This window comes from Dendropsophus ebraccatus, chromosome 2 (genome assembly GCF_027789765.1).
Source record: "Dendropsophus ebraccatus isolate aDenEbr1 chromosome 2, aDenEbr1.pat, whole genome shotgun sequence".
NCBI lineage: Eukaryota > Metazoa > Chordata > Amphibia > Anura > Hylidae > Dendropsophus > Dendropsophus ebraccatus.
The window spans coordinates 193,462,801-193,606,979 of record NC_091455.1 but is presented as its reverse complement, the minus strand read 5'-3'; the positions used below and the strand labels follow the sequence as shown (position 1 = coordinate 193,606,979).

The window sequence follows — 144,179 nt, the reverse complement described above, 5'->3', positions numbered from 1 at the left end:
TCCGGTATATAAAAAGGACACATCTGAACTGGAGCGGGTGCAGAGTAGGGCAACAAAGGTCATTAAGGGAATGGGTGGGTTACAGTACCAGGACAGGTTATCAAGCTTGGGATTATTTACGCTAGAAAAAAGACGAAAAGGGGCGATCTGATCACAATGTACAAATATATGAATGGACAGTACAGAGATCTTTGTAGTGATCTTTTTACTCCTAGGACTGTAACCATGACAAGGGGGCATCCTCTACGTCTAGAGGAAAGAAGATTTTATCATCAGCATCAACGCGGGTTCTTTACTGTACGAGCGGTAAGACTGTGGAACTCTCTGCCACATGATGTTGTCATGGCCGATTCATTAAATAAGTTCAAGGGAGGCCTGGATGCTTTTTTTGAACAATGTAATATTACAAGTTATGGGCATTAGATTTCCGGTGATACGTTGATCCAGGGATTATTCTTGTTGCCATTGGAGTCGGGGGGGGGGGGGGGAGTTTTCTCCCTGTGGTGGGGCAATTGTCGTCTGCCTCACAGGGGTTCTTGCCTTCCCTGGATCAACACAGTAGGGTTCCCCTAGGTTGAACCTGATGGACTCTAGTCTTCTTTCAACCTTATTTACTATGTTACTATGTTACTATGTAAGGTGTCAGGCGTTAATGATGTCCATGGAGCCCTTGCTGCCCGAATATTGGGCTGTCTAATAGGTCCAGTAAATGAGCACCGGTCTAGCAGATTAGCGCTCATTTACTAAAATGATCGGGCCGTAGTCAGGCCGTTTAATAGCACTCTATCTTTCTCTCTATACACGTAGAGAGCGATTAAATTAGAAAATGATCAATCACTAAACATCCTTATGGAAAGTGCAAAGGTGAGTGTCTGCAATGCACAACCCTAAGCCAAACATGTTATTAGACATGAAGGGGAAACTCCAAAGAAATGCCAAAAGTAAAGTGCTAAAACCTGCCAACTCCTAAGGATCTGAACAAAAGAAATTCTAAAAGTAAAACAGTGTAAGCCGGTGTGATCAGAAGAGCAAACAGTCTATTTGTCAAGGTTTTTAAGTCAGTCTTTACACACCCTGCCTATTGAAATAAACACAAAGCGGGCAAACAGTCTTGTGCATTGCAGAGTTATCCGTGCATTCATGAGGTACATTACTGTCTGGGAGAGGCAGGAGTCTGGAGGGGGAGCGCCCGGGGAACTGTAATTTTATTGGAGTGGTAGGTATTCAACCATTCGAAATAGAGATTGAAGATCTAAATCAGGCTTTGAAATATAGAAAAGTTTTTTTAATATGTACTCTTACCATGAAAGAGGGATCCAACTTTGCAGCAAAAAGAAAAAAAAAGTTTTCATACTAGAATAAAGGTATTCTGAGATAAGTTAAAAATTCTATTTAAAAATTTAAAAAGTTGGGGATATCTATAGGGGCGTGCAAAAATATTTAACATTACAATGGACATTACCTATTGGACAATTGCAAAATGTCTCAGGGTGGCCAGACGAAGGAAGTGGAGCACCAGAGGGCAGAACATGTAGGACCTTTTCAGCTCTCCAGATAACTCATTTAAAGCAAATGTACAACTGGTACATTGCTTTTTTGTTTTTTACATGAATAGATTGGTGCAGAGATGCTGGTGCCGCGGTGCTTTTTTTGAACCGCTGCCCGGTTCCCACACATGGCACCAGGCATGAAGCACTGGAGGCAAGTGCTTCATGCCTGGCGGGTGTTCGATAATAGACCAGCACCGTGCACTGGAACCCACTGGCAGTTCAAAAAAAAGGACCACAGCAGCAGCATCCCTATTCATGTGAAGAAAAAAAAGCGATGAATTGGTGGTACATCCACCTTACAAGCCGTGTTACATGGCCCGATTAGTAATCAAGCATCAATCTGCTAAATCGGTGCTCATTTACTGAGCCTACTACATGGCTCGATAATTGTCCATCAAGGGCTGTATACATATATATATATATATATATATACATATATATATATATATATATATATACAGTGGGGGACATGTATCAAGTGACGAAATCGGAAAGTGCCCATTTGCAAATAATTTTATTCGCGAATGCCTGTTGTGTGATTGAAATATTCGCAAATGGGCACTTTTCGCCCTGTACGCCGGGGGGCGGGGAGGGGGTGTGGAGGGGGCGGTATGGGGGGTGCGGACTCAGAGTCCGCACTATTCATCTTTAGATTCGCCAAAAAAATAAGCAGGAAACCGCACGGGATTTATGTAGAGGCAGTCTGCAGGGACATTTTTAAGTCCGGACTTAATAAATGTCCCCCAGTATGTTAAGTGATGTCCATGCATCCCTTGCTTTAAAAGTGTAAAATAGTAAAGTATATACGTTACCTCTCCACACTCCCTGGTGTTCTATTTGCTTCTCTCTGCAGCAGCCAGTGGAACTGCAGAATTGGTCTTTGAAGTGACAGGCCAATCACCGGCTGCGGCACTGTTTAGATGTCGGTCAATGATTGGCTGAGCAGCTTGTCACTTCAGAGACTAGCTATGAAGTTGCACGGGGAGCGCGGAGAAGCCAGGAAGACACCGGGGAGCACGGACTGGTATGTACTTACTTTATTATCTTCTTTACAGATTCATCAGCCTTTGGTCGCGCATCACTATTATACGTAGTGATACGCGGTCGGTGGACAAAGATTTTGTTGTCATCGGTTGATCGTTGTCTTTATTGCACAAAGCGATAATCAACCAAAAAGGTCTCATTGGGCAGAATATCACTCCGTGTAATAGGGCCATAAGACTATGGAAAGGATTCGCTACCATGCATATACTCAGATGTGTAAAATGTATTAGGTACCATCCCTGGCCGAGGACAAAGTACACTTCCTGCACTTGATGCTACAATAATAACATCATAGCTAAGGTCACACATATCCTGATTCCTCTTTAGAAAAGAGCAAAAATAGACAGCAGGATATTACCATAAACAATGTCACTATACTATATATAAAGTGTATATAGAAATAAAGAAGACTTCCCTATCTCCCGCACTGGGATCACTCCCACCCATTTGTAGTGCTTACTGCTGTGCACACTGCAAGGGTTAAGGGTTTCAAATACAATAGCCCAGATGTACCAAACCCTTTAAGTGAGTGGAATATCATGGATAGGAGACTACTGTGATGTGTCATGGAAGCCAATCATGTGCCTTTCCATTGATGGACAGTAACTTCATCAGATCTCCCCCCCCACAGACAAGGGAGAGTACATGCCGGGTGTGACACTACTGGTTCCTATTACTAGGCACTGCTTGGGTTCTGCTCTTTCTTCCTGCTGCCATGCTCCTGTCTGCTATTCCGTGCTGATCCTGGGCCTGCTCTTTATATCTTCTCGCATCTTCTTCCTCTATCTGGTTCCTACAGCAATTACACCTCTGGCCACCAGTGTGTACATATGTTCAGCTGTTCTGGATTTATCAAGGTAGCTTATGTCCACCTGCTACTGCTGACAATCCTGAACCCCCTGCACTTATTTAATGTAGCCTCACCTGTCCCTCCTTGTCTGAGTGTTGTTGCATTCCAGCGTGTCCATTGGATTACGCTTTCTGCCTGATTCCTGTCTGTACAATGTGTCTCTCCTGTTTCTGACTGATTGTCAGACCTGCCTCCGAAGCTGCCTGCCCTGACCCTTTGCTTGTCTGACTATGATGCCCATCTCATCTTTGATACTGTACTGACTCTCCTACTGAAGACGTGGCTTGCTGACCACATACACTCGGCCTGTTCCCCAGTGCCTTGCACTGACTTTGTCTGGTTTTTAGTAGCCAGCTGCTGCTCACACCAGGAACACACTTGTTGAGCAACCTGGTGCCCTCTAGCCGCAAAAGTCTAGCTTCCTCATCCTGGAGCGGGGTAAAGGGTGAATACCTAGAGGGCACTTAGACTCAGCTCTCTGGTGGGGCCCAAAGCCAAACTGGTTGAGTTGAACAGAGGGTCCACACTCATTGTCTGTTACACAGTGTGACACCTTTACATGTAGCAGATGAACAATATCCAACACTTCTCTAGACAGCAGGATACATCAAAAAGGCTAACTGGCCCTTATACATGTTTGCATCCGAAATACGTTGGAGGTAGCAAGGGGCGGATTAACTTTACTATGGGCTCGGGCTGTTCGCCAAGCTTTGCCCCCCCCCAACCCACTGTAACTATGGCGGCTCTTAAGTCTTTTTCCTCCATAATGCAGCCTGTAAAGGACCTGTGGTGACATCATTGTCACATGATAAGGTCCTTCAATATATTCTCTAAAGTTACTGCATTGTCTCCTGGCTGCAGTTTTACCCTGATTTGTGCAAAATTGCGGTAAAAAGCTGCGATTTTTATGCAAATCATGACTGAACACAAGTCTGTTAGGGGGTCATGGGCCCCGGGCTACCACCCGAAACAGACCTATTATAATCCGCTACTGGAGGTAGCTTTCTTGTGTACCTGAAAGATGTCATTATTTATATTAGATATAAGATTTTATCTGCAGTGCCAGATTTTGTGTCTAGCCCTGCACTACATGTAGACATCAGGAGACTTCCCACCATTTACCCAGTGTCGGACTGGGTTATCTGGGGCCCACCAGAGGAAATGATCCTGGGGGCCCACCAATGAAGAATCAGTGAGAGACAAGATGTCAGTGTTTTTGCAGGTTCTACAGCAGGGGCCCACTGGAGTATTCTCCGGTCCTAGGGTGGGCCAGTCCGACTCTGCATTTACCTCTGATCTGAACGGGCCCTTACTCATTTTTCAACATAGAAACACCTGAAACTTTAAGGCTACAGCCCAATCATTGACATGGTATACAAGTGATGGTGCAAGCTGTAGTGAGCCCTATTCTTCTTTGTATTGATGCCCCATGGTTACTTGTTATGGCCCTATAAAAAAAAAGTACACACATAAATTCAGACATATATGTCTCCATCCAGGTGATATAAACCTGAGCCTCCCGATTGCTACATCTTCTTTATTACAGTGAAATCTTTTCTCTGCAGACGTTACTGTATATCTCCAGGAGGTGTTGTCCTATTTGAAGTGATCTAAATATAAAAAGCTACATCTGCTTCCCCGTGAATTGGTGGCCTCTATAAAGCTCAATGTGAGTTGTGTTCTGTATTGACATCCCATAATACACCGCTCACAGTGGGTTCCGCTTTTTACTGCAGCGAGGAAGACCTATTACTATAAATTTTCCCAGAGGAAACAGAAAAACAAAATTTTCTACACTGAATAAGCTCATTCGGAAGGCACGTCGGCACCTGGTAATTTTTCATTTTCTTAAATTACCATGAATGCGTGCAGGTGCTTTTTCTTTACTGCATTTTTTTTTTTATTTTAAAGGTCCCTAGAAGATTACATCTAATAAGTATAAGGTAGGAATAATTTGGTACCGTAAGCCTAGGGTATCTACTCATTACGACCCATCATGGCTCATTAGGTTTTAAATGGGAATCCCCGTCTGGGATATACTATTAATATGTGATAGATGCAGGTCCCACCTCTGGGACCCACACATCTCGAGATCGAGAACTCCCATCCTTCTTGGGCCTACCTGCAGGAAGGTGAAAAGAGAATCAGAGTCAACTGGGACGATTTTTGTCGATTAACGGTAAGCAATCTCAAACGACTGCTATGACAAACTATTTTATATTGTTCACCCTATTACACAGGATGATGATCGTTACTTATGGTCATCCTTGCGCTCGTCCTTTCCTGACTGATAGACCAGGGAACAGCTGGACGATGTGTTATTACACCGCACAATGTTCAAACGATATGTGCGCAATCAGCAATGAAAATGGGTCCAGATTCTATCAAACGTTCCACGATTTCTTAAACTATCAAACAATTTTTCGAACGATAACCGTCCCGTGTAATATGGCCCTTACTCTATAGGGTATACAGGGAGGTATGTAAGCAATGTAGCATGGCATAGCAGTGCTACGCCGTTTATTCAACACCAATTAATGTGAACCATGGCAATTGTGAAAACTTCCTGACCACTTCCAACAGGCAGACAGGAGGGGGTTGGAGGACTCTTATATTTTGGTTTATCGAAACCTATTATATTCTATTTTAAGGGCTTGTTTTGTTTAGAAAACCCATCTCAGTTAATAAAAGGGAGTCCTCTATTTCCTTGGTCAGAGTGAAGATTTGTTCCAAAGAGTGTCTTTTTGCTCTTTTTGCTCTTGCCATGCGTTACATAGAAAGCCTATTAGGGTCACCATGAGGGCAACATAAACTAGTGAGAGAAATTAACAATGTATTACGTCATTCTCATAGCCGCTCTCCTAATATGCAGGAGAAAACGGATTCTGATAGGAGGCATATAACTGCATCTGTTTTTATATCTGAATTTTTTTCATAAGAAGGATACATAAAATGCACAGAAAAACCTAGCCTTACCTTCATTCACTCAACAGTATATTTTTGCAGATCCAAATTTTTTGCAGACATTACTTCCAAAATAAATATGGATCCCATAAACCTCTATTGGAGTTCTGTGCCACATTTATGGTCTGCACTAAATTGAGGATCCACAAACATTGTGAACGTGTGAATAAACACATAGGAGGAGATTTATCAAACATAGTGTAAAGTGAAACTGGCCCAGTTTCCCCTAGCAACCAATCAGATTCCACTTTTTATTTTCCAAAGAGTCTGTGAGGAATGAAAAGTGGACTCTGATTGGTTGCTAGGGGCAACTGAGCCAGTTTCCCTTTACACCAAGTTTGATAAATCTCCCCCATAGAAACCCATGGGATCTAAATTTGTCCGTAATTACGGACAAACTTTGGACGTTTGAATGAAGCCTTACTTCAGTTTAATTTTGCTGATTGCTGGAAATTTCTAAAGCTGACTCATTGCTGGGTCAGCTCGATTAAACCATTTCAAAAGGATAACAAAGTAAATTAAGAATATGAATGGCTTATATAGGTTATGCAATCAGTGTTTGTCCGGATAAATACTTCCTCTTCTTATTCAGATGATATAGAGGACATAAAAACTTCAAATTTTAAAATTTAATTTTTTTTTTCAACTATTCTTATTCACATTTTTTTTTTTGCTTTAGATAATAATGGAAAGAGTGAAGCAACTTTAAGCAATGAAATATTTATTTAAAATTTCAAGCCCAATATAATTGTCAGGTGCCAGAAACGTACATATAAGAAAGCTGAAAAATACACTATTATTCGCAACAGTTGGCTGTCATTGAAACGAATGACAGGTTTACCATGCATCACGCTCTAGGGCAGCCTCAGATTACTGCGTGTTACTGCTGACAGCCCTGACACGGTTAGAGTCCAGGAGGCACAGGACTCGGTCGCATTAACATTTTAAGGTAGCACTGACACCTGGAGACACAGGATGAGGACTGTATGCTATGATGGTTTATTTTAATTCTCTTTTATTTAAGCCAATGTTTGTGTATCCATCAACCTTTTATTTGATTAAGTCACAGACAATGATCGGGAAAGTCAAACTATCAAAGGCTGAAGGAGTGTAATGTATGGAATGCTGTACTCGTCATGCACAGAGATTCACAGCATTAGGACGGGTTCACACGCTGTATGACAATGGCCATTCTATGACTGTAATACCAGCTGGATGAACTACATTTCTTTTTAATTGGAATGGGTGTGCCCGCATTCCAATTACCCGTAGCAGACAATGTAAAGTGCATCCGGAGCCGCACTTTACATTGTCTGCACTGTCAGCTTTATAGGGCCGCTATTCAATGAATTGTGGGTGCTCAAAACTGACATGTCAATTTTTTGTGCGGCCGCATGGAATCCTGGCCGGATTAGGCTGCACATGTCCTGTAAAACTGTCTGTGCTCGCAGATCTGTGACCATGGACTAATTTAGGAACCATTCAAGCAAATGCAGCCATTCACATGATCTGTGCCACGACCCCCACTGCGAAAAAATAGGACATGTCCTTTTGCGGATCGCGGCACGGATCCCCCCAAGGGTGGGTAAAAATAGATAATAAACGCATGCGTAACCCCGCTTTCCCATGACTACACCACTAGTCCTCCTCTATCTGGTCATCTAGTCATCTTTTAAGCTCCTTGTGAGACGGACACTTGGTACAGAACTTGCAGGCTCAGTCACTCCCATCACCAGCAGAGAAGGGACACCACTGCAGCCAGTGACTGGCTGAGCCTGCAGATCCTGCATTGAGTGGTTGTATCAGAAACAGGCTGAAGATAGAAGATCAGGTGACCAGCGGAGAATGGCAGCTGCAAGGGACCAGTGGCCAAGTTGAGGGGTGGAGGTACACATGAATTTGTATTAAATTTTTACCCAACCGTAACGACATATTAATTTAAAAATAACCCAGGGCCCACTGGGTTATTAAAATCGGGAAAAACGTTTTATCCTTGTCAAGCTGAGGGTTCTATAGCCAGGGGTCCTCTACAGCTTGCCACTTGTACGGGCCTATGATGGGTAAGAGTCGCAGTATGGCTCACTGGTTAACATTGATGTCTCGTACCTCTGGTTTCTTGAGATTGAAACAAACCAGTTTTGCATAGAGCATGTATTGTCTCCCCATGTTTGCTTGGAAGTCATTTGGGTACTCCAGATTCCTCCCACACATCAAAAATATGCTTAAAAGCTTAAGAGGTTTTCTGGCTAAAAACAAGATAGGGAATTGATAACTCATCAGCATGTTGCCGAGATCCAGCACTAGTGTTGAGCGAACTTCATAAAAGTGTCCAGGTTCGGCAGGCAGTCCACCACCTTCTTAAGACTCTAAAGAGCATTCGGGTTTGGAAAAGTTGCCGAACCTGGACAATCATGAAGAACGCTCAACACTACCCGGCACCCCTGTCGACAAACTGATTACAACTGCAATATGAATGGAAATAAATATTATACGAGAGGCGGAAACCTCAACTCTGTACATTGTGGTGATAGTAATGGTGCTGGGTAAGTCCGATTGAAATCAATGGTTGCTGCCCTGTAGTAAGCCAGTGTAGTAGGTTACAACAGGGCAGAAACTATTGGCTTCAATTGCACCTTTCTTCTCGCTACCCAGCACTACCAATACAAACAATGTACAAAGCCAGAGCTTCCAACTCTGGAAATATAAAGTTTCTCCTTTTCAGCACTGATGTCCAATTCCTTTTATTCCATCAGGTTGTATTTCCATAAAATGACTCAGAATATTCTGTCACTTTTTACATTTATTTTATTACTCAACCTTTTTTTTTTTTTTTTCTCAGATAAATAAATTCATGCTCTGAGCCCAAATATCATGATAAAAATTAAAAAGAAAAATCAATAGTTCCAGGTACAAAACGCGGGACGCAAATTTATTACATTTTAATTGAAGTGAAGGAAAATTGATTTTCTATTTGTAGTTTGTTATTTTTGATTTTCCAACAGCTGTTCCGTTTGCTTACGGCTAAAATAATCTTTTACAGAACAGAGGTGTTTGAGGTATAAATTTTAATGCAAAAAAAATAAAAAATAAAAAATAACCGTTCTAACATAAATAAATTATTTATAATTGGTATACCCTGCAGCCTTTCAGGAGTTTTTAACAGTTCCCAACAAGAAATTTTTTAAAAAGTTTTGTACTTGTTTGTTTGAATGTGATATGAATCTGATTATCCCAAGTGTTTTATTCAAAGCTGTCAAATGAAACATATCCCTAAGAAAACAATGAAAGGGCTTGAAATTTAATTTGCAAAAATAATTTAAGCAAAAGTAACAAACTAAAAAGAGTAGGAAGGTAATGACAAAATGTGATTACAATAGCATGGATGTCAGTCAACTCTCTTGTAAGCCGAAGCCAACTTTCCCAAAAAAAAAAAAAAGTTTGACAGGTTTATAGAGCATAAAATTGTAATTATGAATTTTATTAAAACAAAATCATTTTCATATTGCCATTAGAAGATGTTATTGTCCAAGGCAATCTGTCATCATCAAGTGCTGGGAAACCAGCGAAGTGACAACATTGTGTAGCTGTAACTGCGCCAGTAGTGAAGATACCATTTTGGTTTGAGGTTCGTTTTTAACTCCCCCTAGCAGCCAGTAAAAGTTATTTAAAGGGTAAGAAAATAGAATTTTAGAATATAATTTTTTTTTCATTGTGTCATTGTTTCTCAATCATTTTTGCTAACCTTAACCTAAAAATATACTTTAGCTCTATCTACTAATACGATGACTACTACTACTACTACTACTACGACTACTACTACTACTACTACTTAAAAGTAATAAATCCAAAAATGAATTTGGAACCATATAGACAAAGTTGTGGCCCACCAGCTTTTGCAAAACTACAATTGCCCGCGTTCCTTGGCAGCCAAAACTTCAGCTTTGGCTCCCAGGTATCATAGGAATTGTAGTTTTGCAACAGCTGTAGGACTGCTAGTTTGACACCTGTGATGTAGAGTTTGTAGAGTTGTTACTAGGCCTTACGGAAAGATAGCTTTCATTTTTACTGAATGGGAACATAGCTTAAGGATCAAAGCTCTATTTTTCTCATACAGAACGTCAAATGTTTTATGTAAACATATATTTCAATTATATAATGACTATAGCCATCACTAGAGGGAGCTAAAGATCTTAATGCATACTTTTTTATGTGTGGCCACTATGCATGATAGAAACATAGAAAAAGACCACTGGGCCCATATAGTCTGCACTTTTAGTATTCCCCTTCTTATTTTTTTAGGATAGATATATGTTTTCTCCAGGCAGGTTTAAATTACGGTATTGTAGATTTTTCCAACCACCTCTACTGGGAGTTTGTTTCAAGCATGTACAACTTTCAATAAAGTAATATTTTCTCATGTTGCTTCTGATCTTTTCCGCAACTAACCTCTCACTGTGTCCTCTTGTTTTTGAGTCCAGTTTTTTCTAAAACATTGCACTCCTGAACCTTATTTAGTCCTTTAACATACTTAAAGGTTTTCAATCATGTCCCCTCTTTCCTCCAAACTATGCAGATTAAAATCCTAAGTCTTTCCTGATATGTTTTATATCTGACACCCTCCACCATTTTTGTAGCCTGTCTTTGGACCTGTTCTATTTTATCAATATCCTTTTTGTAGCTGAGGTCTCCAGAATTCCATATGTGGTGTCACTACAGCTCTATACAGCGGGATCACAATCTCCCTCTTCCAACTGGTTATACCTCTAGCTATACAGTCCAGCATGCGATTAGTTTTCCCTACCGCCTTGTTGCACTGGTGACTCATTTTAACTCATTTTAAGTCAGAAATCACTACCCCTAAACCCTTCTCTTCTGAAGTCTTTGCCAACACAGAACTGATGATACTTTAAGCTCTCTCTAGTGGTGGTTTCAGCAGCCAGAATACTATTTAAATGTTTATAACCTGCACTGTAGAGGAAGTATTATTATTATTATTATTATTATTATTATTATTAATATTATTTACAGCCTGATATTAAAACATGTTCTTTTTTGTAATCAGTGTCTAGTTTCTGATCGGATTTTTTTTTATCTTTTATTTCATTATTTTCTTTTCAATATTATGGGGAGATCCACCTTTACCGGGTTGTTTTTAGCAGAATTTTGTAATGTTTTACAGCAAGTTCCACTGACATAGGCAACAATGGACAGAAGATGTCTTATTGACTTGAAAGAGAAAGGTGTCTGGGAATGGTCTGGGACCTTACAGAGGTTAGTACGCAGGAAGGGAGAGGTTCAGCTGTGAAGATTTATCTATATACTGGTGTCACTTTCCACTGTAAGGCTGTGTTCACACAACGTCAAAAATAGAGAAAAGGCGTCCGCTTTTGAATTTTAAAATAACGTCCGTTATTGCCACGATTTAACTGACTGCAATGACAATGCACTGAAGTCAATGGAAAGAAGGACGTCCAATGCACACAATGTATTTAATAACGGACATTTTTACTGCGGACATCAAAATAATAATCATGACAATTATTTTCGGACGTCTTTTGCAAACAGCAGACGTTTTTTATTAGTTGTTTACACACAGTTTTTTCTTTTGTAACCGTTATTTCTCCATTAAATTCAATGGACTTTTCAATTAAAGACACACCCAAAGGCCAATTAGTAACCCAAACTACATTAATGTACTATCAGCCGTCATTGCACTAAGTGGAGGCCAGACAGCTAAATGACATCTGTTATTTTAGACTCAAAATGACGGACGTCATTTTAAACAGAGTTGAAAAAACATTGTGTGAACATAGCCTAAGGCTATGTTCACACAACATATTTTTTGAATTAATCCCAACAATGGCCGTGATTAATTCAAAAAATACTTTCAATGGAAAATGAATGGCATAGTATACTCACAGTGAAACTTGACATGTCAGATTTGTGCGGCCTCTATTCATTAAATAGTGGCCGTACAGAGCTGACATTTCACGCGGAGAGTGTGGCTCCGGCCGCAATTTCCATTGTGTTCAATGGTGAATTGGGACGCCGGCGCACGCAGATGCGCCCGCATCCCAATTCAATAGAATTTAAGTTTGTCCTGCAGTAGCGGACAGGATAAACTTCACTGACACCGCCCGTTCTGTGACACGGTCACAGAACGATCATTGTCTTACGTAGTATGAACCCAGCCTAATGCTGTATATTTCCCATTCTAGTGGCCTCCTTCTTATCATCACAGACAGAGCAGGGGGTCTCAGCTTATTTTCCGGCCTAAAGGGAGAATAAAAACGGCAGTCGCCGGCCGCCGATCTCCGGCCGGGGTCAGCGCCCAACGAAAATAGGTCCAGACCTATATCAACGATCAGCCGATGATCGTTGTCATCGGCTGATCGTTGTATTTATTACATGGATCGATTATCGTTCCGTGTAATAGTACCCTAAGAAAACACCAAAAATTCTTATCATATATGTTTAACCTAAAAACAATAGGTAATTTTTGGATGACACTTTCCCTTAAAAGCTCTAACTCCTTAAAGTATATTTAGAAATTAGGTGTTTTATTTGTAACCTTTTTATTTTAAAAGAATATAAATATTATAGTCTAGGAAAAACTATGATTTGTGGTATTTTGACTTTTAAACTATCGTACAGTACAGAAAAAAAACAACTATTGGTCTCTTAGGATAGTCTGGTAACAGAAAAGCTATTAAATGATATTTCACTGACTACCTTGAAGCGTTAAATTAAAAATATCTGGTACTAAGGGGTATACAGTGGATATTTCTTCATTGAATCGCATAAGCAGTGAGTTTGCCACTATTAAAAGGGCCAGTAGTATTCACTCCTTTGCATTCCCAAGTAAACTTTCTAATGTTTTGCTGCCAAGCCAGTTAGAGCTTATATAAACTTGACTGAGAGGGTAAACATTCTCCTTGATTAGATAGTAGGTTATGGAGTCTTATAAATCATTTCACTAGGAAAAAATATGTAAAGTAGCGCTTCTCCGAAAAAAAAAGAACTTGTGCAAACTATTGGAGGTGCCTTATGAATGCTTAAAACTCTTTTGCGACCTGGGGTCATTGATGCATCAATGCCCAGGTCATTTTTGGACATCAGCTTATGGGATCATAATAATCCCATAAGCTGATGTCCGTATGTCTGCCCCCTCTCCTCTGTCCCCTGCCGCTGTCCCAATCTTGTGACAGTGGCAGGGGAGAGAGGGGAGAGGGCAGAGAATGCGCCCTGCCTTCCCTCCCCCAAGGCCTCTGTAGTCAGGAAACCAGAAGCCTGAGGCTTTCGGTTTCCATGGCTACCATCGGGGCTCTGCAATCACTTCACAGAGCCCCGATGGACACTGGACAGAGAATTCTCCCTCTCTAGAGGCTCCGGTGCTGAGAATTGTGTCGGGTCCCCGGCTATCATTGATAGCCGGGACCCGCTGCAGATGACACAGGCGCAGCTTCTGCGCCTGTGTTATCCTCGATCGTAAATTATCCTTGATCGTAAATTAATGTTGCTGCAGCATCAGGCATAGGCTGCAGCGACCTTAATTTACAGGGCAGTGGTGGGAGGGGGTTAAAGAACCTTAAAACACAGCTAGGAGTCATAGTACAAGCCAGAATGTCTTCCAGAAGGTAGCAACGGCCATGTGCTTCAGCTGATCTGTTTCAGCTGTTTCAGGCTGCTGGCTTGCTAGCAAAGAGGACTTTTGTGGGAGAGTGAGGGGAGCTGCAGGAGGGGCTCCCTGGATCCCTCTTTAAATCATCCAGGGAGCCCATAGGAGATGGCAGTGGTCTGCTGCCGCCGCTAGCATTGCGCAGAGCGTGGGCCAGCAGACCACATGTTGAAGGACAACGATCAGCCGACATTGTGTCAGCTGCTCATTGTCTTTTAAGTGTAGCTATCACACCAAGCCATTATTGGCCGTAAAGGCCAATAATAGGACGAATATGGCCGATAATCGATTGGTGTAATAAAGCTTTAAAGGAGATGTCTTATAATGTATCACCATCAGAAGGGCAAAAAAGGTACATGAAGTCTTAAAGGGGCCGGAACAAATGCTCTCAAGCACCAAAGTTTGAAGGTAAGTATTGTTAAAAACAGTTAATCTTTATTGTGTTTCCATTAAAACCATCCTTGCGCACAAGATAGCAGGATGAAATTATATGTTTCTGGCTGGCAGTGGCCCTCAGTCATGGTTGGGCTAGGTTATATGCCACTGGAAAAAAAAATTGTAAAGTAGCCCTCATCCGGAAGGAAGGAGGGCTGGCAGAAAGAATCCACATCCATTTCAGTGTTGACTTAATTCTTTCTGTGACACTACCAGGACTCTTAATTCATTGCTCTGGTGACCAGCTCAAATGATGTAAGGACTGAGCACTGGGGCAGGAGACATAGATGGCTGCCCAATGGGAAGGTAGGGATGCCAGACCAATTATACATTATTATTATTATTTATTTATTTATAAAGCGCCCTTAATTCCAGAGCACTATACAATAGATAGGGGTAACGAGCTGATACAACACAAGATCAAAACACATTACATAAAGGCAAATGGCAGACTGGTACATGGGGAAGAAGACCCTGCCCGCGAGGGCTTACAATTCTTGTGCTGGCATACCATACTATTTCTGGTGCTCCATATGAACAGGCAGCTGCTGGTCTGCGACTGGTCTGTCTTCAGCCTTTACTAGTGTTTCCAAGTACTCTGCTTGTCCTGGATCCTGCCCAACTGCCCTGTTGCCTGACTTTGATTTCTCTCTTTGGACTTGATGTTACTCTCCTGGTTAGTCCTTGGCTCATTGTGTGTTATTGTGTCAGGTTCTGTTCTGGTCTCTGACTTGGCTTTTGTGTGATTTATTATTTTGCCCCTATCCTGCCTGACTGGTTCTCAGCTGCTCTATTAGTCTTGTATTGTCTTGCATATGCACTCAGTCAGTATAGGACTATCTCACACAGTCTGATTCTTGCTCTCTTCAACCCACTCCAGTTTCTGTCCATCTTGCTATAGCTCATTCTTGACTGTCGGCAGCCCCACACTGCTGTCTCTATAGTGGTGGTCCTTGCCAACAGGACTGGTGGTAAAAACTCAACAAGCTCTACCCCTCTCTTGTCGTGAGAGAGTTATAAGGGGCCATACACTCTAGGCAGTCATCTAAGCAACTTGCTGAAGTCAGTGTTTGATTGACTGTTATCTAGGACTCATGGGTGACCATCCTATATATTTCGGGATTCCATCATTTTTACCATGGGTTGTATCTTGCACACTGGTTACTTATTTTTAATTAGTGTTTCTAATGTAAACCTTTGCATTCATCCATGAACACTCTAATTGGAGCAATAGAAACCTTGTCCTTGTCTTGATCAGGTATTGTATAATTAAATGTGCATAACATTGAACGCGTATAGAAAGTTACCATTAGCATCCATTATGTATGGACTACTAGTTAAAAAAATAATAAATAAATCACATTACCTGACCTCATTACTGTGCTGTTATATCCCGAAGGAGGAAAAGATGCTCTAGGGGGGGGAAGAGAGGCAGCATTGTGTATGCAAGCTGTGATCAGCCGACAATGGGTATGGGGCAGGCACATGGCTCTCCTTTCTCTCTTATTGCATTGATCAATATAATTAGGTCTCCGGTGGTTTAACAGTTTTTTTTTTAACCCAGGTTTGTAGAATAAATCTCTTATGTATTGTCAGGACAAATAATACCCAATCTGCAAACCAGCTAGAAAAAATATATCTACCTATATATTCAAATAAAACCATTTGGAAACTGTTCTAAATTGGTTAAGATTCAATGCTTTCTCAAAAAACTCACAAAAATTCTTGACTAAATACTAAATATATCAACTGGCTGGCTCTCATGGAAACATGGCTACAACAGTCAGGTACAGCATCACCCAATGTTGTGACGTATGGGGACTTACATTTTTCCCATACCCCTAAACCTAAGAACAGTCATGGTGCAGAAGTGGTTGTGCTTCTTTTCCCAGACTTTTTACAGGTCATTCCCCATGTACTCTGTCTCTCATTTACCTCCCTCAAGGTTCACACTATAGGTCATCTCCTCTGAGAGTCGCAGTCAGCTATTAGCCCCCCTGGCTCACCTTGTAAATTTAATGATAATTTTTCTCTACCTGGCTTATTGACAATACACTCTTCATATCTGCCTCCTAGCTTTTTTTGCCTAACCTCCTGCCTTGGCCTCTCTAAGCTTTCTGACTCTCGGGTGAGAATACCCAGGATCTTGTCTTCTCCAGAGTTTGCCCAGTTTCCCACTTTCCTAACTCTACCACTGAGCTCTTAGACCACAACCTTGTCTCCTTCTTGGTCACAAACTCTAATTTTCTTCTTGACAACCCGACCTCACTCACATACAGGAAACATGTGCCATCTACACCCAACAACTGTTAGACACTTACAGTCCTCACTGCCGAACACTACCACGATACCCTCAAAACCACCCTGGACAAATTTGCACCACCCATACCCCAAACAACCTGACACAGACAACCCCAACCCTAGCACACATCTAGAACACATTTTTTTTCTACGGTGCTCTAGGTGTGCCGAAAGTCTGTGGAGAAGATCCAAAACTGCAGCAAATTTTCTCCATTATAAGTTTGCATTTGGAAGCTACCAGTTTGCTCTTCTCTCTTGCTAAGCAATAACCACTACTTTACCACTCTACTGTCCAATAACCTAAAATGCCTCTTTGATACCCTCAACTCTCTCCTCAAACCTAAAGTGCACTGAAGAACTAGCCTCTGACTTAAAAAACAAAATAGACAACGTCCGTCAAGAAATCATTTTCCAGTTCCTAAATAGTTTTGATCCCATTCCCTCTCACATTTCGTGCTCATCCCTCTCAGCCTTCCAACCAGTGACAGAGAAAGAAGTCTCCGGGCTCCTCTCTTCCTCTTGCCCCACCATGTGCTCTAGTGACCCTATTCTCTTACACCTCCTCCAGTCTCTCTCTCTTGCTCTCACAAGTTACCTAACTAAAATCTTCAACCTCTCTCTTTCCTCTGGCATCTTTCCCTCGACTTCCAAACACTCACGTCCCTATTATATGGCCCAATCTTCACAGCTAGTGCGTGATGACCTTTCAGATCATGGCTCGCTTGTTCCTAGCTCTTTACTGGTGCTATTACACGTTCCGGGCAGCCCATAGAAGATAGCAGCAGTCTGCTGCCAGCCCTCCTATTCCACGGAGCAGCAGATTGTCGCTATTGTGGTTGGTTGTCTTTCAACATGTTGTCCAATGTATGGTTTGATAGCTACATGTGTATGTCTGATTTTTCTCCATATATTTATCCCCCAGAATTGTAGTTCACAATAACCAGTGGTTATTTCCTTCTAACACACCATAACCTGGCTTCACATGCCTCAACACTATTGTCTATATAGCTTTAGTCTTGGAATCTGTCATTTATCCATAAGTCTGTCTCGCTAAATGAAGGTCAAGAGATGACTGAAAGACATGAAAATATACCAGTAGTATGTGTGGACCTTACATGTAGTATTTCTGCCTTAGAGTCATGTTGCTTGTAATTGAACCAATTAGTGAACAATATATTTTTTTCTGCTTTTTTTATTGTTGCCTTCCAAGACCTATAACTTTTTTTTTTCATCGACATAGCTATATGAGGGCTTGTTTTTTGCAAGACAAATTTAACTTTTTATGGCTCCATTTTTGGATTTGTGAAATGTATTGATTAACTTTTAATAACCCTTTCTTAAAATTTTTGCATTGTAAATTTAGGCTATTTAGCTTGCAGTAAAGTGAACATAACAAACATATTCACTACGATTACAGTGATACCAACTTTATTATCTATATTCATTCATTATATTCAATATATTCATTATATTCATTATTCATTATATTCAATAATTATATTCATTATATTTAAATTTTATTTATTACTTTTCTCCTGATCGCTGATACAATGCAATACAGCAGAACTCCAGTACAATATACATAACAGGTCCACTACCTACTATGGTGTAAAACTATAGTTTCTGTACTTTACTGGATATTTTCCCCCCTTAGGGTCCTATTACACGGAGCGATTTTTAACGATTAACAACTAACGATAAACGATCGCAAACGAGATTGTTTATCTTTAATCTGATCCCAGCAAAACAATGAACAATGTGCAATTCCGCTGAACGATTAGTGAAAAAATGCGGAACTTGAGCGAATGAATGTGGAAATACAGTGAACGATTAACGATAATTTTAGGTCCAGATCTAAATCAACAATCAACGACATACGAACGATTTTTCGATCGTTGCCTGCATTTACACAGAACGATTATCATTTAAATTTGAACGATATAGCGATTTTTCGCACGATAATCGTCCCATGTAATAGGGCCCTTAGGGTCCATTTACACAGAAAGATTATCTGACAGATTATCTGCCAAAGATTTGAAGCCAAAGCCAGAAACAGACTATAAACAGAGAACAGGTCATAAAGGAAAACCTGAGATTTCTCCTCTTTTCAAATTTCTGGCTATGGCTTTAAATCTTTGGCAGATAATCTGTCAGATAATCTTTCTGTGTAAATGGACCCTAATGCTAAGTTTACACGAGGCGATTATTGGCCCAATCGTACGATTAACGATTTCGAAGTAACAATTTTTTTTTTATAACGATCAGCGTTTAGATGGAACGATATATCGTTTTGCGATCGCTTAAGCGCCCGATAATCGTTCCGTGTAAACGTAGCATAAGTCACTGAGGCCATGATGCAATTTATAGGCTTTTCCTATAATATACTTATATGTGAGAGCCAAGTGCTTTATTCTTTTTATATAGATTTACTCTTTTTTGCATACTCTTTACTATACATAAGGAAGCTAAATGATCGTTTGGATCTGTGTATGGAAATAGACCCTTGAAATACCTTTGCAGTGGTTGCAGTGAATTATCCATGCCACCTATGGGGTGACATCTTGCTTACAACTGTCATGCAATTGCCAGTCCCCCCTGCGGTGTAACCACGCTGTGCCAGTCAGCGGCCCCACACTTTATAAACGGCCTTAATGAGGCAGTCTAATGTAAAATAGATTAAGAGTCCTATAAAGCCCGGATAATAAGCATACACAAAAGGTTACAGGAAGGCAAATAAGCTTTGACATGAAGGTCACAAGATGAATTTAAAGAGATGGTCCGACTAAGGAAAAAAAAACATAGACCACCAAGAAAGCTTGTAAACTGATTTAATAATGATTAGTAAAGGGGTCACTGTATGTCAATCAATATGGCTGACAGTCCCGGTGCTTCCATCTCAGATCAGCAATTAGGATTCAGAATAGTGTCTCTGTCTGGTGAATGTAGGACACCCCTAGAGCCATAAACCATTATATTACACAGAAACATATTCCTTTCACTGCCTCCAAGTACATTCACCCCCAGGGATAGAGCCCCGTGTAATATTGTAAAGGAAAAAAACAAGAATCTAAAGTAAGTGTCTGCTATAAATTGTATGAATCTGTAAGTAAGTTTCTTTTAAGGAATCAAAATCAATCTATCTATCTATCCATCTATCTATTATCTATCTATCTTATCTATATATCCTATCTATCTATCTATCTATCTATCTATCTATCTATCTATCTATTATCTATCTATCTATCTATCTATCTATCTATCTCCTATCTATTATCTATCTATCTATCTATCTATCTATCTATCTATTTCTCCATCCATCCATCCTCTGTGTATAGATCCATGCCTTTATAAATGTAATTACCTATCAGCAGCATTAGGAGATTCTGAGGCTTACGGTAACTACATTAACAAGGTTAATCATTTTGGAAGAGCCATATGTCTAAAGGGATTATGTATAATTATTTCAATCCCCATTTGGGGCTTGAAAAGCCTTTGAATAAGTCAGAAGCGGCTCAGCCACCTGACAGTAATATAGTGCTTGTAAAGGTCTATAGTAATATTACCCATGTAAGTAAAATCATATGCAGTTGATAAAGCTACGTATGCTAATAGAAGACGAGTACAAACTGATTAATAATGGCAGACCTTTGCCGCTGTCCATATACATTAGACTAACGCCTGCTGAACCTGATTTTAGTGGAACTGGTCAGACATTTCATGTATAAAGCGGCCTCTTGAATTTCAAAATATGCTTATGTAGTTAGGGGAACTAAGCCTCCACCAGAGATGTCTGGCAGCAGCTTACTTTATTTTCCCAGAATGCCTGCATGCTCGGTGGAACCAAGTGTGCATGTGGACCATATAGTAATAAGATCTCATAGAAAAGATAAACTGCTATTGATTTTCTTTCCCTTCCAGACATTTTTTCATTGGATCATATCGGGGTCTCATAGTAGAATGCAGGGAATCTCTAGGTCATGTTCTAGAGTCCAAGGATTCTCTTTTATCTGGTTCATGGCCTAGTTCTCGGCAATAATAGTATATCAGGTTTTTAAGAGTGAAGCATCAATATAGTGAAAAGTTGCTCCCTCAGTGTGATCTAGGAGGATTGATGATGAAAAAATAGTCCCAACATGTTTCTGTAAAACACAATTATTTGCTTCATCAGGGGAGAAAAAACAAACAAACAAAACAGAAGTCCTAGAAAATATATCAGTACAAAAAAAAATATTTTTATGGTACATTAAAAGTTAAGTTTTAGGGGATTCTTTCTGTTAGCTAATTTACCCATAATTTGGTTTGTGAGGTCGAGTGGTCCCCCGCTTTGGACTAAAGATAAGTTAGTTCCACCAAAATCGGTGGGTTCAGTCAACTTTTTTGAGGTGCAGGAAGGGCTATCTAAACATTGTTCGGGGAGCCCATAGGAGATCTGCTGCCACCACAACTCTTAAACGGAGCGACAGCAGAAGATCATTGCCATAGTTGTTTTTAAACATGTTGAAAGACAACGATCAGATGGTAGCCATTTGATACACAAAGCGATTATTGGCCGTAATGGCCGATAATCAGCCAAATGTGGCCGATAATCCTTTCCTGTGTTAGTGCCTTTAAGGTCCCATACACCTTCAATAACTGGTAGCTAAATGATCGTCCAGACGTGAGTTATTTCTCCCATTCTTCCTCTGTGCTCCCCATTCACAGGAACATTTGTCACAAAAGAGCATTCCTGTTTCCTGTGTTCTCTATGGGGAAAGGAGGGGTAATCCACATCTAGAGGTCTAATCCCACCCGGATCAAAGGGATCAAAGAATGATTTTCCATTAAGCCCGACCCCTATCTCCACTGACATCATCTGCCGGGAGAGCCCCATATACTTCATACTAATGGCCGCACCTACCACAAGCGGCTGGTATGACTAACAAATGTATAAGTGTTATGGCCGCCCGCTCTCACCGGCCAGCCCGCCCTCTGTCCCGTGTCTCGTCCGCCGGCTCCACTCACCCGACCCGTCACGGTCACTCACATGTGTCCCCTCGGGCTGCCCCTGCCCTTTCCTCTCTGCCCCCAGGCGCCTGGACCGCAGGCCGCGGGCCGCAGCATTACTGCATCTCTGAGCCGGCGCGCGCATCCCCTCCTCCTAGGGCATGCGCGCGCCGACTCTGCTATGTCTTAAAGGGACCGCGTCCCAATTATTGGTTATGGCCCTTTCCTGTCCCAATAAAGGTCAGCCCCTTGCTGTTCCCGTTGCCGGATCTGTAGTGCACATTGCCTATCAGAGAAAGCATTCCTCGTGTTACTGTGATTTCCAGTGAACCAGTCCTCGCTCACGTTATCTGACTCTGTCCTTGTCTGACGCCTGCCCTGACCTCTCTGCCTGCCCCTAACTACGTCCCTGCCTTACGTCCTTGTACTTTGCTTCTCCTCACCACCAACACAAGCAAGTTGCATCAGGGGTAGCGACCTGGCGGTCGCCTGCCGCAGCAAGACCATCCTGCCTTGCGGCAGGCTCTGGTGAAGACCAGCGGCCCCTTAGACTCTGCTCCCTGGTGCGGCTTAAAGGGAACCTGTCACCCCCCGTGCCGGGGTGACAGGCTCCCGACCCCCCGTTAGAGCGCCCTATACTTACCTAATCCCGCCGGGTCCCGCTTCTGGAGATGGTCGGGTGATGAAGATCTCAGCCGCTGCTGCCCGGCGCGCGCGCTGAGAGATGAGTCCAACACCCATAGAGAATGACAGGAGAGTCCAGCGCTCCGTCATTCTCTATGAGCGTTGGACTCATATCTCAGCGCGCGCGCCGGGCTGCAGCGGCTGAGATCTTCATCAACTGACCGGATCCAGAAGCGGGACCCGGCGGGATTAGGTAAGTATAGGGGGCTCTAACGGGGGGTCGGGAGCGTGTCACCCCGGCACGGGGGGTGACAGGTTCCCTTTAAAGGACAACTCCCACAAAAATTTTTTTGGCTTATTTAACACACATTACAAAGTTATATAACTTTGTAATGTGGTTAAATACCCGGTCTGGCCCCCTTTCCCCACTTTCCGACCCCCGACCCCCCCCCCCCCCCCCCAGAAGTTAAAGAATGTATACATTACCTATTATGATCATCACAGTCCTCTTCTCCAGGGCGGCATCTGGTGACAACGACGTCAGAGCCGGGGGCGCGTCCGGGTCTTCTTCCTTCTCGGCGTCTTCATTGAAAGTGAATGGGAGAGAAAAGGCTGCTGGTGAATATGCGCACCAGCAGCCTTTTCATTGGCTGGAGCGCATCACATGGCTTCCAGCTTGCTCAGCCCATATTGGCTGAGCTTGCTGGAAGCCATGTGATGCGCTCCAGCCAATAAAAAGGCTGCCGGTGCGCAAGCGCACTGGCAGCCTTTTCTCTCCCATGGACCCGGAAGTAAGAGACATCTCTGGACGGCGGACGCAGATGACGGTGAGGCAGACGGCGGGCAAATGGAGTGGCGATAGTCACCAGAGGGATGGTGAGTATGGTGTCTGTGTGTGTCTGTGTTTTTTTTTGAGGGGGGGGGGTCCCGCCGGAGTTGTCCTTTAACTACCATCGCTTGTGTGGGCTACGCGGATTCACTCCCTCCGCTCATTACAATAAGGTATATTGGGACCTTTAGGGTGGTATTACATGGGACGATTTTTCGGTGATTAACGATCTCAATTGACCACTATGACGAATGATCTTAAATTGTTCACCCTGTTACACAGGACAATGATCTTTAGTTATGGTTGTTCTTGCGCTCGTCCTTTCCTGGCTGATAGACCAGGGAACGACCAAATGACGTGTTATTACACTGAACGGTGCTCAAACGATGTATGTACGATCAATGATGAAAATAGGTCAAGATTCTATCAAACGATCAACAATTTCTCGTTGCCTGCTATTACACAAAATGATTATCGTTTAAATCTGAATGATCTGACGTTTTTTTCAAAAGATAATCGCCTTGTGTAATATGGCCCTAAAGCCCTTATTACACGGGGCGATGCAGAGGAACAAACAAGCACCAAACTGTCAAGTCAGTGCTTGCTTGCTTCTCGTTCCACGCATCGGCAGCTAGGGTAAGAGCCGGGGAGTGATGTGTGTGTGGGGAGGGGGCTGCCCAGGTGATCGCTAGATTATCCGGGCAGCCTATAGAAGATAGCAGCGATCTGCTGCCACCGCTCCTACTGCACGGGAAAGCGGCAGCAGATTGTTGCTATCCTAGTCGTTTGTCTTTCAACAAAGACAACGACAGACAACGATCAGCCGACATTGTTCGTGTTGGCTGATCGTTGTCTTCTATTACATGAGACGGTTATCGTCCGTACCTCCCGAATATGTACGTTTTGTGTAATAGTTAGTGATGATCGAACAGCAAAAAATCTTAGGTTCTATAGAACTCGAACCTTGCCGAACCTGCCGCATTTGATTTCCGATGCCTTCCCAGTCCACGGGGAAGGAGGAGACAGCCCGGGTACCGCCTGGAATTCCGTGATACAGCCTATTAGCTAGCCTGAAGCCCAGAATTCCAGGCAGTACCCGGGCTGTCTCTTCCATCCCCATGGACCGGAAAGGCATCGGGAATCAAATGTGGAAGGTTCGACAAGGTTCGAATTCTATAGAACCTAAGATTTTCTGCTGTTCCATCATCTCTAGTAGGGCCTTTACTCTATGCTCATGCTACATGTGACTCTTGAGCTGTTCAATTGCTATTATCTCATTTGAGGGATCAATAGATCTACAGTCTTATGTTATCTTATCTAATCTTATGTTTAATTGCCTTTTCTTAGCTTGTTCCTGCTGGGTGGAGGCTAAACTTTAGGGATTACCAAAGAAAGCCGAAAAATCCTGTCTATAGGATCAGTACATTATCTGAGGACCTGCCAAAATGTGTAAAGAGTACATGTGCCAGATTTTATATAGTCCAGTTTTTATATGTACAGGCTTTGTTTAAAGTGAACATTTATAACATTAAAAAAGGAAGAAATTTGGTTACAATAAACCAGGGTCAATGTATAAGGGTAATCCAGCTGTATAATGTTACAAATTGGGGGGGGGGGAATTAAAACAATAAATCTTTTTTCTTTTACTATTCCTACTTTTTTCAACAAATCATCCAATAAGCTCCAATATATATATAAGCTTTAGAATCTCTTGAGAGCCGGCCAGGCTGGGCTACCCCTATGCATCCACTGGATTGCCTCCATTATTCTCTGACGCACAGGTGTTAAGTACTTACTGAAATGTGAGACTCAAGAAACACTTTAAATCCCCCCATTAGGAATTTGAAAGCAATGTTTGAATGCAAATTCCGTAATTTAGACCTAATTTGTCCTGGGGCGTTCTTATGCTACACAGGTGGAGTCCACTGTGTAGATGAAGTGCACTTTGCTCTATTGTTACAGTATGTTGGTGTTCCCATTTCCTACTAAATAATAATCATAGATCACTGATGGCCGGTGCACTACATCTCCTACTTTTACCAGGTATAAAAAAAGATCTTCACAGTATTCAAAATCTGCACGGGGTGTAATGGTAAGGGACACTTTTTTGGACAAAAAATCCTTTATTGTTGTGCTCAAGAGAGTAGAGAGATACAGTGATATAGGTTAGGGTTAGACCTTGAAAGCAATCTTATTAATCTTCATATGTGGGTGCATATACTGTAAATGTACATACAGAGGGGCTCCACATTCACATGGACTAAAAGACCACCCTATATACCCTTCACATTCTCTAATACACCAAATGATCAGGGTTACAGAGGAACAAATTTAAGAAATTAGTTCTGAGTCTGAATTAATTACCCATCAGATTTAATGAAATCTCAGTCCAATAAAAACCACTTTGATTACCCTGGAAAGTCACGTATAGCACTCTGAAGTCTATATCTAACTGCATCTACTTAAAGGGGCTAAATTGATCATTAACGACCCTGCCGGGGCTGAGGGGGACATGTCAATAATGTATACATACTTATCCTGCTCTCCCTGCTGGATCTTCGGCAGCTTGTTCTTCTCTGCTGTCAGTGTTTTGGAAACATCCAGTGACGTTCCCTTCCCACTCCACCGTCTCCGGAAATTGCCGATGAGCATAGAGTCTATATTGTCTCTGCAAACTGTCCATTTCCTGATGGAATGGAACATCACTGGATGTTTCCAAAACACTGACAGCGGGGGAGAATGGGTGGCCTGAGATTGGTCAGTGGCAGGGGATCGGAACAAATAAATATAAACTACATCTAGCTACAGCAGAATCGTTAATGATCAATTTTTCCCAGACAACCCCTTTAAGGCACCCATACAGTTTATACCATAGTTGTCCAAACTCTTGCAGTGAATATGGCTAACAGTATAAGGTGTATAGCAGCTTCTTGACTCTCCACCGACAGATAACTTTGTTTGAGACAAGGGTCAGTTGGGATAGATTTTTAATGCCTGACCCTTTTGTTCTCAGAGGGATAATCCCCAATGGGGAACACATGGCTGTGTATGGATGGGGTAGCTGTTGGATGCCTGATCATTTGGCCAACAGTTGGGCAGAGCAATCCGAACCGTAAATAAGGTTTCAGACTCGCAAACTCACAGTTTCTAAACCTAATATTACCCTAATCCTTCTGATTTTTAAAATGTCCATTAGCATTTTGAGTGATTTACTCAAAACAAGTCCCAAGATTTACCATACCAAGATGCTATACAAATAAATATTATTATTATTATTATTATTATTATTATTATTATTATTATTATTATTATATGTCTTACGATAACTCCTTCCAGAATTTTTCAACAACTCAAACACGGGCTGGGTTTACAAGTCAAAAGAGTCTAAAAGCCTAAATGTTTTATAATTTTATATTTACTAAAGGCAAATACATAGAAATTATTATTATTTTTTTTTTTTACCAAATCACATTCAAAATATTTAGAACCCCCTAAACTTTATTAATTATTGATTAAGTTTATAAATGTGAGTTGGATGTTAAAAAAAAGACCATCTAGCTGTGATATATGCATGTATGTTTATGATACACTTAATTAGTGATGCAGAAACACAATTCTTTTAACCCCTTCAAGACTAAGCCTATTTGGGCCTTAATGACCAGGCTCATTTTTCAAAATCTGACCTGTCTCACTTTATGCGCTCATAGCTCAGTGATGCTTTAACATATGCTAGCGATTCTGAGATTGTTTTTTTGTCACATATGGCACTTTATATTAGTGGCAAAATTTGGTCACTACTTTGTGTGTTTTTTGTGAAAAACATCAACATATCATGAAAAATTAAAAAAATGTGCATTTTATGAACTTTGAAATTCTCTGCTTCTAAAAAAAGAAAGTTGTAGCACATAAATTAGTTACTAAGTCACATTACCGATATGTCCTCTTTATTCTGGCTTCATTTCATAAACATATTTTAATTTTTTAGGGTGTTACGGGGCTTAGAAATTTATCAGCAAATTACCACATTTTCGTGAAAGTTTCCAAAATTGATTTTTTTAGGGACCAGTTCTTTTCTTAAGTTGATTTAGGAGGGTTGTATACTGGAAACCCCCATAAGTGACCCCATTTTGGAAACTACACACCTTAAAGAATTAATCTAGGGGTATAATGAGCATCTTAACTCTACAGGGGCTGGAGCAAAGTATTCACTATTAGGCCGTAAAAAAATGGAAAATTAAAATTTTCCAATAATATATACGTTTAGAGTAAAGTTTCTAATTTTCAAAAGGAACATGAGAGAAAAAGCACCTTAAAATTTGTAACGCAGGTTCTCATGAGTACAACTGTACCCCATATGTGGGCGTAAACCACTGTATGGGCACACAGCGGGGCTCAGAAGGAAAAGAGCACCAATTATCTTTTTCAATGCAGATTTTGCTGTAGAAGTTTCTGAGCGCCAGGTGCGTTTGCAGTGCCCCTGTAGTGCCAGCGGAGTAAAATCCCGCCATAAGTAACCCCATTTTGGAAAGTGCACCCCTCAGAGAATTCATCTTGGGGTAAGATGAGCATTTTGACCACACAGGTATTAGAGGAAAGTATTCAAAATTAGACCGTAAAAATGAAAAACTCGAATTTTTCCAATAATATGTTCGTTTAGTTTAAAATTTCTCAATTTCACGAGGAACAAGAGAAAAAAATTACCCCAGAATTTATAACGCAGATTCTCTTGAGTACAACGGTACCCCATATGTGGGCGTAAACCACTGTATGGGCACACAGCGGGGCTCAGAAGAAAGGGAGCGCCAATTAGCATTTTCATTGCAGATTTGGCTGAAGAAGTTTCTGAGCGCCAGGTGCATTTGCAGTTCCCCTGTAGTGCCAGCGAAGTAAAATCTCCCCATAAGTCACCCCATTTTAGAAAGTGCACCCCTTAGAGAATTCATCTTGGGGTGTGGTGACCAATTTGACCCCACAGGTATTAGAGGAAAGTATTCAAAAGTAGACAGTAAAAATGAAAAACATGAATTTTTCCAATAATGTGTTCCTTTAGTTTGAAATTTCTCAATTTATTGAGGAACAGGAGAGAAAGTTCACCGCAAAATCTGTAACGCAGGTTCTCCTGAGTAGAACGATACCCCATATGTGGGCATAAACCACTGTATGGGCACACAGCAGGGCTCAGAACGGAAGGAGCGCCAATTAGCATTTTCAGTGCAGATTTTTCTGAAGAAGTTTCTGAGCACCAGGTGCGTTTGCAGAGCCCCTGTAGTGCCAGTGGAGTGAACCCACCCCATAAGTCACCGCATTTTGGAAAGTGCACCCCTTAAAGAATTCATCTTGGTGTGTGGTGAGCATTTTGACCCAACAGGTATTGGAGGAAAGTATTCAAAATTGGCTAGTAAAAATGAAAAGCTCGAATTTTTCCAATAATATATTCATTTAGTTTAAAATTTCTAAATTTCACAAGAAACAGGAGAAAAATGTACCACAAAATCTGTAAAGCAGGTTCTCCTGAGTACAACGGTACCCCATATGTGGGCATAAACCACTGTATGGGCACACAGCAGGGCTCAGAAGGGAAGGAGCGCCAATTTGCTGGAGCAAAACCGCAGCTAGTATCGGTTATTAGAATAGCGCAGTTACTAAAATACAATAAAAAAATGAGATTACAGGTAACGTGGGGTGGTTACGGACAGTCTGGGGTGGTTCCAGGTAATCTGGAGGTGGTTACGGGCAACCTAGGGTGCTTATGGGTAATCTGGGGTGGATACGGACAACCTGGGGTGGTTACTGGTAGTCTGGGGTGGATACGGACAACCTGGGGTGGATACGGTGAACATGGGGTGGTCACAGGCAACCTGGGGTGGTTACAGGCAACCTGGGGTGGTTACGGGTAATCTGGGGTGGATACGGTGAACATGGGGTGGTCACAGGCAACCTGGGGTGCTGGGGTGATTACAGGCAACCTGGGGTGGTTACAGGCAACGTGGGGTGGATACGGACAACCTGCTGTGGTTACAGACAACCTGGGGTGGTTATGGGTAATCTGGGGTGGATACGGTCAACATGGGGTAGTCACGGCAACCTGGGGTGGATACGGACAACCTGCTGTGGTTACAGACAACCTGGGGTGGTAATGGGTAATCTGGGGTGGATACGGTCAACATGAGGTGGATCATGGGGTGGTCGCGGCAACCTGGGGTGGTTACAGGCAACCTGGGGTGGTTACGGACAACCTGGGGTGGTTACGGGCAACGTGACATGGGTACGGACAACCTGCTGTGGTTACAGGCAACCTGGGGTGGTTACAGGCAACCTGGGGTGGTTACAGGCAACCTGGGGTGGTTACGGGCAACGTGACATGGATACGGACAACCTGCTGTGGTTACAGACAACCTGGGGTGGTTACGGGTAATCTAGGGTGGTTACAGGCAACCTGCTGTGGTTACGGGCAACGTGGGGTGGTTACGGACAACGTGGGGTGGTTACGGGCAACGTGGGGTGGTTACGGGCAACGTGGAGTGGTTACGGACAATCTGGGGTGGTTACGGGCAATCTGGGGTGGTTACGGGCAATCTGGGGTGGTTACGGATAAACTGAAGTGCTCATAGGTAATCTGAGGTGGGTACCTGTAATCTGGCGTGGTTACGGGCAATCTGGAGGCGGTCATTGGCAATTTGGGGTGGTTAGCGGCAAGGTGAAGTGGTCAGTGGCAACGTGCGGTGGTCAGTGGCAACGTGCGGTGGTCAGAGGCAACGTGCGGTGGTCAGAGGCAACGTGCGGTGGTCAGAGGCAACGTGCGGTGGTCAGAGGCAACCTGCTGTGGTTGCGTGCAATCTGGGGGGGGGTTACATGTAATCTGGCATGATTACGGCAACCTGGGGTGGTCACGGGAAACCTGGGGGGGGGGGGGGTTACAGACAATCTGGCATTGTTACGGATAAACTGAAGTGCTTATAGGTAATCTGGGGTGGGTACATGTAATTTGGGGTGATTATGGACAATCTGAAGGGGGTCACTGGCAACGTGCGATAGTTACGAGCAACGTTAGGTGGTTACGGGCAACGTGCGGTGGTTACGTGTAATCTGGGGGGTTACGTGCAATCTGGCGTGATTACGGACAACCTGGGGCGGTTACGGGTAATCTGGGGGGGTTAAGGGTAATTTGGGAGTAAACTGCAATTATTACTATAATAAAAAGTGTGTGTTTTATTTTTTTGTATGTTTGTCACTTTTTGTGCTTTACATATTCATTTTCACTGTATTACTATGATTACTGTGATATTTTCTATCACAGTAATCATAGTTCAGTGACAGAGACCAAATTGGTCTCTGTCACTTTAAATTTTCAGAGTTGGCTGGTTATGGAGCGCATGCGCACTTCATTACCAGCCTGGACGTCGAGGAGGAAGGAGCTCCAGGACCAGGTAATGTATAAGGGGCAGGGGGGTGACTTGGTGGGGGGGGGGCACGGTGACACTTTTTATCCCCTGTCACCAATCATTTATGGTGACAGGGGATAAAAAGTGCTGATCAGCACTGGGAACAGGCGATCAGCGGTTTATAGTATATACCGCTGATCGCCTGTTCCGGGACCCCACAGGGGGGTCCCCGATCACTGCCCCATGCTCTCCGCTACCTCCGGTGGCGGAGAGCATGGGTGTTTCATTCATTTTTATTTTCTTATCACTGTGAACAGACATTAGTCTGTTCACAGTGATTGCGGCGGCCATCTTGGATCTGATGGCCGCTGCAGGGAGGGAGAGGGTTAGTGACCAGCCCACTAGGGGGGCTGATCTGGGGTCTGATTGACTTATTTCATCTCCCCCCGCCGTGGATTCACGGTGGGGGGAGATGAAATGCAGTACAGCGCCGGCCCATTAGTGACCGCCATATCGGCGGTCACTAAGGGGTTAACTGCCGGGATCTCGGCAGTTGCGGCGGGTGCCCGGCTACCACTGACAGCCGGGCCCCGCCGGGGATGACAGGAGTGCAGCTCCTGCGCCCCTGTCATCCCGTGGACGTACCGGCACGTCCATCTGCAGGAACTGTATGCAGATTTGGACGTGCCGGTACGTCCATATGCGGAAAGGGGTTAAAGGGGTGCTCCAGTAAAAAAAAAATCTTTCAAATCAACCAGTGCCAGAGATTTACTTTTATTAAAAATATCAAGTTTTTCAGTACTTATCAGCAGCTTTATGTCCTGCAGGAAGTGGTGTATTATTTTCAGTCTTTAGAACAGGAGAGGTTTTCTATGGGGATTTTATGCTACTCTGGACAGTTACTGTCACAGACAGAGGTGGCAGCAGAGAGCACTGTGTCAGACTAGAAAGTATACACTACTTCCTGCAGGACATAGAGCAGTTGATAAGTACTGGAAAACTTAGGATTTTTTAAAGAAGTAAATTACAAATCTATATAACTTTCTGACACCAGTTAATTTGAAAGATTTTTTTTCCACTGGAGTACCCCTTTAACCCCTAGACGACCCAGGACGTAGTGATTAAAACATCCGATCTTCACAAATATGGTATTAATAAAAACTAGAGATCATGGCGGAAAAAATGACACCCCATACAGCCCCGTAGGTGAAAAAATAAACTGTTATAAGCGTCACAATAGGCCCATTTTATTAATAATTAATTGCCAAAAAAAAGGATTTCATAAAAAAATATATATATAACATTAGAGAATCTGTGTAACCTGCATATGGTTGTGTTCGGGCTGACCTATAGAATAATGTTATCATGTCGCTTTTACCATATAGTGCATTACGTAGACACAGGAACCCCCCAAACGTTACCATATTGCATTCTTTTTTACGATTTCACCTATTTATATCTTCATAAATAATATATTTGGAATTCCATCATACATGTTATGGTAAAATGAAAGACGCCATTACAAAGTACAACTATTCCTGTAGAAAACAAGCACTTACATGGCCTGTAGATAGAAAACTGAGAGTGCTAGAGCTCTTAGAAGGGGAGGAGGGAAAAACGAAAACACTAAGATCAAAATTTGCGCGGTCCACTGGGTCATTTTGGGCCTGGTCCTCAAAGGGTTAAGACTTCTAAAATAAAGTCAGAATATGGAAAAAGTTGACTGGCTGCGTTTCCTTCAAGTCGCATTTCTTGAGTCACAGCATATGGCTAAGAAGAAACAATAGTTATCTTCAAAGGAAGATGCTTAAGCCCAGCATATAGTCCGTAAAAACAAACACTTGCCTTATCAAGCCTAAAAGTAAGTTACAATAGAAAAAGGTAGCAGAGTTGGGGATAAGATAACAAAACAAACAGATCAGCAAAAGCCTGCTGAGGTATAATGAGTATACAAAGGAAAGATCAGCTCAGGACTCTCCAGTTCTGTAAACATTTCAGTATAGAGGGTCGTAGTGTGATACCATTCTCAGGTTAACTATGTTTGCAAATCTAATCACCAAATACAGCATTATTGGCGGTTACCTTTTATTGGAGTGGTCATACATGGTGGACACACATTATGATTTATTTTCTCTTTTTCTTTTAAATAAACTGGTGTCAGGTAGTGCCAGGGATTTGTAAAAATCTCCAGTCTTCCAGTACTTATACTGTATGTTACTATTGTATGTTCTGCAGGAAGTGGTGTATTCTTTTCAGTCTGGGGAACAGGAGAGGTTTTCTATGGGGATTTGTACTGCTGGGGACAGTTCCTTACATGGACAGAGGTGGCAGCATAGAGCACTGTGTCAGACTGGAAAGAATATACCATTTCCTGCAGGACATACAGAGATTTTTTTATAGCAGTAAATTACAAGTTGACCAGTTGATTTGAAAGAAAAAAATCTTTTCGGTGAACAACCCCTTTAAGGGGCCACCTGGGCCATATATGCATTATAGTACAATAAGAAAGACTGTGCATGGCTGTCTATAGTGATTGCTTATTCTCCATCACTCCATCAATATAAAGTTACATTCTTTACATAATCCTTCCACTTTCACAGGCTTAAAGTAGTTTGATTAACTAACATAATTCTAGCATATTTATATACACGAGGATTACTTTTAATAGCCTGAGGCACATACTTTGCCGTTGATGACTGCCTGGAGTCTGGAAACCAATGGACGTCAGATTCCTTAATTAAAATGTACCTGTCATTTCAGAACATTAATTTTGTTATATTAACCCTTTAGAGTGATGACAGCATGCTTTTAGTAGCCATATAGTAGCCTGAGAGCCCCCCTCCATAGTACACAGCTATTTCTCATTCTCTTCAATTCAGGGGGCGGGACCAGAACTGGGCTTTTTGCCTGTAGTACACACCGTTACTTCTCGCTTTACTTATCTGGCCAATAACAGCAGAGAACATACTATACCAATGACTGTTGCATATGATAGCACCATCATCACACCAGCAGGGGGCCACGTGTCTCTCCATAGCAAAGATAAGATTGAAGCAGTCACCATGTGACCTCTTTACTGAAACCAACCATTGTTAGATCCCAAGCAGAGCCTGGATTTATCACTGAACATGATATGGTTCCAATCCATAGTAGTCCATGATTGTCCCTTATGAAATCACGGCAAACCAAGGCAATGGTGGCTAGCTGTCAATGGTGGGACGTGTTAAGGGCACTGTTTGACACCAAGTTTCTTCTGCTTAGAAATGGAGCTGGTTTGGACAGAGACAGGGGATGTAATAAAAATCCGTTTGTGAACAAAAAAAACTGTGGGAGCTGCTCCTGCGTGGCTGCAGATCAAACTATTGACTCTACTGGTACCTGAGCAGTCTGGACCTTACATGTGCCCTCATGTAAGAAAAGACAGTTGTTTGAAGTTCCCATTTTGCTTTTCTCCAGTCCAGTGATGCCCCCCTTCTGGAAGTCTGGCATGTCTGCCAGTCAACTATATAATACCAAGATGTACACTGCCCAAAAGGAGCATCTGAGAGCCTTTTTGATAGCACGATAGGGAAAGCACTTTTACGCCCTCTTTTGGCAAGACAAAGTGTCTTATTATACCGGACCTGTAATCTACACATCTGCCTTAAATATAACTGCACAACGAGTTTTGCAGCTATCGGAAATTTCTATCAGGCAGCAAGTTCATGAAATTAATAATAAAAATAATATTGTTTATCCTTATGAGTATGATTCATTTAAGGTTCAGAGCAAAGTTCGGCGAACCTGCTGAACCAAACTTTAAAAAAAGTTCGCTCATCCCTAGCCATAATGTGTAAGCTTTTGCTTCTGTCATAAAAAATTTAAACTCAATGACAATTCTTTTTATTCCCTGTACTTTGTCGGTATAAAAAAATATAATTTAGACATTATAAATGTGCTAAAAATTATGCCATAAAAATTACTTGGAAAAAAGGGCTGAAATAAATGTCTGGCCTTAGAAATAAAAAGTGAAGTCTGATAGAACGTAAAGAGACACAACTGAAAAGCTGCATCAAAACGAGAACTATAAAACCCTGAAAACACATATAAACCCTGTAAACCATATAATTCTATTTTATTTAAAGGAAATATTGACTTTCAGCCTTTTTCGCTGTAAGATGAGTATGTTGACAAGAATGGTCCCAAATGGTCCCACATGGAGATCATACTGTTTTGGATATGCGTCATTGATTCAGACAAAGCAGAGTACTCTTATGGGGGCTCATTTACTACCTCCCGTGACACAGTGAGATTTGATAGCCTTTCCATTTGTAAGTCAAACATGTTCACTCTTGAGAAAAAGCAAATATATCATTGCCCTTAAATTTGTTCCCATGTTTGATTTTCAGCTAAGATAAGGATATTTGGAGTGTGAGTAATGCTCCGGTGCTGGGTGCGAGGCAGTTATTGAATTAGAGGACAAAAGGCAGAACCCGTGAGACATGTTTATGGTTTGGTCGTTTATAGGTTTATTGGCCTTTGAAGGGGCCACGGTCTCAACTCTTCTTAAAAGAATCCCTCTCTCTCTGGACAAAATGCAGTCCCATTGATGTGTACTTCCAAATGACCCAAGTAAACATAATAGCCTATATTTGTATTTCTTGGTTGACCTCTGTACCTGGAATTCCTCCAGGTTCTGGTGAATTCACCCCTGTCCTTAGAACACCTGGCCATGGTTTTGTGTTTATCCTATAAAAAAAGCAATCCAACATTCTAAGGATTTTTGGGATCTAATGAGGTTTAACAGAGGCATCTAGTAAGTAATATTAGGGAAGACCTGAAACAAGAAGAAGAGATACAAGGGCACTCACCATTCCGTGCAATAGTCTTTATTGTAGTGTGGACTTCAGTTTACATAACTGTAGCATGCGGCAAGGACACCAAACACTGTCAGCACTAGGGAAGACCTGGTTACACGTCTTTTCATTACAATTAAGCTTTTTTGAGACAATCATCCAAAATTACAATGTAAAATGGTCTTCTAGGGGGATAGTACTTTTAAAAAAGTCTTGATCAAGGGCCGTCCTCTTGGAGGGGTGTTCTAAGGTTTCTTGATGAAGATAAGCATTACCTTACAAGGAAGCTTCCTCTAAATGGTGACACCAGAGAGCTACTTGTATATTCTTCTTCCCAGAATTCACAGTGGAACATGAATGGCCTTTAGCTTTCTACATGCCCTTTGGCCCTCTCATCAAGGAGAACCAACACCCCTTTTTTCCGAGGATGGAGGCCTCTCTAAAGATGCCCAAACATTTTAAATGTAATGAAAGTTGAACCAAATTGATCATTAATCGGCCAAAATTTATGAACAAATAATAGTTTTAGCCAACTAGTGACTTTGGTCATTTGGTCATTTTGGAAATTTTTGGAAGATTGTTAGACGAAAGATTCATTTATAAACAATCTTTAGGGAAAGAAAATTCTTTGAAGTTCCCAGGATGTTCTAAGAAAGATCATTCTTCTCCCAAATTTATTGATCATGTATGGGCAGTTTGAACAGCTCAGCCAGGTAACCACGCACTGCAATGCTTATGTGCACCCTCCACACTCCCGAACTCCACCAGTCCGGTAAAGTAGACGATTATACACAATGAATGTGAAGGAAAGTGATTTTCTCACCACATAGCTGCAATCTTCAGGTAACGAAACCCACTTGGCTCCAACACTATGGAGCAATATACTCACAGAGTCGACTTGACTTCAGAATTCTTGTGTTAGATAGATGCAGCATACAAAACGTAACTTGCTCACAGCTGATGTGACTCTCACATTCGGACGCCCAAGAACATCCTCCTCCTTCCTCAAGCGCGATGCGGTATGTCTATGAAAAGGTCTTTTATCAGAGGATTGTTTGGACAACCAGCAGTCTACTTATTTAATGAGCACAGCCACCTCAAAAGTCAATCAGCATCCTCCTCTGTACTGACAAAGGGCAACAACCCTGAAACAGATGTCTACAAATATTCTTTATAGGAGAGTTTCTAGGTTGGCTTTTTGTATGTATGGTCATGTTCTAAAGTAGTGCTTCTCAAACTTTGAGGCGGGCCTCACCAGTGAGGCGCCCCCTAGTTGTTGGTGAGGCCCAGCTGGGGAGCCAGTTTTCACAAAAGTGACTATGATCTGCACAGTCCTTTTTCTGTCTGTTCTGTTCCAGCTTTTAAATGGATTTTCACCACAGATAGTGAGGCCCAGGCATCCTCTTGATCAGTCTGGTGAGGCGCAAGCATTCCCTTGGTCTGTTGGGTAAGGCTCCAGTAGAAAAAGTTTGAGAAGCGCTGATTTAAGTGGTGATATGTATGGTTATATATGTGGTGATATATGGTTATATATGTGGTGTTATATAGTTATAGGTATGGTGATATGTTTGGTGATATATATACGGTGATATTTGTGGTGATATGTATGGTGATGTATGTGGTGATATGTATAGTGATATGCTGATATATGTGGTGATATATATGGTGATATGTATGGTTATATACATGGCTATATGTATGTAATATATGTGGTGATATGTATGGATGAATGATAATATATATGGTGATATGTATGGTGATATGTGTGGTAATATAAGTGGTAATATACAGTGTATGGTGATATGAATGATGATATATATATATATATATATATATATATGGTGATATATGTGGTTATATGTATGGTAATATATGTGGTGATATGTATGATGATATATAAGGTGATATATATATATATATATATATATATATATATATATATATATATAATGATATAAGTGGTGATATGTATGGTGATATAAGTGTATATATGTATGGTAATATTTGTGTTTATGTGTATGGTGATATATGTGGTGATATGTATGGTGATATATATATATATATATATATATATATGTGGTGATATGTATGCTTATGTATGGGGTGATATATGTATTGATATGTACAGTGTACAATGCTATAAGTGTTGATATGTATAGCGAAATAAGTGGTGATATATATGGGGATATGTGTGGTGATATATATGGTGATATGTTTGGTGATATATGTGGAAATATGTATGGTGATATATAAGGTGATATGTATGGTGATATATATGGTTATATGTTTGGTGATATATAATGTGATATATGTGGTTATATGTTTGGTGATATATGTAGTGATATGTATGGTGATATATGTGGTGGTATGTATAGTGAAATATGTGGTGAAATGTGGATATATATGGTGATATGTATGGTGATATATATGGTGATATTTATGGTGATATGTTTAGTGATATATAAGGTGATATATGTGGTTATATGAATACTGCGTTTTTTTATTTAGCCTAGGGGCACTAGTATCAGCCATAGGTGTGAGGTGCAGCACTCTTTTTCTTCCTTGAGCCGCATTTTGCTTCTCTCTTTTCTCCATGTTTTGCACTCCTCCTGGTGAGACCCACATGACCGCAATTAGCAGGAGACACCTGAGTGCACATGGTTTTAATCCCTCCTGTTTTTTCCCATTCTGTCTGCAGCAGCTATGGTGAGTGCAATACCTCATCCAGACTTGTGCTGTTTGTGGGCGACCTTCTCCGCCGGGTTCTGGTGTGGTGTTTTTGGGTCTGGTCCTGTGGCATGGGGGTCGCAGGGCCGTCCCATGGCCCCCGTTCTCTGGCTGTGCGTGCCTGCGGGGTTGGTGGCCACTGACTGGCACGGTGGACTTAGTGTAGGGACCCATGTGTATCAGATACCGGCACGAGGTACATGGGGCAGTATGGCTTGATCAATTCATACACAAAATTCTGATGTGTTTTTTATTTAGCCTAGGGGCACTAGTATCAGCCATAGGTGTGAGGTGCAGCACTCTTTTTCTTCCTTGAGCCGCGTTATATGAATACTGATACATGTGGTGTTATGAATGGTGATATGTGGTGATATGTATGGTGAGATATGTGGTTTTATGTATGGTGATATATGTGATATATGTGGTGTAATATATGGTGATGTATGTGGTGATATGTATGGTGATATATGTAGTGATATGTATAGTAATATATAATGTGATATGTGGTGATATATATGTGGATATATGTGGTGATATGGATGGCGATATATGTGGTGATATTTATGGTGATATATGTAGTGATATGTATGGTGATATATAATGTGATATGTGGTGATATATATGTTGATTATATGTGGTGATATGGATGGTAATATATGTGGTAATATTGATGGTGAAATGTATGGTGATATATGTGGCGACATAAGTGGTGATATGTATGGTGATATATATGGTTATGTACGTGGTGATATAAGTGGTGATATATATGGTGATATATATAGTGATATATATGGTGATATATGTGGTGATATTTATGGTGATATATGTGGTGATATGTATGGTGATTTGTATGGTGTGATATGTGGGTATATCTATAGTGATATATGTGGTGATATATGTGGAGATATATGTGGTGATATATGTGGTGGTATATATATGGTGATATATGTGGTGATATGTGGTTATATATGTGGTGATATATATGGTGATATACGTGGGGATATATGTGGAGATATATGTGGTGATATGTATGGTGATATATGTGGTGGTATATATATGGTGATATATGTGGTGATGTGTAAGGTGATATATGTGGTGATATGTATGTGATATATATGGTGATATATGTGGGGATATGTGGTTATATATGTGGGGATATGTATGGTGATATATAGTGATATGAATGGTGATAAATGTGGTGATATGTATGGTCATATATAAGGTGATATGTATGGTGATATATGTGGTGATATATGGAAATATATACTGGGTGATATGAATGGTCATATATGTGGTTATATATGTGGTGATATAAGTCAGTGCTTCTTAAACTGTAAGGCGGGCCTCACCAGTGAGGCGCCCCCTAGTTGTTGGTGGGGCCCAGCTGGGGAGCCAGTTTTCACAAAAGTGACTATGATCTGTACAGTCCTTTTGCTGTTTGCAAAAATCTCCATTTTAGCAACATTATTAACTTATTTTGTACTTGTTTTATCAGTATAGAGAGCTTGGGAGATGATTGAAAGGTAGCCCTGGCATTATTTCCAGCTTTTAAATGGACTTTCACCACAGATAGTGAGGCCCAGGCATAAACCTAGTCAGTGTGGAGATGCGCAAGCATTGCCTTGGTCTGTTGGGTGAGGCTCCAGTAGAAAAGGTTTGAGAAGCGCTGATTTAAGTGGTGATTTGTATGGTGATATATAAAGTGATATGTATAATGATATAAGTGGTGATATGTATGGTAATTTAAGTGTATATATGTATGGTGATATATGTGTTTATATGTATGGTGATATATGCTGTGATATTTGGTGATATGTATGTTTATATATGTGGTGATATGTATAGTGATATATGTAGTGATATATATGCTGATATATGTGGTGATATATATGGTGATATATGTTGTGATATGTATGGTGATAAATGTTGTGATATGTATGGTGATATATGCTGTGATATGTATGGTCATATATGTGGTGATATGTATGGTGATATATATGGTGATATGTATAGTGATATATATGGTGATATTTATGGTGATATATATGGTGACATGTATAGTGATATATAAGGTGATATATGTGGTGATATGTATACTGATACATGTGGTGTTATGAATGGTGATATATGTGGTGATGTATAAGGTGATAGGTATGGTGATATATGTGGTGATATGTATGGTGATTTGTATGGTGATATATGTGGTGATATCTATGGTGATACATGTGGGGATATATGTGGTGATATATGTGGTGGTATATAAATGGTGATATATGTGGTGATATGTATGGTGATATATGTGGGGATATATGTGGAGATATATGTGGTGATATGTATGGTGATATATGTGGTGATATCTATGGTGATACATGTGGGGATATATGTGGTGATATATGTGGTGGTATATAAATGGTGATATATGTGGTGATATGTATGGTGATATATGTGGGGATATATGTGGAGATATATGTGGTGATATGTATGGTGATATATGTGGAGATATATGTGGTGATATGTATGGTGATATATGTAGTGATATATGTGGTGATATGTAAGGTGATATATGTGGTGATATGTATGTGATATATATGGTGATATGTGGTTATATATGTGGGGATATGTATGGTGATATATATTGATATGCATGGTGATATATGTTGTGATATGTATGGTCATATATAAGGTGATATATGTGGTGATATATGGAAATATATATGTGGTGATATGAATGGTGATATATGTGGTGATATAAATTAGTGCTTCTCAAACTGTGAGGCGGGCCTCCCCAGTGAGGCGCCCCCTAGTTGTTGGTGGGGCCCAGCTGGGGAGCCAGTTTTCACGAAAGTGACTATGATCTGCACAGTCCTTTTTCTGTTTGGAAAAAAAAATCTCCATTTTAGCAACATTTTTAACTTATTTTGCACTTGCTTTATTAGTATAGAGAGCTTTGGAGATGAGTGAAAGATAGCCCTAGCATTATTGTGGTGTGGTGATATGTATGGTGATATATGTGGTGTTATATAGTTATATGTATGGTGATATGTTTGGTGATATATATGGTGATATTTGTGGTGATATGTATGGTCATATATGCGGTGATATTTGGTGATATCAGGGCTGCTAGGGAGAAGCAGTGTGTGTATTATGCCATAGAGAAGAGTTATTCAACCCTTTTCAACTTGAGGCAAATAAAAAAAAGTAATTCAGTCACTCACAGGTGACGTCTTCTTTGTTCTGAGGCATCACTTTCCTTTTCCTCTCTATCCGGCCCAGACCACCATGATGATTTCTTGCAGCCACAATTCATCTCTTTTGAACCTGCCAGACAAACATCTCAGGCTCCGCACTTTTAAAAAATTTCCACTTTTTAGGTGTCATGTGCAGTAAAGTCAGTAGGTATGTGGGTTTTCCCCTGTATGTAGGATCCCCTGCTGTGCCCCCATATAGTAATAATGTCCCTGTGCAGGATGCCCCCCCTCCCCCAATAGGCAGTGTCTGCAGTGTACCTAATCCCCTGTAGGTAGTCTCCACAGCATGTAGCAGGTAGAGATCCCGGCCAATAGTAAGCCCACCAGTATGTAGTATTCCCTCTGTAGGTAATCCCCCGTTAGTTATCCCCCACCCCCTTAGGAATTTAGCCATACCTCCTGTAAGTAATCTCCCTGATAGTTAAACATCCCCCCTATATAAAGTAACCCCCAATGTAAGAGACATCCCAGTTTAGGTAGTTAGTTAGCCCCCCAGAAATTACCCTGGTAATTACGTAAGCATCCCCTTGTTTTTTAGAAGTAGCCCTCCCTATGTAGGCACCCCCCCCCTTACCCCCTCTCATGCAGCCATCTCCTCTGTTATATAGATCCCCCCATGCAGCCATCTCCCCTGTTATATAGATCCCCCCATGCAGCCATCTCCCCTGTTATATAGATCCCCCCCATGCAGCCATCTCCCCTGTTATATAGATCCCCCCCATGCAGCCATCTCCCCTGTTATATAGATCCCCCCATGCAGCCATCTCCCCTGTTATATAGATCCCCCCATGCAGCCATCTCCCCTGTTATATAAATCCCCCCATGCAGCCATCTCCCCTGTTATATAGATCCCCCCCTCCCCTATGCAGCCATCTCCCCTGTTATATAGATCCCCCCCATGCAGCCATCTCCCCTGTTATATAGATCCCCCCTCCCCTATGCAGCCATCTCCCCTGTTATATAGATCCCCCCCATGCAGCCATCTACCCTGTTATATAGATCCCCCCATGCAGCCGTCTCCCCTGTTATATAGATCCCCCCTATGCAGCCATCTCTCCTGTTAGATTCCCCCCTCCCCATTTAGCCCCCCCCCTGTTAGAACCCCCCTATGTAGCCATCTCCCCTGTCAGATCCCCCCCCTTTATAAAGCCATCTCCCCTGTCAGATCCCCCCCCTATGTAGCCATCTCCCCTGTCAGATCCCCCCCTATGTAGCCATCTCCCCTGTCAGATCCCCCCCTATGTAGCCATCTCCCCTGTCAGATCCCCCCCTATGTAGCCATCTCCCCTGTCAGATCCCCCCCCCTATGTAGCCATCTCCCCTGTCAGATCCCCCCCCTATATAGCCATCTCCCCTGTCAGACCCCCCCCATGTAGCCATCTCCCCTGTCAGATCCCCCCCCTATGTAGCCATCTCCCATCAGATCCCCCCCCCCTATGTAGCCATCTCCCCTGCCAGATCCCCCCCTTATGTAGCCATCTCCCCTGTCAGATCCCCCTTATGTAGCCATCTCCCCTGTCAGATCCCCCCCCTATGTAGCCATCTCCGCTGTCAGATCCCCCCCCTATGTAGCCATCTCCCCTGTCAGATCCCCCCCCCCTATGTAGCCATCTCCGCTGTCAGATCCCCCCCCTATGTAGCCATCTCCCCTGTCAGATGTCCCCTCCCCCCTATGTAGCCATCTCCCCTGTCAGATGTCCCCCCCTATGTAGCCATCTCCGCTGTCAGATTCACCCCCCTATGTAGCCATCTCCCCTGTCAGATGCCCCCCCCCTATGTAGCCATCTCCCCTGTCAGATCCCCCCCCCTATGTAGGCATCTCCCTCCAGACACAGTAGTCTGGGAAGGTGATGGGGCAGGCGGGCGGCTGGGAGGGACACCAGCGCCCCCTAGCTGTCGGCGCCCCGTGCGGTCACCCGGCCCGTCCGCCTCTAGAAACGGCCCTGGATATACACTACCGTTCAAAAGTTTGGGGTCACCCAAACAATTTTGTATTTTCCATAAAAAGTCACACTTATTCCCCACCATATGTTGTGAAATTAATAGAAAATAGAGTCAAGACATTGACAAGGTTAGAAATAATGATTTGTATTTGAAATAACATTGTTCTTACATCACACTTTGCTTTCGTCACAGAATCCTCCTTTTGCAGCAATTCCAGCATTGCACACCTTTGGCATTCTAGCTGTTAATCTGTTGAGGTAAGCTGGAGAAATTGCACCCCACACTTCTAGAAGCAGCTCCCACAAGTTGGATTGGTTGGATGGGCACTTCTGGCGTACCATACGGTCAAGCTGCTCCCACAACAGCTCAATGGGGTTCAGATCTGGTGACTGCGCTGGCCACTCCATTACCTATGATAGAATACCAGCTGCTGCTTCTGCTGTAAATAGTTCTTGCACAATTTGGAGGTGTGTTTAGGGTCATTGTCCTGTTGTAGGATGAAATTGGCTCCAATCAAGCGCTGTCCACTGGGTATGGCATGGCGGTGCAGAGTGATAGCCTTCCTTATTCAGAATCTCTTTTACCCTGTACAAATCTCCCACCTTATCTTGAGCAAATACAGGGAGTGTGAACAGTCCTTGAAGGGTAATAGGATTGCGGCAAACAGCGTCTGAATCACGGTAACCCCGCAATTGCATGTATACATGTGAGAAAGATACATGGATGCTAACCAGCAAAGGCTCTGGGGAGCGTGCCGCTCTTGTGACTTTACTGCATAATAGATCATTTCCCTGTCTTGGACTGGACTGTTATTTCTGCTGTTGGTACAGCATTGCACCAAAGGGTGCGTACGACGTTATAGCAGATGGTGTACGTTATTGACCACTGTAAATAAATTTCACTTGATTGATGCAAAGGCATAAGTTTTCATTTTCCACTATCTTTTATATATGATATACATGAAAACAAACAGACTGACCACATAATTTATAATTGTACAAATCTCCCACCTTACCAGCACCAAAGCAACCCCAGACCATCACATGACCTCCACCATGCTTAACAGATGGCGTCAGGCATTCTTCCAGCATCTTTTCATTTGTTCTGCGTCTCACAAACGTTCTTCTTTGTGATCCAAACACCTCAAACTTGGATTCATCCGTCCACAACACTTTTTTCCAGTCTTCCTCTGTCCAATGTCTGTGTTCTTTTGCCCATCTTAATCTTTTTCTTTTATTGGCCAGTCTCAGGTATGGCTTTTTCTTTGCCACTCTGCCCTGAAGCCCAAAATCCCGCAGCCGCCTCTTTACTGTAGATGTTGACACTGGTGTTTTGCAGGTACTATGCGGGTACTATGGTTATATATGGGCTGATATGTATGCTTATATATGGGGTGATATATGTATTGATATGTATAGTGTACAGTGCTATAAGTAGTGATATGTATGGTGATATAGGTGGTGATATATATGGTGATATATATGGTGATATATGAGGAAATATGTATGGTGATACATAAGGTGATATATGGAAATATATACGTGGTGATATAAATGGTGATATATGTGGTTATATACGTGGTGATATAAATGGTGATATATGTAGTTATATATGTGGTGATATAATCTAAAGGCCCTATTACACAAAACGGTTAACCGTATTTCTTTGGTTATCATCCACTACAGCCCATAATCGTTTTTTTGTAATCTATGGCAACAATAAGCTGACATGCAACGTCTTTCAACATGCTGATAGCCAAAAACAACTATAGCAACGATCTGCGAGCTGGGAACGAGGAGCAAGCAAGCTCTGACCTGACAGGTGGGAGCTCGCTTGCTCCCAGAGATCGCCCCCTGTAATAGGGGGCTTTAAGCTTCTTAAAAGAGCCAAATATTGACTTGAAGGGAAGCCATCTTCAAAATGGGACACTAGAGAACTACTTTGTAAATCCTGATTTTTAGTAGGGATGGTAACAGACAGTAGAGGGCCCCTGTGCAAAAACAGTATACTAGTCGCCAATAGCTCTACAAAGAACTCAACCTCTCTTAGAAATCCACTATTAAGTTTCCTCATAATTCTTTAGCTCAGGCCGTTACATGAAATATAATTGACAGTCGGAATCTGTAGAGAGATGACAGGGGCCCCCCTTATGTTCTGCCATCTGTCATCTGTACAGGTCACAGACATAAGTCAGACGGTATCTTTTAAAGCCATGTCACTGTAGTAATAATATATTACTATCCTACTTTGCATAGGGCATGGTATGCCCTTCATTGTTTGCTGAATCTGCATCATTCTGGACCTCCTGATTCATTTCTACCAGTTAAGTAATCAGAATCCTAATGGACAAACATTAACTTTTTTATCAGCTAGAAGAAAGAGACCCGATACTACTAATGCCTATTCTACGATAAGCGTGAAGGGTCTTGACCCGTACCATCTGCACCTATTCACAGAAGAATATGTTCAGGTTATTCAAGCAAGGCCTGTGTAAATATTAAATGTGATTAAGCCGACTTAATAGAGTGAGCGATCAGTGTTAGGTTTCCTATGCTCTCTGGGATATGCATTTTTATTAGTAAGGAATGGGATATCAGAAGTCTCCTTTGTTGGGCCAAGGCTATCCCACTCCAATGCTATAATTCTAACAATAATATTATTTATTAACATATTCCAAACTTTGTTTGTGCTTTCTATGCAGTGAGGGCATTTTACGGTCATCTCAAATTTTTGAAGAAGGTGGAAGTGGATACTAAGGGGGACCTGGAAATATTGAAAAGTGGGGCGAGTAAGTATATATGTTTTTTGTGTTGCCTCAGCAGTATATTAGACTGAAAAAATTATAACGCCACCCCTTTAAAGTGGATCTGTCATCTGCAATTCACATTCCAAACTGCTGACACTGTTAGCTGTAACGTAAAGGAGACACATGGTACCTTTCATATGTCTGTCTGTGCTTCCAGAACATAGATTCCCCCCCCCCTCCCCTCTGGTGGAAAAGAGGGATCCACAAAATCCAAAAGTGCTGAACCGCTGTTCTAACATTTCCTTGTACCCCCTCCTATCCCTATCCCTGCTTGATTAACATTCAGATGGAAACCAAGCCCTGCTTCCAAATCAGAGCGTGCTTTCAGCTGACTATGAAGGATGGAAGGGGGAGGAAGGAGGTGTTACAGCGTTGAGCAATTCAGGGTCTTATTAAGCCTCTTTGACCTTTTGCCCAGAGAATAAAAGTGTTTATCTATGTTATGGAAGCACAGACAAATATATAAAAGGTACCATGTTTCTTCTAGACCTAACAGCATCAACATTTAAAAAAAATTAATTGAATCTGACAGATTCTCTTTAAGTCTTATCATCCAGGCCGGTAATTTCCACAGACTGCATGCAGCACAAGAGAAGTCCCTCTCAATAATAAAAGGATGTAATTTGGCTAGCCATGTACTTAAGATAAGGGCCGTCAAAATAGTCAATTTTTAGAAATATAGCCATTATTTAAAAATTAAGTGTGAAAAAAAAAAACAATGTTTGGCCTGATCAGCCAGTTTAGTCTGGCACTTCTTGCCACAATCCCTTATCACGTTGGTCATATTTTGGCCAATCAAAGTCCTATTGGTAGCTATCCTAAGAGGGATCAGAGTTAAAGGGTAATTTAACCTGCTGATATGTCCCTATTGCACAGGAGTGCAGTGCAGATAGTTGTGCGCTCCATGGTCCAGTGAAACCGTTAGGAGCACTGGGGCACCTGTTAGGAGCACTGCCATAGCACCAATCTGGCCGCCCCTAGCCAGCCCACTCCATTCATTATCCTTATAAAGGGACTGGCCAACTGGGAGGCGGATCAGTGCTATGGGAGCCGGAAGTGCTCCTAATTAGAGATGATCAAACAGCGGAAAATCTTAGGTTCTACAGAACCCGAACCTTGTCGAACCTTCCGCATTTGATTCCCGATGCCTTCCCGGTCCGTGGGAAAGGAGGAGACAGCCCGGGTACCGCCCGGAATTCCGGGATACAGCCTATTACCAAGGTTCGAGTTCTATAGAACCTAAGATTTTCCACTGTTCGATCATCTCTACTCCTAATGGTGCCCCAGTACTCCTAACGGTCTCACCAGAACAGCGCTGATGCCACTGGCCACTGGAACATGGAGAAGAGTGGCCTTCCATCTGATATAGTTATAAGTCTCAAGTCATTTGTACTTATACTTTTTTAGCCAAATGCTTTAACACTATGGTGGAAAACTAAGTGCAATATTGTCCTGTTATGTGGAACATGTCAGAGTCTAGACCAGAGATGGGGAACCAGCTGTGGCACAACTATAATTCCCTTCATGTTTAGGGAGCCAAACCTCTGGCTGTCGAGAAATGATGAAAATTATAGTTTTTCAACACCTGGAGGGCCAGAGGTTCCCCACACCTGGTCTAGTCCCATCGTAAAGAGCTATTGGTGGGCATTACCTTTCGAAAGTCACTTGAAAAGGTACATTAATGGAATATGATGGTTTCTAGTACATTTAGTGCACAGTGGTCAAACTCGTGGCCCTCCAGCTGTTTCAGAACAACAATTCCCATCATGCACAGGGAGCCAACGTTCTGGCTGTCTAGGAATAATGGGAATTGCAGCTGGAGGGCCACCCCTGATCTAGTGTTATTCCCGCCGCCTCTTTTCAGCTGGTCACCTGCTCCGACTAGATGACTGGAAGATCTGGGGCTGATAATGTGTTAAATAGTTCTGTAGACTTCTTTCAGTTCACTTTCTGTTCAGTCTTCTGCATTATTAATTAACATTAGTGAAAGGAATGAGGGAACTATCATCTGTCTATTCCCTCTCTTCCACTGTACAAACACTGGAGAAGATATTCTAATGTACTGTTTTTCTTCTGCATAAATCATTTACCATCTTTCTGATGCATGAATTTAAATGTATGCTGATGTGCCGAACATCTCTGACAGTTTGAGGATAAAAGTTTTTTTTTTTTTTTCTTATGTGATGATGAACAAAAATCATCTTTAAATGATTTAAGCCGTATCTGTCTTCTTTGTATCACAGAGAGGATTAAACATCAAATGTTTTGCTTAATCCATGGAAGTTTTGGGCTCCGTGGACTGAAGATTTTGATATTTGCTGGTTTGCTACCTAGAGAAGTAAACTTTATAGTATATTTTAAATATATATGTAAAATCAGGCTAACCAAATTGTTACCCACTATTAGAGGGTATACGGGTGCTTTACTATATGGTGGGGCTACGAGATCTCACATCTCCGAACTTGTACCCAACAATATGGATACATTGCTGTACATGCATGGCTGATCTATGAATATCCTGCATATTTTATACTTCTATACATCATTTACTTCTTTTGGTTTAAGAAACAGAAAATGGATGACCATCAGCTCCAAGTTTTAATATTCGAAGCTGTCAGATGCATATTTTACCACAGGCAGTAAAATATCTGGAAATTATATAAACTTCAGCGGTATAAAAATAGGCATTCTAAGGTATTCTGTATGCACTGCTATGGTTTAGGCTGCTTATAGTTATAAGAAAGCAATATCTAAAGGTGGATTCTACTAACAGGTCACACTGTCTTTACTAAAGTTATTAAAAATTACATGTACCCATGTATATATGGAATAGTTTTTGGGTACATGAATGACAACCATTGTTGTGTATGGGGGCCATAATGCAGCAGACTGAAACTTTGCCTCAGCTGGAAAGGAAGGAAATGCTACCTATTTAATCTTAGGCCGCATCCACATGCCCTTGAATCACAGAAGCTACAGTACAAACCTTAAAGCTTTGGCCCGGAATTAGGAACTCCCGGCATCATGTATCTTTATGGGGCTGGGAGCTCCGAACCTGTTCTAATCTTTCTGCCACCCAATTGGCAGATTCCCAGAGATGCCAACCAGTTCTGTGCTTCTTTTACACTGGGTTGGCAGTCAAGGTGGAAACCGGAAGCAGATAGGGGGCATAGCTTGATGACATTTTCTATGCGTATGTAAGAGGATGAGAGAGAGAGAGAATTGTTGGCAAGTGTTATTGAAGGAGGCTGGCCACATTAAAGAGAATTAGAAAGAAGTCGGGGGGGGGGGGCAAAAATCATTATGGGCAGGGGGGAGGGGATATAGAAAAAAGAAAATATGCTTACTTGTCCCCGAACCCACACTGTGCCGCATCACCCGGCTCCTGTACCCTGCTGGGTGTCCTCTTCTCCCAAACACCGGTTAAAGGTTACAAGCGGGTGGGATTTAGCCTGCTCAGCCAATCTATGAGTGCAGCGGTGTCCCGCTCCAGTCATAGACTGGCTGAGCGGGGCATCCCTAAACAGGGTCATGACATAGCCAGAGGGGAGCTAAAAAGACAGCTGACTGGGGTCCAGAAGCGGGATGCGACGCTGCATGGGCGCCGGAACAGATTAACATGACTTCTTTTTTGGGATCGCCCACCCCCAGCTTAGAATAATGTTTTGGCCCAGCGCCGGATTTCCCCTTTAAGCATCAGTGGAGGAAGGACATTAGTCCTGAACCTTTGCACAAGCCTTTTGGCTTGGAAGAAAAAGGAATGGTTTGTGGGAGCCCATTTCTTTTCAAAGAGGGTTTGCATTCTCATGATCTTTGTGTTGTACACTGCACTTTTTGAGCCCATACATTGAGCTAATAAGAAAGATAAAATGTACAGCCTTGATAATAATAATAATAATAATAATAATAATGTTAACAACATGGAGAGAAAAGAGCTGCTGTATCTCACACCTATGGCTGACACTAATGCCTCTCAACTACACTTAAAAACCAATGCCAGGATGTTGGCATATAATTTGATCAAACCATATTGCCTCATGTACCACGTGCAGGTCCCCTGGATCACATGAATCCCTACACTAAAACAGCACTGTGTTGGTCAGCGACCACTAACCTCAAATAGAGCACAAGCAGGGAAAGGAGGCCATGGAATGGCCCTGCAACCCCACTGTCACAGGACCATAACTGGCCACCAAGCTAATAACAATATATTTAAGTGACCCCTTCAGTCAATATCCAACTCAGTTACGAGTCTGATGATATGACCAGGGAAATACCAAAGCCAGATATCCATCCACAGACAGCTGTTTCGGGGTGTAGCCCCTCATCGGTGTGGCGAAGGATTCTGACTAGGTGGTAGCAAAGCCAAGTAGACCTAGTAGATTATTTGCAGTTTACAGACAGAGCCATAAAGCAGCCAAAAATGTAAAAAGAAATAAAAACAACTGAATTCCAAAAATATTCCTATTAATAATAGGGGAACAGCGGCTTAAACTCTTAATGAATTGAAAAAAAAATGTTAGAGTCTGTTTAAAAAATAATGCCTCCATTGCTGTCCCCACAGAACTGCTGTCTGATGAGAAAGTTCTTTCAGTCGTCAAATAGATTTCATGAATTTTAACAAGTTCCTTCGCGGAGGAAACTACAATGTGCAACATTTGTGTATTGTCCCCTGGAACCTAATTGCAGGGTAGGTGACAGAGCCGAGACGTATACTGTCTAAAGTTCATTTCTTATTAATTGCCTCACAAAATAACATGTTTTCTGCCTCTTGTGGTATGTGTGTGTTTTAATTTACCAGGAACTATAAAGTAATGGTGTCACTTGCATCGTGCTGATCAAATGTAAAAAGGGGTTAGGACGCCGTACAATAGGCATCAGTAAGCTACTGTGAACTACTCAACCGTGGCTAGTGATTTTCAAAGATTTTTTTTTCTTTTTGCCAAATAGAGGGGCTTCCTTAACAATTATTTTGTCAGAATATCCTTATAATTAGGGGAGTAAACTGAGCCCGGATTAGACTGCCATAGACTGTGCACAGTTTTCCTATGTTTAATAAATACAATCTATTTAGCGAAGGGCTGGTGTAACCCGAGGAGGGGTTTAAATTGCAGCTTTTGACTCCAGATTTCTCCAGGGTGTTAACATATAGTAGTTCTAGGATTTTTGTTATACAGTGGTACCTTGGTTTAAGAGTAACTTGGTTTAAGAGCGTTTTGGTTTAAGAGCTCACAGTTTTTCAAAATTGTGACTTGGTTTAACCCCTAGACGACCATGGACGTAGGGTTACGTCATGGAAGTCTGTCCCCAGACGACCCATGACGTAACCTTACGTCATGGGTGTTATTCCCGCTATGAAGCGCGCTCCGGAGCGGAGCGCGCTTCATAGGAGGTGGGGGCCGGCTGCAGTGAGCAGCCGGGACCTCACCGGTAATGACACGCTGCAGCGATCGCGCTGCCGCGTGTCATTAACCCCTTAAACGCCGCGATCGCGGCGCGACCGCGGCGTTTAAGTGTAAGTGACAGGGGGAGTCACCTGTCACTTACCGATCGGGACCCCCGCAGTGTGACTGCGGGGGTCCCGATCAGTAAAACGGACTGCAGGAGGTCTCTCACCTGCCTCCGTGCGGTCCGATCGGCGATCTGCTACTCTAAGCCTGCACAGGCAGGCTCAATGAGCAGATCGCCGATAACACTGATCAATGCTATGCCTATGGCATAGCATTCATCAGTGTAGAAATCAGACTAATCTATGTACAAGTCCCCCAAAGGGACTTCAAAAGTGTAAAAAAAAAAAGTTCAAAACACTATTACACTACCCCAAAACCCCTCCCCCAATAAAAGTCTAAATCACCCCCCTTTCCCATTATATAAATAAAACATATAAAAATGAATAAATAGATAAACATATAATATACCGTAGCGTGCGTAATTGTCCGATCTATTAAAATATAACAAGCGTCATTGCGACCGGTAAACGGCGTACACGGAAAGAGGGGAAAAAGTGCGCAGATTACCGATTTTATGTTACATTATATATTAAAAAAAATCAATAAAAAGTGATCAAAACGTCCGATCTTCACAAATATGGTATTAATAAAAACTAGAGATCATGGCGGAAAAAATGACACCCCATACAGCCCCATAGGTGAAAAAATAAAACCGTTATAAGCGTCACAATAGTCCCATTTTATTAATATTTAATTGCCAAAAAAAAGGATTTCATAAAAAAATATATATATAACATTAGAGAATCTGTGTAACCTGCATATGGTTGTGTTCGGACTGACCTATAGAATAATTGTATCATGTCGCTGTTACCATATAGTGCATAACGTAGACACAGGAACCCCCCAAACGTTACCATATTGCATTCTTTCTTACGATTTCACCTATTTATATCTTCATAAATAATATATTTGGAATTCCATCATACATGTTATGGTAAAATGAAAGACGCCATTACAAAGTACAACTATTCCTGTAAAAAACAAGCACTTACATGGCTTGTAGATAGAAAACTGAGAGTGCTAGAGCTCTTAGAAGGGGAGGAGGGAAAAACGAAAGCACTAAGATCAAAATTTGCGCGGTCCACTGGGTCATTTTGGGCCTGGTCCTCAAAGGGTTAAGAGCATTGCTTTGGTTTAAGAGCTCCCTGTACTGGGTTGGAGGGCGAGTGGAGAAGGGGCATGGTCTGCATAGTGTGGTCTACAGCCCAGTACTCTGACCCAGGAAGTCTCCCTTACCTTCCAAATCATAGCAGATCCACTTCAGGCTGGGGCTCACATCAGGGGACAGGACTGTGGAGGTAATCTCTCCATAGCTGTAACCCCTCTCTCCCGGGACAGAGTGCTGCATGTATGTGCCCACATATGTCCTGCTCATTCCTTCATGCCCCCTGCAGTCTCTGTCCACCCTTGTGTTTCCCATCCTCTCCATTACTGTACAGTAACTTATAATATCACATATTCTGCTGTTTCTGAATGTTTCTTTCATCTGTTTCACATGTTATTCAGAATAATAAATTATTATATTTGGGGTGTGGAACCAATTGTCTGCATATCAATGATTTCTTATGGGAAAATTTGCTTTGGTTTAAGAGTGGATTTGGATTACAAGCACAGCCCCGGAACGAATTATGCTCGTAATCCAAGGCACCACTGTATAAATATAGAATGGACTTTGTGTTATTTTATGCAGTTTGCCATTTTGTGTAGGATGGGTAACTTTCCGTTCTGGTATAAAGCAAGAAAGTCCTGCAGCACTCCTCAATGTATAGGAAGGTGGGTGCCAAGCGGTCAGCACAAGGGACCAACAGTGCTTGGTATATAAAAAGGTAGAAAACCGCAGCACTCAAAGTAGAATAAAAAAAATGTGATGTGATATTCCACCCAAAACTTGCGACGTTTCGCTCCCACACTGCTTGAAAAAGCTCCCAGTGTGGGAGCGAAACGTCGCAAGTTTTGGGTGGAATAAACATCATGTTTTTTTTATTCTACTTTGAGTGCTGCGGTTTTCTACCTTTTTATTTTCCGTTCTGGTAGAGATAATGGCATACTAACTCCCTATCATTGGAGATGAGTGAACTCACAGTAAGTTTGGGTTTGCACGAATGCGAACACACAGCATTTGAATCTGCCTGGAGAAGATGGATGCAGCCATTGGGGGGCTGGCTGGAAAATGTGGATGCGGCCATAGGTCTCCGCTTGCAGTCCATGCTCCTGCCTGCTTGTTAACCATGCTCCCCAGCTGCGTCACACCTCTTGCCCCCCCTTCGGCCCCTGTATCCTCTTCTGCTCTGCTCTGCTTTTGCTCTCTCAGGCCAGCGTAAAAGCCAGCTCTGCTATGTCTTAAAGGGCCAGTGCCCTCATTATTGGTTGCCACATTTCCCTGCCTTCCAATAAAGACTGCCCCTTCCTGTCCCATGTTGCTGGATCTATTGTGCTCATTGCCAGAGAATGCATTCCTTGTTACAAAATTTATTATAGCGTACCAGACCTCCTTGCTAACGTCCTTGACTCTGTTCCTGTTTGCCTCCTGCCCTGACCTGTCTGCCTGTCCCCGACCATGTTCTTGCCTCTCATCTCTGTACCTTGTCTCACCTGACCACTAACCCAAGGAGGTCGTGCCAGGGGTTGCTACCTTGGGGTCGTATGTCACAGCCAGTCTATCCCACCTTGTGGCAGGCTCTGGTCAAGACCAGCAGCCCCTTAAAGCTCTATTACACGGGCCAATCTAGAGGAGCAAGCGAGCGCCAACCTGCTTGTGGCAAGTTTTATTACATGAACCAACAATGAGTGGGTAAGAGTATGGGGGTCGCAGGGAGCTGCAGGAGGGGCTCCGCGGACAATCTTTAGATCATCCGGAAGGAAGTAGCAGCTGTCTGCTGACATCGCTCCTGTTACACAGAGCAACGGCCAGCAGACTGTCGCTATTGTTTAAAATTTTTAAAAGACAAGGATCATCTGAGATCTTGCATGTCGGCTGATCATTGCCTTTTAACAGGAGCTATTACATCAAGCGAATATCATCCGTAACGGACGGTAATTTGCCAAATACGGCTAATAAATATATGTGGCTAATAAATACTGAAATATACTCAATAAATACCTACAACACTTTTAACGTTTTTCAGCACAAAGGATTTATGATCACATCCAGTAAAGCCAATAGCAGAATATGTTTTCATGCCAATTTCTTTCCTTACATTGATAGATCTATATGTTTTATATTTTATATGAGAGGATATTAACTAGTAATATGTATAAGATGCCATATACTCACATTTACATCATTTCTGCTCATATCATCTACCGTTCTACCGATTAATTTGGGATCTGTAAACCCGGCCAATTTTCTTTTCATATCCAGTGAATGTCATGTTTGTTCTCTATTACATGCTGAAATGACAACCGGAGCAGATGTATGGACACCTGATGCCCAGGCTTGATCATGCACTTTATGCTCAGAGATTGTTTTTTTATTAGGCTTGCTGCTGAAAAGATTAAAAACATAAAAAAACATTGGATTATTATATTTTATTACTCATTATTCCATTACTTATAAGACATAAAGTTGTAAAATGTTATTTATAGTATGGACATGAGCTACAACTTCAACTCCAGTCTACAATTTTAAAGGAAATCTGTCACTAGGTTTATGCTGCCTTAAATGAGAGAAGCATGGTGAAATAAATGCTAAACAGATTAGTGTATTAGTTACATAATTCTATTCATCCGTTCTTCTAATATGCAGGAGAATAGGATTCTTGCCACACCCCTCCCACCGCCTTCCAGCTGCTGATTGACAGCTAACTACCTATACACAGCATGGATAGATAGCTGCCAATCAGCAGCTAGTGGGTTGAGTTTTCTGCTTCTCTTGAATATCCAGGACTACTGGGCTGCACATAATGCACATAATGGAGAGGACTACTTATTGTCCATGTTATTCAGGAGGATATTTCTGCATCAGCTGCACAGAACAATGTAAGTGGTACATCATTCTGTTCAGCTTCTCTGTCACTATTTTATCGTACCCTTAGATAGGACATAATAAAATAATATATTAAGAAAACCTTGTATTGTTGAAGAAAACCTTGTAAAGTTGTATTCCCACCTCTGGGACTTGCACCTATCCCGAGATCAGGGGCTTCTGACCTATTCTAGCTACTTATGGCAACTGAGATGGCTGGAAAATCTGGAAAACAGAAGAATGGTCTGCTTTACATACAGTATATTGCATAACACCCATTAACTTTAATGGGAGTTTAGAGCACCACATGCTATTCTGGAGTATCTAGAGGTACTTGCCATATTCTATTTTTTAATGATCTCTCAAGTCCAATTTAAATGCTGTAGACAGCTTTTTCTTTTGTGTAACTTAGGCAAATGTTCTGTAAAATTATTTACATAGGAAAACACGACCATTTTAATCTTATTTATGACTCGTTTTGCGGTCTATGACTATTAGCGCCCAGACACACTAATTAATGGAAAATTTCAGAACAATAACTTACAAACAATGAGCTGCATTTTCCTAAATATTTGGAAGCTCACTAAAGGCAACAGGATCCTGTAATAAACAAAATGTCATTTTTACTCAAGAAGCATTCGCGGAAAAATTGGAAGGATTTCGGTCTAATCCAAAATAGATTGAAAAAGACAACAGCTGTTTCTTCATACCTAAAGCTTGTGTAATTGTTTTAAATTCTGTAATTTTATTTGTCTGGCACAATACTTTACCGGGAGCAGAATTCACTCCTAGTAGAAAGCCACATGGCTACTTATATAAGAACGAATGGATTCTTCATTCGTATGTAAGGTATAGTAAGCCTGAATGGAGAGAAGCGTTAAAAGTAAATCACACCAGGGGCCCCAGACCTAATGGAGCTTCTTCAGAAAGCCCCTTATATAAGATATTTTATATACATTTACATGGTATTGACCATAGCGTGATCTCTTGTGCTGTTGAGTCTGGCTAAATAAATGTGTACAAGCCCAAATGCAGTTACTAGCCGACAATGTCTGGGCCGTGATAGTGGATGCACCCGCTGTTGTATACCGCAGGATACTGACTTATACCTGTGACGTCCAGCAATAACACTGAAGATGCGATCAAAGTTTAAAACTTTCAAAGTTCAAACAAAAGTCAGATAAAAAAATGGCCATGCAGATGGTCCATAGGAAGTTCAGCCGCTAAGAGAACCTCAAAGACACTGAAACAAAGCTACAGAGAAGCATTCAATCAGGTATCTAGTTGGATTGAAGTCAATTACACTATAGGATGAAAGTATCAAAACAAAATAGTTCTAATACTTTTCCTACCGATAAAACAGCAGGAACGGGTGATTTTTTTAAGATATTGCGGAGGGAAGTTGAGTGGAATGAATTCAACGCTGGCCTCCTTTGTATTACAGTATCTTCACAACTCTATTGTGCCTGTAATGCTTTGATCCAGAGATCAATATATCTGTTAGAACTGACCTCATTGAGAGCGTCTTATGCTGGTGCTTTTATTGTGGGAGAGTGCAGCTGTTGGTATTTTCTACGAGAAGGGTTTGTAGAAAAAAAAAAAAGAGAAAAAAAATCTTGAGAAAAATCTCCATTTTGACTGGTTACAATGTAGATGTGGTTGAAATAGGATTGGACTAAAATAGCCTACTGTAAATTTAGTAACATACGTTATTTCCTATCGGGAAGGTACTATCTTGGATTTACCCCAATGCCATTGAGTGTACACTGGTCAGTAATATAGACTTGGGCACTATGGCAGTAACTTGGTGTTTTTGACATGATCTTCATGTCCCAGCATTCTTAGCTCTGCTGACTATAGAGAGCAGGTTTAGAATATGAAGGGGAAATAAATAACTCTTACTCCAAATTAGAGAGAGTCCAATTGTTCGAATTCCAGTGGCTGGAGTTGGAAGCAGTCCTAGCAAAAATTCCTAGACTTCCTAGAACTACATCCAACTTCTTTGGCCACCCGTATTTAAATGTTGAAGGACTGCTTCGTATAAACGCAGCATTAGTTGCAAAACTCTTCTGCCTGTTCCTAACCTTGCCTTGAGCCCATGACCTACACCTATGATGCAACTGGCCATGCCTGGCCCTTAGGTGCCTTGTACAAATTTCCTGTGGTGAACTGGACCAGCCATTTAGTGCAATGGGACCACTCTTGGGATGAGAACTGGTACCCTATAGCAGCAGAAATCTGGCTTCTGTATCCTGGATGAAGGGTAAAAACCTAGGAGGGAGACTGAGACTACTCTCCTGAATAGGGCTTGAAGCCACCCAGGTTGAGTAAATGGTTAAGTCCACACCTGTTCCTTTGTTACATAACTTCATTGAGTACGGATATTCTGTTTTCAAAGGTCCATGGCAGTAGACAGCAAAACAAGTGGCAAAAATCTAAAAGTATTTTCTATAGCAACAACTTCTTCTGCAGCGCTGTACATAGCTTGTCACCACTCATCAGTATGTAATATCTGTATGTCTTTGGAATACGAGAAGAAACTTGAACAGAGCGTTCATTTGAACAGGAGCAGAGGGGCAATATTGTACACTATGTCTAATACAAATGAAATTTTATTATATGCGTCTTTAAAGGGGTACTTCACAGGAAAAAATCTATATAATGTATTTTTAGATTAACTGTTTGCAGAAAGTTATACAGATTGGTAAATTGCTTTTATTTCCAAATATCAAGATTTCTGCAGGAAGAGGTGTATTTTTTTCCGGTCTGACACAGTGCTCTCTGCTACCACCTCATGTCCATAAATTGTTCAGATCAGGAAAGTTTTTCTATGGGAATTTGCTACTGCTTTGGACAGTTCCTGACATGGACAGAGGTGGCAGCAGAGAGCGCTGTCAGACTCGAAAGAATACACATGCAGGATATACAGCAGCTGATAAGTAATGGAAGACTTGAGATTTTTAAAGGGGAAAAATCAGCAGGTTAGACTAATCTAACCTGTTGATAGCCCCGTATTGTGCAGAAGACGCCAAGGATGAAGGCGTGTCTCTTACCTTCCTCCTCAGCACCGTTCCAGTGCCGTTTGTCATTTGCTTCATGGTCCAGTAAGACAATAAGAAGCACTGCCTACCCCCATATTGATCATCCGGTCTGCCCCAGGACGACCTACTACATTGATTATCACTAAAAAGGGGCGGCCGTCCAGGGGAAGTCCAGCACTATGGGGGTGGGGCAGTGCTCCTAATGGGCTTATCGGACCGTGGAGTAAACAACTAACTGCACTGGAACGGCCTTGAGGACGAAGGTAAGAGACATCCCTTCCTCCTTGGAGTCCCCTGCTTGATAGGATTCATCTAACGTGCGGATAGTTCCCCTTTAAATAGAAGCAATTTACAAATCTGTATAACTTTCTGCCAGTTGATTTAAAAACTCTTTTTTTTTCTTCTCTAGATTACCCCTTTAAAATGATTTCTTCTTGTTGTCCAAATAAATCTCAGTCAAATCTTCTAGAAGGACGAAATATTCTCATGGCGTGGGGGGGGGGGGGTAGTTGATGAAAACTTTACGAATATTTTCTATCGACAGATTCCGCAGAAATGCTTGGTCCCTTGGGCATTAATTAAAAAACTAAATTGTACAAATCAATTTACAGTTCATCATTTTAAGTAACGGGAAAGTGCAGAGTTTTGTGGCGGTGAGAAAGGTCCTTATTTAAATGAATTCAAATTAGATTGAGATTTCATAATGAGAGGATCAGTTCACGGCCTTGTACGGTAAATCAACCAGCGTCTTGTTTGATGTTAAATTGATAGAAATGCACCTTCATCCGGCCATGTTTGTTATCTGGGGAAGTTACTGCGGCACGCAACCTTTTCCACATTCATCTTCCTGTCTATGAGCAATTATTGCCCAGGTATTAGTCAGAATATGTTCTCTTGGATGTTAAGTGTCATTGAGAACAATTAGACTTTTTTAGATACTAGGAGTTTAGGAGAAGGTTGGATTTTTCTGTTGATCTATCTGACGAAATTGAAATTTGTGAAAAAAATAATATGAAAACAAATATTGTATTTTCCAGCATATAAGACTTTTTTTAACCCAAGGAAATCTTCTCAAAGATATCTGATGTTTTTATAAATTTTTATTTGGTGTGCGTTGGAAGAAGGGTAGTCTTATACTGCGAGTATATCCCAAGTTCTATATTTTAACTGGAAAAAATTGGGAGGGGGGGGGGTGTCTTATACCCCCAGTCATCCAATATGTTGGAAAATACTGTATGTAAACATATGAGAGATAAAGTAATATGGAGAAGAGTTAGAATATGACTCTTTTCTGCTATGAACCACTTACCTTATATGACTATAATCCTTTCTGTTACTTATATAGCACTTACAATGTAGTTTTCCCCTAGATAACATAGGGTTAGAGGGACAATTTATTTGAATTAAAGAGGTTCTCAGATTAAAATCTACTTGTCCTCTAGCCACAGGATAGGGGAAAATTAAGAGATCGCAGGGTTTCCAACCTTCGTACCCTCGGAGATCTCCAGATCGACCCCCGGCTCTTTTGTTTTGAACACAGCTGCGGGTATGACACGTGACCCCCAGATCTATTTATTTTCTTCATGGACCCGCCAGAAGCCGAGTGCTGTACTCGGTTCTCTCCAGCTCTGTTCATTCTCTAAGGAGCCATTGGAAAGAGACAAGTGCTGTACTTTCCGACTGCTCTATAGAGAATTATTGGAGCTACCGGTCATGTGGCGACCTGCGTCTATTCAAAACAAAAAAGCCAGGCTCCAATCTAGAGATTACGGGGAGTATGGGGGTATGACCCCTCACAATGTCTTATTTGTCCCCTATCTTGTGGATAAGTGACAAAGACATTTTATTTGAAGAATCTTTTTAGGAAGACTTTGTAGTAGCTTTTGGAGCTTTGGTCCTATTAAATGGGTTGGTTATTAGCCGATAATTGATCACTCACTTTTGACATGTCAAAAAAATAATCTGCCATCATCCGTACATCTCCCCATGTAATAAGAGACGTGCAGCCAATGACTGGTTAATGCTGGGGCCAAATGAACAAAATAGTGATTATTCGTGTAGCCCTGGCTGCACAAGTATCAAGCTGTGTACTAGGGTCTGGAAACAATTGCCTATCTTGGAGATTGGTGCTTGTTTACAGAACCATCTAGTACAACCTTTATTTTTAGCTCAAAGAAGCTTGGCATTAGAACAAGTGAAGCCTTCTATTATTCTTTCTTAGCACTATTCTGGCTGAGATGTGTTGACTGTTTTACCAAACCTCTGTGAGCAGGTTGATATAAGGTTATGTTTACATCTGTGTTGTGGATTCCATCATTTTTTATGGGAACAATAGACCTGAATGCAAAACTATTTTTCTTACAAATATGACAGACAATTCAGCCAAACCTGATGGACCCCATTATAAGTCAATGGGATCTGTCATGCGCCAAGAGTGAATTATGCAACAGATACGGAAATGCGCCATGTTTTCTGTTTATAGCGGAGACTTAGTTTGTCATCTGTTTCTACCGCTGCTTTGTCATAAGGAGCCTTGACTAAGTTTAATGAAATCTTAGGGTTCCATATAACTTGGTTGGGAAACAATGTCTTAAGCAAATGAATAGTGTTGAGCGGACTTGCAAAACTGCTCAGGTTCAGCAATATTTTACGAACCCAAATGCTCACCATTTCACTCCCGGCATCTGAAGAACTTGGATGCCACCCTAGGGCTGCCAGGAAACCATGAATACAGCCTATGGCATCATTCACATGTCCAGTGTTTTTCATGGAGCATGATTTTGTCTGCTCCATGAAAAACAGTCTGTTGACTGCATTTGTATGGATGCGCTGGGTTGGGGGTCAGGAAGTGCCGGTATTGTCCAGGGGCAGAGTGGGGGCTGACACGAGTGGGGAGAGACGGGAGCAGTGACGGGAGCAGGGGAGATGGAATCGGTGAGAGACAGGAGTGGTGAGAGATGGGAGCGGTGAGAGACGGGAGTGGTGAGAGACAGAAGCCGGGGAGGTGGGAGCAGGTGACAGGAGTGGGGGAGAGATGGGAGCGGTGACAGGAGTGGGCGAGACAGGAGCTGGTGACAAGAACTGGGGAGACGGTAGAGGGTGACAGGAGTGGGGGAGATAGGAGATGGTGACAGGAGCGGGGGAGAGACAGTAGCAGTGACGGGAGCGAGGGAGAGACAGTAGCAGAGACGGGAGCAGGGGATATAGGAGCGGTGAGAGACGGGAGTGGTGACAGGAGTGGGGGAGATAGGAGCGAGTGACAGGAGCGGGGCAGATAGGAGCGGATGACAGGAGCTGGGGAGATGGGAGCGGGTGACAGGAGCTGGGGAGATGGGAGCGGGTGACAGGAACGGGGGAGAGACGGGAGCGGTGAAAGGAGCCGGGGAAATAGGAGCGGGTGACAGGAGCTGGGGAGATAGGAGAGGGTGACAGGAGTGGGGGAGAGACGGGAGTGGTAATAGGAGTAAGGGAGAGACGGGAGTGGTAATAGGAGTGGGGAGAGGCATCCGTGTCGTGATCTGCACTATGACCTGTCCTGTTTTTTCATGTCAACGATCACGGCAATGATGGTATGAATTCACACATAGGATTTAATGGTACCCAAAATCGTCTGTGGTTGCAGGTCCACTTACAATTTTATGAGACATGTAATCAAGGCCTTAGAATGTATCCATGTTCTCTAGGACTCCCTAGGGTGGCATCCAACTTTTACAGACACAAGAAGTCAAATACCAAGCTATCAGGTTCGGAGAACATTGCTAAACTTGAACAGTTCTGCAAGTCTGCTTAACACTACATACGAAGAATAATTTTAAAAAGTTTGCTTATAAAAAAAAGTTTTTAAGACAATCTTTCTCCGATTATTATTCTGACGTAGGAGAAATCAGCTCATATTATTGAGTATCAGAGTGTTGGTAACCGCAGAGAACTTCCACTCCGTTGTAATTGCCATGCCCTTGTAAATTATCACAAATTCTTTTTCGTCTTCCTTCGCCGGTGTAATCGACATAATGCTCACTAATTTCTCCGGCACTTTCCTCTTCTGCACAGTAAACAGAAGGTCTTTATCATTATACTTCAAAACAACGTAATGAAATGAATTTTATGGATTAGACATCAACAGCATAAGAAAGCCATAATCTGAGTTTAGACTATAAATACATGTTGTCAGATTTCCATTATCTCACTGAACTGCGGTAACATTATGAAAAGAAAATCCTGAATGCACGATCCCTTTATTATTCACCTTGCCATGTAACTATTATCTCATAAACAGGCAGTAAAAGTCTTCGGAGAGAATTCTCTGTAATACAGGTGATATGTTTCGGTTCATGACAATGATTTGTATCCCTAAATCTGGGTAAGGCCTCGGAACATGGCTCTTGTTAAGGCTTCAGTTTTTCTGACTGTAAGGGACAGTTCACATGGAGTAAAACTGGTGGAATCCCGCCAGCCTCCGTGTAATACAGGCAGTCTATGAGAGGGCTTGTGCCTCCTCTCTCCGCACCTCTCAGCTTAGAAGAATTGACATGTCAAGTCTTCCACGTGGAGAGAGGAGGCACGAGCCCTCCCATAGACTTCCTGTATGACACAGAGGCTGGCGGGATTAAAAGGGTACTCACGAAAATCTTTTTCTTTCAAATGAACTGGTGTCAGAAAGTTATATAGATTTGTATTTTACTTCTATTAAAAAATCTCAGGTCTTCCCATAGTTATAAGTGCGCAGATTACCGATTTTATGTTACATTATATATAAAAAAATTTTTATAAAAAGTGATCAAAACGTCCGATTTTCACAAATATGGTATTAATAAAAACTAGAGATCAATGACAAATGACACCACATACAGCCCTGTAGGTGAAAAACTAAAACCGTTATAGGCGTCACAATAGGCCCATTTTATTAATAATTGCCAAATACGATTTCACCTATTTATATTTTCATAAATAATATATTTGGGATTCCGTCGTACATGTTATGGTAAAATGAAAGAAACCATTACAAAGTACAACTATTCCTGTAAAAAACAAGCCCTTACATGGCTTGTAGATAGAAAACTGAAAGTGCTAGAGCTCTTAGAAGGGGAGGAGGGAAAAACGAAAACACTAAGATCAAAATTTGCGCGGTCCACTGGATCATTTTGGGCCTGGTCCTCAAAGGGTTAAGGGACCAAAAATTCAAAACTTAGAACGAACAAGATACTGCGGTGGGTGGGCGATATAGCTGACGGCTGAAGGCCCTATTCCACAGAACGATTATTGTTCATAAACTCGCTCCAACAACCGCTCGTTAACAAAATCGTTATATTGTCGTTCAAAATGGTTTTTCAGCATTACGAAAAAAAAATCGTTGGTCTTTGAAAGATAATTCGCTAATCGGTTCCTAAAATTAGAAATCTTTCAGTCGTTCGTAAAAAGGTTTAAGAAAAGTAGGTGTGTCGTATGGTCATGATCACCTGGCGAATGTTTTAAACGACCATGTAACGACCCCAAAATAATTGTTACAGTTCATATATCGTTCACGTTCCCATGTGTGTTATGTGTTATCGTTCGCTAAAAAAAAATTGTTTAGTGACCGTTAACGAGCGGTCGTTGGAGCGAGTTTATGAACGATAATCGTTCCGTGGAATAGGGCCTTGAGCGATCGTTTGGCTGTTAGTTTTTGAAGTTGTATGGCCATCTTAACCCAATTGAGCATCCTGATGCTCGATCATGCAGTATGCTCAACCGAGCATGCTTGCCCAACACTACCAGGGACCTGGGAGGGGTATGGGCTGCCACAGAGGATAGCTATGTCCACTGGATGCTGTCTACATTGACACTTACATGCACTGGACCAGGTGCACTGAATATTGACTGAACAACAACCCCTGACTGGTGAAAGCCTAATGGTCCTTTTACACGGAACGATTTATCGTTCGAATTTGCACGATACCGATCGAATTCGAACGATAATCGTACGTGTAAACGCATCGAACGATCAAGCGACGAGCGAGAAATCGTTCATTTTGATCTTTCAACATGTTCTCAAATGATCGTTGATCTTTCGCAAAAAATTCGCAGATCGTTCAGTGTAAACAGTCTTTCAACGATTTCACCTATGTGTGAGATAGGCTTAAGCGATCGCAAAACAATTGCAAAACGATTTTTCAGTACGATGTATCGTTCCGTCTAAACGCTGATCATTATAAAAAAAACATCGATCATTCAAAATCGTTAATCGTGCGATCGGGCGAATTATCACTCCGTGTAAAAGTACCATTAGGAGACATCTATAGGCTTATACTAAAAAAAACATATTAATCAAACAAAAAATGTAATAGCCGATATTCCACCCCAAAAATACATAGATGGTATATGTGGGGGTATCCTACTGGGTGCTACAACAGCAAAACAATATATATATACCTACAAAGAAATACTGTGCCCAGATGTCATATAATCACAAAAGAATTTTACTGATCACAAACAAAAATTAATATAAAATGCAATAAAATCACAAAAATGAATCAGAACAGATGATTACAAAAAACACATGGGCAAGGTGCATGTACTGAAGTGCCGGCATATAACAAAGTGTGCAGAAATGCAAGAGTTATATGGTACATTCGTTTTACGCATTATTACTCTCTCTTCCTCAACCTCTCTCCAGCCATGCCCGCTCCTCATTCCTCTTCTCTCCATAGACTTCTATGGGTAACATTAAAAAAATGCCTATCATTTCTCTGGCACGGCAGGATGGTTTGTGAAAATATGTATGTTGTCCTCTTCTAAAGCAAGCGGTCAAAGAAACTGAAGTCTGATGGACCATTGGAGCAGACGTTTCACTGCATGGGAATGGCGCTGCGAAGGAAGGTAAAAGACATATCTTCCTCCTCGGTATCTCCTGTGCAATAGGGACAGAGCAGTAGATTCTACTAACCTGTGGATAGTTTTCCTTTAAATAGTAATCCGTGTAGGGATAAAGAAAAAAAAAAGTAAAAAAAAAAAAAAAAAAAAAAAGAGAAATTTCAAAGTTTAAAAAATAGTAGAAAAAAAACAAATAAATAAATAATAATAATAAAAAGAGTAAAAATGAGCTAGTCTGTAAGGACTTTTAAGGCCTGGACATTAACCTCTTAGGAACATATGCTGTACCCGTACGGCATATATTCGCAAGAGTGGTTTAGAGGGGGGCCCGACTGCTATCTGCAGCACAGGACCGCGGCTTTTAGCGGGAGTGGGCCAATTGCATCTAACAGTGTTATTTGCAGCATTCCCTGGTGTCTATTGGCGGGATCCCCCCTGCGCGATGCGATCGCGGAGGGGGATCCCTTGGTCATTATGACGCTGAAGCCCGACCCGGTATTCTATTGCAATGGTCTGCAGCAGGCCAAAGCAATAGAGAACCAATCTCATGGATTGGTGCTGTGTTATACAGCGACACTGATCTCTATTAGAGATCAGTGTAGCTGTATTAGAGGTCCCCCAGGTGGAATAACCCTAACCCCAGGAGGGCTTCTAATTAATGTATAAGTGAAAAAAAAAGTGTTTCTATAAATTTACCCCTATCCCTATCTCACCTTTTCCCATTTTATAAATAAAAATAAATAAATAAACATGTTTGGTATCGCTGCGTGCGTAAATTTTAATTAATTTATCACATTCCTGATCTCACATGGTAAATGGCGTAAGCGCAAAGACCCGCCAAAGTGCAAACATTTCTCATTTTTGGTCGCGTCAGCAACTTTGTAATAAAAATTGTTGAAAAAGTCCCATATATGCAATCAAGGTACCGATAGAAAGAACACATCATGGCGCAAACAATGATACCTCAATCAGCCCCATAGACCAAAGGATAAACGCGTTATAAGCATGATAATAGAATGATTTTAAGGAACTTTTTTCTTTCTGTAGAAGGTTTTATTTTTTTAAAAGCCACCAAATAATATAAAAGTTATGCAAGTTAAATATTGTTTTAATCGTACCGACTTGAGGAACATATATAACATATCAATTTTTCCACAGGACAAACGGCGTAAAAACGAAAAAAAAAACAAAGAAAAAGAATTGTGCTGTTTTTTTTTTCAATTTCACCCCGCATATAATTTTTTTCTAGTTTTGCAGCATGTTTTATGCAAAAATTAAGTCTGCCATTGCAAAGTACAATTAGTGACGCAAAAAATAAGGGCTCATGTGGGTTTCTAGGTAAAAACAATGCAAGTGCTATGGCTTTTTAAACACAAGGAGAAAAAAACGAAAACGAAAATTGTCTCTGTCCTTAAGAGGTTAAGGGGTAAATAGATATGTATGAGATATATAAAAAAATTAATTATTTACATATTGTTTATTGTTTGATAATCCTTATTTAGAGGCTACAATGTCCGTTTTGAATACGTTTATTATTAATTCTCGTATCACTTTTCAGAACTGCCACAAACTCAGTTCAGTCCTGACGCTTTTTTATAACTTTAAATGACCTTTTTAACCCCTGAACATGGCCGCAGTGTAATTATCAGCTGTAATATTCTTTTACTTGTTACATACAAAGACGAACCAACCAGTTCTGAGGATCTCACATTCGTTTCTACCATGCCAAAAAGTGACTTCACATAGACTCTGCTAAACCAGTGTCAAATAAACAACATGAAAGGCCTTCATGGTAGATCAGGCCGCGGTCTCATCGCTCATTATTCCGGGTTTAATCCACGCTGCTCATTCTCCAGACGTTCTTAGGGATTAGAGTCCTTGCTTTTACAATTCATTTTTTCTTCCCTCCTAAAGTCTCTGCCCGAAACTTCTTCTGCGTCTGCATCACATATTAGGCAGTGACCTGAAAATCTGGACATGCTAAAAACTAAAAACAACTTAGTTCTGAGAATAATGTTGAAGGCTTTATATAACTGATGTGCTGGAGAAGCGCACAACCTGCTTTCCCCCCACTGTTTGGACAGGCTATTGCAATTTACAATGTGGGCGACAGCGTTTTTTTTCTGGATTACCGTCTTCCCGCCATGGACACTCTGACATTCTCATATATTGAGCTCATATATAAAGCTTTTATATTAATTAGTTTTCGGCTTTTTTTTTTTATATACTAAATACGGTTATAAAAAAAAAAAAAAAAAATCTATTTAATAGAAAACAATTTTCTATTTATCATCAGGGGAGTACATAAAGCAGAGTCCCGTAGGGGTTGTCCAGCGAAAATCTTTTTCTTTAAAATCAACAGGTGTCAGAAAGTTACATAGATTCATAATTTACTTCTATTTAAAAATCTCGAGCCCGCCTATATTTATCAGCTGCTGTTTGTCCTGCAGGAAGTGTCATATTCTTTACAGTCCGACACGGTGCTCTCTGCTGCCACCTCTGTCCATGTTAGGAACTGTCCAGAGCAGGAAAGGTTTTCTATGGGGATTTGCTACTGCTCTGGACAGTTGCTGACATGGACAGAGGTGGCAGCAGAGAGCACTGTGTCAGACTGGAAAGAATACACCACTTCCTGCAGGACATAAAGCAGCTGATGAGTATGGGAGGACTTGAGATTTTTTTGTAAAAGTAAATTACAAATCTATATAACTTTCTGAAAACTGTTGATTTGAAAGAAAAAGTTTTTCACCGGAAAACCACTTTAAAGTAAAACCTCATTTGGATAGAAGCCACCCTGAATAGAAAACTGTCAATGTGTGAATGGGGCACAATAGCAGATGTGTCAACCAGTCAGCTTAAGAAATACGTTTTTCTAAATGTTTCCACTTTTTACAAGCAAGCTGAGGAAACTACACCAAACATACATGAGACTCCCTTACACTATTATACCACTAACATCTGAGACATCTTGCCTTTTCTATCTTTTCCCATGATCCTCTAGTCAATTGTCTAAACTCTTGTTTGTTAATTTTGTAGGGCCTATGAAGAAAGGATTCTTAAAGGGGTTATCCAGCGCTACAAAAACATGGCCACTTTTCCCCCTCTCTTGTCTCCAAATTAATTGCAAATCACACCTGAGCTGGAGACAAGAGAGGGGGAAAATTGGCCATGATTTTGTAGCACTGGACAACCCCTTTAAAGGAGAAGTCCAGGGGATTATAAAAGCCGACAGGGGCAGGAGGGAAATTGATTACAGATACTAACTTACCGCTCCCTATGCCACAGTGAGCATCAGGACTGACCACTCCACGACCCGGCTGATGGACTGGCCGCTCAGCAAGTAAGTGAATGGGGTGGGACGGCGCTCCAGTCACTGATTGGCTGAGCGGCCAGTCCATCAGCTGGGATAGGCCTTCCCGAGTTGTGACGTCATCAAAACTTAGTGGAAAGTGCCTTCAAGCAGGGGGTCCCGAGGCTGGTCCCACCACTCCCCACGGGCACAGAGAGAGGTAAGTGTGTACTTATAATTGCCCCCCTGCCTGCTGCCAGTTTTTACAATCTGCCGGACTTCTCCTTTAAGGTTTCTTACCTCCCACGGAAACAAAGGGGGACCCCATAGTAATGGTATATTCTTTCTCTACAGTTTATAATACCTTGTATTGGGGTGGGACTCCATCATAACAGTATAGTCTATCACTTTAGTTTATGATACCTTGTATTAGGATGTTAGGATAGGCCCTCATTGGAACACTAAAGTACATCCCTATAGTTTATGATACCTTGTATTAGGATATGACCCCATAATAACAGTATGGTTTATGTCTATAGTTTACAATACCTTGTACTAGGATATGATCCCATTGGAACACTGTAGTATATTCCTATAGTTTATAATACCTTGTATTAGGGTGGGTCCCCATAGTAACTGTATGGTCTATCTCTATAGTTCATAATACCTTGTATTAGGGTGGGTCCCCATAGTAACAGTATGGCCTATTTCTATAGTTCATAATACCTTGTATTAGAATGAGATCCCATTAGTACACTATACTATGGGGGATATTTATCAAACCTGGTGTAAAGTGAAACTGGCTCAGTTGCCCCTAGCAACCAATCAGATTCCACCTTTCATTTTCCAAAGAGTCTGTGAGGAATGAAAGGTGGAATCTGATTGGTTGCTAGGGGCAACTGAGCCAGTTTCACTTTACACCATGTTTGATAAATCTCCCTAAGGGTGCGTTCACACCTACAGGATCCTCGGCAGATCTGCAGCAGATTTGATGGTGCAGATTTGATGCTGTGTTCAGTTATTTAAATGAAATCTGCTGCGGATCCAATAAGTGTGAACATACCCTAAGGGTAGCTTCACACACACTGTATTGCTGCGGATTTTCTGCTGCAGTTCCGCAGTTGATTTGATCTAAATAACTGAAAACAGCTTCAAATCTGCATCATCAAATCTGCTGCGGATCTGCTGCAGATCCGGTGTGTGTGAAGGCACCCTAATAGAGAGTAGGGATGGAAGAAAAGAGCACATCTATAGGTTGTCATATGATGAATGGACACACCTTCTCCTCGTATGTCAGAGCCGTGATTAATGCTGCGATCATCTACAAAGAACTATGATGGATTCCATGATGGTAACCTAATTATGGGGAGCTATTTTGGAACAATTAAATGGTTCATCATTTGCAAGTCAAAATACTTCATTTCTACTTTGCGCTCTCGGCAGATCTTTCCTGCAGTTTACGTCTCAGATTAATCAAAAACTTCTCATAGAAATAGCTCCATCTCATGCCGTCTGGAAAAAAAGTGTTTATTAGCCTGTAACAGCCATATCAAATCTTTTAGAATTTGTATAGCATTTTTTAAAATATAATTTTCAAACTGTTTAGAGGATTTAAAGAGAATCTGTCACCCCCTTGACAATAGTCATTACTTACATATTGAAGCTGACCATGAAATTTTGTCCCGTATTACACCCCTGTCAATTGCTGACAAGGTCATTGGGACTTTATTTAAACCAGTTGCCTGAGCATCTGCATGTAATTTCATTCTTTTTAAACATATTCCAGTACTTATCAACTGCTATATGTCCTGCAGTTTATTCTTTTCCTACAACGGTGTGTACTACTCCCTTCAGAGGACAACACAAACAGGCTCTAACCAGAGAAGAAAAAGAAGTGGGAGGCGGCGTTGCACAACTAAGCAAGAAGATAAGCACATTAGAGTCTCTAGTTTGAGAAACAGACGCCTCACAAGTCCCCAACTGGCATCTTCATTAAATAGTACATGCAAAACACCAGTGTCAACATCTACAGTGAAGAGGCGGCTGCGGGATTTTGGGCTTCAAGGCAGAGTGGCAAAGAAAAAGCCATATCTGAGACTGGCCAATAAAAGAAAAAGATTAAGATGGGCAAAAGAACTCAGACATTGGACAGAGGAAGACTGGAAAAAAGTGTTGTGGACAGATGAATCCAAGTTTGAGGTGTTTGGATCACAAAGAAGAACGTTTGTGAGACGCAGAACAAATGAAAAGATGCTGGAAGAATGCCTGACGCCATCTGATAAGCATGGTGGAGGTAATGTGATGGTCTGGGGTTGCTTTGGTGCTGGTAAGGTGGGAGATTTGTACAGGGTAAAAGGGATTCTGAATAAGGAAGGCTATCCCTCTGCACCACCATGCCATACCCAGTGGACAGCGCTTGGTTGGAGCCAATTTCATCCTACAACAGGACAATGACCCTAAACACACCTCCAAATTGTGCAAGAACTATATACAGCAGAAGCAGCAGCTGGTATTCTATCATAGGTAATGGAGTGGCCAGCGCAGTCACCAGATCTGAACCCCATTGAGCTGTTGTGGGAGCAGCTTGACCGTATGGTTCGCCAGAAGTGCCCATCCAACCAATCCAACTTGTGGGAGCTGCTTCTAGAAGCGTGGGGGGCAATTTCTCCAGCTTACCTCAACAGATTAATAGCTAGAATGCCAAAGGTGTGCAATGCTGGAATTGCTGCAAAAGGAGGATTCTTTGACGAAAGCAAAGTTTGATGTAAAAACAATGTTATTTCAAATACAAATCATTATTTCTAACCTTGTCAATGTCTTGACTCTATTTTCTATTCATTTCACAACGTATGGTGGTGAAGAAGTGTGACTTTTCATGGAAAACACAAAATTGTTTGGGTGACCCCAAACTTTTGAATGGTAGTATATATACCTAATTTACAAATCTATTTAATTTTTTTGTCACCAGTTAATTTTAAGAAAAAAAAATATCACCCCTTTTATGGTAACAGCCTGTTATCGTTGTGTAATGTGTTCTGCCATACTCCTCAAATAGTTCCCCAGATCCCATTCTGTTAAAGTAGCTATGGGTTATGCATGAAAAACAAATCCAATCCATGGAGGCGACATCTTAAAATTTACAGAGCTTAAAAGAGTATGAGTATGCAAAGGATAGTGCATAACTAAGAGATTGTAGGAGGCTGACCAACAGGAACCTCTGTAATCTTAAAAGGGTACTCAGACGAAAATCTTTTTCTTTCAAATCAACTGGTTTCAGAAAGTTATATAGATTTGTAATTTACTTCTATTTAAACATCTAATGTCTTCCAAGTACTTATCAGCTGTTGTATGTCCTGCAGGAAATGGTGTACTTTTTCCAGTCTGACACAGTGCTCTCTGCTGCCACCTCTGTCCATGTCAGAAATTGTCCAGAGCAATCGCAAATCCCTATACAATGTCTCTACTGCTCTGGACAATAACTGTCTTGGACAGAGGTGGCAGCAGAGAGCACTGTGTCAGACTGGAAATAATACACCACTTCCTGCAGGACATACAGCAGTTGAAACCAGCTGAATTAAAAAAAAAAGATTTTCACTAGAACAGAGGCCCTGAAATCCCTGCAGAATAGAGCTCTGGGCAGCACATAGACGCAGCTCCAATAATTCTTTCAAGCAGCTTTCAGCTTTTTTTTGGTGGCTCCATAGAAATAATGGTGCTGCCTGAGACTCTAGCCTCTCCCTGTTTTTGTGATGGCAGGGAGCCTCACCGGTAGGACAACCTGTGACATCTTAGGTTTGCCCTATCCTGTGCATACTCTGGATAGGGCATAACTACCATAGAGGGAAATACCCCTTTAGGGTGCAGGTTTGCAGAGAAATCTGCTGCAAATCCATGTAGTGTGAAGGTCTATGGGGTTACATATCCGCAGCATACATTACCTGCTTGGCGCCGTGGCTGTGTGTGAGGCTCCCGTCTCCCATTGGTCCCCATCAGCCAATCAGTGCTGCCGTGCACTGATTGGCTGATGGGGAGAGAGGGCAGCCTCACACAGCTGTGGCGCCGAGCAGGTAATTTATTCTGCGGGCCGGTGCTGTGGGCGGCGGGATGCGGAGGTGTTAAAGGGGCCGGGTCACATACAGGCAGTGGAATGAAAATTCTGCTGCGTGTATGTGACCCATTCAGCTTCACACTACCAGGATCCGCAGCGGATCCAGTGCGTGTGAAGACACCTTTAAAGGATCTGTTGCTGATATCACAGGATGCCTTCAAAGCTCTTGTGGAGCCAATGGTGAGTGTTTTGAAACCTTTGGTGCCATGTGGGAGGAGCCTACCTAACGTTATACACGAGATCTTATTGGTCGATCAGTGTATGTAGGTCGGTATATAGATAGATAGGCCGTATGGCAATTAGATACAGCAATCACATTCGTGAATAAGCCTTAAAATAGCTTTGTGTATCTTCTAGTTTGGAAGAAGCCATAAATATATGTGTGGAAAAGAGAAATATGTATATTCACCAGAATATACTAAATATTTTGCATCAATCCTTGTGTTTTGCAGTTCTTCCAGTTTAATGAGCCGCATATGGTAAAAAAATTGTTTTTGCATTGCCGGCTTTGACATTTTTTCAGTCCCTATTTGGATGGCGGAGATGTCTGACAGATGGTAGGTGAAACGCATCGAGAAAATGCTGCTTAGAAATGATTTGGATTACAAATCTGACTATGATTTGGCTTATGAGGAGATGGTTTCTTTTCATATTAGTGAACTGACTCACTCGGTTAACCAGATTGCAGCAAAGTGTGAAAGAACGCGAAAAAGTTTTACTTTCCTCGCTAAGTTTTTGTTACTTTACATTGTTTGTTCTACTGTTCAGATCGGAGATTTAATTATATTTTACATAAAGGAAGTTTATCCATGAGGACAGAGGAAAGAGATGTGTATGGATATTTGGGATGTTATAGTGGGGTGTGGGGGGTATGCTGTACAAACAATGGGCTGTGGTGAATATGGTTATGTTGTATTATTTGTCCCTGGTATGGTGGTATTATTGGTTGTTTTATGTAGTATGTTTTTATGTAGTAACCATAAGGCAGTGTAATCTAGTCACTGCAGTGGTAATATGTGGTTCTGGTGTGGAGGTATTATTTTATTTCCCTAAAGAGACTATGTCAATAGGTTCATGTTGCCTTATGTAAGGGTAGCATAAACTAGTGCCAGAGAATTAGAACAGAATGATGTATAACTTGCATTGTTCTGTGCAGCTGATTTGGAGATATCCCTACGAACAACAAGGACAATAATTAGCTCTCTCCATTATGTGCATGTACTCAGTAGTCCTGGATGTTCATGAGCACAAGCACATTGGCAGTTGTCTGTCTATACTGTGTATAGGCAGAAAACTGTCAATCAGCAGCCAGGGGTAGTCATGCAGCCTGAAGACCATTCTCCTGCATATCAGGAGAACGGCTGAACAGAAATATTTAGGTAATATATTGTTGAGTCACTCGATAATGCTCGGAAGAATAAACTTAGTGACATATTCCTTCCAATGATAGCTTGCTCCTCTGATCAGTGGTGATTTCCTTTCTTCATCCAGAAGTTTGGGTCTCCATGGATATGAACACGCAATGAGACCGAAAAATGCTCCACCCCCATTTTAATGCAACGGGGGTTATGCGCTTTGCCATGTTATTGTGTGTTTGTATCGTATCCATAGACAGCAGAAATTATGGATGGAAAGAAGAAATTGTCACTTATCCAGCAGCCAGTCATCACAACAGATACACTTTAAGGAAATAAAATACGGCACTGAGTCAAGATAAAATTGCCATATGTAGCCTCTAGGGAAAAGCGCAAGTCTAGCATTCTCTGAACAGTCAGCATTTGATTACCAGTTGTTGAATAAGTTGGATGCAACCCTAGGGAGTCCTGGATAACATGGATGCAGCCTATGGCCTATGACTGTATCCATGTTTTCCAGGCAGTCTTGGGGTTGCATCCAACTTCTTCAGCCAACGGCAATCAAATGGCGAGACTTCTGGGTTCAGATGGACTAGAGCATGCTCGAATTGTTCTCATCTCTAATGATCTTACAACCTGTAGGCATATATTCAAGATTGGTCTCCTCAATCAAGGGAGCAGTTTGAGAAGTGAGATTCCACCTAATATATTACCGCCTATCTGTGTATACAGTAATATTGCTTTGTCTGCAACCGCGGATATATTGTGCAAAAATGTGTACTCCATACTAGTCAGATTTAATACATGTCTAGAGAATACTATGGTTTTCTTCATAGAAATGTCATTACAAATGATAATACATTCATCTATATTCTAGCTGTCCCCCATTGTTTGGCGTCCATAGGATTTCAGAACAATACTGGGTGGGAGTGATGCAGAGTTAGATTCATTCAGCACATACAATACTGCAAAATAAGATAGGGAATACTATTGTTTACATCCAGCATTTATATAATAAATCAGCTATTCTGGCAATCTCCTCCATATTGGAACATGTAAATGTCTAATCCCTGTGGATCGAGTGGATATGTTGCAAATGTAAAGGAACTAGTAAATATGTGTTTGGTTTCTATAGCCATCAAAGATCTGTATTCTATAGAAAAATGCATATTCATACAGTGAAGGTGGGGTGGGTGGGGGGTCGTGTAGCATAGACAGTACAACAACATGACATTATGATGGGGAAAAAATGTAATGAGGTTGTGCCAAGTATAAAAAATATAGGCATGCTTATTAGAAAGCAATGGTTATCAATAGATATGAGCGAATCACTTGAAAGTTCGTTTTGCGAAGTTCGTGAATATTGTCAAAATTGGAAAATTGGAAATGTCAATCAGCCTGTCAATCATTAAGTTTTTACCATGGACAGTAGTGGACGTTGGTGGATCAGCGGCATAATATCAATTTTCTCCCAGGACAGTAGTGGACATTGGTAAATGAGCCCCCAGTGAGTTATTAAGATGGACATTATGTTCACTGTGACTTCCTATAATGCACACCCAGCACCCAGTGACTTGGTATAATGAAAAACAGTCACCCAGTGACTTGGTACTGTATAATGCAGACCCAGCACCCAGTGAATCGGTATACTGGACAATGGCTTCACAGCTCCCACAGAAAACCACCCACAATCCACCCTCCTCTCCATCCCTATCTCTCTGTATTTCTCTCCCTGCTCTAACTGCCTGCTGCAACCCGCTCTCCACTATACACAGCCGACTGGCCGCCTCCAGGAAGCCAATCACCTTATATAGAGGGTGGGGATGGGGGATTGCTGACATCACAGTGGAGTTTGCAGCTGATTGGACGGGCACTAGGGATTATGGATAATCCTTGCTCCCGCCAAATGACAGTACTGTAAGCTAACACGTGCGGCCGCCATGTTTAGTGAATTTGCAAAGCAAATCTGGCGAATTCGCAAATCACTTTCAAGCAAATTTAATACCTGATTCACTGCGAATCGGAATTAGTCAGGTTTGCTTTGCTTATCTCTAGTTATCAATATATCATTTAATGGATATGAGAGGCATAAAATTTATCAATATAATTTCACAATTGATATACAGTGGAAGCAATGAAGGAAAAATGATGTCCTGTATGTGGAATGGATAGAAGGGTCTTGGTGTCGAGGTGATGTCCTAAACTTTTTCCGGTATTGAGAGTAGATTGTTACAATACTGGAAAAAAGAAATAAAAAGGCTTTATCCAAATTTTTAATGGTGGGAATGATAGTAGGGATCCCTACAGTTCCCAAGAATGGACAATTGTCCCATTCTATAAATTGAGTGGCGTGTCCCACACTATATTTATTCTCTACGTGATTTCTGCACATTGCTAGGCTCAGTGCTAACGCTCCATTCAATTTCGAGGCAATTGTTCTATGTTCTCAGAATCAATAAAGGTCCCAATGGTTGGCTCCCCATCAATCACCTAGTTATTCCTTTGGTTGGGGGATAACTTTGGATTTCACATCTGGGATCCCGTCTGATCAGAAGATTGAGCCATAGCGATCTCAACAATCTCCTTCCAGCGTCTTCATTAAAAGTTTTTGGGGGTCACTAAATACAGATGTGCTCTTTACCATGTGGGTCACAGCAGAGTGAACTTACCAAATGATCTAACCACATGAGCAAACTTACCGAAGATTGGTCATAAACTGTAAGAGTTTGGAAAGTTGAGGCACTCACCACCGCGTCTTCATAAAATAAATAGCTTTATTCACATAAATGTAGGTACATAGTGTAGGGATCTTCCCGGGGGATGGTGTGTTAGGACACAGTTCAGGCAGCAAACTTGGACTTAAAAACAGCTTTGGTGTTTATTTGTAGCATAAACGGTCCAGCAACGTAAATACAGCAACACCGTGCAGTGAGAATAAACAAAACAAAAAGTCCTGCCCGTCTGGGCGCTTACTAATACAACAGGTTACCTCTCTGTCACTTCACTTGGCAGGTAATATTGCAGGGTGTGCATAAGCCCCAGCTCCCAGCGAACACACCATACAGGCTGTTCACTCCTGTCTGAGAGACTCCCCTGCACACTGAGCTCACCTTTTGCCTTCTCAGGCTGATTGGGATCAGAGCTCACCTGATCCCAAAACCCATACTGGATCGAGGGGGAGGGAATGGCAGATCCCACTACCAACCTATCCACCATTCCAGTAAATCCAGGCCCGGTAAAAATAAATAATAACTCAGCAGCATAGCACTGCTGAGCAACAGATCCCTCCTGGACTTACCATCTCACACTACGCATCAGCCTAGGTGAGATGTACACCCCCTCGAACACATCTCCAGTGACATGTCCACATATCCCCCCCCTCTTCTTCAGACCGGAGGGCTGAGCGTTTTGTCCCCACAGGCAGTGTACCCTTGATAGGGCGTCAGCATTCGCCTGTAATTTCCCTGGCCGGTGTTCTACAGTGAAATTGAAGTTTTGTAGGGACAGAAACCATCTAGTCACCCTTGCGTTTTTTTCTTTGTTAAGCTTCATCCATGTTAGGGGGGCATGGTCTGTCACTAACTTGAATCTCCTGCCTAGCAAGTAGTACTTCAGGGATTCGAGGGCCCACTTCACTGCCAGACACTCTCGCTCAACTATGGCATAGTTTTTCTCGGCCGGGGATAGCTTCCTACTTAAGTACATCACCGGGTGCTCCTCGCCATTCACGACCTGTGAGAGGACGGCACCTAACCCTGTGTTAGAGGCATCTGTCTGTACTAGAAACTCTCGCCTAAAGTCAGGGGTAACTAGCACAGGCTGTTGGCACAAGGCAGACTTAAGGCTTTGAAAAGCCTTCTCGGCCTCTGGAGTCCATGTCACCATTGCGGACTTCGCACCCTTTGTCAGGTCAGTTAGTGGGGCTGCAACTGAAGCAAAATTCGGCACAAACCTTCGGTAATAGCCCGTAATACCCAGGAAAGCTCTGACCTGTTTCTTTGTGAGGGGTTGAGGCCAATTCTGTATTGCCTCAATTTTATTTAGTTGTGGTTTCACTAACCCCCTCCCAATAATGTAGCCCAAGTATTTGGCCTCCTCTAAGGCTAGTGCACACTTCTCTGCATTGATGGTTAACCCCGCATCACTTATGGCATCTAACACCGCCTGGACTTTACAGAGGTGACTTTCCCAATCCGGGCTAAAAATGACCACATCATCGAGGTAGGCAGCGGAGTAATCACGATGTGGTCGCAGAATCAAGTCCATCAACCTCTGAAAAGTGGCAGGGGCTCCATGTAACCCGAATGGCATCACTACGTATTGGAAGAGCCCATCAGGGGTGGAGAATGCAGTCTTCTCTCTAGCCTTAGGAGTGAGTGGGATCTGCCAGTAGCCCTTAGTGAGATCGAGGGTAGTTATGTACCTGGCATTACCCATCCTTTCTATCAACTCATCTACCCTGGGCATGGGGTAGGCATCGAACTTGGAGATCTCATTTAACTTTCTAAAATCATTACAGAACCTCCAAGTTCCATTGGGCTTTGGGATTAACACAATCGGGCTGGACCACTCGCTCTGAGACACCTCAATGACTCCTAGGTCAAGCATACGTTTTACCTCGGATGATACCGCCTCCCTCCGTGCTTCTGGTATCCTATAGGGCTTAAGGTTTACTCTGCTTCTAGGCTCAGTTTCAATATGATGACTAATGAGATGCGTACGCCCTGGTAGGTCAGAAAACTTGTTTTTATTTTTCTGCAGGAACTCCTTAGCTTCCTGCTTCTGGGACACTGATAGGGTGTCACCAATCCTGACCGGAGGGATTGGTGGTGACAGATGACCAACAGGATTTGTCGCCACCAAGGATTCCCTGTCTTTCCAGGGCTTGATCAAGTTTATATGATAAACTTGAAAAGGCTTCCTTCTACCTGGTTGGTGTACCTTGTAGTTGACCTCACTGATCTTCTCTACAATTTCATAGGGACCCTGCCACTTTGCTAAGAATTTGCTTTCTACCGTGGGAACAAGTATGAGTACCCGGTCACCTGGGCTAAATGTCCTGATTCTTGCAGAACGATTGTAAATTCTGCTTTGGCCCTCTTGCGCCCTCTGGAGGTGTTCCCTTACTAGGGGCATTACAGTGGCTATACGGTCCTGCATTTGTGCTACATGCTCTATAACACTCTTGTATGGGGTGGACTCACTTTCCCATGTCTCTTTCGCTATATCCAACAAACCCCTAGGGTGACGACCATAGACTAATTCGAAGGGAGAGAACCCTGTGGACGCTTGGGGTACTTCCCTAATAGAAAACATCAGGTAAGGTAGTAAGTGATCCCAATCCCGACCATCTTTTTCCACTACTTTCTTTAACATATGTTTCAGGGTTTTATTAAACCTCTCCACTAACCCGTCTGTCTGTGGGTGATATACAGAGGTTCGTAGGTGTGAGATTTTAAACAGTTTGCATAGCTCTTTCATTACCTTTGACACAAATGGGGTACCTTGGTCGGTCAAGATTTCCTTGGGGATCCCCACCCTGGAAAACATATAAAACAATTCCCGTGCAATTGTTTTAGAGGCAGTGTTTCTTAGGGGTACAGCCTCAGGATAGCGGGTCGCGTAGTCCAACACAACTAGAATGTACTGGTGTCCCCTAGCCGACTTTACAATGGGGCCCACCAAGTCCATTGCGATCCGGTCAAAAGGTACCTCTATGATGGGGAGTGGGACCAAAGGACTGCGAAAATGCGACACTGGAGCGCTAAGCTGACATGTGGGGCACGACTCACAGTATTTTTTTTATGTCAGCATAAATCGCAGGCCAATAAAACCTCTGGAGGACTCTCTCCTGTGTTTTATCTGTCCCCAAGTGGCCCCCAAGGACATGATTATGGGCCATGTCGAGTACCTGACGCCGGTACGACTTAGGCACCAGAAGCTGTTCCACCACCTCATCATTAATCCTAGTGACTCTATAGTAGAGATCATTAGTCATAGAAAAATGTGGAAATTTTTTCTCAGCTTCTGGCTCCTGAGGTACCCCATTCATAACAGTGACCTGCTCTCTAGCATTTTTGAGAGTGGGGTCCTGTAATTGTGCAGTACCAAAATTATCCCTAGACACCTCTAAGTCTGGAACATTCTGCGCAGTGGGAGGAGCCTCTTCCTCACCAGCCAGGACCTGCAAAGGAAAAGCATCATTTTCATCCTGTACATTTTTATCATTTACCGTGGGTAATGCAATAGACTTAGGGGTCTCCTCACTCCTTTCAGGGGATTGTTGTTTTCCCCATAGAGCCCAGAACAAAGGAAAATCACGCCCCAATATCACATTATGCATAAGGTTTTTAACCACACCCACTTCATATTGTACAGCGCCTAGTTCAGTCCCTAGTCCAGTGACTGCAACAAAAGACGGCTCCGCAAATAGCGACTGACGCCGGCTAGCGTCACACTCCATGGGCTCAGTGGTAAGAGGGCAATGGGCAGACATATGTCCCGTCTCATGGCATCTCCAGCACTGGATAGGGCCTGGTCTCCTTGGCAGGGAGTCCTTTTTAGGGCCACTTAGCCACCGGGGACCACCACCAGTCTTTTGCCCCTGAGACACCTCCTGAGCGCTCTTCCCTCTATCAGCACCCCTCCACACTCCCCCAATAGATGGAAGTCTCTTACCAGCTGAAGGCACAGGTCTGGCACTCCGGGGAGGTGACGGTGCTGCAGGAACATCACGGAGGTAGTCCTCGGTCGCCTGGAACCTCTCCACAAGGCTGACGAGTTCGTCGGCACTCCTAGGGTCGCCTTGTCCCACCAAGCGTTGCAGATCAGCAGGAAGTGCGCGGAGGTAGCGATCCATCACGACCCTCTCTAGGATCTGTGCAGGAGTAGAGGTGTCTGGCTCCAACCACTTTCTTGCCAAATGAATCAGGTCGTACATCTGGGACCTCACTGACTTGTCCAGACTGTAGCTCCAGTTGCGGACCCTCCGGGCACGGACAGCAGCAGTAACTCCTAGTCGGGCGAGTATCTCTGCTTTTAGCCGAGGATAGTCCTTGACCTCTTGCTCACTGAGGTCATAATAGGCCTTTTGAGGTTCGCCTGTTAAATAAGGCGCAATCACTTCTGCCCACTCAGTGGAGGGTAGCTTTTCTCGCTCAGCCACACGCTCAAAGACAGTTAAATAGGCCTCAACATCGTCATCAGCAGTCATCTTTTGCAGCGCACGCTGCACGGCTCTTCTCACAGACAAAGTCTCTGGCGCGGCTGCTGCCACCAGCTGGGGATTAGCACCTGCAGACGCCTCCTGCTTTGCTATCAGGTGCTCAATAAGTCTCTGTTGTTGAGCCATCGCTTGTTCGTGGCGCAGATTAGCGGCTGCCTGATCCTGTTTAGCGGCTGCCTGAGCCTGTTGTTGTGCGGCCAATGCTTGCTCATGGCGTAGGTTAGCGTCTGTCAGAGCCTGTTGTTGCTGCATATTAGCCTGCTGCTGTTGCAGACTCACTTGCATTAACTGCTTCATCATCTCCTCCATGTTGCTTGACTGTTTTTGGAGTGAAGCCGCAGCCTTCACCCAGGACATAAGCAGCTGTAGCCAAGTTGATGCACACCGTTGCCCCTAGCAACCGTTTTGCCCGCTCCGCAGCACCAATTGTAGGGATCTTCCTGGGGGATGGTGTGTTAGGACACAGTTCAGGCAGCAAACTTGGACTTAAAAACAGCTTTGGTGTTTATTTGTAGCATAAACGGTCCAGCAACGTAAATACAGCAACACCGTGCAGTGAGAATAAACAAAACAAAAAGTCCTGCCCGTCTGGGCGCTTACTAATACAACAGGTTACCTCTCTGTCACTTCACTTGGCAGGTAATATTGCAGGGTGTGCATAAGCCCCAGCTCCCAGCGAACACACCATACAGGCTGTTCACTCCTGTCTGAGAGACTCCCCTGCACACTGAGCTCACCTTTTGCCTTCTCAGGCTGATTGGGATCAGAGCTCACCTGATCCCAAAACCCATACTGGATCGAGGGGGAGGGAATGGCAGATCCCACTACCAACCTATCCACCATTCCAGTAAATCCAGGCCCGGTAAAAATAAATAATAACTCAGCAGCATAGCACTGCTGAGCAACAGATCCCTCCTGGACTTACCATCTCACACTACGCATCAGCCTAGGTGAGATGTACACCCCCTCGAACACATCTCCAGTGACATGTCCACAATAGATACAGACGAGTGAATGGGCGACAGCCTGTTTCGCGTGTCTAATCACCACGCTTTCTCTCGGCCCGAGAGGACATGCGAAACAGGCTGTCGCCCATTCACTCGTCTGTATCTATGTACCTGCATTTATGTGAATAAAGCTATTTATTTTATGAAGACACTATGGTGAGTGCCTCAACTTTCCAAACTCTTACAGATTATGATTCCTCTACAATCTATTTGTTGATTGAGCACCACCTGCGGACATTAAGGATCGAAGGGATTGTTCACATGGTGCGGTTTTCCCTCTGGTGGTAGTGCCGAGACTATCCTTAATGCTTTGTTACCAAAGATTGGGTTCATCCGAACCGAACACTCAGCATTTGACTCCCAGTCAGTGGAAAAGTTGGATGCAGCCTAGGGTGCATCCAACTTCTCTAGCCACTGGGAATCAAATACCATGCGTTCGGATTCAGACGAACCCAAATGTTCAGTAAGCTTGCTCATCAGTAGTCATAACTTTAACCTGTCAAACCATCCTTCACCCATGGTCCTCGACCCTTGTTCACAATGTAATTTTATCTTATTCATTGGATTATATTCCAAATGAACAAAGGCCTAAATAGAATTAACATATGGAGAGGCATTATTTCTATGAACAGTTACTTGATGATATAGAAACTTAACCAGCACAATCAAGGCCATTAATCACGACTCATTTACAGATATTAAGAGCCATTTAGACTCCTATCCGCATGATCCGTAAGGCTAGGACTTATATATAGACACTCGGCACCTGAAAGATTAATGATCACATTTTCAACATCTTTTAGCTTGAGATACCGCTGTTACCTTATCAAGGTCCTAATGTATTTGTACAATTCCCAGAAAGGACACAGGTTTCAAACGCATTGTTCTCGACATACGACAAACAAATTGACCTACATTTATAAAAATAAGTATACACAAGTATGAAGTGCTAAAAGCTAGCAACCTTTCAAAAAATCTAGGCCACGCTACCATACAAAGCTTGTAGGAGAGAATATATATAGTAAATCGTCCATACATTTTTAAATACTTCTCTTTCGGTGGTGCTTTTTACTTTCCTCAATGGATAGAAGAGACTCATCAAACAATGACGGGCTAAACCTGACGGACATGTCCTTATTCTATCTAATAGAGTAACACTTGTAGTGAAGTATTCGCACTGCTACCAAAATGCCTAGCCCATTTTATGTAATACATAGAAAGATACTACATCCATGATCCGATGGGACATGCCTATGTTGGTACCAAGCACTGACACAATTATGGATGCCAGAACAACAATAATCAATAATGGCTGTGGAACACTTGACACTAAGGTGATTTTTTTCTCCTCCTTCATTTAGAAATATAGAATATAGATGAAGGAATATAGAATATAGAATATAGATGAATATAGAAAATAGAATATAGATGAAGGATGATCCATACAAATAATTTCAGTGAACGCTTTTTCACTTTAACATGGGGTTAAGGGCTGCATGATGATGTATGGCAATTGTGTTGATTGGCGGTTATTTAAAGGTATACTCCAAAGGAAAATAAAATCATATATCATAGGAATACAATATAGTGGGGATAAGTGAGACATGGCTGGATGATAGCTTTGACTGGGCGGTAATCTCCAGGGTTATAGACTTTTCAGAAATTACCTTAAAAATAAGAAATTGGGTGGGGTCTGCCTATATGTTAAATCCTGCCTTAAGCCCATTCTGCGGGAGGATATATGTCATGATAATTAGAGATCATCGAACATCGGGAAATGTTAGGTTCGATCGAACTAGAACCTTCTCGAACCTTCAGCATTTGATTCCCAATGCCTTCCCGTTCCGTGGGGAAGGTAGAGCAAGCCCAATTACTGCCTGAAAACAGGGATACAGCCTAGGTAATAGGCTGTATCCCTGTTTCCAGGCGGTACTCGGGCTCGCTTCCCCTTCCCCATGGAAAATAGATGAGGCAGCAAAGCAGAGATGAGCTCGACTCAAGCATACTCAAGTCTGATCACTGTGCATTTGAATACCAGTGGCTGACAAAGTTTAAAGCAGCCGTAGGGAGTCTGGCCTATGGCTGTATCCATGTTTTCCAGGATTTTCTAGGACTGCATCCAACGTAATCAGCCACAGATTTTCAAATGTCGAGTGATTAAACTCCAGAACGCTCAAGTTGCGCTCATCTCTAACCATCACCCAAATGATAAACTCCTTTTAGCAGTAGAATATTCATCTTCATACAGGGTAGCCTCCCCAAAGTCTAACAGCATCATACAGGGTAGCCTCTCCCCTTCCTTATCATAGACTACAGATATAGGCTGTCCTAGAAGACTATTTTGTAATGTAACCTTGGTTGGTCATCTCATCGATGTTTACAACATTTATTGGTAGATTATAAAACTCAATCTAACTTTTCACCAACAACTTAAAGGGGTTATCCGGGTAACAAAAACAATATTCTAAACAATCCCCCTTCCCAATACCACCCTATGTCTAATATACATGTATTATCTTGCACCCTTTCCTTGTTTTTTTCTTATTCTTATCCGCTCTGGACATGTAAAATCATCCCCTCTATGTCCACTCTGACCATGCTCAGCTCCCTCTTGCCCCTCCCTGTGTAGTCACAGGACATGTGATCTCCTCTCTGGGGTCCGGGTTAGCTGTCTATTGACTTGAAAACACGGCTCGCAGAAGGCAGAAGAAGACATCATCTCCATGCACCTGTGCTGCTTACATCGACTGAAATGTGTCCCTGTGATTAGGTTTCTGTAACATAGTTATAAAGTCATAGTTCTACCTCTGCTTGCTGTTAGTGAATGGCGGCATATGTACCTGTTTTTGGGTCTCAGCTCTGCATATTGTAAGTGTTAAAGATGTTCTTAGAGTCTGGATGGATCTAGAATGTTTTCATTCACAGTGAGCAAGCAGAGATCTAAACCTGCACTACACCCCCCACCCTGGGTAAACAGATGCCCCTTATGCAGCACAAAACTACACCATGCGCACGTCAGCTCTGCTACATCATCAGCTAGTATGAAACACATATTGGGTTGATGTGATGCAAAATCAGTGAAAAAAACTGTCCTGTGTTTATTGTGCAAAAGTAATGATGGTAGTGGGCAGGAAAGAAAGCTAAGGGGAGTACACAAATGGACCAATCAGGGAGATGCATGATGGGAAATGTAGTTTCCTGGCTGGCCCCATCTTGGATATAATCGGCTTTTAGAAAAACTTGTAACTCAGGAATGGCAACCGCTAGAAAGAAAGGAGAAGGTTCAAAATACTCAGGGGGACTTGGTGAGTAAGACCCGCTAGCATTTAATTTTTCAGCTCTTATGTGGATAACGCCTTTAATATTTTTCTCATTCCACTTCAAGGTCCTTTAACTTTGGCTGGTCAGGGGTTGATGACGATGCCCCTAAAAACACTATGAACACATTTAAATATAAGATCACCCAAATAGAACTTCATTGCCGCCATTAACGCTAGGGATGTTAAGTATGTAATGCATCTTTCTAAAAATGCCTATGCAAGAAAGTATAAATTGCTTTTATAATGGGAGAAAAAAAAAAACTTTCTTCCCCATTACGGGAAATAGCATCCATTCTCAAATGACTTTCCTCACCCCTGTTATCTATAAAAACAGGCTACGTTCAAAGAAAGGAGCGCTAGGAAAATGTCCTCCCATGCTGGGAGCCAAATGTTACCAGTGTTAAAAAGAGGTGCCCGAGCACTGAGAGGGATTATAAAAGTATTTAATGTAGCGGAGTGCAAAGGTGCAGCGTCTTTACACAACATAATCCTATAATGGCATGATAATAATTACATTAATCATAATGAGCTCATTTGGCTGTTGCACGTTGAAGTTACGTGACGGCGCAGGAATGCTTCAGCGCTTCTCTGTTAATTGGTGTCCAGTCAGCAGAAACAAATGTTTTAAATAACATCCTGGGACAGTGCGGCTACAGTAAAAATCTGACGGGAGGATTATTCTCGGCTAAGAAAGTCTTACAATGGAAAATTTCCCCCAGAAGACAAAATTTCCCATAGTCTTGTACACAGTGCAAGAGTGTCTTTAAGTGAGAATTCAAATCTCAAGGGTTGGATCCAGATGTGGCTAATGAGTCGACTCCTGTTGGCTCGTAGACTTTCTCCTAATAGGAAGGCATTCATCATAATTTGGTAACTGCAAATAATATGCCATGGGGAACCAAGTTTCATGGAAAAATTAAAGGGGTTTGCCACTTTACAGTAAAATTGTTCAGTGTTTAGTACTAGTAAGTGTATTTACATTACTTACTGACAGCAGCTCCCTCTGTACCTCATAGAGCTAAAATCAGATTCCCCTCCACCAGGCTGGGCTGCCCTGCTCTGTGGTGAGTCTGTCCATAAGATGGCTGACATGGAGGAGCATGTGACCATGCCCCGTCCTATTGTCCTCCATAGACATATACAGTCTCAGCGGTGGACACTGGAGGCGGGGCATGGTCACATGTTCCTCCATGTCAGCCATCTTATGGACAGTAACATCACAGATCAGGACAGCACAGCCAGGAGGAGGAGAGTCTGATTTTAGCTCTATGAGGTAAACCGTGAGCTGCTGTCAGTAAGTGCAGTGCGTACATTTATTAATACTGTATACTGAACAATTTTACTATAAAATGGCCGACCCCTAAAAGTGATTTTTTTCTAATACAGTACTAGGGATGGTCCGAACCTGCCGAGATTCGGGTTCGTATGAACCCGAACGCTCGGCAGCAGATGGAGTAACGTGGAGCGGGCGGATACAGCGGGAGTAACGCCTGGAAAACTGGGATACAGCCTATGGCTATGGCTGTATCCCAGTTTTCCAGGCGGTCCTCCCGCTGGATCCGCCCTCTCCACGGAGCGGGCAGACAGTGGGAATCATTACCGAGGGTTCGGGTTCGTACGAACCCGAACCGAACTCGGTTCGGACCATCCCTATACAGTACATATTGATTCCATATATTACTTCAATTATGTAGAAATGATGTAGCAGTCTAGAGGGTGTGCAAAAGTTATCGAAAGCGAGAACACTAGTGGAGTGGTTGGGTCCTATAGTCCTATGCCAGTCACAGTTGTCACCGTAATCAAATTGACAAGAAGACTTCCATTAGGTTATCCCATGTGTTGTGAGCTGATGCAGTGAAAGAAGAGGTTAAAAGTTTTTTTTTAAAAGAAAAGTTTGAGTTATGGTTTGAGCTGAGATCAGAATAACAATGCATATGTTGGAGTTAACATTTAATTATACATATACTGTTATGGATCAGGGCATTAGAGAAGTGCAGGACCTCAATTTAAATTGACTTTCCAAAGCTATAATGGGGAAGGAACTAATTTAACATTAGTGCTTTTCAAGTTAAAGAGACACTAGTACTAACAGCACTCAAATGCACATCTAAAGTAATAAAATAAGGATTTATGAGAGTGATTATCCACTGGAGAAGATAACTTTCACTAATCTGACTATAGAAGCAATTGAATTTATTCTGGAAAGGGGGACCAGAGGGGGTATTTAGAATCACAAAAATTGTGGAAACAGCGCCCCCTTGTTTGTTTCTGTTATTTCATTTAAACCACATTATAATCCTGGACATCTCTGTACCCACTTGCATCCAAATTGTAAATGGCCTATGGAATATCTATACTGCGAAAGTCACTTGGCATTTAGTATAAGGATTGCACATGGCATAGTGTCCCTTAAGCCCCTATTACACAAAGTGATCATCGGCCAATATCGGCCGTTACAGACAATAATCGTCCCTTATAATAGACTAAAGACTACCCAGCACAGTCAAAGCATCCTATGGTGGATTACATACAGTGCACAGTATGCTCGAAAGGGAAACAAAAGCTTCTGATTTCTTCTCCAAGATTTTAGCAATAATCCTAATTTTTCTTTGGACTTTTTCATAAACATGAGTGAAAATAAGTCAACGGAGGAAGAAATGTTGGTTAGTGGTTATTGGTGCTTTTCGTTGTCCAACTATAGAAAATAAAACAGCTGCGTTTTCATCTCCAGCAGAGATGGGGAACCTTCGGCTCTCCGTCTATTGCAAAACTACAATTCCCATCATGCCTTTAAAAAAATAAATAAAATTAAAATGGTAATTTTTGAAAGAAAAAAAATTAGGTTTTCATATACTCAAGGCTAAAATTTGTGTAAATCACACAAGGAATACAAGGGGCTGCTTAACTAGACAGATTTTGCTGAAAGTGTTCTTCCCATAGAGACCAAAGATAAGCAGCTTTACACAGACCAGCCCTCTCCCATGACCCTGTGACAAAGATTATGACACGAACAAGACTCCACAAGGTGAGTAATGGGTTTGAACGAGATGTCAGATGCCACATTAAAATTCCATCTCCAAAATCTCCTTAATGTGAGCAGTTTCTTTATTAATAGCTACTTAGGGCATTCCATCTTCTATACGTCAACCATAAGGTACAGTCCACATATGTATTTGAGGACAGGCACTATAGGCCAACTGAGCCAATCTGTTAACATGGAGTCGCAGTTTTCATAATATTTCATTGTTCTTCATCACCCTTGAAACATAGAGGGAGGAAGAATTTAAGTGTTAAATTTCTCCCCAAACATAGACTATGAGAAGCTGCCCTGATGGATACATGGAAACGTCGAGACAAAATAAGGGAAAAAAGATTTTGATAAATGTCGTCTTTTTTTCCCTGTATTCTAAATATATGATAAAAATGATTGTAGCTGCCACCAAAGCTAGCGATAGAGCACTACGCCATGTTGTTGGTTCTATATAGACTTTTAGATGTAAGGATCCATTTTCTGGTTCCTTGTATTCCTGCCACAGAATCCGTAACTTAAATTATAAAATTCTTCTAATAGAAGACAAATTTATTCCCAACCATTAAACACGATAATTTGTCTGTTTTCATCTTTCCCCAGAATTTCCGGTAAATACGTTGTCTCATAGTGACAACCCCTTTTTATACAGATGTTGGACCAGTGATGGCTGATGCGGCTAACCATATATTTATAGTAAGTGTCCGTCTGTGTCATGCATCGGTGTCTACCATAGTAGACGCTGCTGTTTCTTGTGGCTATTAGCTTTGGCTAAGTAAATGTAGGGGCTGCAAATTGCCCTTTTCTTAAAGAATCCACTTTAGAATGAGTGCAAAGGTGAAAATTATTACTGTGTTTCTCCAAAAATAAGACGGAGGGGGAGGGGGGAATAGGTCTTAGTTTAAGAGAAACACAGTATGCTCCTAAACTGCTAGTTAGCCACCATACTGTATGTCCTACTGTTGTACCTCCCCCTTCTGTAATACTTCACCCACACAGTATACATCCCTACTCTGCAGTAAGGTCCCCCCCCCATAATGTATACCGGCCTCTGTAGTTGTTCACCCATACTTTATACATCTCCCCTTTGCAGGCAGCCCCAAAACTTTATCCCCCCCCCCCTCCCTGTAGTTGGCACACCTACCCGCCGTGCCCAGGGGCGTAGCTAATGACTCCTGGGCCCTGGTGCGAGAGGTCAACTTGGGCCCCCCCCCTTCCTCGACCAAGTGATGCTATTGGTATATGTGTATAATATATATATATATATATATATATATATATATACACACCAAGACAGATATTACGAATAACGATCTTAAGATAGGAAGAGAAAATATTATCACCACACATATTACCGCCATATTGTTACTGACCAAATCCTGTATACTAAGACCAATAAAACATAGTACCAGATAGCAAGTAACAAATAATTCCACCACATACTGACTAACACCACCACTGCTACTGACTAACACCACCACATACTGACTAACACCACCACATACTGACTAACACCTCCGCTGCTACTGACTAACACCACCACATACTGACTAACACCAACGCTGCTGCTACTAACACCACCACCTACTAACACCACCGCTGCTACTGAATAACATCCACTGTACACGTATCACCGCATCCAGTCATATAGAGGTGGGCGCAGCTCCACACAGGCTCTAGACACCATATACATTACAGTGCAGTTACATCAGGTGACTCACAGGGGACGTATTCTCTGATCGGAGTTCTTCCCTCTTCATCTTCTTCTCCATCTGCTCTCGGCCATTATGAGAACTTCTCCGAGCCACGAATCCACAGAATCTGCCAGACAGACATATTAGACTCCTCACTCTGACACCATCGTAATCTCTCTACAAACTGCACATTTGTATTGGCCTCATTTAGTGGGTAACCCTGACACTATGTGACCTCCTTATAGTGTATGCCCTATATGTAGCCTCCTTATAGATGGTCCCCACTCTGTGTATCCCCCCTTATAGTATATGCCTCCTACTATGTAGCCTCCTTATAGATGCCCCCTCTGTGTATCCCCCTTATAGTATATGCCTCCTACTATGTAGCCTCCTTATAGATGCCCCCTCTGTATATCCCCTCTTATAGAAAGCCCCCTCTCCCCCTATGTTGCCCCCCTTATAGATGCCCCCCCTTATAGATGGCCCCTTCCCCCCTTATATATTGCCCTCTTATAGATAGCCCCCTCTCCCACCCTCCTATAGATGGCCCCCTCTCCTATAGATGGCCCCTTTCCCCCCTTATAGATGGCCCACTCTCCCCTCTCCTTATATAGATGGTCCCCTCTCCCCCCCCTATAGATGGTCCCCTCTCCCCCCCCCTTTATAGATGGCCCCCCTCCCTTATAGATGGTCCCCCTCTCCCCCCCCCTTATAGATGGCCCCCCTCTCCCCCCCCTTATAGATGATCCCCCTGTTTCCCCCCTTATAGATGGTTCCCTCTCCCCCCCCTTATAGATAGTCCCCCTCTTCCCCCCCTTATAGATGGTCCCCTCCCCCCCTATAGATGTTCCCCCTCTTCCCCCCCTTATAGATGGTCTCCCTCCCCCTTATAGATACCCCCCCTCTAGAAGGTCCCCCTCTCTTGCCCTCCTTTATAAATGGCCCCTTCCCTCCTATAGATAGCCCCCTCTTTCCTTTATTAAAACAAATAAAAATAAATAAAAAAAACACACACAACTCACCCAACAACGCGCTCCCCCGGCGATCCTCTTCTTCTTCAGCCTCCGTCTGCCCCGGATCATGCGCTGCTGCCGGGGGTGTCGCGTCCTATCCCCGGCAGCGCGCGCATCATAGAGTTCCCTGTGCTGGGACCTCCAGCACCGGGAGCGTCTCTAATGTGCGCTCCCTGTGCCGGAGCAGTGAACTCTATGATGCGCGCGCTGCGGGATAGGACGCAACACCCCCGGCAGCAGCGCATGATCCGGGGCAGATGGAGGCGGCCTCTTGTGACCGCAAGCAACACAATGCTTGCGGTCACAAGAGTGATTGATGAGGGGGGGCCTCAGGGGCCCAGCGGGCCCCGCGGGCCCCCCCTTGTGGCGGGCCAGGTCGCAGCGGCGACTGCTGCGACCCTGGTAGTTACGCCACTGGCCGTGCCCCATATTAAATGTGCCCTATTGTGCATCTTCTTACCCCTCCTGCCTCCCCTACAGCTAGTGTTGAGCAGGTGGGATTGGAGCATAACAAGTCTTACACTGATGGGCTGATGCTCAGCCCCCAGTGTCAGGGATCTGGTCAGCTGACTGTAACTAGGGCTTATTTTGGAGTAGGGCTTATATTTCAAGCCTGCTCCAAAAAGCCTGCAAAATGGAGGTAGGTCTTATTTTCTGATAAACAAGGTAGTAATCAATTGTAGCCAATACAACTAGAATCTATCTCCCCTTGACCCTAATGGGAGCAGCATAATTACCCGTGGTGATACACTGTTGATGTAGCTTCATTAAAGTCAATGGAAGTTATGAAAACATGTATACGTTGGCTGGCTTGGTTGTTTTGCAGGAGGGTGCTCAATCCCAAGATCAAAGTTAGGACCCATATCTATTGGACATTTATAGCTTATTCTGAGAATGCAACATAGATGTCCAAGAGGGTATACCCCTTTATTAGATAAAGACTATCACGATAAGATAACCCCTTTAAGGAGAGGGATCTATTGCCAGAAAACTAAAGATCCCTATACACCTCATCCTTTAGTATAAAATGTATGGGGGCCTCCCAAGTCTCCACTGACAAATGAAAGACTTGGGGAAATGAGAGGTCGGGTGTGATGGAATTTCAATGCCTCTTTGTTCCCAGATAGTGATGAGCGAATACTGTTCGATCGAATAGTGAGATATTCGAATATTCGATATTCGTACAAATATCCCGCGAATATTTGATAAATATTCGATAAGCGTTCAAGTCCCCCAGCTTCCGGTTTCACCCTCCAAATGGTCAAATAGATGTTTTTCACTAATTGAATACTTGTTCCCATGGACTTTAATGGGATCGAATATATGATCGAATATTCGAATATTCGCGGGATATGCGTACGAATATCGAATATTTGAATATCTCACTATTCGCTCATCACTATTCCCAGAGACTTAAGCTCTGACTGCGATTCACCCTTCCCCATAGAGAACACAGTGTATGGGTGGGAGGAGGATGGGAAAGAACTGTTGGCGATCATTCGTCCAACACTTTAAAGGCACCTGTCAGGATGGTATCTCTGCAGAGCATTATGCGCCCCTCGGCTCGTGCTGTTCGGCCGAGAAGGCACTGATTTTCTTGTATCCTGTTTCTGTGTTTTGTTTGCAGTGTGTGAACACTGGTTTATATGCTCACCTTTGTTGGGAGACACACCCGACTTCACCTGCTGAATTCTGTCTGGCCATGTCATGGTTAATCTGTGTTTGGGTTCTGCTGTGACTGACAGGTCATCCTGCCAGTGGATCTGTCTTGTTCTCAGGTGTCTGTGCTTGGAGATCAGGGGGATGGTCCAATTACATTCTGGACCAGAATCCTGGCCTCCTATATAACTAACCCAGTCTGTGCTCTCATTGCCGGATATTGAGCTTGTCTCTGCCTGGTTCTGTGTTTCTATTCTTGCTCTGTTGATTCTGACCCTGCTTTGCCTTTCTGACCATTCTTGTTTGCTGCCTGCCCCTGACCATACTGCCTGTATATTGACTTTGCCTTCGGATTGTGATTTTGTACTTTTGCTGCCCGTTTGTTGTGACCCGGACTGTTGACCATTCGTTATTGTGTTTTGTCTGTCTGTCTTGTCCTTGTGTCCCACCTAGCCAGCGCAGGGACTGCCGCCCAGTTGCTCGCCGCTATTTTAGGGCGGATTGTGGCAAATAGGTAGAGGACAGTGGGCGGGGCTAAGCTTAGGGCTCACTGTTTGTCTTGTCCTGCTGTCCGGTTCCTAACAGAATATCCGGCCCTACTTTTTTTTTTCTTTCTCTTCTCTCTCTCCACCTTGCTATGGACCCCATGAAAGCTCTGGTTGAGCAAATGCAAAGTCTCAACCAGCTTGTTCTGGACCTTACGCAACGGGTGCAGCAGGTAGAGTCTTTCCTGGGCCAAAATGCCATGCTATCTGCTGCTGTTCCCCCAGAACCTCCAGTGCAGCTTCCTGATAGGTTCAAGGGCGAGAGAGGAGCCTTTCGGATCTTCAGAGAGGGATGTAAGTTGTTTTTCAGACTTTGTCCCCGGTCCTCTGGGGATGAGAGCCAGAGAGTGGGCATTATTATGTCACTCTTACAAGGACCTCCGCAGGAGTGGGCCTTTTCTTTGCCTCCAGATGCCACTGAATTGTCTTCTGTGGATCAGTTTTTCTCCGCATTGGAATTACTGTATGATGACCCTGACAGGGCAGCAGCAGCTGAGAGGCAGTTGACAGTTTTGAGACAGGGCAAGCGACCAGTGGAGGAGTATTGTGCCGAGTTCCGCCAGTGGTGCGTTCCATCCGGATGGAACGATCCTGCGCTTAGATGCAAATTTAAGCAGGGGTTGTCTGATGGCATTAAGGATGCCTGGACAGGACACCCAGATCCTTCCACCCTAAAGCAGGCCATGAATTTGGCTATTCGCATAGACCGTAGGCTCCGTGACAGACATAGGGAGAAAGTAGGCTCTGACCCTTCTAAGACCTCTGTCCCCTGCTCTGTCAAACACTCTGTTGTTATCCCTGATATACATGAGGACGAGCCCATGCAGCTGGGACAATTGGACGCCAGGACCAGGCGAGAACATCGTAGACACAACGGTCTGTGTTATTACTGTGGTGACAGTAGCCACTTCATCAGTTTCTGCCACAAGCGTCCCAAGCGGCAAGAAAACCCGCACTCAGATCATCAGCGTTCAGGTGACTCCCAGGAAGGTCACTTGGGCGCACAGGTACCCTCCGGCGAAATAAACATTGCTAGTTCCACTGTAACTGATTTGCCTGTATCTGATGCCAATTTATCATGTTCTTCTGCTCGTCCTGTCAGTAAGCCTGTTCTTCATGCCATGGACTCTTCTTCTGATTAATGGGAGTCAGATGGCAATCTTCTAAGTGAAGTTGAGTCCTGTGAGGGTCCTGAGGCCCCTCGTAAAAGGGGGGGTACTGTCAGGATGGTATCTCTGCAGAGCATTATGCGCCCCTCGGCTCGTGCTGTTCGGCCGAGAAGGCACTGATTTTCTTGTATCCTGTTTCTGTGTTTTGTTTGCAGTGTGTGAACACTGGTTTATATGCTCACCTTTGTTGGGAGACACACCCGACTTCACCTGCTGAATTCTGTCTGGCCATGTCATGGTTAATCTGTGTTTGGGTTCTGCTGTGACTGACAGGTCATCCTGCCAGTGGATCTGTCTTGTTCTCAGGTGTCTGTGCTTGGAGATCAGGGGGATGGTCCAATTACATTCTGGACCAGAATCCTGGCCTCCTATATAACTAACCCAGTCTGTGCTCTCATTGCCGGATATTGAGCTTGTCTCTGCCTGGTTCTGTGTTTCTATTCTTGCTCTGTTGATTCTGACCCTGCTTTGCCTTTCTGACCATTCTTGTTTGCTGCCTGCCCCTGACCATACTGCCTGTATATTGACTTTGCCTTCGGATTGTGATTTTGTACTTTTGCTGCCCGTTTGTTGTGACCCGGACTGTTGACCATTCGTTATTGTGTCTTGTCTGTCTGTCTTGTCCTTGTGTCCCACCTAGCCAGCGCAGGGACTGCCGCCCAGTTGCTCGCCGCCATTTTAGGGCGGATTGTGGCAAATAGGTAGAGGACAGTGGGCGGGGCTGAGCTTAGGGCTCACTGTTTGTCTTGTCCTGCTGTCCGGTTCCTAACAGCACCTTAAAAAATTACTGTCAGATCCAGTAACTTTGATGACTATATTCAGCATCGCGAACCACATTGTAACCATAGATCTACATACCGTAAATAGATGGCTGGATAAATTATACTTTACAACAGACTCCCATATTTAGCTGAAAAATGGCTGAGCTGTAGTTTCGGCGTCCGCTGACAGATCCCATCACAACAATTTATAACTACCTTAAACAGCCCGGCGTCACTTCGCGGTTTATTTGCAAGTCGCCGTGCTGTTTTCCTTCAAATAATTTAAGGATTTCATTAGATGAAAGATACCCAGCACTCACCGTCCTCCGCGTGACATAAAATATATATATAGGATGCAGATTTGCATGTGTAAACAAACTTCTATGGCCGAGACCAGACGCCTTTCAACATTAATTATCTCCTTTAAGACCGGTTCTCTTGCCTAAATTTTACAGCAAATAGCCTTCTGAGGCAAGGAGCCCTTATCTCCATTAAACAGAAATATGTGTTTTTTATGCCAATAACTGTGGTAATGCGGTAAATTATTGATAGGGTCTGAACTATTTTATGGCTAATTATAAAAATAATGAGCTGCTCATCAAAGTAACTTCATGTTTGAACTCGGCTGAAAAAAAATCATCTTTTTCCTTCTGTCTGACAGTTCACACGTTCCCTTGAACATCACAGGAATATTGTCTGAGCGAGGAACGCTATAGACCATGCGGGAGATTATATAGCATTATCACACGTTCTCTACAACACTGTACGGCTTGATAAAAAACACAGGAAGCTTGTGTTTTCATATTTTATCTGCCGGAGACACAAAACTGTCAGTCATGGGTGGCGTATTAAAAAAAAATAAATAAAATTAAAAGTATACATATGTATAAGGAAAAGTCACACCAGTAGATGGAAAAGGTAAAGGAATACATGACTGTAAATTATATTTTTGGAAAGTTTTGCTGAGGCAGGGATCACATTTGTAACAAACAATAGTGGTGGGTAGACTCATTTCTATTGGCCTTTTTCTGGCACATGGTTCTGCCACGTGCAAAAGACATTAAAGGGAACTTGTCACTGGCATGACACAGTGACAGGTCTGTCCACTAAAACAATCTATCATTTACTCTGAATGAATTTATTGTTTCACAGTAGCTTTAAAGCGACACTGTAGCCACAATATGCTTCACCCCGCCCCTGTGTGAAATTGGCATGGCCTAGAGTGTCTGTGCCGCCTCTCCGTCCTCCTGCCTCGCCCTCCTCAACATTAGGAACACCCCTGGGTGGGATCTCTCCTATTCACAACTTGTCTGAACTATGCACATTGGCCTTAACAATCCAGCACATGTGCAGTATTCAGACAGGTGATGAATAGAAAAAATCCTTCCTGGGGCATTCCTAATGATGAGGAGGGCAGGGAGGAGGGACGGAGGGGCGTTGCAGGCCTAGGGCACAGACACTCTAGGCCACCCAATTTAAAACAGGGCTGCAAGCTTTTGGCCTGACTCTTAACTGTTGGGTTCTACAGTAAGTTTATGTAGCCTGATTCATTATCCATTATGGTTTGAGCAGTGAGCCGTGAAGGGAAGCATGCAACAACTAATGGGGTATTTTTACATCAAAAGACTGGCACCGCCATCCTTTTTTTGAACCACAGCCCAGTTCCCGCCCATGGTGCCGTGTAACGCCCGGAGTAGTGGATCCACTGGACCGGCACCAGCGATGGCACAAACCTCACCAGGGAGCGGAGTCTAAGGGGCCGCTGGTTTTCACCAGAGCCCGCCGCAAGGCGGGATGGACTTGCTGCGGCAGGCGACCCCCAGGTCGCTACCCCTGGCTTGGTTGCTGGTGTCGGCAGGCGAGGCGTGGCAGGAGATGGCACAGGCAATAGTCTGCAGATGAGAGAGCACGTGACAGGCTGGACACGGGAACAGGTGGAGTGACAGGGGAACAGGAACCAGGAACGGGGACTTGGGACCAGGTAACGGACAGGACTCAGGAACAGGGACTTGGGACCAGGTAACGGACAGGACACAGGAACAACAGGGAGCTGGGCCAAACGCTATGGAAAGCATGTAGAGGCTCCAACACAGGGAACAGGGCAAGCTGGGATTTATAGGGGAGTGATTAGGTGCAACTACCAATAAGGAGCGCACTGCCCCTTTAAATCTGAGACAGCCGGCGCGCGCGCGCCCTAGGAGGCGGGGACGCGCGCGCCGGCCGGCACAGCGGGAGACAGGAGCGTGGAGAGGTGAGGCGCCCCCCGGGGCCGAGGTGATAGCAGCGCCTGGTCCCCGACTATGGACACCGGCTGCTGCATGGGGCAGGAAGCGGTCGCGGCGGCGGCCCGGAACGCGGGACGCCCCCGCGGCTGTGACAGTACCCCCCCCCTCTGGCCTCCCCCTCTTTCTTGCCTGCAGATGGCACAGGAAGCCACAAAGTCTTTGACATCTTGAAACAAACTGGACCACCAGTAGTGGCGAGAGATCCGTTGGCCGGTCTTACGGACTCCAGGGTGCCCGGCCTCCAACGAGGAATGACCCCACTTCAAAATACCTCTTCGAAGCGCAGGGTGAACATGAGTCTTTCCGGGGGGTACTCTCCGAAGCGAGGAGGTGACGACTGGTGCTAGGCGATCAGGCGGTAAAACATGGCAAGGGACTGTGGGTCTGTGGACGAGGACCTTCTGTAAGTTCTCCCGGTGGTGAGAGGACCCGACCTTAGTCTTGGGTACGGAGAGAGGGTACACCTCGGCAGAGAAGGCATCCGCCGAGTCTTGGTCTTCTGCCGGTAGGTCGGATAAAGGCTTGGCTGGGACAGGAAACGACATAGTACACTTGGTCTGAGGTGACCTGAGACACTGGTTGGAACAGTCCTGACCCCAACTGAGAATCTCCCCGGTTCTCCAGTCCAGTTGAGGGGCATGTTCTTGCAGCCACGGGAGTCCCAGGAGGACCGCGGGGGAAGAATGGGGCAGGACGTAGAAGGATATCTTTTCTTGATGGAAAGGACCCACCTGGAGGACTAAAGGTGCGGTCTGGTAGTACACACGGTCGGTAAGAATTTCGCCTGTGACCGAGGAGATAGTCAGGGGCCTGGCTAGTCGGGTCACGGGTAGCCGCCATCTTTGGACCAATGTTGCCGCAATAAAACTGCCTGCTGACCCAGAATCGAGGAAGGCAGTAGTCTGATGATTTCGTCCTGAGAGAGTCCGGATGGAAACTGGCATAGACAGACTTGGAATGGTGGCATTCACACCTAGGGACACCTGTCCCACCGGACCTAGGTGCGAGCATTTTCCGGATGTTTGGGGACGTAGGGGACATCCCAGCCGGAAGTGATCGGAACCCCCGCAATAGAGACAGAGATTCTGCTCCAGGCGCCGGATTCTTTCATCAGGCGTCAGGTGAGCCCGTTCCACCTGCATAGGAATCTCAGGAGAGGGTTGGGACATCGAAAGGTCAGGATTCTGGAAAACCGGCGCCAGCTGGGGATGGCGACGGGAACGGGTTAGTAAATGTTCATGCCGAACCTCCTCCTCCCTCTCCGAAAAACGAGTATCAACTCGGGTGGCCAGTAGAATGAGTTCGTTCAGGGAGGTAGGCAGGTCTCGGGCAGCGAGCACGTCTCTCACACGACTAGACAGGCCCTTCTTGAAGGTGGCCAATAGGGCGGCCTCGTTCCAGTCCAATTCGGCTGCCAGGGTGCGGAACTGGATGGCGTAGTCACCAACAGAGGAGCTGCCTTGAGAGAGGTTGAGGAGAGCAGTCTCGGCTGAAGAAGCACGGGCAGGTTCCTCAAAGACGGAGCGAAACTCGAATAGGAAGGCCCGGAGATTGGCAGCAACTGGATCATCACGGTCCCACAGTGGCGTGGCCCAGGCCAGGGCTCTACCCTCTAATAGGCTGATGATGAAAGCCACCTTAGAGCGCTCGGTGGAAAACTGACTACTCAAAAGTTCAATGTGCATGGTGCACTGAGTCAAGAATCCTCTGCACAACTTAGAGTCCCCAGAGTACTTGCTTGGGAGGGCCAGTCGGAGTGAAGAAGAAGCGTCAGGAGGTGGTGTGCGCTGGGCAGTAGTCTGCTGCTGTAAGGCGGTAGTGAGTTGCTGGATCTGCTGTGACTGTTTCTGGATTTGTTGCGCCTGCTGAGTGACCACTCTGGCGACGTCACGGAGATCAGGCACCTCGCCGGGATCCATGGTTGGAGCCTACTGTAACGCCCGGAGTAGTGGATCCACTGGACCGGCACCAGCGATGGCACAAACCTCACCAGGGAGCGGAGTCTAAGGGGCCGCTGGTTTTCACCAGAGCCCGCCGCAAGGCGGGATGGACTTGCTGCGGCAGGCGACCCCCAGGTCGCTACCCCTGGCTTGGTTGCTGGTGTCGGCAGGCGAGGCGTGGCAGGAGATGGCACAGGCAATAGTCTGCAGATGAGAGAGCACGTGACAGGCTGGACACGGGAACAGGTGGAGTGACAGGGGAACAGGAACCAGGAACGGGGACTTGGGACCAGGTAACGGACAGGACTCAGGAACAGGGACTTGGGACCAGGTAACGGACAGGACACAGGAACAACAGGGAGCTGGGCCAAACGCTATGGGAAGCATGTAGAGGCTCCAACACAGGGAACAGGGCAAGCTGGGATTTATAGGGGAGTGATTAGGTGCAACTACCAATAAGGAGCGCACTGCCCCTTTAAATCTGAGACAGCCGGCGCGCGCGCGCCCTAGGAGGCGGGGACGCGCGCGCCGGCCGGCACAGCGGGAGACAGGAGCGTGGAGAGGTGAGGCGCCCCCCGGGGCCGAGGTGATAGCAGCGCCGGGTCCCCGACTATGGACACCGGCTGCTGCATGGGGCAGGAAGCGGTCGCGGCGGCGGCCCGGAACGCGGGACGCCGCCGCGGCTGTGACATGCCGATCTATTCCCGGGCACAGGCCTGAAGCACTGGAGGTGGGCCCACCAGTCCCCAGTGTGATAAAATCCCCTCCTCTCTGTGACGCAACTCCATTGATTCTAATGGAGCTGCGTCGCAGAGGAGGATTGATCTACCATCAATCAATCAAGCAATAGAGTGCCAGTGCCTGACTCCTCCACCAACCAGATGTTTGGCACCTGAAATACACAGTAAACAGGTGTGTAAATGGTTGGTTCTGTTCACTGTGTAGAGGCTAGGTCTAGTTCAACTTCAAGATAACGGGAGCTGAGTTACAGTAAAATGTTGTCACCATTACAAAATCAATAGAACCAAATTCATCTGGCCCTGTTTACTGTGTATTTTGGGTTCTGAACTACTAATCGGTGTGGGATCCCTGTCAATTGGCAATAGAGTTATATTAATACAAAAAACCCTTTTAGACGAATACCATATTACTCTAAAGGTGATATGTGGCAAAACATGACATCAGATATGTCCAGAGGCTCCATTGGCATCATTGTCTCTGAAACTGTCCTAGATTCTTTCCGCTCCCACTACCACCCCCTGAGTGGTGATACTACAAGGAGGTACCCAACACACATTAAAAATATGTGGCTGTCAGCAGTACCTCTGCTCTGGAGGGAGGTCAGGAAGAAGAGAAGAGGACGCCCTTCAAAGCCATACTTTACAAGGTAAGCTCCAATTATGTAATTGTCCATATACAGACATTTATGATAAGTAAATAGCCATATATGTACTGTGTAGAGATTAGCGAACCTGGAGCATGCTCGAGTCCATCCAAACCCGAACTTTCAGCATTTAATTAGCGGTGGCTGCTGAAGTTGGATAAAGCCCTAAGGCTATGTGGGAAACATGGATATAATCATTGGCTGTATCCATGTTTTCCAGACAACACTAGAGCTTTATCCAAGTTCAGCAGCCACCACTAATCAAATGCTGAAAGTTCGGGTTCGGATGGACTTGAACCTGAACCTGGTTCGCTCATCTCTAGTAGTGTGACATCTTTGGAGCTTATCCCCCTGCATTCCTATGTGGGGTATATATTTCAAAAGTCCTCCCAACATACCTTCAATGGAAGACTAAAATGCAATGTGAGCCTACCCCAAGCATGATTTCTGTATTTTATATACATTATATACGTTATACACATGTAGAATATATTGATATAAAGAAACATTCCTCTTCTGCAGGTGAAAATCACTTGATCTCTACTGAAAGGGGCGACAAATGGTATTGTTCTGGAGCTAAATATAACGCACAGTCCACACCGACTTCATTTATAGGTGAAAAGAGGAGGTAAAATAACCTTGTATTTAGGTAGACAGCATCAGGTCTTGTGAATAGCAGAGCATTGTGTGCAGATCAAGCTGGGGCTGTTTTCTCCATTGATGGTTCAGTGGCCTTAAGAAATCTATCGACATTGTTTATTCCCGCACATTTTTCATTGGATTTGTACATTAGTAATGGTTTACAATAGGGTTTTGATTAAAAAAATATATAGTGGCCTTTAATTAATTGGTTTCTATAACAGGACATGAAAAAAAACAAAACAGAAAAAGCTGGAATAGCTGTGTCCATTATTGCACTACTGTATATTGTGTTCTCTGTATTGTGTGTCCACAGGGCATGCTCAATAGCACAGCTTGCTGCTCTACTCCATTGTTATAGATGGATGTTGTTTGAGGGCCAAGTACACATATTATTAGCCGGATAGCGCTGTCGTTTTCATCTCTTTTCCCCCGCTATGAGAAATTATTGACTTTCAAGCATATTGTATTATAATTATTATTATATTAGCGCTGACATTTTCAGTAAGGTCATAAATTATGTGCTCATACAGAAAAACTGAAAAACACTCGAAAACTAAAAAGACTAAAAAAAAGAAAAAAAATTACAAGGTAAAGGAAATAGAGGGGAAATACAATACATAGAAATACTAGTTTGTAAGTTTCATCTGAGTACAATGGTGACTACAAAGTCTGGGGAAGTACAAATAAAAGGAATTTATAGGGGGAAAAAATATTTTTTTAAAAATGAAGGGGGATGTATGGGCTGTTGTTGTTTTTTTTTTTTTACTTATTAGAGCTATATACTGAAAAAAAAAATTGTAGTCTGTTTCTGTTTTTTTATTGTATTTTTTATTTTCTTCTTTTTTAATATTATGGAGTTAGCCATATTGACTGAGTTGCTTTTAACAACATGATAGGAAACAATGGTCTGGAGACAACTCATTGTTTTGCATAGGAGAGGTAAGCAACCATGCTATTTGCATCACTGCCTACACTCACTGTAACGACTAGAGTCGAGGATTCGCTGTACCACCACTAGCGATGACGTAAGCTTCACCAGGGAGCGGAGTCTAAGGGGCCACTTCACTAGTGCCCACTGCAAGGGAAGCATGCAGAGGCTCCAACAGGGAATGTAAGCACAGATGTTTAAAAATGCACTGTCCCTTTAAATTTAATTTACCTGACGTACACGTCCCAGGGGGCAGGGGCACGTGTCAGCAACGGTGGAGCAGGTAAGACATCCTGCTGGGCTGAAGAGGTGGCAGTGCCGGATTCCTGCAGGTGAGGTCCGGCACCTGCCAAGAGGGAACCAAGGGCAGAACAAGTGCCGCAGCGGTGGCAGCCCGGAGCGTGGGACGCCGCCACGACCATGACACTCACTATTTTCACTGAGCCCTGTGCTCTGCACCCAGCAAAAAGTATATAATACTTAGTGTACAGGAATAATATACTTGTGCCTTTTAACAGGAGTCCCTGCTTCTTGACATACTTTCCATGGTACCCTACACTATCAACCCAGCGAGTGTGTCCTGCCTCCGAAGTTCAGCAGCAATGTTGTATGCATAACAGCTCACACTCACTACATTTTTGTCCAGCCCAGCAAATGTGAACTGAGCAGCGAGGCATACTATATATGTCTCCTCATTCAGTGTGCCAGAGCAGGGACTGCTGTCTTTGACTGGAGTCCCTGCTTTTCTATAAATCTAAAATTACTCTTGAATCAGATGGCCAACTTGAGCTAATCCAACTGAATTTACTTCACAGCTAATGTATATAGCCGGCTTTACATGTAAATCAACAATCCATAAACATTATATACTATTTTTTATATCAGTTTATGCACGTTTTACTCCTACTGAAAAATATGCCCAGAAAAGAACACGCTTCTTGACTAGCGTTGAGCTGATTTCCCTAATTGTTTGGTGCTCACTGTATGAAAGGCACTACGTAGTTAACAAAAAAAAAAAAAATATATATATATATATATATATATATATACACAGTATATGATCCTTATTTTAAAGAAAGGTCAGTTTTAAATAAATCTGTAGTTTTCGTGCGTCTTTTCTACAGCTAAATAGTAAGATGAATCCCTTTCATTTATCAAGCTATATGGCTGTATTTTTTTCCAGACATTTTGATAAATCATTCCCATAAAATAACACTAGATTAAGTGAGATTTTACAGTATTTGATAAATCCAGGTCAGAACTAAGGTTTATAGGAGAATATAAACTAACCTTTAAAAAGCACAAGGTGGTAAAGTGGCTCGATTTAATATCCAGGCTATGGAGGGTTCATCTCAGTGACCTGAAAATAACAGTTTATTGTATTAGTTACTATCATTTTCTGTTTGCCAAGAAACAATTATGTTTAATGTAGTTACTGGAATTAATGTGTTAGCGGAATAGGATTAGCATTCGTTGTTTTGAAATTAATAGGCTTTTTTTTGTCAGACATTCATATTTTAGCTAATCTGCAATGGCTCCCGTTTAAAAAATAAAATACCCTTATAGGCGATGGATGCAATTGTGCTAATTATTTTTTTCATTATTTGTTTTTTAAATAACTTTCTAAATCAGAGTTTGCCAAGTTTATTGTAAGGGCCGCTCACACTACGGATTCGGTGTGCAGTTTCTGCGGGGAACCTCTGTCCGCGGACTCTGTGGATCGAATCCCTCCTTCTATGTCTTTAAATGGGAGGGCTCACGCGCCTCTGCTCTCCGCTCAAAAAATTGACTTGTCAATTCTTTGAGCAAAGTCGGGCGCGGTGAGCGGAGGCGTGCGAGCCCTCCCATTCAAAGACATAGCAGAAGGGAATCGGCGTGGAGTCTGCAGACAGAATCTCTGCACCAAATCCATAGTGTGAACGAACCCTAAATCTGTATCCGTATCTGTAAATCTACCATCTTTACATTTTTTACATTTCTACCTATATTCTACATATGTGCACAGCTCTATCTCACTAACATACATGGCTCTGCTGTCTTTAAACATGTCGAAAGACAAGGAAAGACAACGATCAGCCCACATCGTGCATGTCAGCTGATCGTTGCCTTTTATTACCCAAATCGATTATCGGCCACAATGGCGGAGAATCGCTTCATGTAGTAGGACCTTTAGTCCTGTTCCTCTTGACTCCCTCCAGGTATGTGACTGATCATATGCTTGTACTATCATCAAATGTCCTGAGGACATCTGGGACCTTCAGCTCCCATGACAAAGACACGTCCAAGATTTCTCTTGCTACTCTGAAATACGTTTTTTCATTTTTTTGTAGTAGAAATCATAGAAACCTACATAGATATTAGAGATGAGGGCTTTTAAGTCCGATCGTTTGATATTTTATTACCAGTGGCTGAAGAAGTTGGATGAAGCCCTAAGAAGTGTGGGAAAACTATGCCTGCATCCAACTTCTTTGGTATTCAAATGCCAAATGATCGGACTGGAGCATGCTCCAGTTGCGCGCATCTCTAATAGATGCGTAAGACAATGTATAGAAATGTGTATGTCTTTATGTGACTAGGGTTTATATTTCTATTCAACCCAGCAATACAAGAGAACTGCACTGCCCCAAATTGGAACATTACATTACAAGGAAATATTTAGATTTGGTTAGTCTTATGGATACCATCATCCTCCAGTTATATCAATGTCATTGATTCCTGAGTTTCGGTAAATGTGTCATTTTTATTTGTTCATTAGCATTGTCCTCACAGCCCCTAAGGCTCCTCACAGCTAGGATACGGCATCAATTACATGGTGATACATTGCAACAATGTCATTTAAAGCACCATTCACTGATAGTAATGCGCACAGACCCGTCAACGGGTGATATATTTGTTTCTACTGGTCTATTATAAAATGATGGCAGATTGCTCTATAGACATTTACCCTGGAGCTGTTACTTAAGTGAATTCTATGAAAATTGTAGTGTTGCTGTTTACCTCTTGCAAATAACCCATAGGTGTAGCTGTAGGGGGGTACAGAGTCCTACCCAGTCCTTGGTGTCTTAGTGAGCCAAGACACAAGTGCTATATGTGCCACATCGTTGGTGGACGACTTGTCAGAGAACATGCATTAAGACCCAATAGGTTCCAGTTAAATTTTCTAAGGTTACTATAATCTTAAGCTAGCCAAACATGTGAGAAAAAGGTTGGCCGAAATTGATGATTTTTGATTTTGCCTACAATTTATACGTTTAAAAGTGTTTACATTAGCAAATTGGCGCCATCACAGGGATCCCAGTGGCACGGCCCTTTTCTTGAAACTGCTCCTGGTTCCCGCACTTTGCACCGTTCTTTTGCCATCCACCGGATAGGCTACATGCATTGGGGGCAGGCCCACCGTCCCCCAGTGTGACCATATCCCCTCCCTTCCGTGACATGGCTCTATTGATTCAAATGGAGCCTTGTCACAGAGGGGACAGGATATTGTCCTACTAGAGGTGGAGGGACTGCCCCTGGTGCATAAAGTCGGGGTGCTGCATGGCAAAAGAATGGCACCAAGAGTGGGAACTGTGGGTGTTTTTTTAAAAAAAAGACCATACCACCAGGATCCCACGCCAGCGCTGGTCTGATAATGTAAAAAAAAAGAACGTACCTAATGGTACATTTACTTTAAGGGCATTACAACAGTCATTTAATAGGATTTTAACATAAGTGATCCTTGCCAAGTCACATGTACATGTTCATGGCAGGGAAGAGGCAATAGTTGTCAGCCTAACAATGGAACTAACTATGGCCGGTTCTTACATGATACATTAGCAGGTGGCACTTTAAGCATTGAAGGGAATTATCATACACAAGGATATAAGTTTAGATTTTTTTGCACTTATTTGGAAGAAAAAAGCCAGATCACATCCATCTATGGCCATTGTCTAAGTGCATTAATGGGTAGGCTTTGTAAGTAATGATACTAGTTATGTAATTATTCAACCTTGATGTTGCCATAGATGGCTACAATAGGTACATTTCTGCAATATTATTAGATGCCGCTATAAATTCAATATCTTTCCCTTTGGTTACCATTGAATATTTTAATAAACTTATGTCAGATCCTTATCATGAGCTAAAATACAGTATTTTCCTGTGTATAAGACTACTTTTTAACCCAGTAAAATCTTCTCTAATATAAGGGATCGTCTTATACGCACACTGTTTTTTGTTAATTTGGTGTGTGTTGGAAGAGGGGTAGTCTTATACGCCGAATATATCCCAAACTCTCGATTTTAACTGGAAATGTTGGGGGTCGTCTTATACGCCCAGTCGTCTTATATGCCGAAAAATACGGTAAATCCCGAAAACAAGCTGGAGGGGAATTGAAGATCTTAGTTACGAATAATGACTGTAACAAAAAAATTGAGACCAACCTATATGTATGTAAATGATTTGTACAAAAAATCTAATGATAAGCTGTTTCAGGTAGAACGCCTTAGAAAGAAAACAGGTACTCCGACCATCAACTTAAAACAAGTTTTAAATAAGGAAAGTGAATTGTAGAACAGACACCTTAGGACTTGGTCCCAGCAAGAACAGGTGAGGCCTTGGAGAGGCTTAGATGTTAGATGTCATCTGGCTTGATAAAGTAGCTTCATTCTACCGATACCGTCGATCTTTCTGGTGTCCTTGGACCTGAAGTCATCCATGTTGGAACTCCCTCAGCACTTGCCATTATACTTGGAGAGGCTTAGAGGAATTCTTAGAACAAACTAAAAAGTAATAGGTTACTACAAGATATATTAGAAATCTGATGGTATGCTGTCCATTGATGGCATACCGCTGGAGGCTCAATGTGTCTTTTTTTTGTATTTTTTATTTACACATCCCTTCCAGGGACGAAATATACAAAAATTAGAATGAAAAAAATGCAAAGAGTTACTGCAAGACAAGTTCAAATGTGTCTTGCAGTAATCTGAGCCGTGCTAGGTCCAGCACCACGATTCTTGATAGGGTACTACGCTTGATAGAGCAGGCTTGCTCAACACTAGTCACTAGAGATGAGCGAAGCCAATCTGTCGAATGAAGATTTGGTGTGATTCACACTGCCAATTTCCTTTGTTCTGTGAAGCGAATTCCCGCTGATTAGTTAAGAAAATTTGCAAAAAAGCAAAAGGGCCGCCGCACATGCTGTCTGGAGCGTCACTGGGCGGGAGAAAGGTATTAACCATGATCTCTAGCACCCGCCCAGTCAGCTGCAGGCCTCTAAGTGATGTCAGAACCTCCCCCTCTCCTTCTATATAAGGCGGTTCATTAAGGAGGTTAGTTAAGGAGGTGGCCAGTCGGCTGTGTGTGGAGGAGAGAGAAGGATGGCAGCAGGCAAGGGAGAGACTAACAGAGCGGTATAGGGACAGAAAGGAGAGGATAGGAGGACTGATTGTGGGTGATTTTTTAAGTACCTCACCTCTATATAAGGAGGTTCGGTAACGGAGGTGGCCAGTCGGCTGTGTGCTTAGGAGAGAGCAGGATGGCAGCAGGCAGTTACAGCGGAGCAGGGAGAGACTAACAGAGATTTTCCGATTTTTGACACTTTTACAACAACATGCTTTAACAAATTTGCCCTTCTGTAATAGTTTCCGTATTGTAGCTACTATAGTTTTGGCTATTTTAATCAAATTCGTTAAGATTTGCAAATCTTAACAAGTTAGACCTACAATTCGCGAAGCTCGCGAAACAAATTTCCGGCTGCTTCGCTCATCTCTACTAACCACTACAAACACAAAATGGAGGAACAAATATAATAAAACTTTGTTTAACTTAGACTGCCAGACACCTATATTATGATCACATTTAGCAACTATATTATGTTCATTTTACTCAGACTTCCCACTGTTCAGCTGAACCAAACTTAGATCACCGTTGTGTTATCTCACAAGCCCATCCTCAATGGTAGAAAGTTTCTTCTTCGAAATGCCTATAATATATTGTCTATGTAGCCAGAAAAAAATGTCTCGACACTTTCTAGAGAGTTCCTAGTTATTAGCGTAGAAATGAGAACATATGAATATACCAATTCATCCTTGATCAAAACATCTTGCACGCTATAGGGCTTACTCAAACATTCCCCTTTCGCTCTCCGCAGAGAAGACTTTGGCCAAAGGCTTTGGTTTATATGGTTCAGGTCATTTATTCGTGACACCTCAATCTACGGGAATAGAATGCTTGAATGATTCAATGTATAACAAGCCTGAAAACAGACAAGTTCCTCGAGTTTCATTTGCCTGAGAAATAACTGGCAAGAATCCCGCGCTCTATCCGGTTGCTGAGGTTACCTGTATTGTACGTAATGGGAAAACACAAGATTTTTTTATTTATTTATTTTTTATTTTTTTAAATGCTGGAAGTCCTTGGAATTACAAACAGCTTTTCAATTGAAGTGCTAAAATCCTAGTTTATTCTTCATTAGAAAGAGGTTTTCAGTTAAAGGGGGGAATAGAAAAGTAGTCTAGACAGCCTGCGTGGGTCATGCCAAAATCAGTAGCAAGACGGGTTACACACTGTCTGCGCGGTGTCCTGCTTTAACTCAGCCTCATATATTTTCATTAAGGAGTGCAAATGCCAGCAGTCTGGGTTGCTCTTTTAATTGACAAGTGACAGTGATACACAGTCTACAAGCAGAACACACACAATAACAATTACCTCCAAATCTACACAAATGGAAACATTAAACAAAGAAAATTGGTTTTATGGTATGGTTAAAATGCAATCAGATACAGACTAACGTGACCAATGTTACCATTTCAGGGGTGACCTTGTTACTTACTTATCCTGACAAGAATTAGGATAGATGACATAAAGGTTAAGAAGTTAACAAATTTAAAATTAGCCCCCAGACTTTGCCATCGATACGTGGGCGAAGACTTCAAATCTGGAACTCTCTCGTGGTAACCTTGAACGACCTTGAGTAGGAAAGAACATCTTTATACTGATGTCTACTCGTGTGTGGCCTTAGAATCCACTGCCTTCTTTTTACAAGATACGTATAGTTTTGGATTAGGCACTAGATTTGTATCGTAATGAACAAGATCCGTTCAAGCTTGAATTGCGTTGGCGTGGAGCACATTATGTCAGCTGGATGACCATGTTGTTAAGCACTTTAATTGGAAATTGAATAAAAAAGAATTTTAAAGTGAATCTAGGGGCTGGAGGGTGTTTGTGGTGGCCCATACAAGAAGATTTTAGTTTATGTAAAATGACATTATAATCTTGATGTATAAAAAAAAAATTATAATAGTAAAAAATAATAATATATACATTTTCATGGCTTAAAAAAATAGTTTAAAAGAAGGGAAACAGTTCAAAAAAAAATGCTAATCATAAAATAACCGTCCTGCTTACTCTATATGTGTAAGGAACCCACTCAAGCAATGGTGTATCATGGCATTGATGGAAGTGACACAACTTGGATTAACAGGGGATGTAGCAGCAACCACATTATCTGTCACAGCTCATTTCAGTGCCTATGCTTAGGAAGGTTTGGCACTGCCATTTATACCATCAAATACTACAAAATCTCTAATAGCATCACCAAAGTTAGAAGAGGGGTGGGTTAAAGGAGTTTATTATTGATGGTCTATAGTCAGAGTAGGCCATCAATGTTGCATTAATGGAGGTACCACACCTTTCCATGATCAGCTGATTGAAGGGGCCGTGAAGCTCTGCAAAAATCTCCACCCTTTTCTTGTGCACCAGGCTTAACTCTACATATTCAGTAACACAGCCCAAGCCCATTCCCTTGAATAGGATGGAGCCACAGAGAACTGCACTACCAGGCACAACTACTGCAAAAAGTATGGAGCTATACAATGAATCAGCCACAGTCCTTTTTTGAAGTGCACTGGTCCCATCAGGTGACCTATCCATAATCATTCTAGGTATTGGACCCCCACTGATCTTGTATCTTGTAGCCTAAAAATAGACATTTAAGACAATGTACCAATTTATTTCCAAATTAGTTATTTATTTTACGCTACCCGGTCTGTCCTGACAAGGAGATTCCGATGGCAACGTCCAGTTTTCAAAATGCAGCCCGGTTCCCGCGATTAGTGCCATTTTGTTCATGTACACTTTGGCCTGCCTCCAGTGCATAGAGTGGCACGAAGTGTACATAAAGAAAATGGTGCTGATCGCAGGAGGCGGGGGTCATCATGAAAAATGGACCACGCTACCGGGATCAGTAAGCGAATTAATACACTATACTCACATAGTGTATAAACATTGGCCAATGTTTGACATGTTCCTGCAGCCACTATTAGCATATTTTATTTTAATTGGAATGCAAGCACATTTGAGTGTGCCTGCACTCCAATTAACCATTGAAGTCTATACAATATACAGCCGTAGGAACAGCCCTACATTGTGTAAACGAAGCGGGAACAACAGCCATTGACAAGTCAATTATCTGCGCCACCGTAGAGTTACTACACTGAGCCATTATCGTTCGAAAAATCGTTAGATCGTTCGGATTTGTACGATAATCATTTAATGTAATAGACGATTAAACGACCAATGGGAAATCGTTAGTCGTTTGATAGAGTTTGGACCTATTTTTATCGGTGACCGTGCGCAAATCGTTTACATGCAATAAGACGTCGTTTGGTCGTTCACAGTAGTGGTGAACGCAATAGCGACGACAAGACGACCGCAAGAACGATCATAAGTAACAATCATTCCGTGTAATTGGGCGAACGATTTTAGGTCGTTCGCAATAGCGGTCGCTTATCGTTAATCGGTGACCATTGAAAAATCGATTTGTGTAACAGTACCCTAACAGCGGTCGTTGTTCAATACAGTGTGTAAACAACAACTATTGTTCCCATAGAAAGCAATACAGTGCATTATTTAAAAAAAAAAAATACACTGTATGAACATAGCCTAATATGGATGTTCTGTAAACCCCCTTTATTAAGACTGAAAGCTAATATCAAACTTGGTTTTGCACTCGCAGTTCATGCTCCCATGCCTTATAAATGACGATGAAAGATTAATCATAGGTTAACTAATCGCCTATGAAATTGACTGTAGTGAATACAGATGTAACAAGACACCATATGCGATCTGACTAAGTATCACTCAATAGTGTGCTATGTAATCTGCACAGTGTTCCAATAAAATACACCTACACACCTCAGAATGGTGTGCTATGTATAACTATAGCATGATACTCATAGTGCCGGATAGTTGGCACCTGCCACATCTATGTATATGAAATAGAAACCTTTTATTGTAAGCCCCATTGGATTCATGGATGCAGAATATGTTTATGGCTCTATATAAAAGTAAAAGTAATAAAGAATTCTATAAATGGCACTCTATTTAGAATTCTGTATATAGCTTCTTAATCCATCATTGTATAACTAGCACACAGCTCAATGTTGGCGTCTATATAAATGAGAGTATTTAGCTCATGTCTACATAATACAAATCCAGCCACATATACTTGAAGTGTCCATATTACTGAGAACAATCCCGCTCCTCTTTCCTTTTCTTAGACTCACTTACATAGCTTAGGCAGATAAAAGAGATGTCTGTGTATATGCAATGCTCTAAGACAATGCACAGAAAGTGGCATTTCACTATGCAGAACAATGGGAGTCTCCAATGACAGCAGAAAGCAATGGCGCATTAGCTTCATATGCGCAGAATGTTAAACTCTCAGCTGGAAAAGAAGACGTCAAATTTCATTAGACTTCTGTGTCACTGATTCTCGCGAAGGTATTTTTGGAGGCTATTATAGCCCCTATCTACAGTCTTTTATTTCAGCTTTCTCAGGTGACCCTGTGCGTTTCTTCAATGTTCCTCTGACCCTCTGCCGTCATTCATGTGGAAACCACATAGGGCACCGCGGTCTCACTGTCTCCCCTTGATTTTCTCCGCAATCAACACTATTTCTATGTACGTCGATGAACCTTAGGTAATCTGCTCCATTCAGCTGCTAAATATGAAGTTCATTACTTATTTGTTACACAGCTTGATATCAGAGCTGCTCTGACTTAGTTAACCTTCATTACAAGTGCACAGTATGGGGACCTACATTTCCCCCCATGCCTCTGCTATTTCAGGTGGAGAAAAGTAAGTAGCGGCTATGTGAGATTTTTCATTATCCAAAAGTGGTTCAAAATGGAGATATTGACCCCTGTTGCATAATCGATACCAGGCCCCCCCAACTCTTTTAAAACTGGAATTAAAGGGGTAGTGCGGCGTTTTAGTTTTTCCGCTTAGTTAACACACATTTCTAAGTTATATAACTTTGTAATGTGTGTTAATAAGCTGTATGGCCCCGTTCCCCCCCCCCCCTTTCTGCCCCCCCCCCCCCCCCGCCTGGAAGTTAAATAAAGTATACATACCAAATCACTGTCGACCCCATCCTCTTCTCCCAGGCGCCATCTTGGGTCGATGTCGTCTCCTTGGGTCCTGGTCTCCTTCCTCTTTGCTGTCTTCCACAGCCTTTCGGCAGCCTTTTCATTGGCCTTCCAGCTTGCATAGCCCTGATTGGCTGAGCTTGCTAGAAGCCATGTGATGCACTCCAGCCAATGAAAAGGCTGTCGGTGCGCATGCGCACCAGCAGCCTTTTTTCTGCCATTCACTGCACCAGACCCAGAAGCAAAGACAGCGGCCGAAGATGACAGGGACGTGGCCGGCGGGAAATTCGAACAGCGATCATCACCAGCGGGATGGTAAGTATATTTTATGTGTGTGTCTGTGTTTTTTTTTTTTTTTGTGGCCGCCCCACTACCCCTTTAAAAAGAATGTACATTGGTGGGGTGGGTTAAAAAATCACCTGTACTCACCTCTCCCAGTCTCATGCAGCAATCACGCCCACGCTCCTGATGCATAGTCTACTTCCTTATTCCTGATGACATGTTGTCCTGGCAGGAACTTCAGTCTCTGTCTGCAACATTGTCCCAACTTGGCCAGTGATTGGCTGAATGGACATTTCTTGTCATGTCATCAAGAGGAAGGAAGTAGCAGAGAGGACCAGGCACCAGGATCAGCCGTTGCAGGGGAACAGGGGTTATTTTTAACACAGCCATATATTTTTGTTTAAAATAATTCAGGTCAACCTCTTTAATAGAAAGTGGACAATATGTGATGGCTTACTATTAGTATCTGTGTTTAATGAAAGCATAATTAGATTATATGACCTATTGTTTAAATTGACATTTCTTGTTAAATATTTTGAGAATTTTTGGGTGATTTATTTTTTCCATTTAACTATCTATAATAGACAATAATCTGTCAGACATCTGTTGGTGTAATATGGCCCTTACCTCCTCATAGGTCACAGATCATGCCCAGACAGCTCTGATATTCATGTAAATAGGGTCTGGTCCTGACTATTGGGGCTTGCTATAAAGCACACCTCTAAATGCTGTAAAAGGCTGCTTAGGTAAGATAGCTGACCCCATAATAATTTACCATGAATTACATTTTTTAATATTACAATTTAAAAATAGAATTAGATCAGGAAAAAAGAGAATTTCAGTATTAATTAAAAGGATTAATACTACTACTACTAATTATTATTATTATTATTATTATTATTATTATTATTATTATTATTATTGCCAATAAATTTATTTTAAGGCTTTATGTCACACAAAGGAAATGTGGTAATGCATAACACCCATTCGTGGTGCTCTTTGCAAAAACTTGTCATTAAAGGCCCTATGACATCAAACGATTATCAGCCGTACTAGGCCGAGTATTGGCCGTTACACCGAATGATCGCTTGGTATAATAGCTAGTGTTAAAAGGCAACAATCGGCTGACATGCACAATGTCGGATTATCCTTGTCTTTCAACATGTTGAAAAAAACTTCAATGATAACGACAGCCTGCTGGCCGTCGCTCTGTGTAATAGGATCATCATCAGCAGACTGCAGCTATCTCCTATGGGTTCCCAAGAGGATCTAAAGATCATCCGGGAGCCCCTCCTGCAGCTCCTACCCCGCACATACCCGCTTGCTGTCAGAACGTGTAATAGCGAGTGGGGAACGAGGAGCAAGCGAGCGCTGATCTGACGGATTGACACTCTCTTGCTCCTCCTGATCGGGCCTTAAAGAGGACCAATCACCTAAAAATCACTATCCCTATTATCAAAGGAAATCTCTCCCTAAGTCTATCTAAGAAGATACAGACTGCCTGTGCAGTCTGTATCTTATCCCTTTACCCAATTCTCTTGATAGCTGAACGAAGGCCGGGCGCCGCCATCTTGATGACGTCACTTTGCGTTTCACCGCTGGAACGCAAGTGACGTATTCAAGATGGCGTCGCCCGGCCTTCCAGCACCGAACAAGAGCATCAGGTAAAGTATAAGCTACAGACTGTAAAGGCAGTCTATTTATGAAGATACAGACTGCCTTTGCAGTCTGTATCTTATACTTTACCTGTTCCTCTTGTTTGCTGCAGCAAGGCCGGCACCGCCATCTTGATTACGTCGCTTGCGTTCCACCGCTGGAATGCAAGTGACGTATTCAAGATGGCGGCGCCCGGCATCAGACTGCAACGGACAAGAGGATCAGGTAAAGTATAAGATACAGACTGCAAAGGCAGTCTGTATCTTCATAAATAGACAAAATGAAGATACAGACTGCTGTTGCAGTCTGTATCTTATACTATACCTGTTCCTCTTGTTCGGCCCGGCCGCCGCCATCTTGATTACGTTACTTGCGTTCCACCACTGGAACGCAAATGACGTAATCAAGATGGCGGCGGCCGGCCTTGCTGCCGCTGTGGATGACGGGAGCTTCCTGTCTCGAGCCGGCTCTTTTGAAAAGAGCCGGCGCGAGACAGTGAATTGAAAAGTTAATAAAACAAAACCGCGGCCGAAAAAATAAATAAAAGTATTTACAAATGTAATTAAATAAATAATTACATTGAATTAGAAAATAAAAAAAATTTAAATTTCTTCCGTGATTGGTTCTCTTTAAGTCTTATAAAAGTAATAACCAGCCAATAACCAGTCAATGATACTGTATATCCTATGTATATCAGAACAAGTTATTGAAGTAGGGCATTCCTTTTAAGAAATGTTTATTTAAGCCTTTCTGTACTATACCTATAAATGACCTCAGGAGATTCAGGTTATTCCACCAATAGATACTAATAAATGTTTTTGATAGACTAAATTGTATTTTCCCATCAGAGAGAAAAGTCCCGGACCTCTAAATGCAAATACTATGTGAAATCTCCCAAGACTCTTCAAATTGAGCTTGTCATCTATTCACCAATGTCTTTTCCAATTGCTACTCCAAGTCCATGTCCATCAAGACACCGAGCAATAAATTATTCATTCTGTTCCATTTCTGCATGATAATTCCCCCGACTTTGCTAAAACATTATATTTCTCTTGACAAAAACTAATCCATTTCTATTCTGCACTACAGATCCCATCCAGATGAATATACAGAACATCTCTCTGTGTCCAGACTGGAATCCTATCCACAGCTTTCCCTTCTACACATTGAATTCATTAGCCTGTGAGACAAACTGCTATTGACAGGGCGGCCAACAACACGAGCCATTCCCTGCACTGTGTATAAATAATACATAGATACAATAGCACAGTTTACATATATCATTTCATGTCCAGTTTAGGATTTCAGAGAGAATTAATTTCTATTTTATTTACCTTTATCTGTAATCCCCGGCCCTGCCTGCACATCTGGGCTCCGCTATTCTCTATAATTCACTTTTCGACTTGACCTTTAAACAAGTAACAGAGAGTTAGAGAATTTTTTTGAGGAGGATCAGGTAGAATGTCAGCCATATATTTGGAAAAACGAGAAACAAAATTTTGTTGTTTTAGACTATGATATTAATAGCGACTCTGTATCCACAATCTGCCCCCCCCCCCCCCCCATTGCTTGTACCATCAGATAGCTGCTTTTAATCCAAGATCTGTCCTGGGGTCCATTTAGCATGTGACAGTGGTCTGGAGTGCCCATGCCCTAGGCTTGCACCACCTCTCTGTTCCTTCTCCCCGCCCTCCTCATCATTAGGAATGCCCCAGGCAGGATTTCTCCTATTCATCACTTGTCTGGACACTGCACATGGGCCTTAACGATCCGGCACATGTGCAATGTTAAGACAAGTGATGATTAGAGGAAATCCTGCCCAGGGGCATTCCTAATGATGAGGAGGTACGGAGAGGGCATGGGTACTCTAGGCTATGTCAATTTGACATAAGGCTGCAAGTTTAAAAGTAATTTTTTAGGACAATAACTGTATCACCTGCCGAACACACCCCAGGACAGATCTTGGATTAGAAGCAACCATCCGACGGGACAAGCGGTTTGGGGGCAGATTGTGGGTACAGAGACGCCTTAATGATAACTACAACCATTGGTATTGATAATAAATGCTACTCACTATAAGGATTGATAACGCTGACTACACAGGGACAACAACATCTTTTTAAAGAATCATCATCATCTTCATTACCATCACATTATTATAGCAAAAACATCATTAAGAAATCATATAAACATTACTACTAGAGTAGTACTGAATTAGTACACAGAGGAGTCACATTATAATTACTAGCAAATAATAGATCCATAGAGTGAAAATGATGATAATGGTGCCCCCAGAGAATTAGGGGGTCAGGTTAGTACTTGAAAGTCTTGGCCATGCTCTTCCAACAAATGTGTAAGTGACCCCAGGACCTGGATGGAAGATGAGGCAGACAGACATAATGAGCCCTAGTGCTAGTCCACCCCAAAGACTGTCCCTGCTTACTTGGCAACGGCCCCTACACTGGGTAAGTGAAACAAGGAACAAGACTAGACGAACAAACACAATAAAGAAGAGTCAGGCAGAATGGTACAAAAATAGCTGGCAAAAACGGAGGTCAGAAGGACAGATAAGGAGGCCAAACTTCCAAGTAATCCAATCCAATATAAATGTCAGCTCAAGCTACAAGAGACTATTACAAGCAAGGTCCCAGAGCAAGGTTCAAGTGAAGTTCTTATGAGATGTCAAGTCCAAGACCAGGGTGTGATTGGACTAGTCCTCTGGCATCCAGTCTAGGGATGGTCCGAACCTGCCGAGGTTCGGGTTTGTACAAACCCGGACTCTCGGTAATGATTCCTGCTGTCTTAAACTTCCGTGGAGAGGGTGGATACAGCAGGAGCTGTATCTCAGTTTTCCAGGCGGTCCTCCTGCTTTATCCACCCTCTCCACGGAGGTTTAAGACCGCGGAAATTATTGCCAAGAGTCCGGGTTCGTACAAACCCGAACATCGGCAGGTTCGGACCATCCCTAATCCAGACCATACAGAATAAAGACTAAAAAGGAATAGAGATGAGTGATGAGTGGTAAAGGTAACTGTCCCTACTCAGTCTAAGATATCTGCAGCCCAGAACTAAACAGAAACCCACATGGTTGTGGCGTAATCCAGTCAATCACTACACAGCAAGTGCTGGAATAAGACAGAGTTCATACTGGCACAAAGTAATCAAATAGTTCAGGCACTGAATCCTGGCCAAAAGCACAGTCTCGTCCATATCTTAAAGGTAGAGGACTGCAATGAGGACAAATGTTCATCAAGTTCAACCAAGGAGGGGATGGATGAAGTTCTCTGATGTTTGTCTTCTAAGGAGCCAATGACCATCTGTTCTATAAAGCAGAAAACGGGACTCATCAGAAACGACAACCCTCCCAAATGGAGGTCCATTCCAATACTGCTGGGAAAATTGGTGCCTTTTATACCAAGTGCAACCAGGATAGCAGAGGTGCAGTGACCATCCATCTGATGTGATTATCTCCAGGAGATAGATAGATAGATAGATAGATAGATAGATAGATAGATAGATAGATAGATAGATAGATAGATAGATAGATAGATAGGATAGGTAATAGACAGATAGCTATAAAGAGATTGATCATCTATATATAAATATAAACAGACATCTCACATCATAAAAATGGTGGCAATAAAATGTTCATCGCCATAGCAACCTTCCTACATGTGTCAATCATCAGCCTGTAAGTGCAATCTTCTTTAATTGCTGTATATACATAATGTAACATACGTAGGATCCAAGAACATAAAATCCTATAAATCAAAAGTATGTGACATTACCAATGTTTCATATTTTAGCTGAATCCTTGACAATGTCATGATTTTATAATGGATTGATCATAAGGGTATATTTTGCTCTGTGCAAAAGGGATTATGTTAAAAAAAAAAGTATCTCTTACAGCTTAATAACTTTATGACAAAAAATAAAATCCAGAGCTCTGAATGAAATGTTGCCTTATTTGTGTATATATTTATTTTGCCTAATCTTAAGCATTGATACGAAAAACACTCATTTTTTTAAAGCCCTTAAAAAATATCATTTGTTTAGAAAACCGTAAAATGTGTTATATTGTCACGACTGGAGTCGTGGATCGGCTGTACCACCACTAGCGATAAGCCATACAGGGGAGCAGAGTCTAAGGGCCCTATTCCACGGGGGCCTTAGGGGGCTGCCCACAGCCAGGCGGGTCGCTACCCCTGCTTTGGCTTGCTAGTGGCGGCGGTCGAGGTGCAGCTGGAGACAAGTAGGTAGACAGGAATGCAGCAGGACTCATGGCTGGTATCACAGGAAGCAGGAACTACAGGCGCCATTAAACCATGGGCAGGAAACACAGAAACACACTAAATAAGCATGTAGAGGCTCCAACAAGAAAGCCAGGAAGGGGCTGCAATTTATACAAAGGACTGTTGTGCAGCAGCCAATTAAGGGCATGCTGGCCCTTTAAATTGAAGCAGTGCCGGCGCAGGCACACCCTAGGAAGCGAGGGTGTGCGCACCAGGCAGAGAGGGGACGAGAGGAGTCAGGGAGCAGAGACACCATGGGGGGTGGGGGGCACTGAACAGCCACGGCCGGAGGTGACAGCGCGGCCGCAGCGAAAAGTAAGAGCGTCGGTTGTGGATGTAACACATACATTGTTTTTCTATGTGGGTCTGAGAATTGGGAGAGGTGCAGGCTGTGCTCCGTGCAATAGCATGCATTTCACAGGTAATGTAAGAACTCCAGATCATTGTAAGGGGGGCCAGCAGTGATTGGTTGTGAAAGTCATTTTTACTTGTCCTCTATCCACAGGATCCATAGTGCAGGTCCAAGCTCTAGAGATAGCCAAGATTTTTATTGGAGTGGTAGGCCACACTCTGACCCAGAGCCCCCTTAAAAATAATGGAGTTGGGGTGTCATTCTAGAGATTCACAGGAAGCCCAAAGGTCGGACCTTATCCACCCCCCCCCCACCCCCTGCCCTCTCCTACTTGACCCCTATCCTGTGAATATGGGAAAAATGACAATAACCCAGCAAACCCCTTTAAGGAAAAATAAATTGTAGAAAAGAAGCAATGTATGGGACAGGACTGTAAGAAATAAATGGAATTAAATAGAACCTCCTCCGCCTCCTCCTCCTCCCCTTCCTTACCTTAAATGTTGGGAAAGCATCAATACATTGTGTCCCCAGGAAAAAGTCTGAACTCCTATGTTCATAAAATGTGCAACTTCTCATTAAGTGCAAAGAAATAAATAAAACATACCAAAAAGTACAATTTCAGTAATACCAACAGCATATAAAGGACGTGTAAATGTGCAAAGCCATTTCTAAGGAATATCACCAAATCCAATGCCTCTGTTCCAATGTTTCCTCAAGAATTGGAGGGACGGTTTTGGGAGGTTGGGTGAGGGATGTTTAGAGTAGACAGGGTAGGGACAGTCTTGTAGTGGGCTTGTTGGAGTGGGGAGAAGGTTGAGCCATTGATTGTGATTGATAGATCAGGTGGGGGGGGGGCATGGGGAAAAGATGAGGGTAGAAGGAAGATATAGCCAACGGACACCTTGGCGAATTTGGATTGGTAGATTTAAGAGTCATCCGCATAGAAGTCGGACTTGAAAGCAAATCAAAAGCAGCACTAACACCCAAGCAGAAGAAAGCAAGATTATGATGGGCAGAAGAGTAGCGATCATGTAGAAGATTGGAGGAAACTGATGTTCAATGCAGTATCACTGCCTAGTATCATTCTAATTAAAGATGTAGAGAGGATGGCTGAAGAAATTTTTCCTCAAATCCTGACACTTCTTTAAGATACGGATATACATGTAAGGTAAAGATGGCAGAAATTATCCCGACAGTCAAAGCACATAAACATTTTGGACACTTTTCTCATTCCATGGATAGATAGAATGCTTATGAAGTCATTTTTCAAGATGATATCTTACCACAAGAGCGGAGATTGTAAGGCTTTTCTTTGGGAAAGACATACCAGTTCAATGACATGGCCTGCAAACAGTCTGGATCTAAATCCGATTGAAAATTTATGGTGGATATTAAAACAAGCGGTCCATGACAAGGCTTCATCCCGCCAAGCCGATCTGTCATCGCTGAAGGTAGCTCCATGTAGAATATAGTTTATCATTAGTAAAGTTAATGCCTCAAATGATTTTAGCCCATGGGATTTTTTTTTCTTTTTTTTGTATTTGGTAACTATTCCAGAATTTTCTCCTCTCTTTCTGTACATCTGGAAAAACATTTGCAAAGGGAATCAGCTGTGCTGGTTGGTAAGAGCTGCAGACACTATTTTCAAACGATAAATTGCCATAAAACTTACTTTTTATTCCCCAGCCAAGTGCCAGGGAGGTGGGGCCAAGCTCATGAACTGCCACAGTGCCTCCTCACTTGGCATGACCTCCAAGCCCCTCTTTCATTGATGTGCAGGGCTCTGTACATCAGATAGATGTAGGTGTTGGAAGCTGAGGGGGACTGGTGCGGCATGTCAGGCACTTGGCCTCCTTCACAATTGATAAATGAAAAAAAGTAAGTTGATACGTCTGGCAGCCACCATCATTTACAGGAAAGATACTGAAGGGATTTATCAAACATGGTGTAAAGTGAAACTGACTCAGTTGCCCCTAGCAACCAATCAGATTCCACCTTTCATTCCTTACAGACTCTTTTGGAAAATAAAAGGTGGAATCTGATTGGTTGCTAGTGGCAACTGAGCCTGTTTCACTTTACACCAAGTTTGATAAATCTCCCCCAATGTCTGCAGCTCTTAGCAGCAAATGCAGCTGAAAAATTCCCTTAAGGGTAGAAACCCAGTTGCCGGATCCGCAGTGAGTTCCCTCGCTGCGTATTTGCAGCGAGTCTCGCTGCGGATCCTGTCCCTATACTTTCAATGGCAGACAAACACACAGCAGAGTTTGTCCACAGCCGCCCCGTTAACCCCCCTTCCACCGGAGCTGATACTTTACCTGATCCCGGCTCCGACTTGCTTCGGCGGTTCCCGGTGTCTTCAGCAAGCCGGAGCGGGAACTAGGTGAAGTACATGCTCCAGCCAGCCGCCCGCCTGCAGCCCCTTTAACATGTCCCGCAGCCCCTGCCGCCCAATCGCCCCCACACAGCTCCAGCCGCCCGATCAACCCCCTGCCCACCCCGGCCCCCCGATCGCTCCCCCGCAGCCCCGATCGGGCGGCTGGGGCTGCAGGGGGGCGATTGTGGCTGTGGGGACTGCAGGGGGGCGATCGGGTGGCTGGGGCTGCAGGGGAGCGATCGGGCGGCCGCGGCTGTAGGGGGGTGGTTGGGGCTGCAGGGGGGCGATCGGGCAGGCAGGGGGGTTGATTGGACGGCTGGATCAGTAGGGGACGATCATACGGGCAGGCAGCCGGTGGCAGGGGGGCAATCAGGCGGCCGGGGCTGCGGGAGGTGTTAAAGGGGCTGCGGGCGGGAGGCTGGCTGGAGCATAATATATAATCATAGCATAACCCCCTTTAATGTTTTATATATTAAAAACCACATTCTATATGTTTAGGAATAAATGCATAATTAATTAACATTAATATGATCAAATATTTACAGCATAGCATTTTAGAAGGAGATCGGAGGCATAAAAAGTAATGAAAACATTAGCAGGAAATAAAAACACACATTCGAAAACGTATTAAAAAAAAAAAAGTAGATGTCTTATAAACATATAATGAATAGGCTTCAGCCCGGAGCTCCAGATTCAAGGCAGGAGTCTATGAATCTAATTCAGATCGACTCTATGTAGAATTATTTACTGGGTCGCACCATAAAGAGCTAGTTTGGCAGCAGAATAACAGTCTGAGGAATGTAATCTAATCCGGGGACATCATTTTAATAAGTTGCATTCAGTTCAGACAGACCTATTTGTAACTCGTTTAAGGAAACTATCAATCACTATTAGATTTCACACATGACACATTTTCCAACCATTTCTTATTTAGTGCCCATTCTATCTACAACCAGAAGTCTAAACTAGATTATTCTGGCTAAAAAAAAAAAAAAAAGAAGCAAAGAGAAGAGAGCTAGCTGCAGCTGACCTTGCTAAAGCCTCCCCACAGCCTGTCAAGCTTGATGCTCTCATAACGTGTAAAGTGCAGGTTCTATTCCCACCGGAGAACATATATGTCAACTCCTGTTACTCTTAACTCCACCAGCCTGCGGGCCAGAGGCCTGAGGTTGTTCCTCCACCAGATGTCACATGCTGCCTCTTTGCCCCCACATCGCTTTATCTTCCTTTATGTACTTTTAAAAATAAACAGCACTTTGCTTTCCTTTTGCTGCAAAATTCAAATAGTGTCAATGCTACGTGTAACGTTAACAAAGATTAGCAATAAAGCTAATTGAATCGGGTGTAAGATATACTCACACTTCTTAGTATATGTTTTTCAGATCTTAGTGAGTCATGTTCACGTACTTTAGAGATGGGGAACCTTTAGCTCCCAGCTGTTGCAAAACTACAATTCCCATCATGCCTCATCATTTAATTTAAAATGTTAGTCCAGAGCAACTAACTCACAACTACTCCACAGTCCCATTGGGTATGCCGGCAATTGCAGGTATACCACCGGAGATCTAATGTGTCTTCAGATATCTATTGCATTTTTTTTTTGTTCTTTGTGTATTTCGTTTACACATACCTTCAAATAAAGGAAATATACAAAAATAAATACGAAAAAAAATGCAATAGGTTACTTGAAGGTGAACCACACACGTTCCTCTCTGCCGATTAAGGGGCACCTGGTTAAAGGGGTACCCCAGTGGGGGGGGCATTTTTTTTCTGGCATCGGGGAGGAGGTGGTTCCAGCGGCAGGTCCCGCATTACATCGCTCCGGTCTTCAGTTCCCGCCCGCTTCCTGGTGTCTGACGCGGGCCCGAGGCGTGACGTCTCAGGTCCGCTCAGCCAGTCAGTGACGGAGGCGGTATCGTCTCTGGCCCGCGTCAGACATCAGGAAGTGGCCGGGATCTGGGGACCGGAGCACCGCGATGCGGGACCCACCGCTGGAACCGGGGAGGTGAGTGGACGTCGTTTCCCTCAGCCACCTCCTCCCTGGTCCCAGGAAAAAAATGCCCCCCCCCCACTGGAGTATCCCTTTAAATGCTTGGGTCTCCTATTAATTTCAATGGGGTTCACTCAAGCACTTTAGCGCTCACTCAATGCTACATAATACACACACACACACATATATATATATATATATATATATATATATATATATATATATACAGTGGTGCCTTGGATTACGAGCATAATTCGTTCCGGGACCGTGCTTGTAATCCAAATCCACTCTTATACCAAAGCAAATTTTTCCATAAGAAATCATTGAAATATAGACAATTGGTTCCACACCCCAAAAATCATTTTATAATCATTATAGCAGCAGTGTGTATAGCTGAGTGTGAGTGCAAGCACATTATAGCAGCAGTGTGTATAGCTGAGTGTGAGTGCAAGCACATTATAGCAGCAGTGTGTATAGCTGAGTGTGAGTGCAAGCACATTATAGCAGCAGTGTGTATAGCTGAGTGTGAGTGCAAGCACATTATAGCAGGAATGGAGAGGATGGGAAACACAAGGACTGATAGAGACTGCAGGGAGCATGAAGGAATGAGCGGGGCAGATGTGGACACAGTATAGCAGCACTCTCTGTCCGGGGAGAGAGGGGTTAAAGCTATAAAGAGATTACCCCCACAGTCCTGTCCCCTGATGCAAGCCCCAGCCTGAAGTGGATCTGCTATAAATTGGAAGGTGAGAGAGACTTCCTGGGTCAGAGTACAGTGCTGTAGACCCCGCTATGCAGGCCATGCCCCTCCCCCACTCATGCTCCAACCCAATACCAGGAGCTCTTAAACCAAAGCAATGCTCTTAAACCAAGTCACAATTTTGAAAAACTGTGAGCTCTTCTTGCAAAACGCTCTTAAACCAAGTTACTCTTAAACCAAGGTACCACTGTGTATATATATATATATATATATATATATATATATAAAAATACAACTGTATTCCTAACAGAGAATTCAACCGTTATTCGTCCTATGACTATAACCACCAGCCGATGGTTGGATGTCAGGAGCTATTTCTATAACAAAGATATACAACACCGTCACAGAGAAGAAAGAGCGTGTACAGCCTTTATACAACATATATATATATATATATATATATATATATATATGCTATGTGAGAGATCATTTTTCATTTTTGACTGAAGATTTCCTCTATATAGATCTTTCACACATAGCCACATTATTCTCATTCTTTAAACCTCCGGGGACCGAGCTGAAGCATAGCTTGTATAGGAAAACTGTTTACATTTTTTTAGGGAGCCATTTAAAGGGGTTATCAGGATTAAAAAAAATTCCAATTGGGAATTCTGAATTAATAAAGTAGGTTACACAATCAGAAACCTCATCTAAAAAGTACAGCAGCTATAAAGAGAATTTGAAAGAAACAAGGACAAAGTGTAATGCTTCATTTCCCCTGTGGAGGCGCTGCAGGAAAACTGAACACTTTACTGCCGGGTTTGCCGCAGATTACAGCCGATCATTGGGGGTCCCATCAGCAGAACAAAGGAACTGTTCAAGGTCTGTGATAAGTTGCCAGTGGTAGCTGGTAGGGACCTGAAAAGAGAGATGCCGTTTCAGGTATCTTCTTACAATTCCGTGGTTTTGCTCACAGCTTGTTCACACATTATTTAACCACTAAATTTAATCTTAAGAAAACTAATTAAATATTAGTTTCATTGTCAAAATATTGATAATGTGTAAAACGAAATATAAATGAACATTGGAGTGAATTGCGTTACAAGGCTCGGAGTAATTTAATTATACTTTTACTATTTTCTATGCGTCAACTTTATTGTCTTTTCATTACAATGAAATCTCCAGTTTTCACATTTTACATCCACTTTTTATAATTCCTGCTAAGCTGTATGACTGCTGATACTGTACATATCATTAACCAGGAGCCTTGGTCTTTTGCTCAGTGCATTGTATCTGCACTCTCCACCCGTGTCACATGGTGCATCAGGCATTCTCAGTAGTATTGAGTGGAGTTGCCGAAATGTTTGGGTCAGCAATAGAGATGAGCGAACCGGGTTCGAATCGATCCGAACCCGAACGTTTGGTATTTGATTAGCGGTGGCTGCTGAACTTGGATAAAGCTCTAAGGTTGTCTGGAAAACATGGATACAGCCAATGACTATATCCATGATTTCCACATAGCCTTAGGGCTTTATCCAACTTCAGCAGCCACCGCTAATCAAATGCCGAAAGTGCGGGTTCGGATTGACTCGAGCATGCTCCAGGTTCGCTCATCTCTAGTCAGCAACGTTCTCCGAACCCAAACGCTTGACATTTGACTCCCGGTGTCTGGAGAAGTTTTGATGCCGCCTTATGGAGTCCTGGAAAACATGGATACAGCCATAGGCTTTCTCTATGGTTATTATCTAAGGTCATTACGGATGCTACCGAGCCCAGCATCGGGAACTCCCGGCATCATGTATCATTATGACACCAGATGCTACGGAGCGTGAATCTGCGGCCCAGCATCAAGAATTCCTGGTATCATGTATCATTATGACACCGGGAGTTCCAAATCTATTTGAATCTTCCCGTTACTGTAGTGACACAGCCACGTAGCTGTGTCTTTAGAGTAGCGGGAGGATTTGAATAGGTTTGGCGGTCCCGGTATCATAATGAGACATGTTGCCAGGAATTCCCGATGCTGGGACGCAGATTCACGCTCCATAGCATCTGGCATCATAATGATACCTGATGCCGGGAGTTCCCAATGCCGGCCCACAGCTTCACGCTCCTTTGCATCGGTAATCTAATTCCAGAACCCAAACAGTACAGCAATGCCCTCTACACTAGATCTTAGCTCTACCAACTCTCCTGTAAACACTCGAACAGTAAATATGTACAGTAGCTAGTACCTTGCTATGAAATTTTAAATATGTCCAAAAAATCTTTGCCTAGCTGTTATCTAGGCTCCCATTGCTCTCTGGTAACAGGAAACCAGCAAAATTAAAAATGTAGCTTACATCTGCCGGGCACAGCTCTCCTACGCTGTGCCTGGCAGTTTCAAAATCTTGATCTTTAATTGTCTGTCCTGACGCTCAGTTACTAGGCATGGGGGTGGAGCTACAGCGGCGTGTAGCCATGCAGCCAAGCTGTGAGCCCATTATATCCATGAGCTCTTGTGTATGGATTTAATGACCAGTCCACCCCAACTTCCATTCTATTCAATGTTATACTGGATAAAATGAATACTGTTCTAACTGTCCCTGGTTATAAAAGTCAACTTCCCTGTGTAGCTAGTTATAGTTCTATTTGTTTCTTTCACATAATGCCAAGATATTCCATATTGCTCACATCAGGTCTTATCCCCAGAATCAACTTCACTGAAGAACATTTTTGAAGTGTGGAAGGAAACCCATGGAAATCCATGGAAACGCAGGAAGAACATAAAACTCCATGCTGATATGGTCTCCTATGAACCCAGAACTACAGAACAAGTGCTAACTACTTTGTCAACATATTAAAATTTATACAGACCATTGGGCGTATGGACAGCACCTGAAGGCGTAAAGCCAGAAAGTGCTTGGATTGCAGCATCTATACATCTTATGATACTATAGTTACCAATATTGGGTTATTTCCCACAGGAATATGACTGATGTGCTCAGCTGTAATTTTGCAGACAAGCATCCTCATTGTATAATTCTGCCATAGTAAATGATATGTTGTGTTATGTACTGTATTGTATGTAATAGATGTCGGAAGCAAATTCATTCCGTTACCAGTATAGGAGAATGGACGCAACTGCTTCCAAACATGTAATGAGTCCAGTAATATTGGCATTGAAAATAAACTCCTTTAGTCAGCAGAAGCTACCATTTATTTGACTCTATTTTCTTTTTTCAATAAAATTTTAGAAAAAGGGGATAACTGAGTTGAATTGGATTCTAAAGCCTAATATACCATTACACGGAATATACAATGCAGCCAAACGTATTGAAAAGTCATAACTAAAATTCATAGAAGTCATAAAACTAAACTTTTAGGGTCTCAGTAATTGTCCGACACAGTAAACACACTGTAATACGTCCAACACTTACACTCTTTAAACGAAACTTATCGATTTCTTTGCCAAAACATTCGGGGCTGGCTCTTGGCAACGCATTTCACATATTGTATATATGTTCTTCGTAGTAACATTTCATTTCCTGGGACAACATTAAAGTTGACACTGATCACAATTCACTTCATAAATGTAAAGTTACGTAAACTAAATATAAAATGTTTCCACAGTGAGAACTTTGGCTTATCGCTGTTGAGTAGAGCGGTGTATCGTATTTTCCCTTATTAGGCACTAGTGCGAGTCTATGCTTAGTCCTTTAGCCTTTACGATTGCACTTAGCTTTTAGGCGTATTATTAGTTACATTGAAAAGATGACTGGGTGAAGATATTTTTAACACCAGGTTAAAGCTCAACAGTAGGATGGTTGTGTTATCAGAATAAACCCTTCTTAGATTGCAGCTACCGTTTTCAGCTGACAAATAGTTGATTTTAAAGGGAATGACTAGTAGGATAAAAGAATCTAACTAGGGTCAGGACACTGAGAATTAAAGGGGTTTTCCAGCGCTACAAAAACATGGCCACTTTCCCCCCTTCTCTTGTCTCCAGTTCAGGTGCGGTTTGCAATTAAGCTCCATTTACTTCAATGGAACTGAGTTTCAAAACCCCACCCAATCTGGAGACAACAGTAGGGGGAAAGTTGCCATGTTTTTGTAGCGCTGGATAAACCCTTTAAGGTGATTTTATTACCTCAACCCACAACACTGTTTTAATAAAGTCCTTCATTTCATTATTATTTAGGCAGTTTGGTACACTGGAGGTGGTACAACAGCCCATAGTACATCAATCCATTCACCTACTCCTTCCCTCTTCATAAATATTCATCTGGTGCTCTCAGTGATGAGCAGCCAGGGTGACATCACTGCAGATCACAACTTAAACTTTCTTGGAGAGGGAGCTGGTAGGCGAACAGGGTTGTTCTACAGCACCCAGTGCACCAAATGTCTAATTAGCATATTCATAAAACAGAGGATTTTATTAAAACAACACTAAGGCAGAAGGGATCCAAATTATGCTCTTTTGGCATTCCTGACCTTATTGAAACATAACAGCAGGTACCATTTTGTTGAATCCCAGTGATGCAGGCCATTTTTCAAAATGCAGCCAGTACTCTTCATATGCACCAGCTGGCTCTATGCACTGGAGAGTAAAAATATCTCCTCCCCTCTGTGAAGCACCTCAAGCCTGGCCATGTCACCACCAGGCTTGATTCTCTACATAGAGAGGGCCAGTGCTTATAAAGAATACTGGCACCCAATGTAGGAACTGGGCAATACCAGGATCGACATGGGGCCGACATGGTAGTAAAAAGAAATTCACTTATATGATCACTTGTATGATCTCTTCTAGGCTATGTCCACACTATGTATATGTCCGGCCGCATATTTTCACGGCCGGACATATACGTGTTAAACTCCGGCCAGGAATTTACGCAAGTTGTGGCCGGCTACGTACGGACCGCGAACTTACGCCCGTAGTCTACTTACGCTTCCCGAACGCCCTACGTAGCGATCTGACAGCGGTCTTTTACTTCGAAATCTTCGCCTAGCCCCGGACACCCCACAGAACCTTTTGGATCAGCATAAAAAGCTTGCAAAATGAAGAAATCACCACTACGTACGGGACCGCATGTTACACTATGGGCGTAAGTTACGGCATTTCCGTCCAGAAACAATGGTCTGGTTCATTTTTTACGGTGCCGCGTACGATCCGGGCGTAAGTTTGTACGTAGTGTGAACTGTGCAGTCGTACATCGTATACTTTCCATTGTGCGCAAACTACGTAAGTCTCCGGCCGCTTATTCACGGAACGCGCTACGTCCGGAGACTTACGTAGTGTGAACATAGCCCTAGAGTGTATGTTTCAGATACAGAAATGTGACTGTAATCTCTGAGACCAATCTTAGCGCCTCCCATCTACAACACTACAGAATGTGTCACCACTATAGAAATAACAGGTTCTAAATAATCCAAATTAGTGCTAAGTTAAAGGAATTACACATTACCATTTACCGTAGCATTTGTCCTGCATTAGTTGGGCTTGTCAGTCCCTGGGTTCAAGCACTTAGGATTCTTTAGCAGATGTCTGAATAGATTCACTAATCTTTGCTGACCACCATCGACGGCCAGTATGTGACTCTTCTTCTCCACACTGATTTCCCAACAGAAAAAACCTGGACGATATATTCAATAATTCATGCTTCAAGTCACTTTGTTTTCATCAATTAAATCACTTACAAACTTTGATCAATTCTATCATGGTGACTATTGCTTCTCATTGACCTTTAATGCACAACCAGGAACTCGGAATCCACAGTAGACTCTCCATTACTGAAACAGTGGCTTAAAGACTTAAATAGGAAGAAGGGAAAAAACGTAAACTGTCTGGAACAAAAAAAGCAGCAATGGTAAAGGCTTTTGTGAGACCCCATAATATTATTGTGGGGGCAGCCATCTTACCTGCACTGTTTTTAACAGAATTAAAAATTTGCTTGGTCACATACCCTAAGGATATAGACATAACAGTCTGCCCCAGACCCTATTCATTAGATCAGCAGTGAGTGGTGGGACCGGCCTCGGGACCTCCACCGGAAGGCATTTTCCCCCAAGTTGTGATGATGCCACAACTCGGGGGAAAATGCTTGTGCCGGCTGATGGTCTGGGTGCTCAGCCAATCAGTGACTGGAGCGGCATCCCTCCCTAGTCACTGAGTGGCTGAGCGGCCAGTCAATCAGCCACGTGTCAGCAGCAGAAATCCCGGAGCGCGATGGAGGTCACGAGGCCGGTCCCACCACTCACTGCAGGCACAGGGAGAAATAAGTTCGTACTCCTGATCAAATTCCCCCCTGTCCCTACTGGTTGCTGGATTTTAAAAATAGTCGGACATCCCCTTTAAATGATCTCCTCACAGGTAACAGAGCTTGCCCAAACACCTGTACTGCTCTAATGAATAGGGTCTGGGGCTGGGTTTTGGTGGGGCTTTTTGGGTCTGGTCCTGTGACATTGGGGTTGCAGGGCCGTTCCATGGCCTCCCTTCCCTGCATGTGCACGCTTTGCGGGGTTGGCGGTCGCTGACCGACACGGTGTGGAGTTAGCGTAGGGACCCGTGTGGACCAGAGGACCTGCGCGGTGGTACACGGGGAAATATGGCTTGATCAATTCATATACAGACACTCTGGTGTTGATTTTTAATATAGGCCTAGCGGCATTAGTATCAGCCATAGATGGGATGTGCAGCCGTTCCACTCTCTCCAGTTCGTGTCTGGGGCAGTCTGTTATGTCTAGTGATGAGCCTCTGACGGCTGCCGGATTTTAAAAACGGACCCTCACTTTAAAAAAAAGGGGGAGGCTACATGTCATACACTTTTCACAGGCTTTAGATATGTATTCGACTTCAGTTTTTCTGTTACAAATCTTTATGCCTTTCTGCCACCTGTTTTTTTTTTCTCCTCTAGAGTACCCCTTTAATTCATAATCTATGGTTACTTTAATGATTCTATGATTTATGTAGAGAGTCAATGTCATGACACTATTCTAGATTGGCAGTATTGTATGGGACACATGCTAACATATCCACCATATACATATACGTGGCTTGTAGAATTATATTGTATACACATTACAGCTATGTGACACCAGTGCAATGCTCAGTATGGTGATGTTTAACCCAGTAAGAAAAATTATCATAGACACTAAGGCATTTTGATATCTCTTTTGGATTCTTGCCAGCCCAAGGGATCTCATTTTACCATTGCCGATACAGTTGCTGTTGAGTCATATACACTATATTTTTATGCAAAAGCAAAGCAAACATGGCATCTAATCTCTGCATTTCACACCATACATGAGTTTGCATGTGACAGGGACATAGACGAGGCTTAGATTACATGCAGTGTCTCCTATGAGTGAAGCTTTCTTGTCATTCTGGGGGGGAAAAAAAAATCTATTAAAACAGTTTGGCACGGAAATAAAAATTGAATTTATGTCTTCAAAATGTCGAGAATTCCTTCTTCATGTCGGATTATGAATGATAAGGAATAATTCCTTTTCCAATTTTCATTGTACACAATAAATTATGTCAGTATCTAAGTGATAAAACACAATAAATCTATCTCGATCCAATTATATCTATGTAGGAATGATACAGGACCAGATCATAACTGAGATCATCAAACTAGGCGATATATCCAGACCAGATGACTATTCCTGCTGTTTCTATGAGGTTTTTGCAGAATTTGCCCTTCTGCCCCAAGAAAGTGAGGAATTTTAATACTAGTTCTATAGTAGATTAGATTATTATTATTAGTGTTGAGCGAGCTTGATGGGAATTGTAGTTTTTCAACAGCCTAGGAGCCGAAGTTTTCCTATCCCTGATCTATGAGTTCAGACAACGTTTATTTTATTTTTCTAGACCATTAAGTTCACAAGCTATTGCTTCTATTAATTTTGGCACCTGGTATGTTAATGAGTCTAAATAGACAAAGGGGTTGGCACCTGTTGACCTCTTGACACGGTTAATCTCCCCTTGACTATCTAGGCCCTTAATAAAATATCAAGATTGAAATGAATGACAACAATAGTTTGAGAGGAGGAAGATCAAAAATAAAACTAAAAAACACCTTAACATGTGGAGCGGTGCTGCTCCATAAATCATGGAGGTCCGAAGATCTCTTAAAGGGGTTATCCAGCTCTACAAAAACATGGCCACTTTTCCCCTTCTCTTGTCTCCAGATTGGGTGAGGTTTAAAACTCAGTTCCATTAAAGTAAATGGAGCTTAATTGCAAACCGCACCTGATATGGAGACAAGAGAGAGGGAAAAGTGGCCATGTTTTTGTAGCGCTGGATAACCCCTTTAAAGGTTGTCTAGGGTTTTAGGTCTTTCTGGAAAAGTAACCATTCTGGGATGAAGAAAGTAAAAAAAAACCCGGTTGTCCTCACTGGCTTGATCCTTGGTCCACTGTTATCCTGGCAGTGGCTGGTCCCCGATGCTCACCACTTCCTGTACTGAACGCAAGGAGGCAGCCACTCAGCTTATCACTGGCTGTGGGGGTGGCAGACCATAGCTGATCAGTGGAGTCCAATGGCTGAGTGGCCTTGAAAGAAGTGGCTATGGGTCACAGTAGGACACCTGTTACTTTATACTTGATGCAATGGTTGTGGTGGTCTGTGAATAATGTTGTAAAGTTCATTCTGTGAAGGCTACAATGGTTCATTTGAGCATATCAGTCATGTGGTTGCAGATATGGAAAGTATTTTAGTACTTGCGCAAGATCAGTTTGGGACCAGAGTGGTCTCATATCCAAAATTCCATGTGAACAACCATTTGCTAATAAGGTCTATTTCATATGAGACCTAACCTATGCCCTTTGTGATAATAGTAAAGATGGCAATGGCCATGCCCTGCAAAGATGGGGAGGTTATTTTATTTGGTGAGCCATTGGAACCCTAGTAGCATGCAGGTCAGGTACTTGGACCAGGTATGACTGCATTCTAGATTTCTATGGAAATTTTAATTTTATGCAGACAATTGTGAAGGGTGAGATTCCAATAAAATGGATGGAGAATTGATGGTCTTCGAATTAAACTAGAATGAAGCATAATAAAGTCATTGATACATTGCATGGAGTGATGGCCTTTATTGTAAAATTTCTTCTATTTTTAGATTGTTAAGTAACAGACAAGTTGCTAAATAATGCAATTCTAATGGGAGAAGTCTGATTGGATTGGATCAATACCAAAGTGACTGATTGCAACAAAGTATGTTTCAGAAAAAACTTTGACATCTTTTATCTGATTGCTCATCATGTTCTCCAAGAGATGAAGCTTACAGAGAGAACTTTAGTTCATCAACTATTAACCTCTCAAGGATCAGGCCTGTTCTGGTCTTCAGGACACTGCAACATTTATGTATTTTATTTTTTTCAAGCTCACTTTCTGTGAACTATAACTTTTTATTTTTTTTATTAATAGGGAACTATCAGCAGGTTAGACAAATCTAACTTATTGATATGTCTCTATTGCACAGAAGATGCCCAAAGAGGAACATATGTTTCTTAGTTAGATGCCGACCTAGAGCTGCTTGGAAAACATAGATACAACCTATGGATATGGATCAAGGGGGGCATCTAACTTCTCCAGACAGAGAGTCAAATACCGAGCATTTGGGTTCGTAGAATGTTGCTGAACCAGAACAGTTTGGCAACTCTGCTTAACACTAGAGATGAGCGAATAGTGAAATATTTGAAAATTCTAAATTCGATTCGAATAGCCCCTGATATTCCTATATTCGATCAAATATCGAATCCCATTAAAGCGACTCTGTACCCACAATCTGACCCCCCCAAACCGCTTGTACCATCAGATAGCTGCTTTTAATCCAAGTTCTGTCCTGGGGTCCATTCGGCAGGTGATGCAGTTATTGTCCTAAAAAACAACTTTTAAACTGGCGGCCCTGTGCCCAACAGCCAGGGCTTCGATTGTGTATGCATTAGGCTGGCACAACCTCTCTGTCCCTCCTCCCCATCCTCCTCATCATTAGGAATGCTACAGGCAGATTGTCTCCTTTTCCCCACCTGTGTCAGTACGGCACATTGGCTGGATCGTTAAGGCACCTGTGCAATGTTCAGACAGGAGAAAATGTTCTAGGGGCATTTCTTATGATGAAGAGGGTGGGGAGGAGGGACGGAGGGGTGGTGCAAAGTTAAGGCACAAGTACTCTAAGCCCCAGCCATTGGCCACAGGGCTGCAAGTTTAAAAGTTGTTTTTTAGGACAATAACTGCATCACCTGCCACACGGATGCCAGGACAGATCTTGGATTCAAAACAGCTATGCGAAGGTATAAGTGGTTTTGGGGGGGGGGGGGGGGGGGGGGGGTCAAATTGTGGGTACAGAGTTGCTTTAAAGTGTATGGGAGAAAAATACTCAGGACTCTAAAATCAATATTCGACCACTAGGAGGTCACCAAGTCCACAATGACACCTCAAGAAATGATGCCAACACCTCTGGAATGCATCTGGGACACCAGGGGAAGCATGTTTGGGTGCATCTAACTTTTGTGGGTCCCTTCCTACCCAAGGGCCCTATTACACGGGACGATTATCATTTGCTGACTATTGTTCACTAATCGTTCGCTAATTGTTCGCTATTCGTTCGTGAGCTATTCGAACGAAAATGAAAAGCTCAAATAGCGTAGTATTCGATCGAATACTATTCGCTCATCACTATAAAACACTAAACATGTAAAACATCATTACACAGTTACTCGTTCAAGCTCTCTTATACATCTATGTTTAAAAGTGCAAAATGTTACATGTTAAAATGAATATTTATTACCCAAAATGGCAAGAAAATCTCAAGGAGCATCTGGCAGCATAGTTTCTTATATTTTTCATATGGATGGAGAAATAAAATATTGCGTTGCTCAAAAGCAATATAAGGCCAGGTTAGAATTTTCCATTATCCAACATTTTAGGCAGATTTTAACTCTGGAATGTATAAAAATGAAGCTTCTCTTTAAAAATCTGTCAGTTCCCCAATATGAAGAAAAGAGCGCTGTCTCTTTAAACTGAAGTCGGTGGAAGCTGAGTCTGCAAATTTGATTTATGTCAGTTTAAAACACACATTTATCACTTTGGCATGTATGAATTGTGGCCAAGAGACATGGAGCTTCAAGAAAGTATTGCTCTTAAAACTTATGTTACAGTTAAAGAATACCTGCACCTTTTCCTTGTGTTAATTTACTATATTCCACTGTACAATTCAATGAATGTTTCTGTTATTTGGGATCACTCCGATGGAAATAAATGTATATAAATTAAATTACTTCTATTTAAAAAAATCTTAAGCCTTCCAGTACTATCAGCTGTTGTATGCCCTGCAGGAAGGGGTGTATTCTTTCTAGTCTGACACAGTGCTCTCTGCTGCCCCCAATGTCTGTGTCAGGAACTGTCCAGAGCAGGAGCAAATTCCCATAGAAAATCTCTCCTGCTCTGGACAGTTCCTGTCACAGACAGAGGTGGCAGCAGAGAGCACTGTGATGGATTGGAAAGAATACACCACTTCCTACAGGACATACAGCAGGTAAAAAAAACTGGAAGTAATTCACAAATCTGTATAACTTTCTGACACAAGCTGATTTAAAAATATTTTTCTCTACAGAGTACCCCTTTAAGATGACATCTGGTTTTGTATGGCTTATATATGCTGGTACTTTGAAATATTTCTAAACGGAACATTATCAAACTGCAAGCTTTAGTCATATGTTTTCTTTTATTTCTTCTCTCTGAAATGGTCAAAACCACTTTCTGTAAGAAGAAAACAGGGAGGAGGGAGATGCAGCTGCAGTTTCTCACACTGTGTATAAGAGAATGCCTGATGTAAGAGGAAAAGAAGAGTAAAAGTTAAGGGACATCTGACTGACCCATAGAGCTGGCAGCAGCATCGTCCCAGAGCATGTGCACTCATCAAACATGGAGACCACAATAAGGATTCTTCTGTATGACCGATGGAGTCAGATGTCAATGTGCTAGTGATCCATCAGCACACAAAAATGTTGAAAAAAATAAATTTCCTCAAGGGATATTGGAGGCAGACGCATTTTTCACACTTTGAATTGGGAATTCCTTATGACATCTGCTATTGTTTGTTTATACTTGGGGGGCGGCCTATTCTCTTTATTTGGATGCTGGTAATACATCAGCGACAAATACATATGACAGAAGCCATTAGACGGCCGATAGTAAAGATGGATGGTATTAGTATGGCCAGTAGTGGTATTATGCCACCATTTTACATTGCCCGCTATGTACTGTTCAAAGGTATACCGGAATTTGGCTATAGCAGGTTCTGCAAAAACTAATATGTTCCTATGGTGTAAGATAACAAGTATTTTTGGTCTCCTCTGTTATTAGAAAAAAACGTATTTAAAACAAACCTGTCATCCTGACCTGTCTGATTTCGTAAATATTTGTGAAATCACAATTTTGGATCATCTTTTCTTATAGCTGTATGATGTGTAATGTACAACTGTATAAACAACTGGGTTTTACCAGCTGGTGGCGTGTCCCTACACTGTCTGATACTATCTAATCAGAGCTGACAGTACGGGACTGTGTAAGGACACACCCTCAACTAGCAACACCTACTTGGCTTTTCAGTTATTGATTTCTAGTACAGATTAGCGGACCTGGATCTCCTTAGCCCCAAACACAGACTTTGACACGGTAGTCCATGTTCGGGTCCGCTGTTCAGATTTAATCAAAAAGCCAACAGCCAATCAACAGCATTTACCCTCTTGGATCCAAACTGAGAAGGGTATTCAATCATACTTACCCTCCCAGGCTCCAGTCTTCTACCTTCAGCAGACCCAGCAGACAGCGCTTAATGTGCTGGGTCTAGTCCTGCAGTATTTGCTCAGCCAATTAGCTGAGACAGGACACTGTGGCAGCCACTAAGCGGAGATTGCAAAAGATGGCCCACCACACAGAAGGCTTTTGAAGACAGGAGCCTAGGAGGGTAAGTATAACTGCGTCTCCCTGCTTTATTGGATGAGGTTTTGATTCGAACAAGAACCTGAACCTGAACCTGAATAAGGACTTTTTTTTTTTTTTTTAGTTTGGCAAAACCCAGTTGAGCCTGAGCCTTCTTAGGGTCCGATCATCCCTAATTTCTAATAATAACAGAGGAATGGAACATCACAGAGCTATAAGAAAAAAATGTCACTGGTTATTTCATGGACATTGTACATATTTGTTAAAACAGACAGGTAAGGAAGGGGTGACAGGCCCCCTTTAATATTTTTTATTTTCATGGACCAACTTTATCTACAATCCCTGTGCAACATTGCAGAATACATTGGCACTATGCAACTATAGAAGGTATTATTTCTATTATATTACCACTCTTATGTTAGCTAGACTCCTATATATCCCTTCTCAGCACTGTGTCCTATATTAGTGCTACCAATACTAAAATTCTTCCATAACGGCGCCGATCAGTCATCGGAGAACATGTGGTTTTCTGTTATTCTGCCTTCTGCCCTCCACAAAGTTATAATACCACAAACTAATACAAATTGACTTCTACATAACTTTCCACCAGTTCATTACAAGGAGAAGGATTCTTCATGTGACTTTGTTCCATGCCTCTTTTACTCGGATCCTTTTCTCCAGCCAGACGTATATATGTAAGACAGATTAATAAAGACTCCTGTTTCATCTTCAGTGATATTATGTCTGGGGAACTGGAGGGAAATGTTGAATTTTCAAGAGATGATAAGAGTATAACCAATGCCTCTGATGTAAACAAAACTCTCTGTATAACCAGATTATATATTATTCCTTGTAATTACATCTGTTTATTCCCAAGAATTTATATCTCATTATTAATTCCAATGGAGACTTTCTACTTACTTGTATTATGTTATGCTAATGAAATGTGCCAAGGCTAAATATTTTTCTGACACGTCTTTGGGAAGAAGGGCTGTGGTTTACATCAGTGTCTTCTATCATTGACCTAAGTGCGTCTTTATAGTATTTATGCTAATAACTTGTAATACTCTGGGGTATTAGACACAAAGGGAAAATTTGAAGACGGAAATAGGCTTGACATATCTGCAAGTAAAGGAATGGATATCTTTGTAATGCAAATGGCACTAAGTTAGTAGGTGGTGGTAGAACACAGGAGGGGCCTGTGGATGGCTTCATGGCTCACACTTTGGGTGGATTTATTGTAGACAAAAATGTCAATTGCTGAGGAAAGAGTTTGGGGCAATTGAGGATTTTGACAGTCAGCGTATAGGTCCCATCCATGTCCCAAGGGTGCCATAAAAGGAGATCATTTGGCTCCTATCTGGCCAGTTGTAGGCTTGTTCAGCCCAGGAGAGGCCATTGCTAGTGTGAGAATGCTGGAGTAGGGACCATGTCTCTGAGGACACCTTAACGTGGTGAAATGGTACACTCTGTTTGATCAAATAGTTTTCTAAGATCCTCATTTTTTAATATCTACGGAGCAAGTTTTTATCGTAAGTACACCGGGGGGAAATATATATGGTAATAAGAGCTTGCCCCTGTAGGTTGCTGTTGCACTTTCTGTATTTTGGTCCCTCATTAGAAATATCCCATACACAGATAACCAAGAGCTACAGCAGTTACTGTTGCAGTTACAACCTTGACCCACGCTTTGTGTCTCTGGCACTCCCACTCCATCACCCGCGAGTGGTGCCCTGTCCTATGTGTCCTATCTTCGCCCTGTGTCGAGTGGTGCCCTGTGTTGCCTATCTTCTCCTGGCTACAGTTCTAAAAGTTAAAGTTAATCTTCCCCTGGTCTAGAGGCTATTGATAAAGCATTCCCTGATTCTGTACTACGCTATACCACTTTCAGAAACTAGTCACTCCAGGGGTAGCCACCTGGGGGTCACCTGCTGCATAAGTCCATTCTGCCTCACTGGGGCTCTGGAGAAAACCAGTGGCACCTTTGACAACGATCAGCCGATGATCCTGTCATGGGCTGATCGTTTATTTAGGTTCAAACCTAAAATCATCAGGCACCGACCGCGCATTGCTGCGTGAAATAGCGATGCGCGGCGGGCGACTGACGATTTCACAAGCACCTTACATTACCTAAACAAGTTGCAGGTTTTCTCCTGTGCCCCTTCTTTCTCCTGATCCCGCGCGCAGCAGCAGCTCCGGTGCGGCCTGTCCTAGCTTACAGACCGCTCAGCCAATCACTGGCCAGGACCGCCACGGCCAGTGATTGGCTGAGCAGTTTGTCAGCTCAGACAGGCCGCACCGAAGCTGCCCCTTTGCGCGGGACTGGGAGGAAGAAGGGGCACAGGAGAAGACGTGCAACATGTTTAGGTAAAGTATTGTGTTCAAACAAGGGCTGCATCGGTAACGCTAAACGATTATCAGGCCGTGTAATAGGCCCAGTAAACGAGCGCCGATCTGGCAGATCGGCGTTCATTTACATTAATGATCGGGCCCCCATTGGCCCCTGAAATAGGACCCTTGGACTCTCGGGGCCAGATGTATCTGATACCTTTATATCTCCCCATGCTTCCCAGATTGGGGCACTGTGGAATAAAAGGGATAATACAGATAGACTCTAACAGTGGAACTAAGCATGTTTTAGCATAAACTTCAGAAGTAGTATAGCAGAAGGACAAAGTAGAACACTAAATAATAAAGCGTTAAGTAATAAAAGTAAAATATTTGAAAGAATTTTAGAAGTAATTAGATATGAAGAAAACTGAACTCCACAAAGTTTGATGCTCTTGAAGGACTCCTTTGTTGTTATAAAGTATAGGCTTGCTCTTGTTCTTTAGTCAATACAGCTCTTTAAACAAAAGCTCTAACTTTCAACAGATCAAACAAAGCACTTTTTAGTTTACTCAAAAAGAACATATAATGCAATTTCAATTAATAGCCCGGCTTCTTTCCGTAGGGGTCTAAAGCTGATTTCTCTTAAATATGCTTAAAATTGCAGGGTTGATCTGAACACTGATTTGGTCTCATCGCTAAGAGATGGCTCACAGTGGTAGGCCACAGAGCACAAACATCTGATTGCGGATGCTAAATATGTAAATGTATCCATGACCTTTCTGGGTAAAAAAAAAATAAGTGGTTAGCGGGGGAAGGAGGATGTAGAGAAGACCTAGTGACTATAATATAATATAGTGAAAAAAATAAAATGAACAGTCATAAATATTGCAGTTAAACAAACATTTCGCAAAGTACAGTATTTAGGCTCCTGCAGAATTAGAGGAGAATTCGATGGACATGATCAGTAATGATTCTAGGGGTTGTCACAACAAAACATCTTTTAAGGTGGCTTTTGTGACCCACGATGAACATCTGCCAACTGCAAAGAGAGATGGAGTATACATACCAGCCATTCAAATGCACAGCCAACCATGCAATACAAAGTCATGTTCATGTGCATACTCTTCAGGAGTCTGTACGAACCCAGAGGTGTCTGAATTTCCTTATTAGTGGCTAAAAAAGTTGGATGCAGCCCTTGGGAGTCCTTAAAAACATGTATACAGCCTATGGCCTATGGCTGTATCCATGTTTTCCAGGAGTCCCTAGGGCTGCATCCAACTTCGTAAGCCACCAGTATTCAAATTCTAAATGATCAAACATCGACCATTCTTGAGTTGTGCTCATCTCTAGTCCCGGGAACAATTGCTGTGGATTGCATGGCCACTGCTCAATTGATAATGTATAGGTCATCAAATGTTCCTAGGCTCGGAACTCGAAAGTGTGTGTTGGTTCCACAGTCAATGACTGGAGCAGTAGTCATGTATTCATTATTGGGAGTCATTTTTGGATCAGCAAAGGTTCCAGCAGTTAAACACCCCATCTTACTGCGATTGAAATACCCCTCTACTATCCTTAGCTGGAAGATCAACTGTTAGGCGAGGAGTAATATGTTTCTTTGAGTAGAAATTGCTTTAAATGATCTTTAAAATAGATGGCAATCTATTGCAATTTTTACAATTTGGACAATAGGCAGGGGGATGGGGGAGGTGTAGGGATGCAAAACTCTGGCTTGCATTTTTTTTTTTGTGTTATTTTAGACATTTTGTACACACTTGACCAGCAGGGTGTACAGTTTTGGCATAAATGAACCAAATAATAGTCTTGGCTTGGACTGGAGTGGAAACTTGATGCCACAGACTCAGACACACAAGATCTATTTATGTGTCCTGTCACTGGTATGGTGTTTGGGACAAAGCTATACAATTTTTGGTCCATTCAGCCATGTGCTATTGACCAACAGCCCCCATTTGAATGTGTGCCCCACGTTAAAATGTGTAACTTTGTAAGGAACGTAGGTGTGTAAGAAACATTTACAACTGTCCTTGACCAAAACATTGGTCATCTTTCCATACCATGACATTAACTAGTCACCAATCCATTGGATCCACGTTAATGTTGCACATTAAAGAGATTTCCCCATCATCAAAAGTGATGGCAGACCACTGGGATACATTATAACATTTTGAAGCGTTAAGGCTCCTTCCTAGTTTTTCTATGCATAATAACCCCTCCGAACATCCACTCTACAGGGATCTACGGCACTTGGTCAAGAGCATGATTGTGCCGGAGAAATTGAGAAGGAACCTTGCTCCCTTTATTCTCTACATATCAGCATATGTCCCAGAGGTCGAACCTTCACCAATAAAATTACTGTACATGCCATATACTATCAAGATATTACTTAATAGCTCTATTACAACCCTTTTGATAGTTTTCTATGTGTCGAATGGATAAATCCATGGTTGTGTAAATTCTCACTCATGAGGCTAAGATCTCTTCTTCAATTACTGAACCAATCTTTTCCTCTAACTATACAAATCAAGACTCAGCAACTCAAACCACAGTCTCTAAATAAATTGTGACCCTCAAAAGCTTGTCATTAGCCGACTACAAAGCTCGAGGACCGACACCATAGAGATTTAGTGACATTTCTAAAGACAAGAAAACCAAAAAGCAATGGAAACACCAAGAGAACAGAGAACAAAAATCGAGAGCGAGATCACAGGAAATACAGCCGACAAAGCCGAGATTTTGACGCATCTATATTTTCTTCTTAAATGAAGGAGGAAAAACTTTTGTCTCTTTTCATCTGTCTGAAAGACTTGCATGATAAACTTTCTTTTCAGATCATGAGAATCACAACAATAAATGTTTAATAAGGGCAGAAACTCTGAGACGCAGTAAGTCTGTTCTATCCTAATGTCTCAGTTGCAATGCTCCAAGAAAGCAAGGCAGACACATAACAGGTATTTCACATCTATAAGTAATGTGTTTTCCCATCCTTCTTGTTATTTTCAGTGAGTTCCCAGAACCTGGACACCAATCAGCTTTGTATTTTGTCAGTAATCACTTTGTGCGCCTGCAAAAATTTTTTTTTTCCTTTTTGTAATGGAATATATTTGTGCTAAATTATGAATGAGCTTTATAGTAAAACAAATGCTATTATCTCGGTTATTTATTCATGGGACGTCGTCTGTAACATAGCCACACCAATGTTTCTCAGAGTTTAGTATTGATCAATTGCTTTAATCAGACGCATCAAGGGATGCTTAACGATTCAGCAACTGCAACTGGGAGTATCAGCAGATCTCTCTGGACCCGTGCCAGCCTATAAGTGAATGCTGATGTCAAGAATTAGGTAATAGTAGCAGTAAGTGGTAGCAACGCGTTTCACACTCTGAGGCTTGCTGTCCACGCCCAGCATGCATGATTGATGATGGGTACGTTTACTGGATACGATATCTCTAAACATTGTCTTTTCAGTAACTCATTGTAAAACATTCCAAAGTGATAAAAATGGATGATGTTGGGACTAGCCGTCGCATTAACATCTAACCAATGATTATTTAAGTGGGGCTTTTATTCTTAGATTACTTTAGAGTTAAGAGAATTCCTCTTACCCAAGAACCACAGGCTTACCAAAGTAAGTCAGACCTTGGAAATTGCCTTTCCCATACACTTTAAGGCTATGTTAACACCACAGTGTTTATTTCCAGCTGTATTTTTTGACGTCTGTCATTTTGAGGTTATATTTTTGACTTAACAACCATCATCCAAAAATACACCCAAAAAACAATGTTGTGTGAACATAGCGTAAAGGGGAAGTCCTATCTGAAGAGGTTATCCTGAAAACCCGTCTAACCCCCACTGTGATGGCAGCACCTCCTCTTTCCCTCTTTATAAGGTGATTGGCTTCCTGGAGACGGCCAGTCGGCTGTGTATAGTGGAG

At 42.6% G+C, this 144,179-nt stretch overlaps 1 long non-coding RNA gene across 1 annotated transcript; it reads right to left on the bottom strand.

The window, feature by feature from the left end:
- Window positions 1-55,815: 55,815 nt before the first annotated feature.
- Window positions 55,816-116,671, bottom strand: LOC138784825 (uncharacterized). The gene is made up of 3 exons (XR_011361954.1): window positions 116,598-116,671; window positions 104,207-104,276; window positions 55,816-55,899 (listed from the first exon to the last, which is right to left on the bottom strand). It is a non-coding gene; the product is annotated as an uncharacterized lncRNA (long non-coding RNA).
- Window positions 116,672-144,179: the final 27,508 nt, after the last annotated feature.